This window comes from Bubalus kerabau, chromosome 8 (genome assembly GCF_029407905.1).
Source record: "Bubalus kerabau isolate K-KA32 ecotype Philippines breed swamp buffalo chromosome 8, PCC_UOA_SB_1v2, whole genome shotgun sequence".
NCBI lineage: Eukaryota > Metazoa > Chordata > Mammalia > Artiodactyla > Bovidae > Bubalus > Bubalus kerabau.
The window spans coordinates 86,981,144-87,125,322 of NC_073631.1; positions in this window are offsets into that span (position 1 = coordinate 86,981,144).

Sequence of the window (144,179 nt, forward strand, 5' to 3'; positions counted from 1 at the left end):
TTGAGTAGGAAATTATAGTTTTTCTAATTTAAAAAAAAAGGTGTCACTTTTATTTGCTAAGCTCTTGATTGAATATCATACCCTGTTACTTTTGTATTGGATGGCCTGATTTGGGGTAGCTTTCTTGAAAATGTTGAGAGTTTTTTGTTTGTTGGTTTTAAAATTCATGATATATTATTACTTCAAAACTGTTGTTTCAATGCTAATTCTTGTCTGTTACATGAGAAATGGGTGACTGTGTCTACAGTTCTAGCACTTGCTTCAGCAGCTTTCTCAAGAAACTAGTGACAGAATCAAATTACCCGAGTCATGAAGAGGCTGCTCCTGGCAATGTCTATCATATTGGCAGCTCATCATTAGTGAAGTCTTCAGTTTAGTTCAGTCACTCAGTCGTGTCTGACTCTTTGAGACCCCATGAACCGCAGCACGCCAGGCCTCCCTGTCCATCACCAACTCCCAGAGTCCACCAAAACCCATGTTCATCATGTCGGTGATGCCATTTGGCCATCTCATCCTCTGTCGTCCCCTTCTCTTCCTGCCCTCAATCTTTCCCAGCATTAGGGTCTTTTCAAATGAGTCAGCTCTTCGCATCTGGTGGCCAAGGTATTGGAATTTCAGCTTCAACATCAGTCCCTCCAATGAACACCCAAGACTGATCTCCTTTAGGACAGACAGGTTGGATTTCCTTGAAGTCCAAGGGACTCTCAAGAGTCTTCAACATTACAGTTCAAAAGCATCAATTCTTTGGTGCTCAGCCTTCTTGATAGTCCAACTCTCACATCCATTCATGACCACTGGAAAAACCATAACCTTGACTAGATGGACCTTTGTTGGCAAAGTTATGTCTCTGGTTTTTAATATGTATAGAACAGTCTTTTGGACTCTGTGGGAGAGGGAGAGGGTGGGATGATTTGGGAGAATGGCATTGAAATATGTATAATATCATATATGAAACGAGTCACCAGTCCAGGTTCGATGCATGATACTGGATGCTTGGGGCTGGTGCACTGGGATGACCCAGAGGGATGGCATGGGGAGGGAGGAGGGAGGAGGGTTCAGGATGGGGAACACATGTATACCTGTGGCAGATACATTTTGATATATGGCAAAACCAATAAAATATTGTAAAGTTAAATAAAATAAAATTTAAAAAAAACTAAAAAGAAAAAAATATGCTGTCTAGGTTGGTCATAACTTTCCTTCCAATGAGTAAGCATCTTTTAATTTTTTAATTTCATGGTTGAAATTACCATCTGCAGTCATTTTGGAGCCCAGAAAAATAAAGTCAGCCACTGTCTCCACTGTTTCACCATCTATTTGCCATGAAGTGATGGGACCAGATGCCATGATCTTCGTTTTCTGAATGTTGAGCTTTAAGCCTACTTTTTCACTCTCCTCTTTCACTTTCATCAAGAGGCTTTTGAGTTTCTCTTCACTTTCTGCCATAAGGGTGGTGTCATCTGCATATCTGAGGTTATTGATATTTCTCCCAGCATTTTTGATTCCAGCTTGTGCTTCTTCCAGCCCAGTATTTCTCATGATGTATTCTGCATAGAAGTTAAATAAGCAGGGTGACAATATACAGCCTTGATGTACTCCTTTTCCTATTTGGAACCAGTCTGTTGTTCCATGTCCAGTTCTAACTGTTACTTCCTGACCTGCATACAGGTTTCTCAAGAGGCAGGTCAGGTGGTCTGGTATTCCCATCTCTTTCAGAATTGTCCACAGTTTATTGTGATCCACACAGTCAAAGGCTTTGGCATAGTCAATAAAGCAGAAATAGATGTTTTTCTGGAACTCTCTTGCTTTTTTGATGAAATTAATTTTTATCAACTGCAATGGTAACCCACTCCAGTACTATTGCCTGGAAAATTCCATGGACGGAGGAGCCTGGTAGGCTGCAGTCCATGGGGTAGCTAAGATTCGTCAGGACTGAGCGACTTCACTTTCACTTTTCACCTTCATGCATTGGAGAAGGAAATGGCAACCCACTCCAGTGTTCTTGCCTGGAGAATCCCAGGGATGAGGGAGCCTGGTGGGCTGCCATCTATGGGGTTGCACAGAGTCAGACACGAGTGAAGCAACTTAGCAGCAGCAGCAGCATACACATATAGCCAGTAATGCCAAAATTAAGCACTGACCAGTACCCCCACATCCCAACTTCTCATCCTTTTAGATGTACCCCAGTTAATAAGACTCTGGCACCTTATGGAAAATTGACTTTTTAATTTTTTTTAAAGTATATTCTCGCAGATTCATTTAAATTTGAAATAATTTTTAGCCAAAACCTTTTGCTTTTACTGTCTTTCATATTTGGAAATTATGTTGTCCTGATAAAGTTGCATTTATACTTTTATATATAAAATATTTTAAATCTTATATATATATATAATCTTTTTCTTCAGTTTAATTCGGAAGATTCATTTCTTGAAGAGCATGATGAATGTTATTTATACTATTCATGTTGTACTCTTTGGCAAGTTTTTATTATAATTTGAATTTTATTATAAACAACCACTATGGGGTTTTAATATGTCCCTTTCCTCCCTGAGTATCCTTTATAAGTTCAAAAATTATTAGTCACTCAGTCGTGTCCAACTCTTTGCGACCCCATAGACTGAAGCTTGCCAGGCTCCTCTATCCATGGAATTCTCCAGAGAAGAATCCTGTAGTGGAGAGCCCTTCCCTTAAAGGAATTCTCCAGGAAATGGCTCACTTCTCCAGTGGATCTCGTGAACCCAGTGATTGAATCTGGGTTTCCTTCATTGCTGGCAGATTCTTTACAACTGAGCCACCAGCAAAGTCCCTCTTAAGCTCAGATGTGAATGTGAATATAATTTGCATATATTAAGTACTTGAAACAGCCAATTTTTGGGTTTTAAAAGTATAAATCAACCTATATTTTGCTTATATCATACCTAATGTAAGACTCTCATATAAAATTTTAATTTATAACTGCACTGAAAATTTCACTGAGTCAATGTCCTGGGACAGAAAATACTTGTTTAGTCAACTATATTTGTACTTAGGAGATGATTACTTTTTTGCTACATGCTATAACTGATTACACAAGAATCAATTTCTATGATTTTCTGGATGCCAGAGATAAAGACACATTAAAAAAAAAAAAGAATTCTTCCAGTATTGTGTTTGAATAATTTTTACTTGGACAGAAACTATTTACATCTTGTGATTGAGATTCTAAAGTCAGAGGTGTCATTCTAAAGTGTTTGACTCATTGTTTTTGCTTGTATTTACATATATAAAAATACACCACTCCAGACAGCTCTATGGTGGTACACCACACTGGAAGACCAAATTTGGCCATGCCTTTTTGTAAGTTGTGCTTATCGATTAAGCTTTGAAACTACTTTGTGTGTATAATTTGTTTATAAAGCTGATAAATAAAAATTTGTCTCATGTGACCTGCCTTTTCATATTTGTTCATAATCCATGCTTAGAGCTAAATAATAATATACTGCTTTGTGTGCCTATATAAAATATAATTAATATTTATATGAATTATTACTATATTGAGAGATATCAGAATATAAGCCTGAAATGCAGACTATATTATGGTAAGCAGACATTTCTTGGTATGCTACTTATATAACTCCTTTACCAACATAATTAATGATTGGCTTCTGATCTAGAATTTAGTTCTAATGTTCCTAAACCAAGAAGTATGTCAGAAAAACCAAACAGAAACTCCTTCTCAACTCTTACAAAAATTGGCTAGGGTAATGCTCACTATTTATTGGCAATATTCACTAACTATTGGTAATTTTCATGAATTATAGGTTTTGTGATTTCAGTAGAACTTATGTTCAGAAATATACAAGCAAATTTCAAACACTCAGATTAGTGTTTGTATGGTCTGGAATCTCTTCTTAACTAATAATTCTGTGATCTTAAGGGACTCTTGAGTAGTTCTTAATATATGGATATTATTAATAGTTGGTTCTTTGACATGTTGAAGATTATAATGACAGTATCATGACTAATTCAGTAAGATCATTTCAGTTCAGTTCAATTGTTCAGTCATGTCTGACTCTTTGCAACCCCATAGACTGCAGCACGCCAGGCCTCCCTGTCCATCACCAGCTCCTGGAGTTTATTAAAACTCATGTGCATTGAGTTGGTGATGCCATCCAACCATTTCATCCTCTGTCTCATCCTTTGACATCCAACCATGTCATCCCCCTCTGTCATCCCCTTCTCCTCTTGCCTTCAATCTTTCCCAGCATCAGGGTCCTTTCAAATGAGTCAGCTGTTTGCATCAGGTGGCCATAGTATTGGAGTTTCAGCTTCAACATCAGTCCTTCCAATGAATATTCAGGACTGATTTCCTCTAGGATGGATTGTTTGGAACTCCTTGCAGTCCAAGGGACCCCCAAGAGTCTTCTCCAAAACCACAGTTCAAAAGCATCAATTTGGTGCTCAGCTTTCTTTATAGTCCAACTCACATCCATACATGAGCACTGAAAAAAACATAGCCTGACTAGATGGACCTTTGTTGACAAAGTAATGTCTCTGCTTTAATATGCTATTTAGATTGGTCATCACTTTCCTGCCAAGGAGTAAATGTCTTTTAATTTCATGGCTGCAATCACCATCTGCAGTGATTTGGGAGACCAGAAAAATAAAGTCAGCCACTGTTTCCACTGTTTCCCCATCTATTTGCCATGAAGTGATGGGACCGGATGCCATGATCTTAGTTTTCTGAATGTTGAGTTTTAAGCCACCTTTTTCACTCTCCTCTTTCACTTTCATCAAGAGGCTCTTTAGTTCTTCTTCACTTTCTGCCTTAAGTGTGGTGTTATCTGCACATCTGAGGTTATTGATATTTCTCCCGGCAATCTTGATTACAGCTTGTGCTTCACCCAGTCCAGCAATTCTCCTGATGTACTCTGCATATAAGTTAAATAAGCTGGTTGACAATATATAGCCTTGATACATATTCAGTAAGATAATTTCAGACATAATGTATTCAACTGAGATGCATGGAAAATGTTGGCTAACTATACCAATCTCAAAATAAAAGGTCTATTCAGTTGTTGAAAATTTGATTTTCTAAATAAAAACACAAACTATTCTGTCATTTTAATCTAAAAATTAATTTGAACTATTTCCATTAGCTGTAATTTTTCATGTAATTATTTTTTAGCAAATTAACAATGTTTCTTTCTTATATGTAATTATTAGTGGTTATGGTTGACATTCATCATATTTAAAGTGGCTATTAATATAAATATATCTTATTAGAGATGTCAAATTCAACATCTTGAGTTAATTTTTGAAGAATACTTTCTACTTATAATGGTAAAGACAGATTTTAGAAGAAATATGACAAAAGTACTATGTTATTTTGTATATTTAATTTAAAATTGTATTTGAGCAAATTTTTTTTTCTTAATATGTATATTTTATTGAAGTATAGTTGACTTACAATGTTTCAGGTGCACAGCAGGGTGATTCAATTATACATATACTCATATACTGTTTTTCAGACTATTGTCCATTATGGGTCATTATAAGGTATTGGCTGTAGTTCTATGTACTATACAATAAACCTTTGCTGCTTGTTGCATATCTATTTTTTAAAATTAAAAATCTAGCATTCTAGTCATACTAAGTCAAACAAGTGTAACCCTATGTTTTCTTATAAGAATTTTATAGCTTTTTCTCTTGTTAAATACAATAGGCATTGATCCATTTTAAGCTAATTTTTGCATACAAAGTGAAGTGCAAGTCCAGTTTCATTCTTTTCTGTGTAGGTAGCTAGTTTTCCTAGCACCATTTGTTAAGAGGCTTTTCCTTCTCCATTGAATGGTCTGTGTGACACTCCTGTCAAAAATCATTTGGCCGTTGATGTTTGAATTTATTATGGGATTTTGATTATATTCCATTGGTTTATATGTCTATCCGGTGCCAGCACCACACTTTTGATTACTGTCACTTTATAGTAAGTTTAGAAATTGGGAAGTGTGAGTACTGCAACTTTGCATTTTTTGTGTGTAATTAAACAAAACTAGACAAAATATAAAATATGACATTTTTCAGGTATTGTGCAATAGGTAGCACAAGTCTAAGATTCTTAAGAGAAGGGAAACATGTGAACCTGGGTTTTCATCCCATTATCATTTTCTGCCTAGATATCAGGGAAGCTGTACAAGCTCAGTAGAAGGTAACTGTCTTGCTGATCTGAGAGGGTAGAAATAGAAATTTGTATGCTGTGTGTGTTAAGTCGCTTCAGTAGTGTTTGACTCTTTGTAACCCTATGGACCTTAGCCTGAGAGGCTCCTCTGTCCATGGGAGTCTCCAGGCAAGAACGCTGGAGTGGACTGTCATGCCCTCCTACAGAGGATCTTCCTGATCCAGGGATCAAACCCATTTCTCTTACATTGCCTGCATTAGTATGCATTATTTTTTTGTTTTTTTTGTTTTCTTTTTAACCACTAACAGGGTGCTGAATTTGTTGGAATTTGTAAATGACTACACTGGAAATGAGAGACTACACAGAGAGAGAGAGAGAGAGAGAGAGAGAGATGCCTAATGTCTATATAATATTCCTCTTAAACTTTTGGCTGAAAGCTGAGATGTGTATAGATGGAATGATATTCTTTGAGGCTTAAAATATAACAGTTGTTATAGGGCTGAGTGCACAGCATTCATTTGAGAAAACAGAAAGTTTACGCTTTGAGTTAAGACTGTGCTCTAAAGCAGGGTTGATGAAGCTTTTGTGTAATAGTTTAGGTAGTAAATATTTTAGCATTTCATGAACATTTGTTCTTTATGGTAACTACTCCAGCTTAGTATAAAAAAGAAATATATAGGCAACACATTAAATAGACACGGGTATTTTAAAACATTAAAAAATACAGAAAACAAAAACAATAAGTTGAATTTAGAATATGTGTTATTTAAATGTAGAGTATGGGTTATCTAATTTAGAGAATTTAGAGTATGTGCTATCTCTTAGAAGATCCTAAGCATACCTCCTTAATAAGCCTGAGCCAAACCTAAAATGATCAATTTCTAACCTACAGTCTGAGCGGTCACTATTTGTCAAAGGTGAAAAAATAGAGCAGCACCAGGCTTGCCCAATTTGTTTCTCCTTCCTGTACATTATCCAGTAATTTCTCTTATCTATGTTACAAATTAATTGCCTAGCAGAACACACACACATACATGTATGTGCATATGCACTACACACACACACACACACATATACATGCACGTTTATAAGTAGATATGTGAATATTTATACATCGTATATGTTCATATATATGTGTATCCACAGATCACCATATCCAATTCTAGAAATTTGATATTGCTTTATAGAGTTTTGGACCTGAATTAACAGACTTGCTATTTTTACAAGTAACCTAGAATATTCTCCTTTAATCCTTCCTTTGTAGTATCATTGAGCATAGAATTGCTTGCTAATACAATATGAATGTGCTGTTCTACCTTTTATAATCTTGACTAAACTCTTCATTCATTTAGCATGTTATACCAAATGACATAGAAAAAATGTGGGATTATGAAATATATGCAAATATCCAGAATTTTTGATTCTTTGCTTTTTCTAAAATGTAGCTTTTCTTTCTTCCTTTTTTTTTTTGGCAGAAATATCAAAAGGGTAACTTTCATAACAGCTTGCTGGAATTATATGGCTATCAAAATACAGCGTGTTTTGTTAAATATTATTGCTTTTTTATAGTTGAAATTTTTTAGCAGATCATAGAAGAGATGTAAGAAAGTTTTTTAACTGTTGGAGCATGTCAAAAGATACTCAAGTAATTATTTCTAAAATTTCTACTCTGAAGCTAGTACCATTTTTAGTACAAACAATGTAAAAACAAGTTTCTTCTTTCTCAGCATATATATTATATTTGAACAATCAAGATGTTTCCAACAAGAAATAGACATCAATATAAGTTAATGTACACTATAGAGAAGAAAGTTAATAAACTTTTAAAAAGAATGAGTACTTCATCAATATATAAATATTTACATGAAATGAAATCTATTTGACTCTGTTTCAAACTGGAAACAAGAATCATCTAATGATGTTAGCTATAATTTTCTTAATATCTCCTTGTAAACCAACAACCTATGCAAAAATTCTTATGGCCTTATTTTTATAACTTACTATTGTTTGATATAATTTTAATTAGGAAAAGTTATTTCATTTCAAATTGGGAATGACAGTTAAAATACACTCCCAGTATTCCTGGGAGATGAAACACAGTGACATGCTCAAGCTGAAATAAAAATGACTGACAACTGATCATTTCTTGAGGTCAGATTTTGATAAATCAGAAAGCTGTAGGTATTATCCCAGGGAATAGAGGATGAATTAGGGGCCAAAAGCTAAATTACTTTTCTTTCATTATATTGCTTAGGACCAGCCTGAGAAGATCATAATTTAGCATTCTGTTTTTGTCTTTTTATTGCTTTTGAGTTAGATGGAGGACATTGATAATTATTAAACTATAAAAATATGTCTAGTTTTTCATTTACACATTAAGAACACTAAAATATGTATGGGAAATAATAATAACCTTGGGCTTGGTGTCTTTGCCAAGTGTGCCAGCATTTGCCAGGAACCCAAGGATTAATTTCCGCTTGGAGAATTTACACCTGGTAGCTAAACAATACCTAGATGAGCTGTTGCATATTTAGACCAAGTTTCAGCAAAATGAATCGTTAGCACATAAAAAGGATAGTGGCTGCCGAGTTTTCCTTTGTTGGCTGAGTTTCTGCATGGAAACCATATTTTAGAAGACAATATTAAAATATGCAGTAAAATCACTGTGAATTCTAAAGGGAGAAGACAAAAAACTGTTACAGCAAACCTTTGAAAAATGTGAATTCCCCATCACTTTTCTCAGTCCTTTTTATGTTTTCAGTCTAACTCGATATTTCTCTTGTGGCTGATTAAATTGGGGGAATTCAATTCAAACTAAAGTGAATGTAAAGATATTTTGTACTAAATAATCAATGCATAAAGAATATTATAGTAATTAGAATTCTGAGACTGACAAGATCCTAGTCTAATATGTTCATGTGTTCTAGTGACGAGACAAGGTATGGATTTCCAGTGAAAATAAATGGAGTGAGCATAGGTAGCCACTTCCACTGATCCTGTTCACATAGTTAGGATTGTTTTCTTTTGTCTAACAGAGCATGTTTAATGTCTCATTGTCCCACTGCAATCTGAACTATCTTTTGTTTGTTCTTCAGAAAGGAAAAAGTCACTGAGATCCTCCTTACTTCAACAACTCTTTTCTGGTCCAAATGAACATAATGTCTGTAAAGTTTCCTCATCAATTTTCTCATATTCAAATGTTTCCTTCTTTATCCCCTCTAATGTCTGAATTCTCTGCATTTTTCTGCTTGATATTTCTTTAAAAATATAAAATTAAACTTAAAATTATATTCATGAAACAGCCATAGCCACAAGTTTTTCAAAGATGTGTAAATTATCTGTGTTCTTTTCAGGTTAGCAACTCATGAATTTGTAACAGTGTAGACACTGTATCTCATGGTGTTAGGCTGTTTTGGCTGACATTTGGAGTAGCTTGTCACTAAATGGCCATGGAACAGCAGACTGGTTCCAAATAGGAAAAGGAGTACATCAAGGCTGTATATTGTCACCCTGCTTATTTAACTTCTATGCAGAGTACATCATGAGAAACGATGGGCTGGAAGAAGCACAAACTGGAATCAAGATTGCCGGGAGAAATATCAATAACCTCAGATATGCAGATGACACCACCCTTATGGCAGAAAGTGAAGGGGAACTAAAAAGCCTCTTGATGAAAGTGAAAGTGGAGAGTGCAAAAGTTGGCTTAAAGCTCAACATTTCAGAAAACGAAGATCATGGCATCTGGTCCCATCACTTCATGGGAAATAGATGGGGAAACAGCAGAAACAATGTCAGACTTTATTTTGGGGGGATCCAAAATCACTGCACATGGTGACTGCAGCCATGAAATTAAAAGACACTTACTCCTTGGAAGACAAGTTATGACCAACCTAGATAGCATATTGAAAAGCAGAGACATTACTTTGCCAACAAAGGTTCATCTAGTCAAGGCTATGGTTTTTCCAGTGGTCATGTATGGATGTGAGAGTTGAACTGTGAAGAAAGCTGAGCGCCAAAGAATTGATGCTTTTGAACTGTGGTGTTGGAGAAGACTCTTGAGAGTCCCTTGGACAGCAAGGAGATCCAACCAGTCCATTCTGAAGGAGATCAGCCCTGGGATTTCTTTGGAAGGAATGATGCTAAAGCTGAAACTCCAGTACTTTGGCCACCTCATGCAAAGAGTTGACTCATTGGAAAAGACTCTGACACTGGGAGGGATTGGGGGGAGGAGGAGAAGGGGACGACAGAGGATGAGATGGCTGGATGGCATCACTGACTCGATGGACGTGAGTCTGAGTGAACTCCGGGAGTTGGTGATGGACAGGGAGGCCTGGCATGCTGCAATTCATGGGGTCACAAAGAGTTGGTCACGACTGAGCAACTAAACTGAAATGGGTATATATGATGAGAGGGAGTGTCTTTCCAAACAAAGGTGAAACTTTTTATGTAAATTCCAATGTAATGAAAAAGGAGATAACACAGCCTGTAGAGCCGTCTTGGTAAGTCAGTTACCAGCATTAGAACTTCACATGTATTTGATTGCCTGGCTGGTCCATTAGGAAATATGTAAACTCTGACACCATGTATTTCCCAGTCATAAACTGATTGCAATATGATTTTCAGAAGTACTTCTTTTCTCTTTTTGAAAAATTATTAGCAATATTAAGCTAATATTGTGTGAATTTCTGGTATAGATTTCAGTTCAATTTAAAGGTTGGGAATTCATTTCACCTCCATAGTGTCAATCATCATTTGATAACAAATATTGAAAGTTTTCTTTATAGATCATGAAATCTAAAACTCTCTAGTATAGATGGTAAAGTGATGTCAAAACCTTATTGAGAAACTTATTATTCCATAAATACATTTAAAAATCTTCCAAGACACAAATATGATTTGAATCTTTCTTTTTCTGGTGGACTTGTCTTGCATGAATACCACACCCTTTGGTTTTATAGAATAATACAGTATTTTAAAATAGATTTTACTCAATTTCTAAAAATGGTTCAAGAATCTTTTTTATAAGAATAAGCAGAATATTTTAATTTTATTAATTTCATTAATGTTTAATAAGTTTGAAAAAAGTCTAACTCCTGTGAATTTAGCATTTCTTTAATAAAAATGGATTTCGTGAAAGTCTCTGGAGACAGAGGCTAAGTATCTGTTTAAATTGTATTATTAATTCATAAATTGATGTTAATTAAAAAAATGCAAACTTGTTTTTCACTTTTAACTGTTCATTAATAATTTCATAGCCTATTTGAAGCTCTCAAAACCTCTTAAATAAAACCTTTCAAAAATCTGATCATACTTAAATTGTGGCTAAACACCACTAACAGTAAAACTCACTGATTGTTTTCTCCAAAAAAAAAAACCTCAAATAAATTTAACCAATATGTTGTTGGATGATTGGCTAATATTTACTATTCAAATGGTTGGATTGGGTTCAGTGTAAAAAGTTTTTAAATTTTTGAATCAGAAGTCAATATTTTTCTTCTCAATTATCATATTAGGGTGAATTAAATAATAACATTAATATCCTAGTGACTGCCTGGGATACAAAATTACCTCTTAATTTAATTTTACATCCTGTTATTTTGATTTATTTTTTTGACCATGCCACATCACATGTGGGATCTTAGTTCCTTGACTAGGGATCGAACATCTGCCCCCTGCAGTAGAAGCACAGGGTCTGAACTAGTGTATTACCAGGATTGTGGAATACTACCTTAGATAGGATATGGCTAGGATATATTTGTCTCCAAGTTTTTATTTCTCTTGGATAATTTTACTTATAATTATGCCTCACATTTCTTCTTACAATCTCTATCAAATTAAAAAGCCAAGTAAAAGTAAAATTAATGAAAATGAAATGCAGTGGTTAAAGACCTGGGAACTATGGTATTCCAGAAAGCATAAAAAGAGGGTAGATGATGGAAATTTCAGATATGTTGTATGGCTGATTATCTATCTATCATTATATCACCACTATCATCATCCTTATCATTTATTTCATAGGTGAGCACTGATCATTGAGTTACATTATTTCCTAGAGCTGTTGTAACAAATTACTACAAACTTACTGACTTAAAACCATGTGAATCTGCTCCCTTAGAATTCTGGAGGTCAGCAGTCTGAAATAAGTTCAACTGGAATAAAATTAAGGTGCTTAAAGGCACCGTCTGGAGACTAAAGGGGGAATTCTTTCCTTTTTCAGCTTCTAGAGGCCACCTGTATTCCTTGGGTTATTGCCTCTTCCTCTATCTTCTCATCAGGTGATACAGCATCTTATTTCCTCTCTGGCCACTGCTAACACCCTTCCATTTACTTTCTTTGACCCTGCTTTGATCCACAAAAATATACTAGAACAATTTCCCTGTTTCAAGACCCTTAACATAATCACATCTGCAAAGCCTTTTTTACCATGTGAGATGAACTATTTCCAGAATCAAGGGATTCGTGAATGAACATCTTTGACAGACCTCATTCAGCCTATCAAATGTTATAGAATCTGGAGATCATTGATAATCTAATGAAAAATTAGATTGACAGAGAAAAGTATCTGATTGGAGGGTAGATTAAGAGAAAGAGAGGAGGAGAATTATAGCCATTAAAAATGGAAAACTCTTTTGAGGAATTTTGCTGGCAATGGGGGTCAAAGAGATTAAGGTCTCATTGGCAGAAGTGACATTAACTTTTCCATTTTAAATTTAAAATGTGAAAAATAATATCATGTTTTATTGACAAGTACTGGGAAAAATGAAAATACCAGTTTTAGAAGAGAAAGGAACGATTTCTGGAAGGATTCTCCTAAGTATGGATAAGATCATGAGTGTTTCTTTTATGAAAATAGGGAGGAAGGTAAACTATGATGGGTAGGTGAATAGATGTGAGGTGGACATTTGTGAATCCTCTGCTCAGTTCTGTCAATGAGATAGGATCTGAGTGTTGATGTGGCGGAGGGGTGTTTAAGGAGAAGGTAGGAAATAATTTTCCAGTATAATGATATGGTTAATAAAATAGAAAATTATATTATAATTGATCAACCATACTAAAGTTCCTCTTAAATTTCATGATTGTAAATGTAAACTGTGTTTAAGAGCTTGCTAAGAGCTTCCCCATTCATATTAAAGTGGAGTAGTAGGGAGAAAAAGAGAGGTTTTCTTTCTCTTTTTCACTGTGAGAATTGTAATGCTTAAAGAGGTGAGTAAAAGCTGTGTTTAGTTGGGTAAGTGTTACAAACCAAACTTGGGTCAGCTCTCCCAGCATGCATCAAAGTCAGTTTATTGATACAGAGTTTGGTGAAGGAAAGTACAGTATGTATTGCAAGGCACCCAACATGGGGCCAAACGAATGGGCATTTCATGCTCAAAAGACCCAAATTCCCCTATGATTTGGGGGAACAATTTTTAAAAACAAGGTGAGGGAGAGGGTTTCAGGCTGCCCGGTCAGCTTGTACAGATCCTTTTCATTAATTGGTGGTGAAGTAGTTGGATGGTATTTTGAGAGTCAACATCACCAGCATTCTGGTTCCAATTGGTCTGGGGTCTAATGCTGGTGATCAGTAGTTAACTTCTTCCACCTGTTGGGGGTTCTGGCATCAGCAGAACAACTCAAGAGTTATTAATAGATGGAGAAACAATGGAAAGAGTGAGAGATTTTATTTGGGGGGGGGGCTCCAAAATCACTGCAGATGATGACTACAGCCATGAAGTTAAAAGACTCTTGCTCCTTGGAAGAAAAGCTATGACCAACCTAGGCAGTATATTAAAAAGTAGAGACGTTACTTTACCAGCAAAGTTCCGTCTAGTCAAAGCTATGGTTTTTCCAGTAGTCATGTATGGATGTGAGAGTTGGAGCATAAAGAAAGCTGAACACCAAAGAATTGATGCTTTTGAACTGTTAAAAAAAAAAAAAAATTGATGCTTTTTGATGTTGGAGAAGACTCTTGAGAGTCCCTTGCACTGCAAGGAGATCCAACTAATCTAAAGGAAATTAGTCCTGAATGTACATTGGAAGGACTGATATTGAAGCTGAAACTCCAATACTTTGGCCACCTGATGTGAAGAGCTGACTCATTTGAAAAGACCTTGATGCTGGGAAAGATTGAAGGCAGGAGGAGAAGGGGATGACAGAAGATGAGATGGTTGGATGGCATCACCAACTCACTGGGCATGAGTTTGAGTAAACTCCAGGAGTTGGTGATGGACAGGGAGGCCTGGTGTCCTGCAGTCCAAGGGGTCCGAAAGAGTGGACAAGACTGAGCGACTGAACTGAACTGAATGTTTATTAAGCACTAAGAACAGTATTTGATACATTGAAAACTTTCAGCAAATGTTACCTTTTGAATGCACTGTGCCACATCTCTTTCTCAACAACTCTTATACAGAGCAGAGAGATAGATAACAAATGAGGTAAGTAAAATATCCATGGTAAAAAAGTGCTAGATATCTATAATTTAAAAAACCAAAGAGAACAGCTGTTCCAAAGCAATGGATAATTAAAAGCTGTCATATACATTGCATATTAGCATATATTTGCTTAAGAATACTGTTATTAAAAACTTGATTTGAAGCAAATTTTTGACCATTACAAATAGATATTGAGAAAAATCCTAAATATAGAAGTAAGTGCTATGATCCATATCAGTAACAGGTATGGAGAAAGAATTTAACAAGCACAAGTATATCAGAAGGTATGTGGAGAATGTAAGGAAGAGCCAGAAATAGAACAGAAACACACACACACACACACACACACACACATATATATATATATATATATATATGCCTGTATATATGTGTGTACATGTATATATGTACATATAATAGATTTTATAGTATATGTTTTTATATATTTCATAACCTATTTCTGTTTTTTAAAGTAAATTAATTATTTTGTCAATTGTATATATTGCTCTTTCATTCATAGAAGTGATTTGAAATTCTTGATTCAGCTTTCTTCTGCATGTGTATGATACTTAACAAAGAACTTGAATTAATTAAAGCTCAACATACAGAAGATGAGGATCATGGCATCTGGTCCCATCACTTCATGGGAAATAGATGGGGAAACAGTGGAAACAGTGTCAGACTTTATTTTGGGGGGCTCCAAAATCACTGCAGATGGTGACTGCAGCCATGAAATTAAGACACTTACTCCTTGGAAGAAAAGTTGTGACCAACCTAGATAGCATATTGAAAAGCAGAGACATTACTTTGCCAACAAAGGTTCGTCTAGTCAAGGATATGGTTTTTCCAGTGGTCATGTATGGATGTGAGAGTTGGACTGTGAAGAAAGCTGAGCACTGAAGAAGTGATGTTTTTGAACTGTGGTGTTGGAGAAGACTCTTTTTTTAAAATTTTTAAAATTAAATTTATTTATTTTAATTAGAGGCTAATTACTTTACAATATTGTATTGGTTTTGCCATACATCAACATGAATCCACCACCATGTTCCCAATCCTGAACCCCCCTCCCACCTCCCTCCCCATACCATCCCTAAATCAAGTACATTTTTTTAAAAGTCAGACTCCAGCCATAGTTTTTGAGAATGTATTAACTGAAAAACATTACTAATGGATTCCCTGGCTGACCAAGAAACTACTGGATATGTTACTGGACTTGGTCCATAAGAGTTGTATCTGTGTCCTGTAAACTGACAATGAGTAATGCCAATTTTGCAAACTCCTATATCCAAAGGTAATGAATTAACTTCCTGTTTGCACTGTTTCATAATTTAGAAACCAGAACTACCTGTCCACACATACAATAGTACCTAAGCTTTCTTTCTGCCTTATTATTATTAAATGACCCCATAGTTAGTTGGAATGGACAGTTTCTCTGATTTCCTTCCTCTCTATATCTTCACCATTTGGTTTCCTGAATCTCATCATTTCACATTTTTCAACTTGGAATGTAAAGATGATATATAAATATATTATTGTATATATTAATGGTATTATTATTAGTATTATTTATTATATTATTATCCATCAATAAAATCTTATTAATAATATTAAATGGTATTATTAATAGTATTATTAATAACATCAAAGAAAATGTAAACAATAATGTAAAAAGTATGTTTGTGTGGGTGTTTGTGTATTTTTATGTATTATTTAATGTCTTGGAGCTGAAGTTCAATTATTTAAAGTGAATCTAAAGAATTCTAAGACATTCAATGCATGGGAATATGGGATATAAAGGGAAACATATAAATAAGAAAATAAAATAAAAATGGCTCCTTATTATTTATTTTTCCTAATGATTATCATCACATATTTTTACAGAGATTTCACAGCAACAATCATTTGGACATTTGTATTAAGAACTATGTGCTTAAGATTTACCTTGCCCTTGTTCTCCATGATAGAACTCTTCTTGAGAGAGAAAGAAAATGCCTTTTCCAGGTTATCTTCTGACTTTTCCTGTAGGTTCCATCTAGACCAGCATGCCCACATAGTCATTCTATGATTTATCTTCACTCTTCTTAAATTGTACCATGTTTCTCTCATGACCATTTGTTGAAGAATGTTTTTCAGTATGACCTAATTGTCAGAATGCTTATTTGAAAACTTAGCAGCAGCAGCAGGATTATTTATACTACAAGATAATGATAAGACTAAAGTTCTATCTGCAAGGGTATTGTGGATTTTTTTAAATGGCGTCAATAATTTCCACCTACCCATCCCTTCCCCTGATATTGCATGGTAGGGTATTCTCACAAACGTGGAACACATCCTGTTGTAAAGCATGGGAGATAAGGTGAAAGTCTTTTGCAACATTTTGGTCTATGGTATATGACCCTATAATTTATTTTTTTCCTTGTAAGTAAATGTTTGCAAAATGTAATATACATTAAGAAAATATATATAGCTCATATATAGCTCAGTGGATTTTTAGAAACAGAAGGCACTCATAATCAGTAATTGGATCAATAAATAAAAAATTAAGAACACATAAAACCTGCCCTTTTGTTACTATCCAGGCAGAAAGCGAAGAAGAATTAAGAGTCTCTTGATGAAAGTGAAAGAGGAGAGTGAAAATGTTGGCTTAAAGCTCAACATTCAGAAAACTAAGATCATGACACCTAGCCAAAGCTATGGTTTTTCCAGTAGTCATGTACAGATGTGGTAGTTGGATTATAAAGAAAGCTGAGCACTGAATAATTGATGCTTTGGAACTGTGGTGTTGGAGAAGACTCTTGAGAGTTCTTTAGACCTTAAGGAGATCCAACCAGTCAATCCTAAAGGAGATCAGTCCCAGATATTCACTGGAAGGACTGATGCTGAAGTTGAAGCTCCAATACTTTGGCCACCTTATGTGAAGAGCTAACTCATTGGAAAAGACCCTGATGCCAGGAAAGATTGAGGCAGGAGGAGAAGGGGATGAGAGGATGAGATGGTTGGTTGGCATCACGGACTCAATGGACATGAGTTTGAGTAAGCTCCGGGAGTTGGTGATGGACAGGGAGGCCTAGTGTGCTGCAGTCCATGGGGTCACAGAGTCAGAGACGACTGGGCAACTGAAGTGAACTGAGTCACTACCATCCCCAAAGTGTACACTGTCTTAATTTCCAACTTTATCAATTATTTTTGGCTCTTTTATACCTAATACAACTAGTCACATAGTGTGCTATTGGTGCTTGACTTCTTTCACTAGGCAATAAATCATAAGATTTATCCACACCAGTGTGTATAATTGCGTGTCTAATTCATTCTCTTTGCTGTATAGCTTCCCTTTCTGTAAATATAGGACAATATACTTATTGTCCTTCATTTAATAGACATTTGGGTAATTTCTATTTTTAAGTCATTAAAAAATCATAGTTCTTAAGCAATATAAAGTAAATGCAAGACACTCAGTTGTGTCTGACTCTTTGTGACCCCATGGACTATACAGTCCAGAATTCTTCAAGGCAGAATACTGAGGTGGATAGCTTTCCCTTATCCAGGGAATCTTTCCAATCCAGGCATAAAAAACAGGTCTCCTGCATTGCAGGTGGATTATCTACCAGCTGAACCACAAGGGAAGCCTAAGAATACTGGAATAGGTAGCCTATCCCTTCTCCAGCAGATCTTCCCAACCCAGGAATTAAACCAGGGTCTCCTTCTTTGCAGTTGGATTCTTTACCAACTGAGCTATCAGGGAAGTCCTTTAAGCAATATAGTACATAGTTTTTTTAAATAGACCTTATATATTTATTTTTAGCATAATGTATATCTTTAGTTGACTATGCACACAATTTTGATGATAAACCTAAAAGTAGAATTGCTGGGCCAGTGGATTTACCTGCTTTTGGTAGATACTACCAAAGAGTTTTCCTAAGTATTTGCAATGATTTACACCCCTTCAAAGGGCTTCCCAGGTGGTGCTAGTGGTAAAGAACCTGCCTGCCAATGCAGGCGACGTAAGAGACGTGAGTTCTATCTCTGAGTAGGGAAGATCTCCTGTAGGAGGACATGGCAACCCACTTCAGTATTCTTTCCTGGAGAATCCCATGGACAGAGAAGCTTTGTGGGCTATAATCCACAGGGTCACAATCTCCACTCTTTTGGATGACTTTTCAGTCTTTTAATAACTATAGAGCAATGTCAGTTTCAATGAGGTGAATGAACCTAGGGCCTACTGTACAGAGGGAAATAAAATTGCTCAGTCGTGTCCGACTCTTTGTGACCCCATGGATGATAGCCTACCATGCTCCTCCATCCATGGGATTTTCCAGGCAAGAGTACTGGAGTGGGTTACCATTTACTTCTCCAGAGGATCTTCCCGACCCAGGGATCAAACCCGGGTCTCCCGCATTGTAGGCAGACGCTTTACCATCTGAGCCACCAGGGAAACCTGGTGAAGTAAGTACAGAGTGAAGTAAGTAAAAAACAGAAAAGCTAGTATAGTATATTAATGTGTATATATGGAATCTAGAAAATATGTTACTGATGAACAAACTTGCAGGGAGGAAATGGAGATGCAGACGGAGAGAACAGACATGTGGATACAGTGAGGGAAGGAGAGGGAAGGACCAATTGAAAAAGTAGCATTGACATATATACTCTATCATGTGTAAGACAGATAACTAGTGAGAAGCTGCTACATGACACAGGGAGCACAGCCTGGCATCTTGTGACAACCTGGAAGTGTGAGATGGGAAGGGAGAGGGAGACTCAAAAGGGAAGGGATGCATATCTATATATAGGTAATTATGACTCATTACATTTTTGTATGGCAGAAACCACCACATTATAAAACAATTATCCTCCAACTAAAAATAAAAATACTTTAGACCCTTTTTAAAAGGTCCATTTAAGAAACTTTGTCTACTCTGGGGTTGCAAAGATTTTTCTCCTGTGTTATTTATTGTTTTGCTGCATGTTTATATCTCCAATCCACCTAAATTTTCTGTGTGCATTATTTAAGTGGTGAAACAGGGCTCTAAATACGTATTCTTTTTCATATGAATAGACAGTTGGACCACTAACATGTCTTTAAAGTCCCATCCTCCATCACTGTATTGTGCTGTTGTCTTTGCCATAAATCAGCTGAATACATATATGTGCATTTGTTTCTATTTTCTGGGTTATTGGTCAGTATGTCCTTGAATCTGCACTTAGTATCTAGAGGTGCAAATCCTTTGTTCTTTGAAATAGCATCTATGGTTTTATCTATCTGTGACTTTGACTGTGATTTTATTAAATCTGTTATCTGTATACCATATTGAATTATTCAAACCATAATCATTTTGATTTCCTCCTTTTGTCTTTTTATTATTTTGTTAAAATTCTGCAGAGGTAGAGATCTTACACATCTTGTGGAAAGATACATTTATAGATATTTTTTGATGTTTAAAATGCTGCCTAATTAGTATTTTGGGTGGTATAAAGAAATATCATCATTTTGTTTTGTTTTGTTTTTTGCATATTTTCCTTTTATCTAGTGTACTTTCTAAATTCATTGGTATCTTTTTTCTGATAGATTTTTTTGAATTATCTATATTTGCAATTATATAACCTGAACAATGACACCATTCTTTATTGCTGTGTGTTTGCTGTATTTTTAAAAATTTATTTATAGCTTTATTTCAAGTTAAATAAAGATTTTCTGTATAATTTTGAGAGCCGTTTTGTTGATTTGGCTAAGTTGTGAATATGTAAAACTTCCATCTAGTCTCAGAGTAGCAGAGGAAGAAGTCTGTTATTTTTTAGAGATTCTCAGTGATTAATTTTTTCATTTAAAGTCCTGATTTATTTAGTGCAAATTCAGCTCGCAAACTCTTCCCTGGGATTTGAAGTTTCATTCAAAAGTTAAATGACTGGAGAAAATAATAAATTAAGAAGAGAGTTGACATGAGGAAAGTAAAATCACCTTATAATTTAATAAAGAGTTTAAATTATGGAAAAAATCAGGTGATTTTTTTCTTTTTCTATAAACCAACATTGCTACAGCCATAGATATTTAATTTATGTTTTTGACCGAGATTTTCATGTGACAAATTGGTAACTTGTTAATGGTTTTCATTCTCTTTGTTAGACAACAAGACATCTTGGAAGATTTGTTCATCTTCTGAAAGGAGAGACTTTATGCTCCCTATATTGTATATGATCACTTAGATTTTAGGAGCAGTGTATTTAGAAAATATATATATTGAGTAACCATAGAATGTGTTCTTGCCTGGAGAATCCCAGGGACGGGGGAGCCTGATGGGCTGCCGTCTATGGGGTCGCACAGAGTCGGACACGACTGAAGCGACTTAGTAGTAGTAATAGTAGTAGAATGAAGAATATACTTTTGATAAGAAAAAAAAAATCTATGCTATAACATGCATAAAAACAGAGATAATGAAAATCTTCCTGCAATAAATCACACAAAAACCTAAATAATGTGATGGCATTTGTCTGCCTCATTTTGGAGGCCATCTACCATTTTTTGTTTCATGTTATGTGTTGAGTAGTTCTCTCAGAATAAAACTGAAAGTGACTTTTCCCCATGAATTAATTACCCTAATGGCAGTTGGATGTCATATTTGAAATTAATACATAGTCAGATAATAGATAGGAGTTAATACAGCTTAAGTATCACAGTTTCACTAAACTACTTCTCTACCTCTATCATTGCAGCATATTCATACATTAATGTTAAGGAGATTATTTAACTTTTGCTCAAATATACAGATAAAGGGCTCAAAATTACAAAATATAAATTTAAGACAATCTAAAATGGCACTATGTAGTGTTAATAACTCAGTCGTGTCTGACTCAGTGACACCATGGACTATAGCCTGCCAGGCTCCTCTAGCCATGGAATTCTCCAGGCAAGAATCAGTTCAGTTCAGTCACTCAGTCATGTTCAACTCTTTGTGATCCCATGAACTGCTGCACCCTAGGCTTCAGTTTTCATCACCAACTCTGGGAGATTGCTCAAACTTATGTCCCTTGAGTCGGTGATGTCATCCAACCATCTCATCCTCTTTCATCCCTTTCTCTTCCTACCTTCATTCTTTCCCAGCATCAGGGTCTTTTCTAATGAGTCAGTTCTTCACATCAGGTGGCCAAGTATTGGAGCTTCATCTTCAGCATCAGTCCTTCCACTGAATATTCAGGATTGATTTCCTTTAGGATTAACTGGTTTGATCTCCTTGCAGTCCAAGAGACTCTCAAGAGTCTTCTCCAACACCACAGTTCAAAAGCATCAATTCCTTGGTGCTCAGCTTTCTTTATAGTCCAGTTCTCACATCCATATATGACTACTGGAAAAACCAGCTTTGACTAGACAGACCTTTGTCAGCCGAGTAATGTCTCTGCTTTTTAATATGCTGTCTAAGTTTGTCATAGCTTTTCTTCCAAGGAGAAAGTCTCTTTTAATTTCATGGCTGCAGTCACCAGTTTCAGTGATTTTGGAGACCAAGGTAATAAAAGTCTCTTACTGTTTCCATTGTTTCCCCAGCTGTTTGCCATGAAATGATGGCCAGATGCTATGATCTTACTTTTTTGAGTGTTGAGTTTTAAGCCAGCTTTTTCATTCTCCTCTTTCACTTTCATCAAGAGGCTCTTTAGTTCCTCTTTGCTGACATAAGGGTGGTGTCTGCGATAAAGGTGGTGTCATCTGCATGTCTGAGGTTATTACTGTTTCTCCAGACAATCTTGATTCCAATCAGTGCTTCATCCAGCCTGGCATTTCAGATGATGTACTCTGCATATAATTTAAGTAAGCAAGGTGACAATATACAGCCTTGATGTACTCCTTCCCAATTTGGAACCAGTCCCTTGTTCCATATCCAGTTCTAACTGTTGCTACTTGACCTGCATAGAGATTTCTCAGGATGCAGGTAAGGTGTTCTGGTATTCCCATCTGTTTAAGAATTTTTCAGTTTGTTGTGATCCACACAGTCAAAGGCTTTGGCATACTCAATAAAGCAGAAATAGAATTAGATATTTTTCTGGAACTCTCTTGCTTTTGCTATGATCCAAAAGATGTTGGCAATTTGATCTCTGGTTCCTCTGTCTTTTCTAAATCCAGCTTGAACATCTGGAAGTTCTTGGTTCATGTACTGTTGAAGGCCAGCTTGGAGAATTTTGAGCATTACTTTGTTAGCTGGAGGGATTGCCATTCCCTTCTCCATGGGATTTTCCTGACCCAGAGATTGAACCCAGGTCTCCTGGTTTCCTGCATTGCACACAGAGTCTTTACTGTCTGAGCCACCAGGGAAACTCATGCTTACATATGTATATAGTGTTTCAGGTAGAGGCCGAAAATAATTTGGATTTATCATCAGAGCTTATAAGTTCAGTTCTTTATTTCTAAATTTGTTATCATGTATTATTTATTATTGGTGAATTTTACCATTGAGCTTTCTCAACTAGCCTAAACTTGGAAGCAAAGAATTGAAGGCTGAGCATAGGGAGGGTTTTTTTTTGTATTGTATTTGTATTGTTTTATTTGTATTATAATTTTCTTACCAATGGAGTTTTTGTTTATGCTGTTTTATAACAGACTTTAATTTTAGAGCATCTTTAGGTGTGCAAAATAATTGAGAAGATATTTCCATGTAAAAAATTTCCATCTACCCTAGCATAGAGCTTCTCTGATTATAAAAGGCATACATTAATATAGTACACTTTTTACAAAATGGCAACCCACTGATAACCACTAGTTTATTCTTTATACCAGTGAGTCTGTTTCTTTTTTGTCATATTTATTCCCCTGTTTTATTTTTTAGGTACCACATAAAGATGACGGTGTACAGTATTTGTCTTTAACTGACTTATTTCACTAAGCGTAATACCCTCCAGGACACCCATGTTATCACCAAATGGCAAAATTTTATTCTTTATTTCATTCAATATTTATGGTAAGTAATACTCAATTACATAAATATACTATATTTTCTTTATCCATTCATCTGTTGATGACACTTATGCTACTTTCATATCTTAGCTATTATAAAATAATGCTGCTATGAACATTGGAGTACATTAATTGATTATAATTTTTGTTTTCTGTAGCTATATACCCAGGAATAGAATTGCTGGATCATGTGGTAGTTCTATTTATAGCTTTCTGAAGAATCGCTATACTGATTTACATAATGGCCACATCAATTACCTTCCCATCAGCAGTGTAAAAGTTTTCCCTTTTCTCCAAATCCTCCCTAACTTTTGTTTGCAGTCTATTTAATAATAGCCATTCTGACAGATGCAAGATGATATCTCATTGTGGTTTTGATTTGCAGTTCCTTGACAATTTCATCCAGTTTTAATTACTATAGCTTTGCAATGTAGTCTGACGTCAGGGGATATGATTTCCTTCAGTTTTGTTCTTTTCTATCAAGATCTCTTTGGCTATTTAGGGTCTTTTTTTATTCCATACAGATTTTAGAATTATTTGTTCTAGTTCTATGAAAAATATTCTCCAGGCCAGAATACTGGAGTGGATAGCCTTCCCCTTCTCCAAGGGATCTTCCCAACCCAGGGAGCTAACCGAGGTCTCCTGCATTGCAGGAGCATTCTTTTCTAGCTGAGCCACAAGGGAAGCCCAAGAATACTGGAGTGGGTAGCCTGTCCCTTCTCCAGGAGATCTTCCTGACCCAGGAATCAAACCATAGTCTCCTGCATTGCAGGTGGATTCTTTATCAACTGAGCTATCAATAAAGCACATGAAAAATATTATGTGTATTTTAACAGAGATTGAATTAAATCTGTAGATTTCTTTGGTTAGTATGGACATTTTAACAATATCAATTCTTCCAATCAATGAACATGGAATATCTTTCCATTTCTTTGTATCATCTTCAGTTTCCTTCATTCAGTGTTTTACAGTTTTCAGCATATAGGTCTTTCACCTCCTTGATTAACTTTATACCTATATATTTTATTCCCTCTTATGTGATTTTTTTTTTGTTTTGTTTTATTTATTTTTTATTTTTATTTTTTTTTAAACTTTACATAACTGTATTAGATTTGCCAAACATCAAAATGTGATTTTTAACAGGATTGTTTTTTTCTTTTTTTGCTTTCTCTTCCTAATAGATCATTATTAGTGTACAGGAAGACAACAGATTTCTGAATATTAACCATGTAACCTGCAACTTTACTGAATTCATTTATTAGTTCTACTAGTTTTTTGGTGGATACTTTCAGATTTTCAATGTATGATATTGTGTCAACTGCAAATAATGATAGCTTTGCTTCTCTTCCATTTTGAATGCCCTTTTTTCCCCTTTCTTCTGTGATTGTTGTGGCTAGGTCTTCTAATACTCTGTTAAATAGAAGTGGTTACAGCAAGCATCCTGTCCTATTTGTGATTATAGGGGAAAAGCTTTTCACTATTCACTATGATTTTTAGCTGTGGGTTTGTCATAAATGGCCTTCATTATGTTGAGATATGTTCTATCTACAGCAACTTTGATGATAGTTTTTTTAAAAATTAATTTACTTATTTTAATTTGAGGCTACTTTACAATATTGTGGTGGTTTTCGCCATACATTGACAAGAATCAGCCACAGGTGTACATGTGTCCCCGCGTTCTGAACCTGCCTCCCATCTCCCTCCCCATCCCATCCCTCTGGGTTGTCCCAGTGCACAGGCTTTGAGTGCCCTGTTTCATGCATCAAACTTGGACTGGCACTCTATTTCACATATAGTAATATACATGTTTCGATGCCATTCTCTCAAATCATCCCACCCTCGCCTTCTCCCACCGAGTCCAAAAGTCTGTTCTTTGTATCTGTGTCTCTTTTGCTGTCCCACATATAGGGTCATCGTTACCATCTTTCTAAATTCCATATATATGCATTAATATACTATATTGGTGTTTTTCTTTCTGACTTATTTCACTCTGTATAATAGGCTCCAGTTTCATCCACTTCATTAGAACTGACTCAAATGCTTTCTTTTGAATAGCTGAGTAATATTCCATTGTGTATATGTACCACAGCTTTCTTATCCATTCGACTGCTGATGGACATCTAGGTTGCTTCCATGTCCTAGCTATTGTAAACAGTGCTGCGATGAACAGTGGGGTACACATGTTTCTTTCAATTCTGGTTTCCTCAATGTGTATGCCCAGCAAAGGGATTGCCGGGTCATATGGCAGTTCTATTTCCAGTTTTTTAAGGAATATTCACACTGTTCTCCATAATGACTGGACTAGTTTGCATTCCCACCAACAGTGTAAGAGGGTTCCCTTTTCTCCACACCCTCTCCAGCATTTACTGTTTGTAGACTTTTTGATAGCAGCCATTCTGATCAGTGTGAGACGGTATCTTATTGTGGTTTTGATTTCTATTTCTCTGATAATGTGTGATTTTGAGTGTCTTTTAACATGTTTCTTAGCCAACACTATGTATTCTTTGGAGAAATGTCTGTTTAGTTCTTTGGCCCATTTTTTGATTGTGTTGTTTATTTTTCTGGTATTGAGCTGCATGAGCTGCTTATATATTTTTAAGATTAATTCTTTGTCAGTTGTTTCATTTTCTATTTTTTTCTCCCATTCTGAAGGCTGTCTTTCCACCTTACTTATAGTTTCTTTCATTGTGCGAAAGCTTTTAAGTTTAATTATGTCCCATTTGTTTATTTTTTCTTTTATTTCCATTACTCTGGGAGGTAGGTCATAGAGGATCTTGCTGTGATTTATGGCAGTGAGTGTTCTGTCTATCTTTTCCTCTAGGAGTTTTATTGTTTCTGGTCTTACATTTAGACCTTTAGTCCATTTTGAGTTTATTTTTGTGTATGATGTTTGAAAGTGTTCTAGTTTCATTCTTTTACAGATGGTTGACCAGTTTTCCCAGCACCATTTGTTAAAGAGATTGCTTTTTCCCCATTGTATATTCTTGTCTCCTTTGTCAAAGATAAGTTGTCCATACATGTGTGGATTTATCTCTGGGCTTTCTGTAATTGTTCCATTGATCTATATTTCTGTCTTTGTGCCAGTATCATACTTTCTTGATAACTGTAGCTTTGTAATATAAAGTCAGGTAGGTTGATTCCTCCAGTTCCATGCTTCTTTCTCAAGATCGCTTTGGCTATTCGACATTTTTTTGTGTTTCCATACAAACTATGAAATTATTTGTTCTAGTTATATGAAAATTACCATTGGTAACATGATAGGAATTGCACTGAATCTATAGATTCCTTTGGGTAGTATTTTCATTTTTCACAATATTGATTCTTCCAATCCATGAACATGGTTGTATTTCTCCATCTATTTGTGTTATCTTTGATTTCTTTCATCAGTGTATAGTTTTCTATATATGGTCTTTTGTTTCTTTAGGTGGATTTATTCCTAAGTATGTTATTCTTTTCATTGCAGTGATGTATGGGATTGTTTCCTTAATTTCTTTGTTTTCTCATTGTTAGTGTAGAGGAATGTAAGGGATTTCTGTGTATTAAGTTTACATCCTGCAACTTTACTATATTCACAATTTTAATAAATTACAAAATTTAGTAACTTTACTAAATTTACTAGTAATTTTCTGGTGGTGTCTTTAGTGTTTTCTATGTAAAGGATATTGTCATCTGAAAACAGTGAGAGTTTTACTTCTTCTTTTCCAATCTGCATTCCTTTTACTTCATTTTCTTTTCTGATTGCTGTGGCTAAAACTTCCAAAACTATGTTGAATAGTGGTGGTTAGAGTGGGCACTCTTGTCTTGTTCCTGACTTTAGGAGAAATGCATTCAATTTTTCACCATTGAGGATAATGTTTGCTGTGGATTTATCATATATGGCTTTCATTATGTTGAGGTATGTTCCTTCTATGCTTCCTTTCTGGAGATTTTTTTATCATAAATGGGTGTGAATTTTGTCAAAAATTTCTCTGCATCTATTGAGATAATCATATGGTTTTTATCTTTCAATTTGTTAATGTGGTGTATCACATTGATTGATTTGCAAATATTGAAGAATCCTTGCATCCCTGGGATGAAGCCCACTTGGTCATTATGTATGATCTTTTGAATATGTTGTTGGATTCTGTTTGCTAGAATTTTGTTGAGGATTTTTGCATCTATGTTTATCACTGTTATTGGCCTGTAGTTTCCTTTTTTTGTGGCGTCTTCGTCTGTTTTTGATATTAGGGAGATGGTGGCTTCATAGAATGAGTTTGGGAGTTTACCTTCCTCTGAAATTTTCTGGAAGAGTTTGCATAGGTTAGGTGTTGGCTCTTCTCTAAGTTTTTGGTAGAATTCACCTGTGAAGCCATCTGGTCCTGGGCTTTTTTTTGTTGTAAGATGTTTCATTACAGTCTTGATTTCTGTATTTGTGATGGGTCTGTTAAGATAATCTATTTCTTGCTGGTTCAGTTTTGGAAGGTTATACTTTTCTAAGAATTTATCCATTTCTTCCAAGTTGTCCATTTTATTGGCATATAAATGCTGATGCTGCTGCTAAGTCGCATCAGTCATGTCCGACTCTGTGCGACCCCATAGATGGCAGCCCACCAGGCTCCCCCGTCCCTGGGATTCTCCAGGCAAGAACACTGGAGTGGGTTGCCATTTCCTTCTCCATTTCGTGAAAGTGAAAAATGAAAGTGAAGTCACTCAGTCGCGTCCAACTCGTAGCGACCCCATGGACTGCAGCCTACCAGGCTTCTCCATCCATGGGATTTTCCAGGCAAGAGTACTGGAGTGGCTTGTATTGCCTTCTCCATAATTGCTGATAGCAGTCTCTTATTATCCTTTGTATTCCTGTGTTGTCTGTTGCGATTTCTCCACTTCCATTTCTAATTTTGTTGATTTGATTCTTCTCCCTTTGTTTCTTGATGAGTCTGGCTAATGGTTTGTAATTTTATTTATCCTCTCAAAGAACCAGCTTTTAGTTTTGTTGATTTTTGCTATAGTCTCTCTGTCTTTTTTTTTTTTCTTTTTCATTTATTTCTGCTCTGATTTTTATGATTTCTTTCCTTCTACTAACTTTAGGGTTCTTCATTTCTTCTTTTTCTAGTTGCTTTGTGTATAAAGTTAGGTTATTTATTTGATTTTTCTCTTCTTTCTTGAGGTAAGCTTGTATTGCTATGAACCTTCCTCTTAACACTGCTTTTACTGAATTCCATAGGTTTGGGGTTGTTGTGTCTTCATTTTCATTTGTTTCTATGTAAATTTTTATTTCATTTTTTATTTTATCCATGATCTGTTGTTTACTCAGAAGTCTGTTGTTTAGCCTCCATATGTTTGTATTTTAATAGTTTTTTCCCCTGTATTTGACATCTAATCATACCACATAGTTATCAGAAAGATGCTTGAAATTATTTCATTTTTTTTTGAATTTACCAAGGCTAGATTTATGGCCCAGGATGTGATCTGCCCTGGAGAATGTTTTATGTGCACTTGAGAAAAAATTGAAATTCATTGTTTTGGGGTGAAATGCAGATATCAATTATGTCTAACTGGTCCATTGTATCATATAAAGCTTGCATTTCCTTGCTAATTTTCTATTTGGTTGATTTATCCATAGGTGTGAATGGGATATTGAAGTCTCCCACTATTATTCTGTTACTTTAATTTCCCCTTTGATACTTGTTAGCATTTGCCTTAAGTACAGAAGTGCTTCTATGTTGGGTGCATATATATTTATAATTGTTATATCTTCTTCTTGGGTTGATAGTTTGATCATTAATGTCCTTATTTGTCTCTTTTCATGGTCTTTATTTCAAAGTCTATTTTATCTGATATAAATATTGCTACTCCTGCTTTCTTTTGGTCTCCATTTGCATGAAATATCTTTTTCCAGCCCTTCACTTTCAGTCTGTATGTTTTCCTTGACTTGAGGTGGATCTCTTGTAGACAGCTTATATAGGGGTTTTGTTTTTGTATCTATTCAGCCAGTCTTTGTCTTTTGGATGGGGCATTTAACCCATTTACATTTAAGGTAATTATTGATAAGTGTGATCCCATTGCCATTTACTTTGTTGTTTGGGGTTCAAGTTTATAAACCTTTTCTGTGTTTCCTGTCTAGAGAAGATTCTTTAGCATTTCTTGAAGAGCTGGTTTGGTGGTGCTGAATTCTCTCAGCTTTTGCTTGTCTGTAAAACTTTTGATTTCTCCTTCATATTTGAATGAGATCCTTGCTGGGTACAGTAATCTTGGTTGTAGGTTTTTCTCTTTCATCATTTTAACTGTGTCCTGCCATTCTCTTCTGGCCTGAAGTGTTTCTAGTGAAAGATCAGCTGTTATCTTTACGGGGATCCCCTTGTGTGTTATTTGTTGATTTTCCCTTGCTGCCTTTAATATTTGCTCTTTGTGTTGGATCTTTGTTAGTTTGATTAATATGTGTCCTGGGATGTTTCGCCTTGGGTTTATCCTGTTTGGGACTCTCTGGGTTTCTTGGACCTCGGTGGCTATTTCCTTCCCCATTGTAGGGAAGTTTTCAACTATTATCTCCTCAAGTATTTTTTTCATGCCCTTTCTTTTTGTCTTCTTCTTCTGGGACCCCTATTATTCAAATGTTGGGGTGTTTAACTTTGTCCCAGAGGTCTCTGAGGTTGTCCTCATTTTAATTCTTTTCTCTTTTTTCCCTCTCTGCCTTATTGATTTCCTCCATCTGTCTTCTACCTCACATATCCTCTCTTCTTCCTCAGTTATCTACTTTTGGTTCCCTCCAGAGTGCTTTTGACCTCAGTTATTGCATTATTCATTATTGATTAACTCTTCTTTATTTCTTCTAGGCTCTTGTCTATTAATGTTCCCTGGAATCAGGAGTTCTCTGATGTTCTCAAGTTTTGGAGTTAAGCCTCCTGCCTCTGGCTTTCAGTCCTTCTCTTACAGTAGCCTCAAGATTTCTCCATCTATATAGCATAGATGTTAAAACATCTAGGTTAGTGGTGAAACAATTCTCCACAGAGAGGGACACCCAGAGAGATTCACAGAGTTAAATAGAGAAGAGAAGAGGGAGGAGGGAGATAAAAGGAGGAGAAGAAGGGGAGTCAGAAGGGGAGAGAGCAAGCTAGCCAGTAACCCATTCCTTAAGTGTTCTTCACAGCCCAGAACACACAGAGAGATTCACAGAGTTAAGTAGAGAAGAGATGAGGAAGGAAGGAGATAGAGGTAACCTGGGAGAGAAAAGGGAGAGCCGATGGGGAGAGAGCAATCAAGCCGTTAATCACCTCCCTAAGTGAAAATGGATACCGAAGATTAGATTCTTAAAGATACAAAATTGATAACAAATACCAAAAGTGAAGATTAAAAATCTAGAATAGAGGTTAGACTCTCAAAAATACAATATAAAAAAAATGCAAAACAAAATCAATCACAAAAATTAATATATATATATATATATATAATTTGTTTTTAAAATAAGGTCTTTTTTGCAAGGTGGTAGTAGGTTATAAAAATGAAAATTAAAGGAGTAATAAAGAACTTAAATTTTTAAAAAAAATATTTAAACATGATAATAATACAAATATACTTATGAATTTCTCTGGAGCTGTTATGGGCAATGTGGGATCAGTTCAGTTTCAGATAGCGCCTTGATCCAGCTTGTACTTGTTCTCAAGGTCTATCGGCCCCCTCCAATGCATAGTCAATCTTAACTACAGAGTTTTAATCTGTTTCACCTGTCACTTTCAGAGTGGTTCCCTCTTCTTTGTTTATTTTGGCTTCCTGTGTTTGCAAGTCTCTTCAGTGTCTAATTTCCACCCTGATACAGGGGGCAAAAGTGGTCACTTATTTCAGCTCACTTGTTCAGTTGTGTCGTGGGGAAGGAGGGACACTACAAATATCACTGTCGTGTGTGGGGAGTGCTTGCAGTGTGTGGACCACACTGGTTTTGCCACAGCCCAAGGCAGCGTGTTTCCCAGGTCTCCATTGCTCAGGCTCCAGGGTGCTCTGCAAGGGCACTGTCCCAAGTGGACCTGTGTTTCCTGCATTTCCCAGGTCTAAGCCACTCAGGTTCTCGGGTACTCTGCAAGGGAACAGACCCCATTGGACATGTATTTTGTGCCCTTCCCAGGTACAAGCAGCTCAGACGACCAGAAGCTTAGCGAATGCACTGTCCCTGGTCAGCCGTGTGTCTTAATCACCTCCCTGGTCCTTGCCACTCTGTTTCTTGGGTGCTCCACGAGAGCAACATCTCAGGTATGCTGTGTGTCTCCTCTGGGGAGCTGATGTCAACCATCCAGCATCCCAGGAAGATGTGGTTAGAAACTGGGAACCTGCTCACAGTTTGGTGGAAGATGCCATCCCTGGGGCCAAGATTGCAGCAGCCCCTTGCCTTCCAGCTGTGTCTGTCACATGTCTGCCTCTCTGTCTCCAACAGGGGAGGGGCCTACACTCAGCCAGCTTGCTCTCTTTTGACATTCACTCAATCCTTTGTTCTGTGAGTGGGCTAGGCTGCGAGTTAGAGCCTTTCATGGGAAAGTTCTTTTTCTTCTTCTTCTTTCCTCTCTCTCTCTGTCAATCCCACAATTTGGATTGCTAGCTCATGTTACCTCCCTCAGATTGTGCTCAGGTCATTCAGACCCAGCCCTTACCCTAAGGATTGATGATGCAGCCTGCACCTCCCTGACCAGCTCTCATTCACTGGTGGCGGTTGCCAGCATCTGGGCTACTTCTCCTCTGGGAGTTGAAGTTAGGTACATATTCACGACTCCCTCCCCAGTACAGGTCTCCATCCCTGAATCTTTTGTCTTTTTGCCATTTATATTTTTTCCTACCTCCTTTAGAAGAGAATGGGCTGCCTTTCTGCGTGCCTGGTGTCCTCTGCCAGCGTTCAGAATTTGTTTTGTGGAAGTTACTCAATATTCAAATGATCTTTTGATGATTTTTTCTGGGGGGAGAAAATGGTCTCCATGACCTATTCCTCTGACATCTTGGGACTGCCCCTGATGATAGGTTTTATCATAAATGAATGTCAAATTTTGTCAGTTTTCTGCATGTGTTGAGATAATCATGTGATTTTTGCCTTTCATTTTGTTAATGTGGTATATCAGATTTATTGACTTGTCCACACTTTTTTATATTGCATTTAAATAGCCCTTTTAAAGTTAGGATATATTGAGATTTACAGAAAAAAGTTTGCAAAAATAGTCAGGCTTTCCTGATAGCTCAGTTGGTAAAGAATTCGCCTGCAAGGCAGGAGACCCTGGTTCAATTCCTGGGTTGGGAAGATCTGCTAGAGAATGAATAGGCTACCCACTCTAGTATTCTTGGTCTTCCCTGGTGGCTCAGCTGGTAAAGATCTGGAGAGGGGAAAGGCTACTCATTCCAGTATTCTGGCCTGGAGAATTCCATGGGATGTAGAGTCCATGGAGTCGCAAAGAGTCAGACATGAATGAGTAACTTTCACTTGCAAAAATAGTACAGAGAGTTCCTGAATACCTCTGATCCAGTTTCCCCTATTATTAGCAAATTACATTACTAAGACATATTTATCAAAACTAAGAAACTTATAATGCTACACTATTATTAACTACTGCTTCATTTATTTGAATTTTAACAGCTTTCAGTTAATGTCCTTTTTCTTTTGGCAAATCTAAACCAGGGTAAAATGTGTTTAGTTGCCATATGCTCCCAGTCTCCTTTGGTCTGTTATAATTTCTCATTCTTTTTCTTTCTTTTGTTATGACTACCTTAAAGCACCCTGACCAAAAAGTCTGCAGAATGCCCACAATCTGAGTATGTCTAATTTTTTTCAAGATTAGACTGTGGTTTTAAATTTTTGGATATGACTCTGGAAAGTTAAAACACTGACATATCATTCCATCTACATGACATGTCATAATCATGATATTCATATAACACCAGTGGTTAAGTTTCATATTAAGAGCCAGTGAAATGGTGATTATGGGACACATATTTTACCTTAGATATACACTTATATACACTTAGCATTATAATGAAACTGTATTTATAATGAAACTGTCAATTGTCAGGGAGGCTTATGTTACTTGTACTCACAGCAATTTTTTTTTTCTTAATTCAAAAGTAATCTGACAAGTCTCTCTATGACAAAGCTGAATTTTTAAATACTGGTAAGAAAAGTTTAATCTGTATAACTTTTTATTTTATTGGAAAGGAAAGTTTGTCTTCCAATGGAAAAGTGTTGATTGCTTTTCTCTCCTAACTTTGGAAGAATGCCAGGTTTAAAATTACTTTTATTACCATTTTTATTTTACCTCTGTCCCCTTGCTAAGGAAAGAATAATAAAAATAAACTGTGGAGTTTGGAAATGTCTCTAAAGGAAAAAGTAGTCAACAAAAGAGTGACTGACAATGTTCATCTGAAATGCTACATCACATTTTGAAACAAAGGATCATGTTCTGTCAGATCATCTGGAAGCTGCAGGCAGTATATCTGAGATAACTTGATTCTGATGTTGTGGCTGAAAGAATATAATCCTCTCATTCCAACATCTGAGTTAAATAAATAGACATCTAACATCATATTCTATCATTAAACATCATTTAAATTCTGAGTTGAAAGGATCTTAAAATACGTTTCACCTAATCATCCCATTTTTCAGGTGAACAGACATGAAATGTTAAATGACTTACCATAGTTCACCTAAGTATATTGGGTTAGCTAAGTGGAAAAATCAATGATATTACAATACCCTACCTTCATGTATTAGATAGATATAGATGTGTAAATGTGTTTATGAACCTGACAGATATTTTATTTTTATAATATAAATTATATTCAAGTTAAAACTATTTCAGGGTTGATTAAGTAATTTAGATTTCTAAAATTCATGCATTTTCAGTATTTCAGGAGAGAATTTCATTGGCTTGGCATTTTACAGTTATTCAAGCTCTGTAAATAAAGAAAGAAAACAAACAGAAAATATAGCATAATTTTATGTTTAGAAATACAATAATTAGAACAGAAAGCATTATTATAAAATAATTAGATCATATCATTGCAAGAATTGCATCTAAGCAAGCCTGACTGACTTTATTTCCTTCTTTTTTAACCTAAACACATCTTGAAGACTATAGAAAATAATAGCATCTGACATCTAATCATCTAAATATCATGATGTTCTTAATATTTAGGGATTTCTCATTATATATTCTGTAACAGATCACTAAAATTTAAGTATTTAGAGTGAACCTGCTCATGTTGGTAGCATGGCAGCTGCTACTTAACATCAATACCAACACTGGTATTGATTAGCAACCAATGACAGTTGCCATTTGATTGTCAGTTTTTATTTCTGAGCAATACAGCTGGGCTTCCCTGGTGGCTCAGACAGTAAAGCGTCTGCGTGCTATGCGGGAGACCCGGGTTTGATTCCTGGGTCGGGAAGATCCCCTGGAGAAGGAAATGGCAATCCACTCCAGCACTCTTGCCTGGAAAATCCCATGGACAGAGGAACCTGATAGGCTACAGTCCATGGGGTCACAAAGAGTCGGACATGACTGAGCGACTTCACTTCACTTCACTTCACTGTTGTAATTAGAATTTTCCTTTTGTTGTTGTTGTTCAGTTGCCCAGTTGTGTCCAACTCTTTGCAACCCCATGTACTGCATCATGCCTGGCCTCCCTGTCCCTCACCATCTCCCAGAGTTTGCGCAGGTTCATCTTCATTGCATCAGTGATACCGTCCAGCCGTCTCAACCTCTGATGGCCCCTTCTCCTTCTGCCCTCAATCTTTTCCAGCATAACGACTTTTCCAATGAGTTGTCTGTTTGTGTCAGGTGACCAAAATGTTGGCACAAAATGTTTCAGCATCAGTCCTTCCAGTGAATATTCAGGGTTGATCTCCCTTAAGATTGACAGGTTTGATCTCCTTGCTATCCAAGGGACTTTCAGGAGTCTTCTCCAGCCAGCACTAGAGTTCGAAGGCATCAGTTCTTTGGTGCTCTGCCTTCTTTACAGTCAGCTCTTACAACCACACATGACCAATGTTGTTGACTCCATTGGTGGGTGGGAAGACCATAGCTTTGAGTATATGGACCTTTGTTGGCAAAGTAATGTCTCTGCTTTTCAGCACTGTCTGTCATTACTTTCCTGCCAAGAAGCAATCATCTTCTGATTTCATGGCTGCAGTTACCATCCATAGTGATTTTGAAGCCCAAGAAGAGGAAATCAGACAGTGCTTCTACCTTTTCCCCTCCTATTTCCATGCAGTAATGAGGGCAGATACCATGTTCTTAGTTTTTTTTTTTTTTTTTTTTTTTGGATGTTTAGTCTTAAGCCATCTCTTTCACGCTTCTTCACCCTCATCAAGAGGCTCTTCAGTTCTTCTTCACTTTCTGCCAGTAGAGTGGTGTTATCTGCATATCTGAGGTTGTTGGTATTTCTCCCACTTATCTTGATTCCAGCTTGTAACTCATCCAGCCTGGCATTTCTCATGATGTGCTCAGCATATAGCTTAAGCAAACAGGGTGACAGCAGATAGCCCTGTCGTACTCCATGGCAGCTGCTAGTGAACATCAATACCAGCACTGGCAGTTTGCCATCTGATTGTCGGTTGTTGTTGTTGTTGTTGTTTCCTGAGCAATGTGGCTGTGGCACTGTTGTAATTAGAACTTTTCTTTAGCATTTTCCATTTGAATCTTGTCTTTCCTCCCTAATAATGCATTTAATATAATTATAAATTTTTATTTTCATTTTGTAAAAGAAATTGAAAGGTGTGTGTACACATGTGTGTATTCTTTGAAATTATCTCAGGAATTATGAGAGTAATTTTAACCCTCAGTTAAAATTATTAAGTGGAAAGATTATTTGAATTTGTAGACTTATAAAGTCAAATATATATGAAAGGAATGTGATTATATTTCAAAAAGCTATAAAATTATAAAACATTTGAAGCTTACTTCTGACTAGGACACAATAACACTTTTTTTTTTTTTTTTTACATTGGTAAAGTACTCAGTGGGCTTCCCTTATAGTTCAGTTGGTAAAGAATCCATCTAAAATTCAGAAGACCCTGGTTTGATTCCTGGGTAGAGAAGATCCTCTGGAGAAGGGATAGGCTACTCATTCTAGTATTCTTAGGCTTCCCTGATGACTCAGATGGTAAAGAATCTGCCTGCATTGTGGGAGACGTGGATTCGATCCCTGGGTTGGGAAGATTCCCTGGAGAAGGGAAAGACTACCCACTCCAGTACTCCCCCTTGGAGAATTCCATGGACTGTACAGTCTGCAGGGTCACAAAGAGTCAGACACTACTGAGCGACCTTCACTTTCAAGGTACTCAGTGACAGAATTTGCTCATTTCCTTCCTTGGCATTAGGGAGAAATTGTATTGTTCATTGAAATGCTGGCTTTGGCAGAACTCTGAGACCATATGTCAAATTAATTAATGTAACTTCAATTACCTTTAAAAAATGTATTCTATTTTTCCATCCTTTAAACCTCTGAATGCACACATTCAGAACGCCCACACAGATAAATACTATTCACTGGTAATGATCATCAGAAACTGACAGATAATTCCTTAAAAGATAAACTCATGTTTAAACAAATTTTACTCACATTCTCAAGAAAACCTGGGTAAACAGATGGAGCTGGCATAGTGCCTTAAATGTCAAGACATTCAGACTTGGTAGAGTCAGTGGAGTGGAAGAGGAAGAGTATAGTAGAACTGAGGGTTGTCTGGAGAAAAAATATATATCCTTGCCTCGGTAATGATCTGAGATTGTCAATAGAAAGTTTCCAACTACATCCACCTTTTATGATGATGTATGATGAGAAAAAGAGCCAAAGTACACACTGCAAAGAGGATGTGCTGTTGATATACCTGCATTATCTTCTTAATTTTATAGCGTTATCCTTATAAAACCAGAATAATGTATTAAAACAGATTAAATAGTTGATACTGTTATTTAGAGATTTTAACTAACACATGTCATAAACAAATTATTAGTTATTCTAAGTTTATCTTTGCCCAGAAGAAATCTCTCTCACACACACACACACGTGTATATATAGGTATCCATTTGGAGTTGACCGTTTTTGCCAGACTTTCATGTCCTTTGATACAGAGTTCACAAGCAGGTAAGAAGAGGGAGTTTGGTTTTGAGAATGTAAATACAGAAAAGCCTCTTTTTTTGCTTTGATGTCTCTTTATGATATATTCTCTTGTACCAAAGATTAAGAGCAAAGCTGTTGGTAAATAAAGCAGAATTTTTTTCACAAAAAATAAAGATGTTTTTCCCATAAAGCACATACATAAGGGAGATTTTTGAGGTTATGCTTCAGTATTTGATTTAAAATATGATGTTGCCAAATCTCCTATTTGATTCAAGCATCACAATAGGACTTGTATTAACACTAAGGTAATTGTGATTCTTTTTCTTCATTTTAATGTAGGCAACTAGCAATTGCCTTTTTAGTAGGAGAAAACTGGAGAAATAAGAAATCATATTTTTTAGAACTTAACATTTCAGTACGGTTCATCTCTGAATTGATGATTTACATCTGGTTCTAATATTATAAACCCATTAAAAAAAAAGTGACAGTGTGTAAGTCTGTGTTTAAGAAAGTAAGAACAATCCTCTATTAATATCAGTCATTAATTTGAATTTTCTACCTATTTCAGAGTTTACTTTAGTATGCAATTAAGAGTCAGAAATATGACACCAATACATGTAACTATATTTCAGAGGAACTTAACAGCAACAGCTTGATTTGTGGGTTCTCAATAAATATTTTATTTTGCTTCTGAAAGTTTTAGAAATATGTCACAGAAAGCAGTGAGGTAGTTTTAGTTCTCCAAATGTGAATAAGATGGTATTATGTGGGAGAAATAAACATTTTTTTCTGGACAATGTTTTGCAATCAAAGCCATTTAAATTTTTTTGAATGGGTCTAATTTCCCATAGCACTCTCTACTAATACCTGTTCCTTATCTCCACAGTCTTCAAAAGTCTGTTCTCTAATTTGCCTATTTGTTTAGAAATCAGTAGGTCTTTCCTCACTGCTCAAGAACTTTGAAAAATATTTATAGTAACTTCATTCACAGTAATTGGACAGGAAAAAATAAAATGTTCAAGAATTGGTGTCTCAACAAAGAGACTAATATAATTTGCATGGATAACATCACTACTATTTTGTTTAATTTCCATATGCCATCTGCAAGACTGAATAAGTTGGGTTCTGAGTGCAACAAAACACAATTTGATTGTTTTCCTTTCTCTGAAAATGTGTTACCTCTGCCTAGTTTGAACACCTGGGATGCCATGATTTCATTGATCAAAAGGTGAAAAGTTCTCTGGTCACATTGGGTTCCTAAAATCCTCTTAGTTTGTAATTAATATGACTGCTTTAGTGTACTTCTATAAATTAACATTCATTGTTCTAGAGCACTTTGAGCTGTTTCTTGCAATAGGAAAGGTGGAGAAACTTTCTATTCATTTTGTTATAATTTTACATATGAAAGTTTTACCTTATTACAAAATTTACCAATTGCAGGATGCTCTGGGAGGAGCTGGGGAGAATAAGAAAATGGAATTGTAGTCTTAAAAGGCCCTTCTTGAATAGTAACATCCTGAGGAGTATTGACATTCTTTAGGCTCAGCAGGCATTCTTACTGATACATCCTTTCATAAAATGCTTTGGTCAAGTAAAGTGCCAAAGTTTCCTTGGAAACAACCTCTGAGATGATGATCCACATGCAGGCAGTTTACTGATGAGTGTAACATTACTTAGAACACTACTGTAAGGGAATGACAGAAGCAGAGTGATATAGCAATCAGTAAAATAGTCATACAGTGACGACAATGATGATGTCAACGGGGGAGTCATAGAGCTGCCATAAGTGTCCTAATTTCCAGTATAGCCCAGGCATTAACAAATTCAAACACAGAGATGTGGTGTAAACTTAGGTGAACGTGAAAGTCACGCAGGCCTGTCCGACTCTTTGCAACCCCATGGACTATACACTCCATGGAATTCTCCAGGCCAGAATACCGGAGCACGTGGCCTTTCCCTACTCCTGGGGATCTTCCCAATGCAGGGATCGAACCCAGGTCTCCCGCATTGCAGGGGATTCTTTACTAGTTGAGCTACAAGGGAAGCCACAAGGGAAGAAGTAGGTGAGGCAGCTCCAACTGGCAAAGGGTTAATTTCTAAGAGGGATTCTACTCTGAACTGTCCATAATCACTTTTATGGCAGCTGGGAAATGGATATTTGGGTCTTGAGGAGCATAATACAGCATCTGCTATAATTCATCAATTGCACTTTTTAGATGCTTTTGTTCCATAGAGCAAGGTATATAGGAAAACTTTATAAATTGGAAAGGGGATGCATCTTTAGATTAGTGGGGCTACTTCAAGTCCCTTCACCGAAGTCAGTCTCAAATTTTCAATAAATGTTTATTTTCTCCCTCTTCCATCATGCAGTCAAGATTTCCTTTGCCCTAGGCTACCATTCTTTTAACTTATATGGCTTACATAATGGACTGATTCATACCCTAATCAATTAAGTGTTTGAGTTTCTGATTTCTCCTCAAGCTCTGTCTGTGGCACTTGACCATTTCTAGTCAAAACTGACTTGAAATATCTCCTACTTTTAAATACATGCTTATCTTATGTACTTAGTTGTATTTAGTTTGCTCTTCTTGCTTCAAAGCAAACCTATCAGGACTGAAAAGACAGAATAATCAAAAAAGTAATGTATAGAAGGGTCAACATACTGTTTCTGAATTTGTGATAACAGTCACATGTTAGCATATCATAATCTATATATTTTAGTCGCTGGAGAAAGAAATGGCAACCACCCCAGTATTCTTGCCTGGAAATTTCCATGGACAGAGGAGCCTGGAAGGCTACAGTTCATGGGGTCACAAAGAGTCAGAAATGACTGAGTGACTGAGCACACATATATTTTTAGTGTCCAACACTGTTGTGCATGAGGATTCAACATAAGGTTGGGAAATTTAATGTGCTGTCAAACCTGAGAGCAAAGAGCCTAGGAATACCTGATGGAGCAGTAGATACTTCAGCCTAAAAGGCACTGGGAAACTCATGGTGGAGGTGACTTTTGTGTTAACTAGAGAAGTGGGAAATAATTCTGGGTTTAAGGCCAAACACAGCTAAATACAGAAGTAGAGAAGAGAATGGATTCCTTGGGGTGTGGCAAGCAATTTATCTTATTAATATCAGAAGACAAAGATTGTTAAGTGTTTTTTTTTTAAATGAAAGAACAGAGATGTTTATGAAAGTTAAAGGGATTAAAAAGAAGTGAGACCATTTTTCTTGATTATAAAGCTCTATTCAAATATAAACAATTGGAAAAGTTCCAGGGATTAAACATTACAAGGAAAAATAGGCAAGAAAATGCATTCTAGAAAATGTAGAGGAACAAGAGTTTCAAACATTGGTCATCAAATGTGAATATAGTTGTAAGAAAGTCATAATCAGAATTGTAATATATAACTATTGTGTTTTTAGCATTCAAGTGGAGAGCCTGAAGCTTCTCTTGTCTAGTCTCTTTACCATATCTCTTGGTAGCAATACAGAAACCATTCTGCTGAATGTGGCTTAGAAATCTCTTCTCCATTAAAAAAAAAATAAGTATGGATATAATGTATAGTAGTAGATCCTTTGGGGCTTCCCCGGTGGCTCAAGTGGTAAAGAAACCACCTGCAATGTGGGAGACCTGGGTTCAATCCCTGGGTTGAGAAGATCCCCTGGAGGAGGGTATGGCAACCCACTCCAGTATTCTTGCCTGGAGAATCCCCATGGACAGAGGAGACTGGCAGGCCTACAGTCCATGGGATCACAAAGAGTTGGACATGGCTGAGCATCTAAGCAGAGCACATTAGATCCTTTTCTAGGTTTGATTAGATATACACCTAATTTGTAATACCCAACTTGCATATAGTACCAAAACTCCTTCCATTAGTGTTCAGTATGCCTTTTTATTAAAATAGGTTCAATATGGGGAACTTACCATAAGGAAAGTATATTGTAATGTTGATTGATAGCCTATTTTGTTTCATTTTCTGATACTGTAAAATAAGAGGGTTTGACTAAATGATCAGTATAGACTTTTCTAGATTTAAATAATATGAATCAATACACTTTTGTTATTATAAAAGTAAAAATCTAGTAGATATGTAGAAATACCAAATTGATTTTTGAATGCTATAATTAAATGACATCTATTCACATCAAGAATTTTAATTTATTCTTTTTTTCTTATTTAGCCAAGTGTTACATGGCTAAATGATTCTAATTTAGTAAGTTGTAGGCTAATGGAATAACACAATGAACTATATTGTATACTTAAATATCTAGCCTTAATGATTTAATGGACAAGTATACATTTTCTCAAGTATTAAAATATGAAAAGAATGCTTTAGAATCTTTGAGCTTAGTCTGAAAAGCACTACCTGACTATACCTCTAGAACCCAAGGCTACTGCATGAACTTACTGTCCAATAAAAGTTAGAATATTTGTTTTTTTAAAGAAAATATAAGCATAAATATATAGATTAAACCACTATCCATCATAATCAGGAAATAGATATACTGGCTAAAAGTATTTTAGTAGTAGTGAGACTCTGTGTGTGTGTGTGTGTGTGTGTGTGTGTGTGCATTAGTTGCCCATTTGTGTCCAACTCTTTGCAATCCCATGGACTGTAATCTGTCATAAAATTCCCCAGGCAAGAATATTGGAGTGGGTTGCCATTCTTTTCTCCGGGGTATCTTCCCAACCCAGGGATTGAACCCAAGTCTCCTGCATTGCAGGCAGATTCTTTACCATTTGAGCTACCACAGAAGGTCAAGGCTCATCTATACATCTCTCAAGTAAATGTTGACATTTCTACCACCTACTCCTCCTATGTACTTTGATGAGTCTAATATCTTAATTTGTATCCTCTGCTGTGACCCACGGCCCAGTTGACTGTTGGTTGTCAATTGGGCAGAAGCATATAACTTAATTTCCTCAGAGGACAAGGGAAACGTAATATAAAGGAATCAAACTTCACTTTACTGACTTCTCTTTTTTTCTCCAATACACAATGGAGAAAAAATAAACAAAAAAATACACTACACACTGCTGTGTGACTGAATTAGACAGAAGACTTTTTATAAGTCAAAGGAATTGAAACTTAGCTATGCAACACATATATATTCAATAAATACGCCATGGTGCAAAAACAAAGACCATACCTGTTTAATTTCTTGAAAACCTGTTTAAGCTTCTCCATGTTCCTACTCTCTAGGCTGCAATATGATTCATTTCCAGTCATAATACTGGATGAAGTGGAGAAAACTTTCTCTTCCTTAAAATATTACATAAGAACCCAAAGGGGAGACTTTCCTTTGATATATCACTCAAGTCCCAGATGATGTGCTGGTTGATCCAGGCCACCTTGAATATGGCTCCTCTGCCATTCTTTTCCTGGGTTAAACCCAGTAATCTTTTCATGGCTGATGGCCAGAGCACCTGAACACTGCCACCCAGGATGTAGCTCAAGGTACTTATTCCCAGGGACTAATGGCCTCTTCCAATTTTTTATTGATCACTATCTAGATACCCTTCCTCATGCTTCTACAAATTTCAGCCTAAATTTATCTTTTATTGAGACACCAATGTCTTATGTTAGAAAGTTTATTCTCGGGATTAAGGACATTAACAGGCCCCTTGGGAAATGAGATTAAAAATCATCTATCATTCTTTCCATACACCTAGAGCAATGGGGAACAAATTATAGGTTAATTTCTCAGGAGTTACCCCACCATATATGACTTAGCCTCATTGTCTGAAGTGGAAGAAAAGGAAGGCACTATAGATTGAACAGATTATCTTATGTATTACACCATTCTCATATGTTAACCAAAATTTCAGAAATGGGGGCCTGATTGAAATGGGCATTTATTTGGAGTTTGTTAGAACTGCAGCCCAGGAGACACAAATTAAAGAAGCACTTGAATTGTCTTCTGCCAGACTACAAAATGGAGGAAGCTTACATAGGCAAATTAAGTAAGGCCACAATTAGTCACATGAATTGTTTTCAAGAATTATAATTGGAGCTGTCAAGGAGTAAGGGTGTTTGTTAAGCAACGAAATGTTGGAATCCAAAATGACTGAAAAGTCACAGAGGGAATGACCTTGAGGCCACAAGGTTACAAATAGCAAAGGCTGTTTTAAAAATGGCTGGTGTTCTTGGGTTTAGTATAGTCCATAGAAAATTCAAGTTCTCAAGTGGTAGAGGGACACGTCTGAGACAGTGGCTTCGTGACCCAGTTTTGTATGGCTGAACTGTGATTACTCCATTATGACTTTATCATCATATTTAACAACAACAAAAAATATCACAATGAAGTATAAAATTTTTAAGTGATATTTATTATGAAGGAAGGAGCTGAAGAAAGGTAGCATACTAAAATTATACTCTGTTTGAAATCTCAGATGGGAACTGGAAGGCCAAATTAGATGTTTTCTGAAGATATTCACTTGGCAAGTTGCTTTGTATTTATTTTTTAATTGAAATATAATTGCCAAATATATTAGCTTTAGGTATACATCACAGTGATCAAATCTTTAAAAACATTTTGAAATGGTCACCACAATAAGGCTAGTTAACCTCTGTCACCATCAGTGAGTTCAGTTCAGTCGCTCAGTCATGTCCGACTCTTTGTGACCCCATGGACTGCAGCACCCCAGGCCTCCCTGTCCATCACCAACTTCCGTAGATTACTCAAATTCATGTCTGTTGAGTTGGTGATGCCATCCACTCATCTCATCCTCTGTTGTTCCCTTCTCCTCTCACCTTCAATCCTTCCCAGTATCAGGGTCTTTTCCAATGAGTCAGCTCTTTGCATCAGGTGACCAAAGTATTGGAGTTTCAGCTTCAGCATCAGTCCTTCCAATGAACATTCAGGACTGATTTCCTTTAGGATGGACTGGTTGGATCTCCTTGGAGTCCAAGGAACTCTCAAGAGTCTTCTCCAACACCACAGTTCAAAAGCATCAATTCTGTCACCATACAAAGTTATTAAAATATTATTTACTATATTCTCTATGTTATATATTACTTTAAGTTCCTTTTTTTTCTATTCTGATTGAATGATATCCACTACCCTATCTTGTAGATTGCTGACCCATTCTTCTATTTCATTTAATGTACTGTTGATTCCCTCTAGTGTATTTTTCACTTCAGTTATTATAAACTTCATCTCTGATTGGTTCTTTTTTTATATATTTTATAACTCTTTGTTGAAGTTCTTCTTGTGTTCACTCATTGTTCTGCTGAGTGCAGTAAGGTGATGATCATTATCATCACTTTTGATTTTTTATCAGGTAGATCATTTATCTCTACTGGAGTGGGTTGCCATGCCCTCCTCCTGGGGACCTTCCCAGGAGGTCTTCCACATTCCAGATGGATTCTTTACTGCCTGAGCCACCAGGGAAGCCCACATCAGTAAGGTCTTTTTTTCTGAGATTTTGTCTTGCTTTTCCTCTGAAACATATATCTTTATTTCCTCATTATTTTTGGCTCTCTGTATTTGTTTCAAGTGTTAAACAAAACTGCTACCTCTCTCAGTCTTGAAGGAGTAGCCTTGTTTAGGTGATAATTCTAGTCGTTCCACCTTTTCTCAGTTCTTGGTTGTCTCTCAGATCTTTGTTGCTTTCAATTCCACATGATGTATTCTTGATATGCTCTTTTTGTTAGGATTTTGCCTAGAGGAGTTTCATTTAGTACCTAGTTTCAGGCTGATCGGATGCCAGACCTTCAGGAAGCTGCTGTTAATGCTTGCAGATACAAACGGTCCAGTGAGGCTTCAATCCTAATCCCTGCTGGCCTCCAGGCCAGGAGATAATGGAGGTGTCACCTGGGCAATAGTTGCAAAATAAGGAGGTCTTCTGCCCAAGGTACCAGCCCCTTTCTTGGGGTCCTCTGAGGTGTAACAGACCAAGGAAGTGCATAAGGATGGTGTCTTCCTCAGTTTATTCTCTGGAAGCACCTCCTTAGCCTCTACATGTGAGGGAAGCCTGGAGACTCCCCTTCAGTGTGAGGGTAAATAAACAAACCTTATTCTCTGGAAGACTTGGTTGTGTTTGACTGTGCTGCTTTTGCAGTACCCTGTTGATGGTGGCCTGCCAAGAACTTTTTTTTTTTTTTCTTTTATTAATTGTTATAGTGTCAAGAGAAGAGAGAAGTTGCTCAGTCATGTCCGACTGTTTGCAATCCCATGGACTGTAGCCTACCAGGCTTCTACATCCATGGGATTTTCCAGGCAAGAGTACTGGAGTGGTTTGCCATTTCCTTCTCCAGGAGATCTTCCTGACCCAGGGATCAAACCCAGGTCTCCTGCATTGCAGACAGATGCTTTACCATCTGAGCCACCAAGGAAGCCTATAGTGTCAAAGAGCTCAGGAATTCCAGCCCCCTTGGCCATTAAGGCCAAGTGAACAAGGACTGTCCTCTGTGTGGATTGCATTCTTGCTCTCTTTAGGTTGGTAGCTAGGGAGTGTAAGGTATAGGGCTTGCTCTCTTGCTTTAGGAAGGCAGCAGGGAAAATAGCTTCAGCAGTGCAGTATGAGGGTGCTTTTTCTATGCCCACATCAGCTTTAGGCTGGGAGCAGAATGACAATACCCTTAGCAAGGGGGTAAAGAAGCATCACAGCTGCCCACACTTGCAGACTAGCTAAGGAGCAAGAGAATGCCTCAGCCATTTGTGCTTGCCTGTCTCAGCAGGGGAGCAGGGGAGTACTGCAACCACTAGAACTTGCTGGCTTCAGCAGTGCAGTGGGATAGTGCCATGATTGCTTGCCCCTGAGTAAAAGCTTGCCCACCTGGGCTAGCAGCAATGGTTTCTGCCAGTCCCACTATCTCTAAGGAGCATTTCCACCATCACTTTCCCCTCCAGCCAATGCTTTTAGTTATAAAAATACATATAGTTTTGGCACCTTTCAAACTGCTATTATTTCACAGGGTGTCAGAGAGAGACTGAGATTGCATGAACCCTTTAAGAGGAGAGTGTCAGTTTCCTATAGCACTTTGGGCATTGCCTTCATTTGTTTTCCAAGTCAGATGTTTTGAGAGTTTTTCTCTTTTGTATAGATCCCAGGGACTGGGGTGCCAACAGTTCATTCCTCTGAGAGAAATGTCTGTCAGCTGAGATCTCTCCCTATTGTGTGCTACCTTGCTGGGGGTAAGGTTTTTGGTAAGATAATTCTCTGCCTCTCCTACCCGTCTCCATGTGGTCCTTTTTATCCTCCATTGTGGAGCTAGTTTTCAGGTTCTTTTCAGAGAATCAATCTACATTTAGCTGTATATTTGTTGTGTCCATGGGAGAAGGTAAGTTCAGGCTCTTCTTACACATCCATCTTGAACTACTCCTTTTATATTTCTTATACTTGTTCTATAAATGAGAATGTACTGGTTTGCTAGGGCTGTGGTGGTAATGAAATGCCACAGTCTAAGTGGCTTAAAGACAGACATCTATTTTTCACAATCATAAGACTACAAATCCAGGATCAAGGTGTCAAAAGTTTAGGTTTCTTCTTATATGGATTAAGACCCACCCTAATGATACTATTTTAAATTAACTACTCTTTTAAGAACACAGTTTCCAAATGTAGTCACATTCTGAGGTGCTGGAGTTTAGAGCTTCAACATCTGAATTTTTATTTCAGTTCAATCCCTCAGTCGTGTCGAACTTTTTATGACCCCATGGACTGCATCACGCCTTCCCTGTCAATCACCACTTCCAGAGCTTGCTCAAACTCATATCCATGAAGTCAGTGATGCCATTCAACCATCTCATCCTCTGTCATCCCCATCCCCTCCTGCCTTCAGTCTTTCCCAGCATCAGGGTCTTTTTCCAATGAGTCCATTATTCGCTTTCCCTCAGATGGTAAAGAATATGCCTGTGATGTGGGAGACCCGGGTTCAATTCCTGGGTTGGGAAGATCCCCTGGAGAAGGGAATGTAGTGAATGAAGCAAGATTCCTAGGATGGGGAGGGGGATCCTGCAAACTCTGAGGTATTTGCTTACTGCTGCAGCTTGGCCTTGTTTCAGATCCAGCCTTTCCCACTAATGTGTGAGCCTTATCTGATTAAAAGACTGGTTCATTAAGTCACACACAGGTATCAACTTCCACTTCACACCAGCACATGGTAAAAAATCTGCCTGCAGTGCAGGAGACCCCCGGGTTTGATCCCTGGGTCAGGAAGATCCCCTGGAGAAAAGAATGGCAACCCACTCCAGTGTTCTTTCCTGGAGAATTCCATGGACAGAAGGACCTGGCCATCTACAGTCCCTGGGGTCACAAAGGAGTTGTATTAACACATATTAGCTTATCTGAATTTTAGGGAAACATAGTTCAAGTCATAATGTGATAAGGGCATTTATCATATACAATTTTTGTGATGATTAAACATAACTGATATAAGAGTGTAACACAGCTTGGCATATGTGCTTTAAAAAGTCAGGCTTATTGTGATCTTTTGCGTTATTATAATAAATGAAGTGAGATAGGATTCTACTGCCCTGATACATTTTTGCTTACTATAGTCTGGCAGATTAAAGGGAACACACTGACTGGTAAATTATATATTTTCTATTAACCAGAACCTCTGATTCTGCAATAATTATTTAAAGAAATTGCTTCCCACATAAGACTCATAAAAGAATCCATAAAAGCACCAGGTGACAAACCTGACATACCTCTTGCAGTGAAACATAAATGAGTCCTCTTGGATAGGAGAGGAGAAAAAGAAAGTAGAAGAAGGTTTTAAACTTGATCAAGACCATTTATCATTATTTTTTCATTCACAGATCGTGTTTATATTCCCTGGTTTAAAATTATTTTAAATTGCCTCATTGAATGTGACAAGTATTAATTTCCCTTTTCTTCCTGAAGTGTAATAGTTTTAGCTTTTATGTTTAGGTCAGTAACAATTTTTAAATTCATTTTTTTGAGATATAGTTGATGCATAATATTATGCTCATTTATTTTACACAACAAATTGATTCTGTTATACATATACACATTATTTTTCATATTCTTTCCATTACAATTTATCACAGGATGTTTTGGGGTTTTTTAAATTTATTTATTTTTAGTTGAAGAATAATGGTTTAGAGTATTCTGTTGGTTTCTGACAAGCATCAGTATGAATCAGTCATAAGTATACATATGTCTCCTCCCTCTTAAAACTCTCTCCCACTGTCCTCCCCTTTGTACCCCTCTAGGTTTTACAGAGCACTGATTTGAGTTCCCTGAGTCATACTGCAAATACCATTGGCTATCTATTTTACATATGTTAATGTATGTTTCCATGTTACTCTCTCCTTACATCTCTCTCCTTTCTCCCACCCCCAACAGGTCCGTAAGTCTCTTCTGTAAGTCTGTATCACAGGATATTGAATATAGTTCCTGTACTATATACTGGGATCTTGTTGTTTATCCACTCTATATATAATAGTTTGCATCTGCTAATTCCAAACTCCAAATCCATTGCTCCCTCAGCTCCCTCTGCCTTGGCAACCATAGGTCTCTTTTCTATGTCTGTGCATCTTTTTCTGTTCCATAGATATGGTCATTTGTGTCATATTTTAGATTCCACATATAAATGATACCATATCGTATTTATCTTTCTCTTTCTGACTTACTTCACTTAGTATGATGATCTCTAGTTCCATTCATGTTGCTGCATATGGCATGATTTAATTCTTTTTTATAGCTGAGTAGTATTCCATTCTATATATGTACTGTATCTTTATCTATTCCTCTGTCGATGGACATTTAGTTTGTTTCTATGTCTTGGCTCTTGTATATAGTGCTGCTATGAGCAAAGGAGTATGTGTATCTTTCTAAATTAGTTATTATTTTTTTTTCTGGATATATACCCAGAAGTGTGATTTCTGGATCATATGGAAACTACTTTTATCTTTTGGAGGAACTTCCATGCTGTTTTCCATAGTGGCTATGCCAGTTTAAATTTTCACCAACAATGTAGGAGGATTTTATTTTTTCACACACTCTCCAGCATGTGATATTTTTAGACTTTTAAACTATAGTCATTCTGACCAGTGTGAAGTGGTACTTCATTGTATTTTTCATTTGCATTTCTCTAATAACTAGTGATGTTGAGCATCATTTCATGTGCCTTTAAGCACATCTGATGAGCATATCTTCTTTGGAGAAATGGGTCACTGACATTTGAGTTAAGTTTTTTTTGCATGGTGGAAGAGAGTCAAGGTTTACTATTTTCAATCCAGTTATCCCACAGAGTGGGCTTCCCTGATAGCTCAGTTCGTACAGAATCCACTTGCAATGTAGGAGAGCCCAGTTCGATTCCTGGGTCAGGAAGATCTGCTGGAGAAGGGATAGGCTACCCACTCCAGTATTCTTGGGCTTCTCTTGTGGCTCAGCTGATAAAGAATCTGCCTGCAATGTGGGAGACCTGAGTTCCATCTATGGGTTGGGAAGATCCCCTGGAGAAAAGAAAGGCTACCATGTCAATATTCTGGCCAGGAGAATTCCATGAACTGCATATTCCATGGGGTTGCAAAGAGTTGGACAAAACTGAGCAACTTTCACTTACTCAGTCATCCCACAGAGTATGTGGAAAATCTCTGTTTTCTGAATGAATTTCTTTGGTACCATAACATACATTTACATATATTGCCTCTATATAAATTATAAACATTGTAAGATAATAATATACTTTTTAGCAGCTGTATAAAAAGCAGAGACATTGTTTGCCAACAAAGGTCTATCTAGTCAAAGCTATGTTTTTTCCAGTAGTCATATATGGAGGTGAAAGTTGGACTATAAAGAAAGCTGAGTGCTGAAGAATTTATGCTTTTGAACTGTGGTGTTGGAGAAGACTCTTGAGAGTCCCTTGGACTCCAAGGAGATCTAACCAATCAATCCTAAAGGAAATCAGTCCTGAATATTCATTGGAAGGACTGATCCTGAAGCTGAAAACTTTAATACTTTGGCCATCTGATGAGAAGAACTGACTCATTGGAAAAGACCATGATGCTCAGAAAGACTGAAGGCAGGAGGAGAAGAGGATGACACAGGATGTGATGTTTGGATGGCATCACCAAATCAATGGACATGAATTTGAGCAAGCTCTGGGAATTGGTGAAGGACAGGGAAGCCTGGCATGCTGCAGCCCATGGGGTTGCAAAGAGTCGAACATGACTGAGTGACTGAACTGAAGTGATGATTATAAAATAAATAATTATTAGGGACAAGTTTGTGTCAGCAAAAAAAGACCAGGAGCCGACTGTGCTTCAGATCATCCTTATTGCCAAATTCAGACTTAAATTGAAGAAAGTGAGAAAAACCACTAACCTATTCAGGTATGACCAAAATCAAATCCCTTATGATTATACAGTGGAAGTGACAAATAGATTTATGGGACTATATCTGATAGACAGACTGCCTGATGAACTATGGACAGAGGTTTGTGACATTGTACAGGAGACAGGGATCAAGACCATCCCCAGGAAAAAGAAATGCTAAAAAGAAAAATGGCTGTCTGGGGAGGCCTTACAAATAGCTGTGTAAAGAAGAGAAGTGAAAAGCAAAGGATAAAAAGAAAGATATACCCATTTGAATGCAGAGTCCCAAAGAAAAGCAAGGAGAGATAAGAAAGACTTTCTCAGTGATCAATGCAAAGAAGTAGAGGAAAACAATAGAATTAGAAAGGCTAGAGATCTCTTCAAGAAAATTAGAGATACCAAAGGAACATTTCATGCAATGATGGGCTCAATAAAGGACAGAAAAGGTACGGACCTGACAGAAGAAGAAGCTATTAAGAAGAGGTGGCAAGAATACACAGAAGAACTGTACAAAAAAGATCTTCATGACCCAGTAAATTACGATGGTGTGATAACTCACCTAGAGCCAGACATCCTGGAATGTGAAGTCAAATGGGTCTTAGAAGCATCACAACAAAGCTAGCAGGGGTGATAGAATTCCAGTGGAGCTATTTCAAATCCTAAAAGATGATGCTGTGAAAGTGCTGCACTCAATATGCTAGCAGATTTGGAAAACTCAGCAGTGGCCACAGGACTGGAAAAGGTCAGTTTCATTCCAATCCCAAAGAAAGGCAATGCCAAAGAATGCTCAAACTACTGCACAATTGCACTCATCTCACACGCTAGTAAAGTAATGGGCAAAATTCTCCAAGCCAGGCTTCAGCAATACGTGAACTGTGAACTTTCAGATGTTCAAGCTATTTTTAGAAAAGGCAGAGGAACCAGAGATCAAATTGCCAACATCCGCTGGATCATGGAAAAAGCAAGAGAGTTCCAGAAAAACATCTATTTCTGCTTTATTGACTATGCCAAAGCCTTTGGCTGTGTGGATCACAATAAACTGTGGAAAATTAAGAAAGAGATGGGCATACCAGACCACCTGACCTGGCTCTTGAGAAACCTGTATGCAGGTCAGGAAGCAACAGTTAAAATTTGACATGGAACAACAGACTGGTTCCAAATAGGAAAAGGAGTATGTCAAGGTTGTATATTGTCACCCTGCTTATTTAACTTACATGCAGAGTACATCATGAGAAACTCTGGGCTGGATGAAGCACAAGCTGGAATCAAGATTGCCAGAAGAAATATCAATAACCTCAGATATGCAGATTACACCACCCTTATGGCAGAAAGTGAAGAAGAACTAAAAAGCCTCTTGATGAAAGTGAAAGAGCATAGTGAAAAGCTGGCTTAAAGCTCAACATTCAGAAAACTAAGATCATGGCATCTGGTCCCATCACTTCATGGCAAATAGATGGGGAAACAGTGGAAACAGTGAGAGACTTTATTTTGGGGGACTCCAAAATCACTGCAGATGATGATTGCAGCCATGAAATTAAAAGACACTTACCTCTTGGAAGGAAAGTTATGACCAACCAGACAGTATATTCAAAAGCAGAGACATTACTTTGTCAACAAAGGTCCGTCAAGTCAGGGCTATGGTTTTTCCAGTACTCTTGTATGGATGTGAGAGTTGGAGTATAAAGAAAGCTGAGTGCCAAAGAATTGACATTTTGGACTGTGGAGTTGGAGAACACTCTTGAGAGTCCCTTGGACTGCAAGGAGATCCAACCAGTCCATGCTAAAGGAAATCAGTCCTAGGTGTTCATTGGAAGAACTGATGTTGAAGCTGAAATTCCAGTATTTTGACCATCTGATGTGAACAGCTGACTCACTTGAAAAGACTCTGATGCTGGGAAATATTGAGGGCAGGAAAAGAAGGGAATGGCAAAAGATGAGATGGTTGGATGGCATCACTGACTCAACAGACATGAGCTTGGGTAGGCTCCGGGAGTTGGTGTTGGACAGGGAAGCCCGGTGTGCTGCGGTTCATGGGGTCACACATGGTCGAACACGACTGAGCGACTGAACTGAAATGAACTGAAAATAAAATATTTTCTTTGTGTATTCAGATACTTATCATTACAAAAATTTATTTTTTTTTTCTGATGATTAGAGTTTGTATCTGACATTGTTTTTCTGATTCTTAGATGGTAAAGAATCTTCCTGCAAAGTAGGAGACCTGGGTTCAATTCCTGGGTCAGGAGGATCCCCTGGAGTAGGGAATGTCAACTCACTTCATATTATTTCATTCAGAATCCCATGGACAAGAGGAGCTTGGCAGGCCTCAGTCCAAGGGGTTCCAGAGTCAGACACAACTGAGCAAGTAACACACAAATTTTTCCTTTGTCCATACAAGGCCTTTTGCATTGTTTCTTTTAGTTTAAGTCTGCTGAAAATTAATTACCTTGTTTTTCTTTATCTGAAAATGTGAATAATAAACCTTCATCCTTAAAATACAGTTTTTCTGGATAAAGAATTATGTGCTGACATATCTTTTTAGCACATTAACTTGTTTTATGCTTCATGCATTTTGATGAAAAGTTAGCGATTAATCATATTGCTGTCCTCTGTATGTAATGTGTCATTTTTCATTTGCCACTTTTGATGTTTGCTCTTCATCTCTGACTTTCAACAGTGTGACTGTGATGTTGCCAAGCTTGGGCTTCATTTAGTTTATTATGATTCATGTTTTTTTTGTATCTTGGATATGGAAATTTCTTGTCAAATTTAGGGAATTTTGTGGCATTTTATCTTAAATTCCACATTTTCTTTCTCTTTTCTTTGTGATATTCCATTTACACATCTGTGTAATGACCATGTGTGTACACAATATCCAGTGATCTTTTGCTGTCATCTAACAAGTCCCCAAGACTCTGTTCTTTATTTTTGTATTTTCTGTCTAGTATTTACTTCTGTACTTTCTATTAATCCATCTTCAAAATCTATTTCTCTTTATTATGCCATTTCAATTTTACTGTAAAATCACCTACCTTTTAAAAATTTCTCAGTTTTAAAATTCTTATTTGAAATTGCAATTATCAGCTGAAATCCACTCACTCTGTTTGAGGTTACAATTTATGGAACATGCTTTATTTTCCAACATTGGGGATAGTTAAAATAGCTGCTTTTAAATCTTGTGAGTTTACTTAAACATCTGGTTCATCACACAGTCACACTTTATAGATTGTCTTTTTTTCTTGAGAATGGATTTTTGGATGGTTTCCCAAACATTATGAATATTAGGCTGAGGAAATGCTGTATTGTGTAGTTCTTCAAGAGTGTTCTTTTCTTTGTTTAAGAAGAAAATGTTCTTGACTGAGCTGAATATTTTCTTCTCTGGTCCTTTGTTTTTCAGGATTCCTCTACTCCCTTCAGCCTTCATGAGATATTCAAACTTTCCTCTCCGCACTCAAGGAATATTGTACATTTTTTTCATAGGTGCTTCCACCAATTTTGTGTCTGCTTCATGAGATGCTAGCTACAGGTGAAAACTGTGGAAGGAGAATTTACTTGCATGGCTCCTTCTATCCCATCCTTCATACACTCATTCTTCAATAGGCAGGTTGCTTCTGTTCACGTCTCAGTACATTCAGGTAGTTGCTTTTGTATTGAGTTCCAGATTTAACAATAGCTTTTCTGTAGAAGGTATTCCAGTCTGATTAGAGTCAAATGTAAAAGTTGCATACATTTCTTGTTGCACATATGAAATTGTCAAGTAATAAAGTGCAGAACATTATATCAAGTATGCAAATAAACAGGTCTGAACAATGAAATAGTAACTATGCCGAACAAGACTGAACAGAATTGTCTTCCATCTGTACTAAGTTATAGAAACATTTGAAAATGAAAAAAGTAAAAGTGTTAGTCTCTCAGTTATGTCCGACTCTTTCTGATGTCATGGACTGTAGCCCCCCAGGCTCCTCTGTCCATGTAATTCTCCAGGAAGAATACTGGAGTGGGTAGCCATGCCTTTCTCCAGAGAATCTTTGCATCTAGGGATCAAACACAGGTCTCCTGCACTGCAGGCAGATTCTTTACCATCTGAAACATTTATGTGAGCTAAATTCGATCAATAGCACAAATACTGAGACAAAAATGAAAGGCTATTTTCAGACTAAACTTCAAAGTTTCTCGTATACTGGAAACAAAGCCATGGTGATACCTTTGACGTCTCTATTACTTTATGCACAGAGCCCCAGAATAGGCTGTAATGATGTTGTTAGGCTGTGGGGCAGTGGTGGTGATGGTGGTAACAATGGTGATGACAGGAGGGGTAACGGGGCTGCAGCGCAGGTAATGGTGTTAGTTGTTGTGAGAATATTAGTATTGATAGTGCTGGTTGGGTAGGGGTGGAAACAGAGAAAATTATCATGGTATAGTATTTAAATCTGAGAGAAATGATATGAATAAATGATTAGATAACAGGTTCCACAAAAGGCTGAATTTCACCTATTTCTAACATTGGGAAAGATCAAGTAAAAGTTATGTTTACCTCAAGTTATGAAACTATAATATCTAGTGAGCCTCATTTAACCTATTTGTAATGTTTTCCAAGGCAAATTTGATTGTTTCTTAAGACCAAAGACCTTATTCTCTAGACTATATCTGTATTCTCTCTCTCACTGTGTCCCTGTAACATTTGGTTCATATTTTTAAAAATATACTTTTTTTATCTTGCCATAACAAACATTCAGATTTTTATGTTATTTATTTGAGAATGAAGAAAGGAGTATTTTTTTTTTATTCCCTGAATTACCTTACATAATGTTCTGAGTGCTGTTCAAATAGATGGGGAAACAATGGAAAGAGTGACATACTTTATTTGGGGGGGCTCCAAAATCACTGCAGATGGTGACTGCAGCCATGAAATTAAAAGACGCTTGCTCCTTGGAAGAAAAGTTATGACCAACCTAGACAGTGTATTAAAAAGCAGAGGCATTACTTTGCCAACAAAGTTCTGTTTAGTCAAAGCTATGTTTCTTTCCAATACTCATATGTGGATGTGACAGTTGGACTATAAAGAAAGCTGAGTGCCAAAGAATTGATGCTTTTAAACTGTGGTGTTGGAGAAGACTTTTGAGAGTCCCTTGGACTGCAAGGAGCTCCAACCAGTCCATCCTAAAATAAATCAATCCTGAATATTCACTGGAAGGACTGATGTTGAAGCTGAAACTTCAAAAATTTGGCCACCTGATGGGAAGAACCGACTCATTGGAAAAGACTCTGATGTTGGGAAAGATTGAAGGTGGGAGGAGAGGGGGATGACAGGGGATGAGATGGTTGGATGGCATCACCGACTCAATGGACATGAGTTTGAGTAAGGTCCAGTAGTTGGTGATGGACAGGGAGGCCTGGCGTGCTGCAGTCCATGAGGTCACAAAGATTCGGACACAACTGAGGACTGAATTGAACCAAACTGATGTTCAAAGGTATGGAGTTTAACCATGGTTTAGAGTATGCAAAAATGTTACATTTTTTTGCATTTTTCCATAAAGTAAAATTAATTTTACTCTGAAATGCATAATAATGATTGACTTGAAATATTTTATAAAATATTTAATCACCTTCCTTTCTACCTACATTCACTCAATGTTCATCAGTAATCTGCACAGCAAAACAAATTTTGATGTCCCTAGATTTGTCCCATATCTCTTGGCTCTCAGAATCCTATGACATTAGCACACATAAACATTTGAAATGCTAAGATATGAGGTTCCCATGCTGTGCTTCATGGCTGAGGTAGGAAAGTGATGCCCAACGTCCAGCCGAAATAGGAGAAACACTGAGCCATCCGTTTGCCTCTGTGATTTTCCTTACCAAAATCATACAATACAAAGAAGCACGTAGAGCTGGCAATTGTTAAGACCTGTCAAGCTTTTATTTTTCCTCTTCCCAATATAAAGATAGCGCCTCCCTTTCTTCTGTTTGCTTTTCTTTCCCCACCACCTCCATCTATTTTAGAATAATCCTACCCTGGGGTCTCAGAACTGAGCGTAATGGCTATCTTAGAAGGAGATTGTCCTTCAGAAACCTGTATTTTTACCTGTTTCTAATCTCCCTTTCACACTGTTTATACTGATGCTGGGAAAGATTGAGCCCAGGAGGAGAAGGGGACAACAGAGGATGAGATGGTTGGATGGCATCACTGACTCAATGGACATGGGTTTGGGTAGACTCCGGCAGTTGGTGATGAACAGGGAGGCCTGGTGTGCTGCGGTTCATGGGGTGGCAAAGAGTTGGACACGACTGAGCAACTGAGCTGAATCTCCCTTTCACTGAGAGAGTACAAATCTGGCTACCTGATTGAAGTGAGGAAATGTAAGGGAAATACATACAGCAACAAATTACTAATAAGACCTTGAGAAATCACTCTGCTGCATACTCAGTGAAATACTATTTGTGAAATCAGTGTGCATAAATTTAGTTTAGATGTGAAGAGAAATGCTAATTCTAATTTGAGTGACAAGTAGGAAGAATAAATCTATTAGTTTCATTTTTTTCTCATGTTCTCTAAATTATCAATCATTTGTTATTTTTGTTAGAATTTTCAAGGTCCTTTACAGTTACTATTCTCTAAGAGACTGAATTTGCTCAGACTCAGCAAGAAAGGCCAGGGTTGGAAGTACAGTGAATCCACATCTTACTGTGCCAGAGGAATCTGGTGGGAAATTGGGCAGCACTCATTTAGGGGATTAAATCATCCTTGGGCTGGTGGAGAAAAAAAAAAAAAAAAAAAACACACTAAATAGAGGCCCTAGGCTTCACAGAGTCTTTGAGGCTCTGAACTGAAATTTCTAAAGTTGGTGAGTGATTATCTTTGCCTATATTTCATATCTTATTGCACCCTCCTTGCCTAAGTAAACTTTCTTATCTATATTGCTTAATCCAACCCAAAGGGAAATATATTATTTTTATGGATATTCTTAGTTTATTATAGTAAGTTTCTAAGCAGAACAAATCATATCCTTTATCCTCTATCTTATTCCAAAGAAAGAAGAACATTACTTCAGCTAAACTAGTTGGAAGAAAATGCCAAAATTTTCCCATTGGTTCTGTTCTTTTTCTCCTGATAATATCCAAAATATATTAAACCCATGTGCTGATCTGTAGCACACATCAAACTCCTTACTTTGCAGGATTTAAATAACTCCAAATATGTCCCAAGTGTTCATCCCAGTTGAATTAATAGCCAGGTGCTTACCAAAAAAATCTCTCAAAAGACAGCCCAATCTTCCCTTGAAAAATGGTTTCTCTGACAAATTTCTGCCTGACTTCTGTTACTCAAAGTTAATGTGCATATAAAACACACAGGGATCTTATTAAAATGAGGATTTTAGGCTGAATGTCCCAGAGGTTCTGATTCAATAAGCTTGGAACAAGACCTAGAACTCTGCATTTTTGACAGGCCCCCAGGTGATTCTGAGACAAACGCTTTGCAAACTTACCTATCTGCCTTATGTGATGCTTATGAGATCTGCCCTCCACTTCTTTTTTTTTTCTTTTTCCCACTTCTAATCACAAGAAGAAGACAGAAGACATTTTTCCCCCCTGTTGTCTTTCCTTTACTGACACTTCTTTCCCTATTAAAAAAACAGGCAAATTTGAGAAACTGCTTTTTATCTTCTATTTCTGTCTTTTCTCATATACACTTTTTCTCAATAATAAAATGTCAGTTTTTTTTTTCTGATATATTTTTCTCTTCCTTACCAGTTAGGTTATTTTTCTCCTGTAATTTCCACACCCCCCCCTTGGTTTTTTTTTTCCTGCTATCAAAAATTTATTATTTCACTAATTAAGCAATTTATACAGTTAATATGGATTCTGAATTCACCACAGAGGATCACTGACAGCTATTCAGAGTGTATTTATAAATAATAATTTTATAAATATCAGTGGAAAATGTGACTTTTCCATTCAGTACAGTTCAGTTGCTCAGTCATGTCTGAATCTTTGTGACCCCATGGACTGCAACAAGCCAGGCTTGCCTGTCTATCACCAACTCCTGGAGCTTACTCAAGCTCGTGTCCATTGAGTCGTTGATGCCATCCAACCATCTCATCCTCTGTCATCCACTTCTCCTTCCGCCTTCAGTCTTTCCCAACATCAGGGTCTTTTCCAATGAGCCAATTCTTCGCATCAGGTGGCCAAAGTATTGGAGCTTCAGCTTTAGCATCATTCCTTCCAGTGAATATTCAAGACTGATTTCCTTTAGGATTGATTGGTTGGGTCTCCTTGCAGTCCAAGGGACTCTCAAGAGTCTTCTGCAATACTACAATTCAAAAGCATCAATTCTTCGGCACTCAGCTTTCTTTATAATCCAACTCTCACATCCATGCATGACAACTGGAAAAAACCATAGCCTTGTCTAGACGGACCTTTGTTGGCAAACTAATGTCTCTGCTTTTTAATATGCTGTTAGGTTGGTCATAGCTTTTCTTCCAAGGAGCAAGCATCTTTTAATTTCACAGCTGCACTCCCCATCTGCAGTGATTTTGGAGCCCAAATAAATATAAGTCTCTCACTATTTCCACTGTTTTCCCATCTATTTGCCATGAAGTGAGGGGACCAGATGTCATGATCTTAGTTTTCTGAATGCTGAGTTTTAAGCCAGCTTTTCACTCTCCTGTTTCATTTTCATCAAGAGGCTCTTTAGTTCCTCTTCAATTTCTACCATAAGGGTGGTGTCATCTGCATATCTGAGATTATTGAAATTTCTCCTGGCAATATTGATTCCAGCTTGTGCTTCATCTCAAATGATGTACTCTGCATATAAGTTAAATAATCAGGGTGACAATGTATAGCATTGATAGTCTCTTTTCCCAATTTGGAACCAGTCTGCTGTTCCATGTCCTCTTCTTACTTTTGCTTCTTGACCTGTATACCGATTTCTCAGGAGGCAGGTCAGGTGGTCTGGTATTCCCATTTCTTGAAGAATTTTCCACAGTTTGTTGTCATCCACACAATCAAAGGCTTTGGCATAGTCAATAGAGCAAAAGTAGATGTTTTTCTGAATCTCTCTTACTTTTTCGATGATCCACTGGTTTTTGGCAATTTTATCTCTGGTTCCTTTTCCTTTTCTAAATCCAGCTTGAACATCTTGAAGTTCACAGTTCATATACAGTAGAAGCCTGGCTTGGAGAATTTTGAGCATTACTTTGCTAGTGTGTGAGATGAGTACAGTTGTGCTATAGTTTGAACATTCTTTGGCATTGCCTTTCTTTGGGATTGGAATGAAAACTGACCTTTTCCAGTCCTGTGGCCACTGCTGAGTTTTCCAAATTTGCTGACATATTGAGTGCAGCACTTTCGCAGCATCATCTTTTAGGATTTGAAATAGCTCAACTGGAATTTCATCACCTCCACTAGCTTGTTTGTAGTGATGCTTCCTAAGGCCCACTTGACTTCACATTTCAAGATGTCTGGCTCTAGGTAAGTGATGACACCATCGTGGTTATGTGGGTCATTTGGATCTTTTTTGTATATCTTCTTAATATCTTCTGCTTCTGTTAGGTCCATACTATTTCTGTACTTTAATGTGCCCATTTTGAATGAAATGTTCCCTGGTATCTCTAATTTTTTTGAAGAGATCTCTAGTGTTTCCCATTCTTTTGTTTTCCTCTATTTCTTTGCATTGATCACTGAGGAAGTCTTTCTTATCTTTACTTGCTGTTCTTTGGAACTCTGTATTCAAATGAGTATATCTTTCCTTTTTTCCCTTTGTGTTTAGCTTCTCTTCATTTCTCAGCTATTCCAAGGCCTCCTCAGACAACTATTTTGCCTTTTTCCATTTCTTTTTCTTGGGGATGGTCTTGATCACTATGTCCTGTACAATGCCATGAATCTCCCTCCATAGTTCTTTAGGCACTCTTTCAGAAGAATCCCTTGAGTCTTTTTGTCACTTCCACTGTATAATCGTTAAGAGATTTGATTTAGGTTATACCTGAATGTTCTAGTGGTTTTCCCTACTTTCTTCAATTTAAGTCTAAATTTGGCAATATGGATTTCATGAGCTGAGCCAGAGTCAGCTCCCAGTCTTGTTTTTGCTGACTGTATAGAGCTTCTCCATCTTTGGCTGCAAAGAATATAATCATCTGATTTTGGTATTGACCCTCTGGTGATGTCCATGTGTAGAGTCTTTTCTTGTGTTGTTGGAAGAGGGTGTTTGCTATGACCAGTGCGTTCTCTTGGCAAAACTCTATTGGCCTTTGTCCTGCTTTGTTTTGTACTCCAAGGCCAAATTTGCCTGTTACTCCAGGTATCTCTGGACTTCCTACTTTTGCATTCCAGTCCCCTGTAATGATAAGGCATCTTTATTGAGTGTTAGTTCTAGAAGGTCTTGTAGGTGTTCAAAGAACCATTCAGCTTCTTCAGCTTTACTGGTCAGGCATAGTCTTGGATTTCTGTAATATTGAATGGTTTGCTTTGGAAACAAATAGAGATTGTTCTGTCATTTTTGAGATTGCCTCCAAGTACTGCATTTTGGACTCTTTCGTTGACTGTTCTTCTACTCCTTAGAAGAAATGAAGTAGACCTCATTTCTTCTAAGGGGTTCTTGTCCACAGCAGTATATAATGGCCATCTGAGTTAATTTCACCCATTCCAGTCCATTTTAGTCCACTGATTCCTAAAATGTTGATGTTCACTCTTGCCATCTCTTCTGTTTGACCACTTCCAATTTGCCTTGTTTTATGGACCTAATATTACAGGTTCCTATGCAATATTGACTTCTTGTAAACAACAAAATCAAGATAAAATGTGGAGTTTGACAGTCTGCTAGACTCTCACTAGCTAAATAATTTCTGTAGTATGTTCTTACATTATAATTCTATTTCTTGCCTAGAACAATCACAGATTTCTAATATATATTGTTTGTGAAATCCAAGTGCTTATTATATGTTCACATTTGTAATGATGTTCCCTTTTAATAGTTCCTGAATGACAGCAATAGTAGATCTCTTGGAAATTCCTAAGAATTGGGAAATTTTTATGAGATTTCTAAATGGCACTTGGATCAAAGAGGAAGTCTCTAGGGAAATTTAGAAAAATATATATATATATAATAAAAAAAATAAAATACACCAAAAATTGTCATTGAAGCAATATTTAGAAATTTGTAAAACTATATGCATTTATTTTAAAAGTAGAATAAACAAGTCTAAAATGATAACTTGCTTCCTTTTTATAAACTAGAGAAAGAAGAATATTTACCTGAAAGAAATAGGGGAAGTGAAACAATAAAGAAAAATACAAGCCAATACAATTAATTAGAAAATCAAAGAAATCAAAAACTAATTTTTGGAAAAGACAAAATTTTACAACCTCTAGACAGTCTGATAAGAGGGAAAAAGTAGAAGGACCCAGGTTACCAAATGTTACTGTTGCTCAGTCACCAAGCCTTGTTTGACCTTTGGGACCTCATAGACTGTGGCACAGCAGGCTTCCCCGGCCTTCACTACTGAACAAAGTTTGCTCAAATTTATGTATATTTAGGCCCTATTTATACATCTCATCCTCTGCCACCCACTTCTCCCTTTGCCTTCAATCTTTACTAGCATCAGAGTCTTTTCTAATAAGTCAGTTTTGGGTATCAACTGGCCAAAGTATTGGAGCTTCAGCTTCAGCATCAGTCTTTCCAATGAATAATCAGAGTTGATTTCCTTAAAGAATTGACTGGTTTGATCTCCTTGCAGTCCAAAGGACTCTCAAGAGTCTTCTCCAACATCACAGTTCAAAAGCATCAATTTTTGGTGCTCAGCCTTCTTTATGGGTCCAACTCATACATCCATACATGGCTACTGGAAAACCCATAGTTTTGACTATATGTCTTTTGCCAGCGAAGTGATATCTCTGCTTTTTAATATGATGTCATAACTTTCCTTATAAGAAGCAAGTGTCTTAATTTTGTGGCTGCAGTCACTGTTCGCAGTGATTTTGGAGCCCAAGAAAAGAAAATCTGTCGCTGTTTTCACTTTTTATTTTCTATTTGCCATGAAGTGATGGGACCAGATGTCATGATCTTAGTTTTTTGAATGTTGAGTTTCCAGCCAGCTTTTATACTCTCCTCTTTCACCCTCATCAAGAGGCTTTTTAGTTCCTCTTCTCTTTCTGCCTTAAGAGTGGTATTACCTGCATATCTGTATCTGTTGATATTTCTTCCAGCAACCTTGATTCCAGCTTGTGTTTCATCCTGTCCAGCATTTCACAGGATTTACTCAGCATATAAGTTAAGTAAGCAGGGTGACAGTATACAGCCTTGTCGTACTCCTTTTCCAATTTAGAACCAGCCTGTTGTTTCATATCCAGTTCTAACTCTTGCTTCTTGACCTGTATACAGGTTTCTTAGGAGACAGGCAAGATGGTCTTATATTCCTAACTCTTTAAGAATTTTCCACAGGTTTGTGATCCACACAGTCCATGAAGCAGATGTAGATGTTTTTCTGGAATTGCCTTGTTTTCTCCGTGATCCAATGAATATTGGCAATTTGATCTCTGGTTCCTCTGCTTTTTCTAAGCCTAGCTTTTACATCTGGAAATTCTCCAATATCAGGAGTAAAATATATGGTGTTACTACTAATCCCATGCATCTTAATAAAATAATAAGGAAAAGGAAATTATACGGACAATGCAATGTCTATAAAATTGATAACAAATGGAAATGAGAAATTGCTTTAAACACACTACTGCAAAATCACTCAAGAAGAAATAGATATCTGAAATATTTTGATAATGCTTAAGACAATTGAATTTGTAGTTTAAAACTTTCTCACTTCTACATCCTCCTCTGTAAACAAAGGAAGTGCATGTAAACCCTTATGATTTTACAGATGCAGTCTACTAAGTGTCTAAGCAGAAATACTGACAACTCCATCAGTATATTCCAGAAAACAGAAGAAAAATATAAGAGTTGAAAGCTATAAAACAACAGTCTTCAAGAATGTAGATATAAAAATACTAATGACATCATCCAAATCAAATCCAGCAATATTTAAAATGAGGTTCACAAACAAATGGAGTTCAGCCTAAGAATGAAATTAGTGTTTATCATTCATAAATTAATGCATTATACATACATATACTAAATAAGAAAACATGATAATCTCAATAGATACAGGAAATATTTGAAAAAATTAGTTTCTGAAAACTTCCTATGGAGTAAACTTTAGTAACCTAAAACTACAACTAATACAATGGGGAGAGAACAAATGCCTTCTCTTTAATATTGGGAAGAAAGCAAAATGTACTTTTTCAGAATTTCTTTTCAGTATTGTCCTGGAAATTCCGTCCAGATAAATAACAGAAGAAAAATATATAGAAGACATGCATGTTAACAAAGAAGAAAAAAATTATTTATTCACATGAAAGTGAAAAATGAAACTGTTAGTAATTCAGTCATTTCTGATTCTTATGACCACATAGACTGTTACTTGCCAGGCTCCTCTGTCTATGAAATTTTCCAGGCAAGAATACTGGAGTGATTAATCGTTCCCTTCTCCAGAGGATCTTCCTGATTCAGGAACTGAACTTGGTTCTTCTGCATTGCAGGCAGATTCTTAATCATCTGAGCCACCATGGCATGATTACTTATTTTTTTTTAAGTTTTAACATCTATAAACAAGCTCCCACATAAGTGAATTTTGAAAGGTTACTGGATAAAATATCAACATACCAATGCCAATTATTTTCCTGCATAAAGACATTTATATATATATATATATATATATATATGTATACATATACACAAAAAGCATGAATAGGAATATCTATGTAAATATACCATTGATACTATTACCATGTAATGAAGTACTTATATATAATTTTAACAAAATATGTATAGATGAATGCATACATGCTAAGTCACTTCAGTCATGTCTCTTTGGGACTCCATAGACTGTAGCTCACCAGGCTCCTCTGTCCATCAGATTCTCCAGGCAAGAATAATGGAGTGGATTTCCATGCTGTCTCCAGAGGATCTTCCTGACCCAGGGATGGAACCCATGATTCTCAAGGCTCCTGTACTGGCAGGCAGGCTCTTTACCCCAAGTGCCACCTGGGAAACCCCAATATGTATAGAATCTATATACAAAACATTGATGAAACACTTAAAAATTTAAATGAATGGAGAAAGTAACAATTATTCACAGATTGAAAGAGTTAATATTTTCAATATGTCAATGGTTCTCAATCTTCTCTTCAGCGTAAACAAAACCCTTCAAAACCTTAGCAAGCTTTATTTGTAGAAATTGGCAAGTTAATTTTAAAATGCATATGAAATGGAAAATGATTAGAATACCAAAAGATTCTTAAATGGAAGAACATAGTTATAGGATTCAAGTTATCCAGTTTCAGTGCATTAATATCAATCCCTGTAATAGACTGGTATTAGCAAAAGCATAGACATATGTATTAATGGAACAGAAGAGAGACATCAGTTATACATTCACACTGTATATTCAACAATTTTTGACAATATATTAATGGATAAATATTGTTTTCTCATAAATAAAGCAAAACCAAAGGACCCGCAACAGAAATATCAAACATAAAACTTCCCAGAAGCCCCATATAAATTGATTTACCTGACCTTAGGTTTTCAGTATGGTGATGAATTTTCAGGTACAACACTAAAATTGCCAACCATGGAAGGGAAGCTTGAGAAATTAGACTTTGTCAAAGTCAAAACCTTTTGCTCTTTTCTGTGAGAGACTAAAAAAAAAAAAGGAACAGACATGGCACACACAAGGAGAAAATGTTGCAAATCACATATCTGATAAAAAGATTTGTATAGTGTGTGTGTTCTTTGTTTCACAGGTTTCCTATAGTTTCTTCCAAGTTCATTTTGATTACAATTTTTAAAACTATCCATATTTTATACAGTTTTAAAGTTAATATATTTTAATATTCAGTTTCTGCATCTGTGGACTCAACTAATCATGGAAAAAGTATTCCAAAAAATGACAAAAAATTCTGAAAAGCAAAGTCTGAATTTGCCATATGCTGGCAACTATTTACATAGCATCTGCATTGTATTATGTAAGTAATCTGCTGCTGCTGCTGCTAAGTCGCTTCAGTCGTGTCCGACTCTGTGCGACCCCATAGACGGCTGCCCACCAGGCTCCTCCCTCCCTGAGATTCTCCAGACAAGAACACTGCAGTGGGTTGCCATTTCTTTCTCCAATGCATGAATGCGAAAAGTGAAAGTGAAGTCGTTCAGTTGTGTCTGACTCTTCCTGACCCCGTGGACTGCAACCTACCAGGCTCCTCCGTCCATGGTAGTTTCCAGGCAAGAGTACTAGAGTAGGTTGCCATTGCCTTCTCCAATACAAGTACTCTAGAGATGATATAAAGTATATGGGAGGACTATGTAGATTAATTGTAAATAGTATACCAATTTATATAAGGGATTTGAACATTCAGATTTTAGTATCCACAAGGGGCTCCTAGAACTATTCAAAATTGGAAAATGAGGAATCTTAGAATGTGCTTATAGTATTCTCTCCCCAGATAAGAACTGTATATTTTCATATATTTGTGTCTTTGCTAGTAGTATTATAGGTGAACTGCCCATGATAGTAGCATAGGTTTATCAAATGGGCACCATATGCAATTTCTCTTTGCCATAAGGACTTCAGTCTATCAATACTTTACCCTTGCTATCAGATCTTTCTCACGAATCTAAAAACATGTTTTCTTCATCGTACTACTCTTTAAGGTCCTGCATAATTTATTTTCTTCCATTAAATAAGTCCACAAATAAGTTATTGATAACTATACTCTCCATTTTATCTTATTCCGTTTCCCTACCTCTTACTCTCTCTCTCTCTCTTATCTTTTATTTCAATTAAAGATTTTAATTACGAAAATTATGTAAAAACAGAAATGTGCATATGTGTATATATATGTGTGTGAGTGTGTGGGTGTGTGTGCGCGCATACAGGTTAACTATATAAGATGAATCCTTATGTAGTTAAATTTTTGATTAAATAACTAAACCTCTTAACCAGCATCAGTTCAGTTCAGTTCAGTCGCTCAGTCCTGTCTGACTCTTCGAGACCCCATGAATCGCAGCACACCAGGCCTCCCTGTCCATCACCAACTCCCGGAGTTCACTCAGACTCATGTCCATCGAGTCAGTGATGCCATCCAGCCATCTCATCCTCTGTTGTCCCCTTCTCCTCCTGCTCCCAATCTCTCCCAGCATCAGAGTCTTTTCCAATGAGTCAGCTCTTCGCATGAGGTGGCCAAAGTACTGGAGTTTCAGCTTCAGCATCATTCCCTCCAAAGAAATCCCAGGGCTGATCTCCTTCAGAATGGACTGGTTGGATCTCCTTGCTGTCCAAGGGACTCTCAAGAGTCTTCTCCAACACCACAGTTCAAAAGCATCAATTCTTCGGTGCTCAGCCTTCTTCATAGTCCAACTCTCACATCCATACATGACCACAGGAAAAACCATAGCCTTGACTAGACGGACCTTTGTTGGCAAAGTAATGTCTCTGCTTTTCAATATGCTGTCTAGGTTGGTCATAACTTTTCTTCCAAGGAGTAAGCGTCTTTTAATTTCATGGCTGCAGTGATTTTGGAGCCCACAAAAATAAAGTCTGACACTGTTTCCCCATCTATTTCCCATGAAGTGATGGGACTGGATGCCATGATCTTCGTATTCTGAATGTTGAGCTTTAAGCCAACTTTTTCACTCTCCACTTTCACTTTCATCAAGAGGCTTTTGAGTTCCTCTTCACATTCTGCCATAAGGGTGGTGTCATCTGCATATCTGAGGTTATTGATATTTCTCCCAGCAATCTTGATTCCAGCTTGTGTTTCTTCCAGTCCAGCATTTCTCATGATGTACTCTGCATAAAAGTTAAATAAGCAGGGTGACAATATACAACCTTGACGTACTCCTTTTCCTCTTTGGAACCAGTCTGTTGTTCCATGTCCAGTTCTAACTGTTGCTGCCTGACCTGCATATAGGTTTCTCAAGAGGCAGGTCAGGTGGTCTGGTATTCCCATCTCTTTCAGAATTGTCCACAGTTTATTGTGATCCACACAGTCAAAGGCTTTGGCATAGTCAATAAAGCAGAAATAGATGTTTTTCTGGAACTCTCTTGCTTTTTCTATGATCCAGCAGATGTTGGCAATTTGATCTCTGGTTCCTCTGCCTTTTCTAAAACCAGCTTAACATCAGGAAGTTCACAGTTCACGTATTGCTGAAGCCTGGCTTGGAGAATTTTGAGCATTAGTTTACTAGCATGTGAGAAGAGTGCAATTGTGCGGTAGTTTGAGCATTCTTTGGCATTGCCTTTCTTTGGGATTGGAATGAAAACTGACCTTTTCCAGCATAGATCATAAATAAAAATGCACCAGTCCTGATGCACTTCGCATCCCAAATATTCTATCTCCATGTCTGTCCTTCCACTGTAGGTCATACTCTGACTTTGTGGTGATGATTTTTTTAATTTATTCTTTTAGAAAGTACTTTTATTATTTTCGTATGCCTTCCTAAACAATGTATTTTCACTTTTCTGTTTTTGGATTTTAAGTGAACAGAATTAATATTTTCATACTTTATATCTCAAATATGTTATTTATTCTTTTTGTTTGTTTGTTTTTTACTATTCTTTAGTTAGATACTTGAATTGTTTTTTGTTTGCTAAGTAAAATCCTTCCCACCCGAGTTCTGAAAATGAGAATCATGTTTGGTCCACAAAGCTTTTCTCTCATTTTATATTTTGTCAAACTGGTGGAAATACAATAAAGCAATATGATGTTTTGTCTTATATATTCCTAGGTAAGTTACTTTTTTAATCTTTTTTTGCAATTAGATTTCTACTTTTTGAAATACCTGTTGAATACCTTATTTCCATTGTTATGATCAATTTTTTAGGATATCTTTAATGTAAGTACTTTAATGTTTATATGAATTGGAATGTCTTCTACCTTCAGTTGTCTTTTATACTTAGTTACTTCTATGAATAAAATTTGTAATCTTAGTAGAGTCGAATTTTTCTAATCTTTTCTGTATTTTTGAGCTCTTTTATCAATAAACTTACCCTTCCCATTATGCTCTGTATTACTATATGAGACCCTTATTGTTTTGATATTTACATTTAGATCATTAACTATGTTTTGTATAGTGTAAGGTAGAGTCTTTTTTTTCTTCTAATACAAATTCTTCAAATGCATTATTTTTAATCTTCACTTCATGTGTCTTACATGTTAAGTGTTCATGCACTTCAGGGATTTGAATTTTGGCCCAATGATTTATTTGTCTCTTCCTTTCCAATGCTGTGCTCCCATAATTACTGTAGCCTTGTAATAGTTTTTGACACTTTACCAAATATCACACTAACTTTACTTTCATTATAATAATAAATGATCTTAGGAATGGACGGGGAAAAAAGCAAATTCATCTGCAGAAATCTGTTTATAAAATTGCCTATTAGGCTCTTCTGAATAACAGAAACATATTATGTGCTCTATAGTTTATAGAGGGCTTTCCAGTGATTAGTATTTGCAAGCCTATTTTATTTCTAAACTCCAAGTAAAAAATTTTTAGATGATAATTAGCTTGGGAAAATGTGCAATAGAGGCAATCAGTTATTTTTGATTATTAATCCTCAAAATGATGCATAAACAGCTATTTCAAAGTGCAAAATTGTTTTAGTGATACATATATATATATATATATATATATATATATAACCTAGTAAATAATATAGTGTATCATGAGAGATGGTTCAAAATGAGGTTGCAGTGTGTTACAGTGAAGTAACATTATTGTCTGGCGAAGATATCCCTTTGCTATTTTCTGACAACCTCTCAGCCTATAAGTGATCATAAGAGTAAATGCACTGAGAAATCACTGAGTTGTGAGTGACTGTTTTATTGGGACGTATGATTCTTTAATATAATGTCCGTGTAGAGCTTCTTCTGATTTATCTTTAAGGAATTAAAAGTGTTTTGGGTTTCATAAGTATAATAAACTTATTAGTTTATTATAAAACAAAATCAGAGGTGATTAAAATGTAGACATTATTATATAATCTGTATGATGACTTAAGTATAAATATTTTTAAAATTCGGACTTTCCAGGTTGCGCTAGTGGTAAAGAAGCCACCTGCTAATGCAGGAGACATAAGAGACCTGGTTTTGATCCCTGGGTGGGGAAGATCCCCTGGAGGAGGGCATGGCAACCCACTCCAGTATTCCTGCCTGCGGAATCAGATGAACAGAGGAGCCTGGTGGATTACTGTCCAAATGGTCACAAAGAGTTGAACACAACTAAAGTGACTTAGTACACATGCATGCATTTTTATAATCAGGACTAAGAAGTAATACATCACAGTTAATATGGGAATTATTTTTCTTTTTAGTCATGTTGCAATAGTACATTTTATAATTAATGGTATCTTAGATTTCATGAAATACAATGTGTCTGTTTTACTGGAACTTAAGACATTCCTCATGAAAGACCAGGTTCGTGACTGCTAATTGTACTGAGTACTGATCATAATACTGATCATAGTACAAGCACATCTTAATTATAAGTATTTAAATATTTGTTAAAGAAATATTTGAATTTATGAAGGATGATAGAAATAATGAAGCATAGAGAAGAAATCCACGGACGTCTCATATGATAAAAATATAACAGTGTTTATGTCACTTTTGATAAAGCTTTTTGGTATTTCAAGACACAGTTTGCCAATTCATAAAATATGTATATATTGAAAGCACACTCACTTGATCACAGAAAATTAAATGAAACAAATTAAAGCTAAAAACATGATGTGTGTGTTTGTCACTCAGTCGTGTCGGACCCTTTGTGACCTCATGGACTGTAGCCCCCCAGGCTCCTCTGTCCATGGGATTTTCCAGGCAAGGATGCTGGAGTGGTTTGCCGTTTCTTTCTCCAGGGTATCTTCTCGACCCAGGGATCGAACCCGGGTCTCCTGCATTGCAGGCAGATACTTGCTGTCTGAGCTACTAGGGAAGCCCAAAGTGATATAAGATAGATATGATATATTTTTCTAGTTATAATTAAATCAGTATTGTTTAATTATGTGTTTGAATCAAAATTAAATAATAGCATATTTTGAGTCATAAATAATGTTTTAATTATTCTACTTTTAGAAACATACATAAATATTTTATATTACACAAATATTTTTGTTTTTAAAATTATTCTACTGTTAAAAATTTATTGTCATATTAGGTTATCAGTAAACAAAATGTGTATAAGCAGCAAAATAGTAAAGGTCATATAATTTAAATATTAATTAATCAAACTATTTTGTCAACATATTAGGAAATATATATTTTAATTTATACCAAAATAATTTTTTCCCTAAATGTCTCTAAATTAAAACATTCCTGTTTAAAAATACTGAAGAGGAGTAACTAGATTCTAAATTCCTAGTCACCAAAACTTTTATTTAGTAAATACATCTAAAAGAGGAAAATAAAAAAAAATGAAGCATCTGTGATATGTTTTATTCATAACAAACCAGCTCTAGCTCTGAGAATTTAAGGAGGCTTTTATTTTTTTCATATAACATATAAGAAATCTTATTTAGTCATAGATGATAAAGACATGAAAAGAATGTGAGTATAAAATAAAAACTCTACACTTTTATTTGAGTCCCTTTCTTCCTGCAGAATGTTTAAAAGTGATTCTTGACATTTTCAAGACAGAGCTTGACAATCTGTATAATCTTTCTAGAGGTAACTTAAGTTCTAATCTTAATTATGTGTAGCTCTTATAGAGTTGAAAGAATAGTGAAATTGGGATACTAGGGTACTTCACTCACTCTAATGTGTCTCGTTTAAACATCATGAAAAGGCCGCTTTCAAGATATTTTAGTAAAATTGTAAAATGTATATGATTACTATATTAATCAGTTTTTCATATATTATCATTTCTAGGAATATATTAAAGTATTAGTATTTGTACATTTTATATTATTTGATCATTTATAGTTAACATTATTATTTTACTTATATTTACATATGTATGTAAAATTAATATAAAATATTTATATTTTTAAGAATGCAACTTTTAAATTTTTCTTTCAAGGAAATGATAGATCCATAAGCATTGTCAAAAAATGAATTATCTTTGAAGTTTCATGTATTTGAACCAGATGAGGCTCATACTGATGATGGTCCCTGATGATAAGCTTGCTCTTACATAATCTTCAATTCAAGCTAAATGTACTAATTACTGAAAGATTAGATTAATGTATTGAATTGTTTTCACACTAATACAAGCAAGGGAAATGCCTGTAGAATATATGAAGTGTCATTTGTGCTCCATATATATGTATAGCCACCAGGGAAGCCCATAATAACCTTACTACTTGTCAATAGGTAACTATTTGTATCAAGTAGTTTATTTCTCTGTTGTTTGTTTTTTCTTCTTAATGGAAGTTTTATAAATAGTAACATTTAATTTTCTCCCATCTGTTCTGTAAATTCAATGCATACTAAAACCAAGTTGTTTACTTCCTAAAAAAATCACCACCAATCACCAATCTTTGATCGTACAAGTGTTTATTAGTGTACAAAGTAATGATCTACAGGGAATGTCAAATAAATCTTGTTGCTAGTCAGATTTATAGGGGCAGAGTCAACAAGAAAATAAGTCAGGAAGTAGAAATAGTGTTTTAGTTGGAGAAGAAAATTTATAAATCATCCCTTGTCTTTGGAGGTCAATATTGAAACTGTTGGTAAACTCTGCATGCAATTTTGCCTGCAGTGGTAGTGAGGTGGATGAAGCTGTTATGCAGAGTGATGTAAGTCACAAAGAGAAAAACAAATATTGTATATTAACACATATATATGGAATCCAGAAAAATGATACTGATAAACCTATTTTCAGGGAAGGAATGGAGACACAGGTGTAGAAAATATATCTTATTGTCAGAAACATAGTTTGCTTTGGCATTCTGTCTTTTCACTTAAGAGAAAAAAAAATTAGGGAAAACCTAAACTCTCATTATAATTGACATTGTATATATACACATATTATATTACAATATAAAGCAGTTTATATTTAAAATAACTTTCCTAACTGTGCATTTGTGATTTACTTTAAAATGTACAGCATGAGTAGTGCAATATGTGTATATATATACATACATATGTACATATATCTGTGTTTGTACAAAAACTTAATCTAAATGAGTAATTTAAGTATGGCTAATTAACATGAATATTATTTTCTAAAACTAGATTGTTGCCAAATTAGCTTAATGAATTTTAAAACAAAATTTTGATTTGAAAATGCTTGATGTTTTCATGTATACTTATATATATGTATGTATGTATACTTGTATATATGTTTATATACATATATACAGTGAAGTGACAAAACCAATTGTCCTTACACGTCGATATCTAAGAACTCAGCAGCTGATCAAACCAAGACTTCTGCAGTGATATCATGAGTGTATTGTAGGGCAGAATAGCAACTTTTCTATCACTATGTTAGAGGGTAAAAAGAGAACTTTTCCTATAAGTACAAACAGATTCAATGAGTTGAACAGTGTTGCCTTTTTACTTGTAAATATCAGTTTTTCTTTTCTCTTTTTTTTCCCCCTTGAGGAGATTGAATTAGTCTAGGTAAGTGTATATGTATGCTTTTATTAGTATTTGTTTTTAACGCATGAAGCACTTGCCTACCTTGGAGCTTTAGCATTAATAGTTCTGTCTACCTGAAATACTTTTCTAAATATCTGTATAGCTGACTTCTTTCTATTTCATGTCATTATTCATTTCATTAATTTCCTTGATCACCATTTTCAAAATTGCAACAGCACACTACAGTATCATTCTGTTCTTTAACATTTTTATTTCATTAACTATTATTTGATTTTAATTAAAATATTACTTACTTATATATCCCATTTTCATGTTTAGTTTATCTTAAGTAGAATTTTCGGAGAAGGCAATGGCACCCCACTCCAGTACTCTGCCTAGAAAATCCCATGGACGGAGGAGCCTGGTGGGCTGCAGTCCATGGGGTCGCTAGGAGTCAGACACGACTGAGCGACTTCACTTTCACTTTTCACTTTCATGCATTGGAGAAGGAAATGGCAACCCACTCCAGTATTCTTGCCTGGAGAATCCCAGGGATGGGGGAGCCTAGTGGGCTGCCATCTCTGGGGTCACACAGAGTTGGACACGACTGAAGCGACTTAGCAGCAGCAGCTAGAAGGTCTTGTAGGTCTTCATAGAACTGTTCAACTTCAGCATCTTTAGCATTAGTGGTGGGGCATAGATTTGGATTTCTGTGATGTCGAATGGTTTGCCTTGGAAACAAACTGAGATCACTCTATCATTTTGGAGATTGCACTCAAGTATTGAGCAGCAGCGGGGAGGAGCAACCTCACGACCGAGGCCAGGGGCGGTGGCTGGGAGGACCAACCCCAGGTCCAAGGAGTCGTGGCTGCGCGGGCGCAGGAGGACCTAGAGGAGCTATCCCACATTGAAGGTCAGGAAGGGCGGCAGTGAGGAGATACCCCTCGTCCAAGGTAAGGAGCAATGGCTGCGCTTTGCTGGAGCAGCCGTGAAGAGATACCCCACACCCAAGGTAAGAGAAACCCAAGTAAGATGGTAGGTGTTGTAAGAGGGCATCAGAGGGCAAACACACTGAAACCATACTCACAGAAAACTGGTCAGTCTAATCACACTAGGACCATGGCCTTGTCTAACTCAATGAAACTAAGCCATGCCCGTGAGGCAACCCAAGATGGGTGGGTCATGGTGGAGAGATTTGACAGAATGTGGTCCACTGGAGAAGGGAATGGCAAACCACTTCAGTATTCTTGCCTTGAGAACCCCATGAACAGTATGAAAAGGCAAAATGATAGAATACTGAAAGAGAAACTCCCCAGGTCAGTGGGTGTGCAATATGCTACTGGAGATCAGTGGAGAAATAACTCCAGAAAGAATGAAGGGATGGAGCCAAAGCAAAAAAAATACCCAGCTGTGGATGTGACTGGTGATAGAAACAAGGTCCGATGCTGTAAAGAGCAATTTGCATAGGAACCTGGAATGTCAGGTCCATGAATCAAGGCAAATTGAAAGTGGTCAAACGAGAGATGGCAAGAGTGAATGTCGACATTCTAGGAATCAGCGAACTGAAATGGACTGGAATGGGGGAATTTAACTCAGATGACCATTATATCTACTACTGCGGGCAGGAATCCCTCAGAAGAAATGGAGTGGCCATAATGGTCAACAAAAGAGTCTGAAATGCAGTACTTGGATGCAATCTCAAACACGACAGAATAATATCTGTTCGTTTCCAAGGCAAACCATTAGATATCACAGTAATCCAAGTCTATGCCCCAACCAGTAACACTGAAGAAGCTGAAGTTGAACGGTTCTATGAAGACCTACAAGACCTTTTAGAACTAACACCCAAAAAAGATGTCCTTTTCATTATAGGGGACTGGAATGCAAAAGTAAGAAGTCAAGAAACACCTGGAGTAACAGGCAAATTTGGCGTTGGAATACAGAATGAAGCAGGGCAAAGACTAAGAGAGTTTTGCCAAGAAAATGCACTGGTCATAACAAACACCCTCTTCCAACAACACAAGAGAAGACTCTATACATGGATATCACCAGATCGTCAGCACTGAAATCAGATTGATTATATTCTCTGCAGCCAAAGATGGAGAAGCTCTATACAGTCAGCAAAAACAAGACCAGGAGCTGACTGTGGCTCAGATCATGAACTCCTTAATGCCAAATTCAGACTTAAATTGAAGAATGTAGGGAAAACCACTAGACCATTCAGGTATGACTAAATCAAACCCTTTATGAATATACAGTGGAAGTGAGAAATAGATTTAAGGGCCTAGATCTGATAGATAGACTGCCTGATGATCTATGGACTGAGGTACGTGACATTGTACAGGAGACAGGGATCAAGACCATTCCCATAGAAAAGAAATGCAAAAAAGCAAAATGGCTGTCTGGGGAGGCCTTACAAATAGCTGTGAAAAGAAGAGAAGTGAAAAAGCAAAGGAGAAAAGGAAAGATATAAACAGCTGAATGCAGAGTTCCAAAGAATAGCAAGAAGAGATAAGAAAACCTTCTTCAGCGATCAATGCAAAGAAATAGAGTAAAACAACAGAATGGGAAAGACTAGGGATCTCTTCAGGAAAATCAGAGATAACAAAAGAATATTTCATGCAAAGATGAGCACGATAAAGGACAGAAATGGTATGGACCTAACAGAAGCAGAAGATATTAAGAAGAGATGGCAAGAATACACAGAAAAACTGTATAAAAAAGATCTTCACGACCCAGATAATCACAATGGTGTGATCACTGACCTAGAGCCAGACATCCTGGAATGTGAAGTCAAGTGGGCCTTAGAAATCATCACTACAAACAAAGCTAGGGGAGGTGATGGAATTCCAGTTGAACTATTCTAAATCCTGAAAGATGATGCTGTGAAAGTGCTGCACTCAATATGCCAGAAAATTTGGAAAACTCAGCAGTGGCCACAGGACTGGAAAAGGTCAGTTTTCATTCCAATCCCAAAGAAAGGCAATGCCAAAGAATGCTCAAACTACCGCACCATTGCACTCATCTCACATGCTAGTAAAGTAATGCTCAAAATTCTCCAAGCCAGGCTTCAGCAATACGTGAACCGTGAACTTCCTGATGTTCAAGCTGGTTTCAGAAAAGGCAGAGGAACCAGAGATCAAATTGCCAACATCCGCTGGATCATAGAAAAAGCAAGAGAGTTCCAGAAAAACATCTATTTCTGCTTTATTGACTATGCCAAAGCCTTTGGCTGTGTGGATCACAATAAACTGTGGACAATTCTGAAAGAGATGGGAATACCAGACCACCTGATCTGCCTCTTGAGAAATTTGTATGCAGGTCAGGAAGCAACAGTTAGAACTGGACATGGAACAACAGACTTGTTCCAAATAGGAAAAGGAGTTTGTCAAGGCTGTATATTGTCACCCTGTTTATTTAACTTATATGCAGATTACATCATGAGAAATGCTGGACTGGAAGAAACACAAACTGGAATCAAGATTGCCGAGAGAAATATCAATAATCTCAGATATGCAGATGACACCACCCTTATGGCAGAATGTGAAGAGGAACTCAAAAGCCTCTTGATGAAAGTGAAAGTGGAGAGTGAAAAAGTTGGCTTAAAGCTCAACATTCAGAAAATGAAGATCATGGCATCCGGTCCCACCACTTCATGGGATATAGATGGGGAAACAGTGGAAACAGTGTCAGACTTTATTTTTGGGAGCTCCAAAATCAGTGCAGATGGTGACTGCAGCCATGAAATTAAAAGATGCTTACTCCTTGAAAGAAAAGTTATGACCAACCTAGATAGCATATTCAAAAGCAGAGACATTACTTTGCCAACAAAGGTTAGTCTAGTCAAAGGCAATGGTTTTTCCTGTGGTCATGTATGGATGTGAGAGTTGGACTGTGAAGAATGCTGAGCCCCGAAGAATTGATGCTTTTGAACTGTGGTGTTGGAGAAGACTCTTGAGAGTCACTTGCACTGCAAGAAGATCCAACCAGTCCATTCTAAAGGAGATCAGCCCTGGGATTTCTTTGGAGGGAATGATGCTGAAGCTGAAACTCCAGTACTTTGGCCACCTCATGCGAAGAGTTGACTTATTGGAAAAGACTCTGATGCTGGGAGGAATTGGGGGCAGGAGGAGAAGGGGACGACAGAGGATGAGATGGCTGGATGGCATCACTGACTCGATGGACGTGAGTCTGAGTGAACTCTGGGAGTTGGTGATGGACAGGGAGGCCTGGCGTGCTGCGATTCATGGGGTCACAAAGAGTTGGACACGACTGAGCGACTGATCTGATCTGATTGAGTTTCAGACTCTTTATTTGACTAGGAGGGCTACTCCATTTTTTCTAAGGGTTTTTTGCCCACAGTAGTAGGCATAATGGTCATCTAAATTAAATTTGCCCATTCCTGTCCATTTTAGCTACTGATTCCTAAAATGTCAGTGTTCACTTTTTCCATATCCTGCTTGACCATGTCCAATTTACCTTGAATCATGGACCTAATATTCCAGTTTCCCATGCAATATTATTCTTTACAACATTAAAGTTTACTTTCACCACAAGACAACCACAACTGAGTGTCATTTCCTCTTTGGTCCAGCTACTTCTTTCTTTCTGGAGTTATTAGTACTTGAATAATAATAAAAATAAAAATAGAAAGACTATATTCTTAAAATGAAGTGTGAATGTTGCTGAATAGCCAAGAAATTCCCTATTTAAGTTATATTATGCTTACCTAATACAGAGAGAATACATATTAAACATTATATATATTTTTCTATCAATGATAATATATAGACTAATGCACAGTTAGATGCTGGCTTATTACCCCATCCTACCTTTTCTTGAAGAAGAGATTCACTCACAAAACAAGGGGTTCTGCTTCAAGGGAGATTTATCAGAGTTGAAACTATTACTGATGCTACTACTACTGCTACTAAAATTAATATTGTTAGTCCCTATAAACACAATGTATACTTATTAGTATGTTGTAGTCTGACATTCAGAATTAGACTTTATAAATCTCATTGGCAGTTTCCTCAAGAATATATATCCAATTTCTCAAATTAACCATGAGGATTCTAATTAAAGTAATAAAGATAAGCACAAAATACATTCTACCAGCAATCCTAAAGGAACAAATTTCTCTGGAGATTCAGAGTACAATTTCAAATTTCTCTTTATATTAAAATACAAAAAAAAAAAGTGAGTAAGCAATGGTTTTGCAAATTATTCGAATTTTTGATCCTCCTAGTAAGGACTTGAGAAGCAATCAATTTTAAAAAAAACAGCAATAATTTCTTAAGTGTATATACCATGGGCTGTTTCTCGGAGATAATGTTTTGATTCCATTATGTCTGAAAGCACCATAATTTCTATTGATGAACATGGATTGACATAGTTGTTTAAGCCTATAATGAACCAAATGTTACACAGAATACAATTTTCCTCTTCATTTACCCTAATTTATTCTAGTTGTAAATGCAATTGGCTTCCATGATTACAGAATAAATCCCACTGTAGGATCAATTACTACAGTTTAGAATAAAACTTGAGTTGTTTCGTAATTATATTCACTGGGTATTCCATTTTGATTTAAAATAGCCTTTTCAGAAATACTGTAGCTTTAATAGGTGATACACAGGATTACATTTGAACTTTTAACATGTAATTATTAAAATTATTATATGTTGTTGTATTTCTTCATATTTGGTTAATTTCACAACTGTCTCCAATAAACAGATGCTTCCTAAATTTAATATTTAATTTACCTATTTGATGTAAGGAAATATGTTTCTCTAAATAATACATATATATTTTATTTTTGATTTTTTAAATGATTTTTTATGAGAAATACTAATAAGATCATTTAATAACTTTTGCTATCATTGCGTGCCTACATGCTAAGTCACTTCTGTCATGTCTGATTCTGTGCCACTCTGTGGACTTTAGCCCACCAGGCTCCTCTGTCTATGAGATTTCCCAGGTAAAAGTACTGGAGCAGGTTTCCATTTTCTTCTTCAGGGGATCTTCCTGACCCAGGGTCTGAGCACTGGTCTCCTGCATTGCAAGCAGATTCTTTACCAACTGAGCTACCAGGTAATCCCTTGCTATTATTAAATATGATCAAAATATTTTATGGTTCCAAATAAAGGTGAAATTATTTCACAAGCAAGCCTATTTTAAAGAAAGAGCACTAAGATTACTTTATTTAATATAAATGTGAATTTAAAAATATATACTTTCCTAAGTCAGTCAGTGGTTCTAAGCTTTTTGGTTTTCATACCACTTTACCTTCTAAAAAAGTTATTGTGGGCCACATGGAGCTTAGTTTATGGGTCTTAAATCTATAAATATTTACCATTTTAGAAAATAAAAATATGAATTTTCAAAAGCAGAAAAATAGTTTGAGAAAGTATTGGGCCAAAGGGGAAACAATACTCAGTTGTGGTATGTCTTGTGGTGAAAAAACTCCAGTGCTGTAAAGAACAATATTGCATGGAAACCTGGAATGTTAGGTCCATGAATCAAAGTAAATTGGACATGGTCAAGCAGGATATGCTAAGAGTGAACATCAGCATTTTAGGAATCAGTGAACTAAAATTGACCGGAATGGGTGAATTTAATGGGTGAATTAGATGACCATTATATCTACTCTGTGGCAAGAATACCTTAGAAGAAATAGAGTAGCCCTCCTAGTCAATTAAAGAGTACTTTAATTGTACAGTACTTGGATGCAGTCTCAAAAACAACAGAATGATCTTGGTTCTTTTCCAAGGCAAACCATTCAACATCACAGTAACCTAAGTCTATACCCAAACCATTAATGCCTAAGAATTTGAATGGTTCTAGGAAGACCTACAAAATCTTCTAGAACTAACACCAAAATAAGATCCTTTTCAGCACTGGGGATTGGAAAGCAAAAGTAGAAAGTCAAGAGATACTTGGAGTAACAGGCAAGTTTGGCCTTAGAGTACAAAATGAAGCAAGACCAAGGCTAACAGTGTTTTACCAAGAGAACACTATAGTAATAGCAAGTACTCTTTTCCAACAACATAAGAGATGACTCTACACACAGATGTCACAAAATGGTCAATACTGAAATCAGATTGATTATATTTTTTGAAGCCAAAGATAGAGAAGCTCTATACAGTCAGCAAAAACAAGACCCGGAGCTGACTGTGGCTTACAACATGAACTCTTTATTGCAAAATTAAGGCTTAAATTGAAGAAAGTAGGGGAAAAGTTCTAGGCCATTCAGGTATGACTTGAATCAAATCCCTATGATTATACAGTGGAAGTGACAAATAGATACAAAAGATTAGATCTGGTAGATAGGGTATCTGAAGAATTATGGATGGACATTACATTGTACAGGAGGCAGTGACCAAAACCATTCCCAAGAAAAAGAAATGTAAGAAGGCAAAATGGTTGGCTGAGGAGGCCTAAAAATAGCTGAGAAAGAAGAGAAAAGAAAGGCAAAGGAGAAAGGGAAAGGTATACCTAACTGATTGCAGAGTTCCAGACAATAGCAGGGAGAGATTAAAAAAGCATTCTTACATGAACAATGTAAAGAAATAGAGAAAAACAAGAGAATGGGAAAACCTAAAAATCTCTTCAAAGAAATTAGAGATACCAAGGGAACATTTCATGCAAAGATCACAATAAAGGACAGAAGGAGCAAGGACTTAACAGAAGTAGAAGAAATTAACAAGAGGTGGCAAGAATACACAGAAGCAATATAAAAAAAGGTCTTAATGACTCAGATAACCACAATGGTGTGATCACTCACCTAGAGCCAGACATCTTGGAATGTGAAATCAAGTGGATCTTAGCAAGCATTACTATGAACAAAGCTAGTGGAGGTGATGGAATCCAGCTGAGCTATTTCAAATCATAGTGCTGCACTTAGTATGCCAGAAAATTTGGAAAACTCATCAGTGGCCACAGGACTGGAAAAGGTCAGTTTTCAATTCATTCCCAAAGAAAAGAAGTAATAAAGAATGTTAAAGTACAGTACAGTTGCACTCATTTCCCATGCTAGGAAGGTTATGCTCAAAATCCTTCAAGCTAGGCTTTAGTAGTACTTGAAATCAAGAACCTGCAGATGTATTTAAAAAGCTGTATTTAAAAAGCTGTATTTAAAAAGGTGGAGGAACCAGAGATAAAATTGCCAACATTCACTGAATCATAGAGAAAGCAAGGGAATTCCAGAAAAATATCTACTTCTGTTTCATTGACTATGTTAGAGCCTTTGACTCTGTGAATCATAACAAACTGTGGAAAACTCTTAAAGAGATGGGAATACCAGACCATCTTACCTGTCTCCTGAGAAACCAGCATTCAGGTCAAGAAGCAAAAGTTAGAACCTTATATGGAGCAACTGACTGGTTTAAAATTGAGAGAGGAGTATGACAAGGCTGTATACTGTCACCCTGTTTATTTAACTTATATGCAGAGATCATATCAGATCAGTTGCTCAGTCATGTCCGACTCTTTGTGACCCCATGAATTGCAGCACGCCAGGCCTCCCTATCCATCACCGTCTCTCAGAGTTCACTCAAACTCACGTCCATCAGGTCAGTGATACCATCCAGCCATCTCATCCTCTGTCATCCCATTCTCCTCCTACCCCCAATCCCTCCCAGCATCAGAGTATTTTCCAGTGAGTCAGCTCTTCACATGAGGTGGCCAAAGTACTGGAGTTTCAGCTTTAGCATCATTCCTTCCAAAGAAATCCCAGGGCTGATCTCCTTCAAAATGGACTGGTTTTGGATCTCCTTGCAGTCCAAGGGACTCTCAAGAGTCTTCTCCAACACCACAGTTCAAAAGTATCAATTCTTCGGGCCTCAGCTTTCTTCACAGTCCAACTCTTGCATCCATACATGACCAGTGGAAAAACCGTAGCCTTGACTAGATGGACCTTTGTTGGCAAAGTAATGTCTCTGCTTTTGAATATGCTATCTAGGTTGGTCATAACTTTTCTTCCAAGGAGTAAGCATCTTTTAATTTCATGGCTGCAGTCACCATCTGTAGTGATTTTGGAGAACCCAAAAATAAAGTCTGATACTGTTTCCACTGATTCTCCATGAAGGGATGGGACCAGATGCCATGATCTTCATTTTCTGAATGTTGAGCTTTAAGCCAACTTTTCCATTCTCCTCTTTCACTCTCATCAAGAGCCTTTTAGTTCCTCTTCACTTTCTGCCATAATGGTGGTGTCATCTGCATAACTGAGATTATTGTTCTTTCTCCTGGCAATCGTGATTCCAGCTTGTGCTTCTTCCAGCCTAGTGTTTCTCATGATGTACTCTGCATATAAGTTTAATAAGCAAGGTGACAATATACAGCCTTGACATACTCCTTTTCCTATTTGGAACCAGTCTGTTGGTCCACGTCCAGTTCTAACCGTTGCTTCCTGACCTGCATACAGGTTTCTCAAGAGGCAGATCAGGTGGTCTGGTATTCCCATCTCTTTCAGAATTCTCCACAGTTTATTGTGATCCACACAGTCAAAGGCTTTGGCACAGTCAATAAAGAAGAAATAGATATTTTTCTGGAACTCTCCTGCTTTTTTGATGATCCAGTGTATGTTGGCAATTTGAGCTCTGGTTCCTCTGCCTTTTCTAAAACCAGCTTGAACATCTGGAAGTTCATGGTTCACATATTGCTGAAGCCTGGCTTGGAGAATTTTGAGCATGACTTTACTAGCTTGTGAGATGAGTGCATTTGTGCTGTAGTTTGAGCATTCTTTGGCATTGCCTTTCTTTTGGATTGGAATGAAAACTGACCTTTTCCAGTCTTGTGGCCACTGCTGAGTTTTCCAAATCTGCTAGCATATTGAGTGCAGCACTTTCACAGCATCATCTTTCAGGATTTGAAAGAGCTCAACTGGAATTCGATCACCAGCACTAGCTTTGTTCGTAGTGATGCTTTCTAAGGCCCACTTGACTTCACATTCCAGGATGTCTGGCTCTAGGTGAGTGGTCATACCATTGTGATTATCTTGGTCGTGAAGATCTTTTTGTTACAGTTTTTCTGTGTATTCTTGCCACCTCTTCTTAATATCTTCTGCTTCTGTTAGGTCCATACCATTTCTGTCCTTTATTGAGATCGAGCCCATCTTTGCCTGAAATTTTCCCCTGGCATCCCTAATTTTCTTGAAGAGATATGCTGAGAACATCATGCAAAATGCCAGGCTGGATGAATTGCCAGCTAGAATAAAGATTTCCAGGAGAAATATCAACAACTTCATATATGCAAGTGATACCACTCTAATGGCAGAAAGTAAAGAGGAACTAAAGAGTCTCTTGATGGAGTGAAAGAGAAGAGTGAGAAAGACAACTTAAAACTCAAATTCAAAAACTAAACATGTGGCATCCAGTCTCATCACTTCATGGCAAATAGATGGGCAAAGAGTGGAGGTAGTGATTGATTTTATTTTCTTGGACTCCAAGGTCACTACAGACAGTGACTGTAACCACAAAATTAAATGATGCTCCTTGGAAGAAAAGCTATGACAAGCTTAGACTGTATATTAAAATTCAGAGACATTACTTTGCTGACAAAAATCTGTATAGTCAAAGTGATAGTTTTTCCTGTAGTCATGTATGGATGTGAGAGCTGGACCATGAAGAAGGCTGAGGACTGAAAACTGGCTTTCAAATTGCGTTGGTGGTGAAGACTCTTGAGATCCCCTTGGACTACAAGGAGATCAAACTAGTCAGTCCTTAAGGACATCAAAACTCTGAATATTTATTGGACTGATACAAAAACTGAAGCTCCAATGCTTTGGTTGCCTGATGTGAAGAGCTAACTTGTTGGAAAAGACCCTGATGCTTGGAAAGATAGATGCAGGAGGAAAAGGGAGCAAAAAGACAATGAGATGGTTGGATGGCATCATTGACTTGATGGACATGAGTTTGAGCAAACCTGAGAGGTAGTGAAGGAGAGGGAAGCCTTAAGTATTTCAGTCCATGAGGTACAAAGAATAGGACACAGCTTAACAATTGAGCAAAATTTTTAAAATAAAATAATATACATGTGTGCATTTCAATGGCTTTCATGGCAGTGACCTTGTCACATTGTTGTGTAACTTCTGGAATACTCTACTGTGCATTCATGAGAAAATGAACTTCAAAAGACTGAAATGTTTTTGGCATCCCCACACTACAACTTGGAACATCTTTGCTTTACATTAATATAAATAACCATTTCATCAGACTCTAACTTTGAATGTGAATTATCTATTTCTATTGGTAGTGATAGGCTATTACTTATGAATAATATATTGTATGATATTTTAAGTAATATTTTCCATAATAGGTCTAAGAGCATGATTTATTGCTTTTAACTTATCTTCTTTGATTAAATGACTGTAATTGAACCAAGATTATGGAAAACAGGCACTTAAGGAGAGGAGTAGCTTTTGTGTAAAAAGGTATAGTTTTATAACACCCAGAAATTTTATACCTCAAGCCCAGATGTAAGAATTTTAAATGCTACCATAATTATTGGGTTCTCTATATAGTTCCAGAATTTCAGTTCAGGTCTACAGGTGTATGTCGACAGATAACATCTATATAATCACTGTATAAGCAAACAAAAACTTCATATTTTTAAATTTGAATATTCATTTTATATATTTTTTAATATATGGAGTACTGTTAATCACTAGCTCACCGGATAAACTGCTAAATAATTTTTTGGCTAAAAGAAGAGGTAAAGCAGTCATACAAATAGATTAGATAAATAGATTGATCAGCAGATGGATAGATAGGGAAAAGTATGGATAGACAGATCAGAGTTGACATTTTATACTCATATGAGAGAAGAAAATTTACATGACTTACTGCATTAAAATTTTTTTTCTCTTTTATCATTGATATCTTAAGCCATTGTTACTAGATTAAGAATAGAATACACTAAAGGCTTGACTCTGGAGTAATCAGAATTGCCAGACTTACTGAGTTTAGGGATTAAAAAGAAAATATACTAAGTGAAGTGCAGGAATTATAAGACCATCTTTTTTTTTAAATTGGAGGCTAATCACTTTACAATATTGTGGTGGTTTTTGCCATACATTCACATGAATCAGCCATGGGTGTACATGTGTTCCCCATCCTGAACCTCCCTCCCCATCCCATCCCTCAGGGTCATCCCAGTGCACCAGCCCTGAGCACCCTGTCTCATGCATCAAACCTGGACTGGCAATCTATTTCACATATGATAATATACATGTTTCAATGCTATTCTCTCAAATCATTCCACCCGCACCTTCTCCCACAGAGTCCAAAAGTCTGTTTTTTACATCTGTGTCTCTTTTTCTGTCTAGCATATAGGGTCATTGTTACCATCTTTCTAAATTCCATATATATGCATTAATATACTGTATTGGTATTTTCCTTTCTGACTTACTTCTCTCTGAATAATAGGCTCCAGGTTCATCTACCTCATTAGAACTGATTAAAATGCATTCTTTTTAATAGCTGAGTAATATTCTATTGTGTATATGTATATATGTACCACAGCTTTCTTATCCAGTCATCTGCTGATGGGCATATAGGTTGCTTCCATGTTCTGGCTATTGTAAACAGTGCTGCAATGAACACTGGGGTACACGTGTCTCTTTCAATTCTGTTTTTTTTTTTTTTTTTCCTGTAAGACTGTTTAAAAAGAGACCTAATGAATTAGTTTGAGTAACAATTGGTCAGTAACAGGAAACAGAGTCTGAGAGGTGAATAAACAATGGCCAGTATACAGGTGGATGAGTCTTTCTGGCAGAGAAAAAAGTTTATATCTGAGAGCATTCACAAAACGCAAGTAGATTCATGCTATCTAGAGAAGCATTCATTTAGAAAAGGTGATGTGAAATGATACTGCACAAATGAGCACATACCAGATTCCAAGGGCATGTATATTTCTCTGTATCTCTGTAGTTGAACTATTTAATATAGTTTGTTTTACATGAAAAAATAATTATGTTTTTTTAATGTCAAGGAGGATAATATTAACAATTAATTAAAGACATTTAATGCAAGGTAGGATTGACTTGGGCAAACAAATTCATAAGCCTTGTGGCATAAAGTCACTATTGTCAGTACTGTCATGTTTATTATTTTTATTATGTCCGTAGTATTAATTCAACTGAAATTAATAAGGATTTTTTGGGGGTGGATAGGATATTTATTAGGGAATTAGGAAAGGGATATTAGCTGAGATATATAATATAACTAATATTAAATCCTTGATAGTTTCATCACTTTGTTATTTTTCCAGAAGGTTGACCTTCCCCTTTAAGGCTGGACAAACGAATATAGATTTTACTCATAAAAGGCTAAAATTACATAATTACTGTATTATATTATTTACACATTCAGGTATCAGCAAAGAACTATAGCATATGCCAAGAAGTAGAAAACCAGCAGGTTACAGGACATAGTATTCATTTTCTAGAAAAATAGAATATTAAAGGAAAAAGTATACTCTTCTTCTGACAGTAAGGAACTAATTAGTACTGGATTTCCACTTTCTCTGTAAACAAATAAAACACTGAAAATTATATATCACAACAGTTTATGGATATTGAATTAAAGGCAATACAGGCCTGTTATCACTGAGAGAAGGTAAATAAATGAGGCATAATTCATAATCACAGTTTTTGCCTGGTAATATTTTATGGACAAAAGTTTAAGGAATGATATCCTGAACTGAACACAATAGTCTCACTGAGTTGAGGAAACAGTAATCAGAGTGAAAGATATTAAGGTGTCTGGAGTCCAAGGAATAGAGAACTGGATTCTTAGATTCTTAGAAAAGAAGTCTCAGTAACTGAGGGGGGAAAAGAACTACAGAAGTATACATAAAGGTCCTATTGATTCTGTGGCTGAATAATAGTGTCAAATTGAAACAGCAAAACTTTCTAAGTCTAGACAAAAAATGAGTACTTAATTGTTCACAAATCTACTACTAGACTAGTAAATGGATTTACCAAGATTCAGGATAAATGATTGACATAAAAAAAGTTTTAGTTATATATGCTAGCACTAAAAAACTGAAAAATTATATTTAAAATCCTTTGCATTAACATCAAAGCCAAACAATATATGTATAATGCAGGAACAAGGAAAACTATGAAACGTTCCTAAGAGAAATTAGAAACACTTACAAAAGTAGAAAATATAGCATATTCACGGATTGAAATAGTTACTATTGATAAGTTGTGTGTTCAGTTGCTCAGTAACATCGACTCTTCCACCCCATGGACTATAGCCCACCAGGCTCCCCTGTCCGTGGAATTTTCCAGGCAAGAACACTGGAGTGTGTTGCCATTTCCTCCTCCAGAGGATCTTCCTGACCCAGGGATTGAACCAGCATTTCTTGCGTCTTCTGCATTGGCAGGCGGTTAAACCACCTGGGAAGCTACTATCCCCAAATTGATATATAGGCTTAATACACTCTCAATTTACCAAATCTCTACTCACTTAGTACTCTTTGTAAAAAGTGAAAGTTTTACAGTGAGAGACTAAAGGCTAGAGCTAGAGGTAAAAGTAGATCTAGATATATATGATATATACATATAATTCATTAGATGCATATACATAAGCAAAGGATCTATAATAGAAATAGCTAAGAGGAAAATGTTGGAAAATATCTATATTTGAAGATCTACTTTAAGACTACTCTTATCAAGACAGTGTGATTTTGTATTTTGATAAACATGTACATCAATGGTACAGACTAGACAATCAAGAAATAGACCGATTAGTTTTCCATCATGCCAGAATAACTGAGAAGGCAATGGCACCCCACTCCAGTACTCTTGCCTGGAAACTCCCATGTACCGAGGAGCCTGGTAGGCTACAGTCCATGAGGTCATGAAGAGTCAGACACGACTGAGTGACTTCACTTTCACTTTTCAGTTTCAAGCATTGGAGAAGGAAATGGCAACCCACTCCAGAGTTCTTGCCTGGAGAATTCCAAGGGCAGAGGAGCCTGGTGGGCTGCCGTCTATGGGGTCGCACAGAGTCAGACGTGACTGAAGCGACTTAGCAGCAGCAGTAGCAGCAGCATGCCAGAATAAAGCTAAAAAAACAAAATAGACCCATGTCTTATATGGTCAGTTTACTTAAGTCATCCCAATGTAATTAGAGAAGAAAGAAAGTATTTTCATCACATAATGCTAGAATAATTGGATATTTATGGGTAAAATATGCCTCAATTTTTATGTCACAACATACACAGAAATTGAATTTAATGAATTGAATTTAATTGAATTTAATACAATTTCATCTTGTATAATTCTGTTTCATTTTAAAGACTTTCCCTTGGCTAGTAGTGTGAGACTACTGGTACCAAATCCCTTAAGATCTCCTTTATATTAGTGTTTTTATTTGCTATAACAATAAGAGTATTTTTTTGAAAGATAAAATTCTAGGTTAAACTTACATTTTTAAACAATTTAAAGTTATTAACCTTTCATTGTCTTCTTTATCATCACTGGTAAGAAAGTAGCCATCATTCATATCTTGGGTTTATTTAGTAGTGCCCATTTTCTCTAAGCACTATCAAGATTTCATCATATTTGTAATTTTTAGCAGTTTTGTGTTATTTGCTTGTTTATTTTTTAATATTCTTTTTCTGTATATGATTCCATTTAGACCACTTTTATGGTTTCCAAAAATGATGAACTTCATTCTAGTAGGCAGATAATTGAAGATTAAATGCCTTAATCTAGGGTACAGTTGGGTTTTAGGTTTTACTGTGGTAAGTTTATTTGAGGTTTAGTCTTAAATTTTATTCCATAATCCTATTCAGTTCAGTTCAGTCACTCTGTCCTCTCTGACTCTTTGGGACCTCTTTGAAGCACAGCACGCCAGGCCTCCCTGTCCATCACCAACTCCCGGAGTCCACCCAAACCCATATCCATTGCGTCAGTGATGCCATCCAACCATCTCATCCTCTGTCGCCCCCTTCTCCTCCTGCCTTCAATCTTTTCCAGCATCAGGGTCTTTTCCAATGTGTCAGCTCTTCGCATCAGGTGGCCAAAGTATTGGAGTTTCAGCTTCAACATCAGCCCTTCCGATGAACACCCAGGACTGGTTGATTCTCCTTGCAGTCCAAGGGACTTGCAAGAGTCTTCTTCAACACCACAGTTGAAAATGAACAATTCTTCTGTGCTCAGCTTCCTTTATTGTCCAACTTTCACATCCATACATGACCACTGGAAAAACCATAGCCTTGACTAGATGGACCTTTGTTGGCAAAGTAATGTATTTGCTTTTGAATATGCTATCTAGTTTGGCCATAACTTTCCTTCCAAGGAGTAAGTGTCTTTTAATTTCATGGCTGCAATCACCATCTGCAGTCATTTTGGAGCCCAGAAAAATAAAGTCAGCCACTGTTTCCACTGTTTCCCCATCTATTTTCCATGAAGTGATGGGACCAGATGCCATGATCTTCGTTTTCTGAATGTTGAGCTTTAAGCCCACTTTTTCACTCTCCTCTGAAATCCTTAAGACATAATTTCTGGGTTTTCACTGACACTGAGCTTTTCACCAAGATCTTTTAACTCAGCAAGTTTTATACTCTGCAACCTATACAGCTCTGGGTAGTTGCTTTTATCCCTGTTCAGAAATCTTAGCCTTCCTAATGTGGTTTCTGGCTATGTTCCTGCAGTGCATAGTCTCCACCTCCCTTTGCACAATTTAGAGTTAGTGATAGTTTTGAGATGAATTTGTGTATTTGGTGGTTCACCCTTCTGTTTCTCCATTCTTGTGAATATTCTCCTCCTCACATATAGCCACTCTTATAAACCCAACTTCATGTTAAGATTTCATAATCCAATAAAGTGGCTTGTATAAATTGGTATGTTTTCTGTTATCCTGCTAGATAAATAGGATTTTCTTTCTTTTGAGCTTTTTTTCCCTCCAGTTTTCTGCCAACTTTTACTTTCACATCAATGTCTTCAAATAATTATATATATATATGTACACACAATTATATGTTATATATTTGTAATAATATATGTAACAGTATATATAGCCATAGATTACTAGTCTATTACTGATATTAGGAGGAAGATTAATTAGATTAATGTATTTTGTTATCCATGGAAGTTGAATTTCTGCAAAACAATCTTTGTTTTAGATTTATTTTTAAATACAAAATTATTGAACATTTTAAAATTTAAATAGTAATTCTAAAAGTTCTTAGTGGGTTTTTAAGACAAAAATCAAAACACTGTTACATTAAATTAAAAACTATGGAAATACATTATGTTAATAATGTTCTAAATGCTTCTCTTTAGAGCTTTAAGTTTGTACTTCTCATTTTATTTAATCTGGCCATAATCTTACAAATCAAACATTATAATCTCTTATATACAGAAGGCAAAAAGTGTATCAGAAAGGCACTTAGCCAAGTTCTATTATTAGCAGGCAGACCTTTGCCTATATTTGTTTTATAGCAAATCCAATGTTGGGCTTCCCAGGTGGCGCCAGTGGTAAAGAACTCGCCTGTCAGTACAGGAGATGGCAAGAAACTGGTTCAATCCCTGCATTGGGAAGATCTCTTGGAAGAGGGCATGGCAACGCATTCCAGTATTCTTACCTGGAGAATCTCAGGACAGAGGAGCCTGGTGGGCTACAGTCCATGGGATTGCAATAAGTCAGACATGACTCAAGTGACTTAGCATGTACACACAAATCCAATGTTGAGGCTCGAATTCCAAGGACTTTATCTACAAAGACCTTTTAAGTCTCTTGAAGAAGGGTTGATAAAGCTATGCAATTCAAGATCAATGGCAAAGAGGAATCTCTAGGCTAGGAAATAAGAAAATAGGTCTACTACTTATGATGTCAGGATCTACAGCATTGTAGACCTGCATTATGTAGTTTTTGTAGTGTTAGTGAACATAGAAAATTTTTGCTATTTGCAGTCATTTTTAATATGAGAAAACAGCAATTCAAAATCCCGTTTTAAACCTTTTTTTGTATTTTATATTCTTAAGCACTTGGAACTCTTAGAAAAGTTCTCAGTCTTACTCCAGATGATGTCTCTCTCCCAGGGTGGAAGTTGACACCCCTAGTCCCTGGTCTTAGAGGTCTTTCTCTTCTAATTTCTCCTCCTGGTATAACCACCTTTATCCAGGGTAATCTATGTATCTGAGATAATCACCCTGTGTTACATTCCCTGCAGACATAGACGGACACACACACACACACACACACACACACACACACACACATCCATACTTTTAGTTTAGAGAAGAGTATGCTTCAAAACAAACTTATCAGTGTTAAAATCCCCTGTAGATAATGCTTCACCTGAATTATCTTCTTCAATAATTCAGATAATATCACTGCAGTGGCAAGATCTGCCAGTGTAGATTCTCCTGCAAGTTCTGTTATGAAAAGCTTTGTTCTTTTCAAGTTTTTGAACACATTCTCACTTTCTAAAATAAAGCATCCTATTGCACTGGCGGTAAAGAACCCTCCTGCCAGTGCAGGAGATGCAGGAGTCGTGGGTTGGGTCCCCTGGGTTGGGAGGGTCCCCTGGAGGAGGGCATAGCAGCCCACTCCAGTATTCTCACTTGGAGAATCCCATGGATAGAGGAACCTGGTGGGCTATGGTCCATAATGTTGCAAAGAGCTGGACATGACTCAAGTGACTTAGTATGCAAGCACACATATCCTTAAAATAAATGTGCTTTCTTCATTGTTTAATTTTTATATAAATTGATAAAAAGACAAAACTAGTTTTTAGGACTGTTCATTAATTATTTTATGATATAAAAGCTTACATTTTGAGTCTCATCTCATTTGAGTCTCAAGATGAGACTCAAATATATCTGAATCTATATTCCTTCTATTATCTTATTTGTGTAGAATTAGGATTATTTTTGTTACTGTAGTTTTGATTTATAGGAAAAGTTAGACCAAATGTTTTAAAAAAACAAATTTAAAATTTTATGTGCAAATGTAAATCAGCATCATTGTACAGCTATCAAAAGTTGATTTGTATGATATCTGGACTATTAGACATGTCCATAAACACATTGTTACTATATTGAAGATATATATGTATGCATTTGAAGATAGCTTAGGAGGATCATAGAATTTAGCTTAAATTAGTTAGCACAGTGTTTCGTGGTCATAAATATATAGAATAAGAGGCAATTCCATTCTTTCCCATTGTAATTGGTTAAAAATACATCTGTTGTTATTGTTGTTTAGTCTCTAAATCATGTCCAGACTCTTTTGGATTTCCCAGGAAAGAATACTGGAGTATGGTTGCCATTTCCTCCTCCAGATAATCTTCCTGATCCAGGGACTGAACCCACATCTCCTGCACTGGTAGGTGGATTCTTTACTATTGAACCAGCAAGGAACCTTATACACACACACACATACATGCACACACACACACAAATACATATATATGTATAGGGCTTCCAAGATGGCACTAGTTGGTAAAGGACCCACCTGTCAATGCAGAAGACACAAGACCTGGATTCCATCTCTGTATCAGGAAGATCCACTGGAGGAGGGCATGGTAACCCACTTCAGTATTCTTCCTAGAGAATCCCACAGGCGGAGGAGCCTGGAGCTTTATGGTCCATAGAGTAACAGTGAATTGGACAGGACTTATGAGACACAGCACAGAGTGCACATAATTTATTTAATTGCTCCTCAACCAATAAACACCAAATTGTAACTTCAGTGGTAATCTGGCTTATATATCCTGTGTATTTCATTGGAAATTTTAAATTATAGATAGATGCATGAGACTTTAAATTTGGCCCTCAAAGTGTACATACATTAACTAGAAAGGAATTGACAACTTACTAACAAAATAAAAAACAACTTGTCCCTTCAAGTGTTTAAAAGCTTCCTTTTCCATTTATGTAGAGCAAAACTGATCATGCTGCTGCTGCTGCTGCAAAGTCACTTCAGTCGTGTCCGACTCTGTGCGACCCCATAGACGGCAGCCCACCAGGCTCCCCATCCCTGGGATTCTCCAGGCAAGAACACTGGAGTGGGTTGCCATTTCCTTCTCCAATGCAGGAAAGTGAATAGTGAAAGTGAAGTCGTTCAGTCGTGTCCGACTCCCAGCGACCCCATGGACTGCAGCCTACCAGGCTCCTCCGTCCATGGAATTTTCCAGGCAAGAGTACCGGAGTGTGTTGCCATTGCCTTCTCCAAAAACTGATCATAACAAGTATTAAAATATTTTTGTTTGTCCTATTAGGAGAAAAATGAAAAAAAAATGGGGGTTTATTTGTATTTCCATGGCTTCTATTGAAGCTAAACATCTTTCATTTGTTTTTAGCCTTTTGTGTTTCTTCTGTGAACTCACTGTTGATATAAAGTATCCTTTAATATTTGTAGTTATTTAACTTCAAATATTTAATTCTTTTCTATTACGGAATCATTTCATTTTTAGGACCTCCCAAGAAGCCTTTACATCAGACTTTTTATATATGCAATTTTTAAATAGCAAAAATAGAATAAAAAGTGGAAAATAGTTGTTTCCTTAGTATCCTATTATTGATAACTGATCTTACATTTGTGAAATTAAACAGATGAGTTTCTTCTAGTATCCATGAAATAAAACCACTAACAGCACCTTGATATTACTGAATACAGATTTCTTTTATATCAAATGTTATTATATAAAGAAAAATGACATGGCAGGATGTTAGCAAACTATGTAAATGAACAAATTCTAAATAAGATAATATAATGTACAATTATAATGAGGCCATAGGAACATCCGCTCTAATAAGAAAACTTCATTTCTAGACAGATATTTAGTTATGAGTATGTGGATTGACAATTCTACTACATTTTGGATATAAAGTAGATAAAGAATAGAGATGTCATGGTGAGCAGAAGACTTTCTTGGTCTGGTTTATGAATAAAAGCAGAAGTCTGGCTGCTTGTGGAGAGTAGGCTGTACAGTAACCATTTTGGTGTTGTAGATACATGTTAAAAATATATTAAAATAATGCAGGAGAGAAATGATAGCAACTTGAGTAAGAGTAGTGTTAGTGCAAGAAAGTAGCCAAATTCTAGGCAGTTGCTAAAATTTGATTCAAGATTTGAAAATCAACTTGGATGAGAAAATGAGATAAATCAATTGGTTTCTATATTTATGTCCAATCATAGGAAAAATGGGTTTCCACTTACTCAGTTCAGTTCAGTTGCTCACTTGTGTCCGACTCTTTGCAACCCCATGGACTGCAGCACGCAGGCCTCCCTGTTCATCACCAACTCTCAGAGTTTACTCAAACTCATGTCCATTGAGTTGGTGATGCCATCCAACCATCTCATCCTCTGTCATCCCCTTCTCCTCCCGCCTTCAATCTTTCCAAGAATCAGGATCTTTTCCAATGAATCAGTTCTTTGCATCAAGTGGGCCAAATACTGGAGTTTGAGCTTCAGCATCAATCCTTCCAATGAACATTCAGGACTGATTCCTTGCAGTCCAAGGAACTCTTAAGAATCTTCTTCAACACCACCACATTTCAAAAGTATCCATTCTTCAGTGCTCAGCTTTCTTTATAGTTCAACTCTCACATCCATACATGACTACTGGAAAAACCATAGCTTTGACTAGATGGACCTTTGTTGCCAAAGTAATATATCTGCTTTTTAATAAGCTGTTTAGGTTGGTCATAGCTTTTCTTCCAAGGAGCAAGCGTCTTTAATTTCATGGCTGCAGTCACCATCTGCAGTGATTTTGGAGCCCCAAGAAATAAAGTCTGTTACTGTTTCCACTGTTTCCCCATCTATTTGCCATGAAGTGATGGGACCAGATGCCATGATCTTAGTTTTCGGAATGTTGATTAAAAATTAAGGAACACATTTGGAGGAGAAGAATCAGAGTCTAACATAGAATTAGATAGATAGGAAGGGAGTTCAGGGGGAGCTAAGGATAATAAATATACATTTTGGAGGTATCAATAAAAAATGTATATTTTACCTATGGGGTCAATGAAAAAGAATGCTTCTAGGATAATTTCTTGGAAAGAAAAAATATTTGTTGGTCTGGAAAATGATGTAGAAATAGGAAAGAAGAAATACTACCAATAACATTCAGTGCAAAAATTGAATCTGAAAACTTGAAGAATTGATAGATGTGGATTGACTCAAACCACTGTCTACTATTCATTTCTAATTGGACTAGTTTTTTACTAAAGAAAGGAAAAATAAATTAACAACTTATATATTTATGTCAGCTTTATAGCTCATCCTGAATCTGAATGAGCCAAATAACTCTGGAGATATTTTACCTTTTAGCACCTAGCTTCACTTACTTTTCTTTTCCCTCCCTTGTTTCTCCTTCCAAAAATAAAATGGTATCCAGATGAGGAAAGGTGAAAAATGTTTAGGTTCCTAGAGGTTCACTGAATAGAAAGAAACACCCACGTCCACAATACTCAGGTATGCTAACTTCTTTTTGCATTAAGACCATGTCTTCTCAGACTTAGTTATGAAATATATAAGGACTATTTATAAGCAAATATTTATCAAATTATTTCTACTAAGGTGCACAGCTTTCAATGTACAGTGGTAGATATAATTTAAGTGGGGATTTAAGTTTTTACAAAAATTTCAGTCAAATTCCAATGTTTTATAGTGATGTAGATGAATAGGACAATAAAAATTACAGAATTATCAAGATCATTGTCTCAATTTTTAATGTAATTTAGAATACATCAATACAGATGTGACACAAAATAAATTTGCTATATTAGAAATATATAAAATATAATACATATAATGTATATTTTACATCCATATGATAACATTTATATTCACTTTGATGAGTAAGATTTCTCATATACTGTTAATAATTTAATGGTGGCATAAGCATCTAAGACTTAATGGACTTGTGTGAGATTGAAAAATAGTTATTCTGAAGTGGTACTTTAAGAACATACTGTCAAACTTTGCCATTACAGCAAATAGTATTTTTTTAATAAGAAACTTATTAATCAATTTTAAAACCTCCTTTAAGTCTTCATTAATTTCCATAAATCTGAATTTATTATCTGAAACATTAAGATATGTTACTTATCACTTTGAATACAGCTCTCTGAATTACTGAGGACTAGAAAATGCAACGTAAAAAACGCGAATTATAAATCTAAATTTGAGGGAAAGTGGTAATAAGCACTTTCAGTCAAACATGGAAGAAGTAAATCTAAAATGTAAATTTCTACATAATATTCTTTAATATTTATAATATTCTTTAAGTCTTAGCCTATTATGAATATGTTTGTGTGTGATTTAAATCATATACTTTTTCCATTTTCAATTATTTAGTAACCTAGGGTCTGTGATGACACACGAACAAACCTGCTGTACAACTTTAATCCTTTATTTAACAATGCTACACTATACACTAAGATACTTGCTAACAGGGTAAATCTCACATTGTTTTTAACACAATTAAAAGAAAAAAAAAAGAGCATTTGAGGTACTCTTGCTGACAAATATGAGAAACTAACTGAAGAAATCAGGAAATGATTTTATTTTTATTGAAAATATTAAATTGTGGAATTCTCTGCTCTCTTTAGCCCAAAGTGATCTGGTCCTCAGACAAGGGGAAAACTACTGAGAATGTACTTGTATTTTTAATGCTTACTATATAAAATGATTTTAATTCCATATAACAGAGTGTACTCTAAGTAAATGGATTTTTCATAAAATGTAGCAATCATATAGAACAAATATAGCCCATTTATTTTATGAATGTAATGTATCTATATGTATAAAATGTCTATACATATAATATATATGTGTGTATATAGACATGAATGCAGGCATACGTATTCATTCATACACACACACACATTTTATTACCAATAATAGTAACAATTCCACATTTATTGAACAAGAAAAATGTAATACATGACATGAAGAGTTCTTAGAAGGAAGATTGAATATAGAAAGTACATAATTCATATTTATAGAATTTTGTTACAGAATTTACATTGAACATTTAAATATGGCATGAATAAGTGTTTATAGTAAAGAAATTTTAAGCAAATGCACCTGGTGAAAAAAACATGCCATTAAAAAAAGTTTAAATTTTTAAACCTTTCATAAAAGTTACTAAAATTAGTGTTCTAATTCAGTCTAGTAACAATTTTTTGTATAATTCTTGAGGTTCCTGAACATTCTGAGTAGTTCAAACCAGTTTTTTATACCAACTAAAGATTGTTAAAGAGGCTTATCTTAAACTCATTTTCACAGAGCTACAAAGTCTATATGTATGTACATTTACAAAATTAGAATGACTTTTTAACTGGATTATTGCTCAATTTAGTATAGAAAATAATCAGTAAAAATTTTCTAGCCAAGCTAGTTGTCTGATTTTTTTAACTTTTTGCATTGCAATTATTTAGAAACAAACTGTAATTTCTTGACATCCTTCTAAGGAAATTTTAGCAAATGAAAGGATAAAAAACATGAACAGGACTAAAAAATACTGAATATAGTTGTTGAATGGTTAAAATTCAAAAATTAATAAATGAATTTACTTGTTCCTTACAACTCTGGAAAAATACTCTTTGTGAAATAAAAAATCAAAGCATATTAAATATTTGGAATAAATATCAGTGAGCAGTTAAACATCCATTGGCAACTGAGTTAATGACTCCTTCTGCTTTCTGAGAGGGCCTTGGGAAAAATGCTAATACTTTATAGCATCAATTTCCAGTGGTCTTGCTAATGTAAGCATTGTGTGATGAAAGTTTAAATATAGTCTCTTCATATTAATTTTTACATTAATTAAGAGTGACTATATTAACTGCAGAGAACACTGTATACATTATTCATTATTATCCTTCTTAAACTTCTGGAAACAGGTCAACTAAAGTTGTCAAAGAACAGGGTATTTGCTAAATAAATGTTCTTTGTCTGCATGATACAATTGGTTTTGGACTCCAATATCCTGGCTTATATAAAGTTCCTTGCTGAGTTTTCACCTAAAATACTTAAACAAAATATAATGGAGAATGAATTCCCCTACTCACACTGTGAGAATATTTCTTGGATACCATGATCTTACCCAGAAAGAGAGACAGAGACCATAGCCAACAATGAGATTTAAAGAATTGAGACATAAGAAATAAAACTAGCGTAAATACTGGGCTACTATTAGTATTCTATTTTTTAATCCAGATGCTGGTATGTATTAATAATTGTGTTAAATTAGTGAAAATTCCCGAGAAGGCGATGGCACCCCACTCCAGTACTCTTGCCTGGAAAACCCCATGGACGGAGGAGCCTGGTGGGCTGCAGTCATTGGGGTCACTAAGAGTCGGACATGACTGAGCGACTTCACTTTCACGCATTGGAGAAGGAAATGGCAACCCACTCCAGTGTTCTTGCCTGGAGAATCCCAGGGACGGTGGAGCCTGGTGGGCTGCCATCTATGGGGTCGCACAGAGTCGGACACGACTAAAGCGACTTAGCAGCAGCAGCAGCAGCAGCAGCAGTGAAAATTCACAATTATACTTCAACTAAGAATTTGAAAAAAATACTTGTAGGAATCAGTCTCAAAACTAAAACAAAATTAGTATAAATGATCTATGAAGACTGAGAATAAGATGTAGATTCACATTTTTATATCTTTTATAAATAGGAACAGTAACATCAGAACAGTTAAATATATAACTTCTGGAGAATATTGGGGGGAAGCTGCCACTGCTGGTGGTTACATAAAACTGTAGCAGTATCTTCACAGGCCTTTGTTATGAATAAAATAATGGACTGTTTTATTTACCAAATATCAAGTTTTTGTCATATCAAGTTTTTCAGGGTGAAATATATTTTTAGAAAAGAATGAGTTGTTAAGAATGAATTTAAGGTTTCCATAAAATAATAATATATTAAAAGAGTAACAAAATGATCACCAAGGGATTTTTGTCCATTAAAACTTTTCCTTACATTCCTCAGATAGTATAGAATACCAGGATTTTAAAAAATTGTAGTTATTGCTAATTTTGGCCTAAAATCTTCATTACACTTGAATATATATCCATGAATATATATTAATAATATATATTAAATGTATGATATATATGAACTCACACATGTTAATATATACCTATTAAATGCTAGTTTTATTAAAGAGCTCAATAAAATGTTAACGGCTTATAAGGACAACATACACATAAGCGTTCAGCCTTGAGATTTGCTCACATAAGTGTCTGTGGGCATAAAAGCAGTATTTCTGCCTGCCTGTGTAGTTAATATATTAATAATAAAAATAATGGTAAAAATAACCAAATCAAATGTTTCTACACTGCCAAGTATAAACGTAGTTATAAGAAATATTTCAAGGTAACATTTTCCCTTATTAAATTTTACATTATCAGATAGAATGGTAAGCTATACAATAAATCATAGAAATAAATCATAGAAATATGATTAAGAAATATTTTTAGCCCTGCTTACATGGCTTTCAGTACTTTTCTTGTATATTTTGTAACTTTTTCACTATTAAAATTCAGGCTTTTCATGATTCCAAGACCAACGCATTAAGCAATATCTCTTCTTTGTTTCCCTTCTCTACCTGTTCAATTTCTATCAAATTTTACCGATTCTAAGAGGACCTCTTTACTACCCATGCTGAATTTATGATTTTGAATCTTTAGAATTCTTTGTCATGGCTTAAGGAGATATATTTATTTTTAAATTTATGTGTGTATATCCACATACCATAAACACATTCAACATCATTCATATTAGAGACCATGTTGTATTCACATTTAAGTCACCTGAAACTTTTGATGAATACCGGAATGCATTTATGGTACTGGATTCATTTTTCAGACTGATACAAATCTAATTTGCTGTGATTTTAATTTTTGACTATTCTTGAAAATAATTATTTTACGTCAAGTTCTGTTTTAGAAAGATGGTAACAATAACCCTGTGTACGAGACAGCAAAAGAGACACTGATGTATAGAACAGTCTTATGGACTCTGTGGGAGAGGGAGAGGGTGGGAAGATTTGGGAGAATGGCATTGAAACATGTAAAATATCATGTATGAAATGAGTTGCCAGTCCAGGTTCGATGCACGATACTGGATGCTTGGGGCTGGTGCACTGGGACGACCCAGAGGGATGGAATGGGGAGGGAGGAGGGAGGAGGGTTCAGGATGGGGAACACATGTATACCTGTGGCGGATTCATTTTGATATTTGGCAAATCTAATACAGTTATGTAAAGTTTAAAAATAAAATAAAATTAAAAAAAAAAAAAAAAAAGCTCAGCTTATAATGGAATTGACAGAGTAATCTGAACTACACAGCAGTTCAGAAATAAGTCTTCTTATTCTTGAAGATCCCCTGGAGTATGAAATGGCAACCCACTCCAGTATTCTTGCCTGGGAAATCTCATGGTCAGAGGAGCCTGGTGGGCTACAAACCAGGTCACAGAGTAGCACATGACTGAGCACAATGTATGAAGGTTTTGGATCTTTACTCTTTGTGTCCACTATTAAATCAGCGTGCCATTAAATATGTTTCCCCTAAATCAGCCATTTTGGCTTTTGAGAAATGAAGAATGAAATTTTTGCAAAAGCATGGCTGCCCTTGGCTGCTCAGAATGTCCTTAAGAAAGGTCATTGACTGTATTATAAATAGATTGCTGAACTCTGCAACCCTGGGTTGTAAAGCTGTAGTGAACCTTCCAGACATCTGGGCCAAATTAACTTTCCTAAAGCATGTTGCTCTCCAACTGTCTAATCTCACAGAATAGCATGCCAGTCTCTGAAAATCTTCAAGCAAAATAATAATAAATATTATTTTAGCATGTTTATCTAGTGTCCAATAGGTAACCGGCAGTGTTCTAAGTGCTTTACATTGCTAATCTCATACAATAATCACACAAAAAAAAAAACTTAAAAAAAACTATGTTTTACTATTATCCCATTTTATAAACCAACTGAAAGTCATAGTGCTTAAGAAGCACCCAAGATCACACTGTTGGTAGGTGTAGTAGAAAACAGAATCTGAACCAAACTGTTTGATTCAGTGGTATAAGTTTAAACCAAGTCTTGATTTTGGTGGGTGGAGAGGAAAGCACTGATTTGTAATATTTGATGATTTCTGTGATCTATATATTCCCATCATTTTCAATTTTAAGCTACCAAGATGATCTCCCTTACACAAGATTTGGTAAGAGATGTATGTAATGGCTCTTAAGAGCTTTAAATTACTTAGAAAATTAATTATTCTGATCTCCTAATCAAACTGCCCCACCATGGTCTTGCTCCTGTCATTTTCTCTTAAATATTACATTCTTATCCCTGAGAAGCAAGGATAATTTGATATATATATATATATGTTATACATATATATGTTATATATATATATGTTATACATATATATATGTTCATAAATGTGATGCACTATATTAATAGAATGAAAGATAAAAATTGTATGATCTGCAATAAAGTGATATCATATAGTATTGGTCTTTCTCTGTCTGACTTATATGTGGAATATGAAAAATATATAACAAACTAGTGAGTACAAAAAAGCAGAAGACTCAAAACAATTTAGGGTCACCAACAGGGAGAGGGAAGGAGTGATGGGCAATATAAGAGTAGGGGAGTAAAAGATACAATGCAAGATAGAAAATAAGCTATAAAAATATATTGTAGAACATGAGAAATATAGCCAATATTTTGTGTGCATGCTCAGTTGTATTGGATTCTTTGCGACCCCATGGACTGTAGCCTGCCCAGCCTCTCTGTTCATGGTATTAGCCCAACAAGAGTCTTGAAGTGGGTTGCCATTTCCTCCTCCAAGGGACCTTCCTGACCCAGGGGTCAAACCTGTGTCTCCTGTGACTCCTGCATTGACAGGTAGATTCTTTACCACTGAGCTAACTGGGAATCACTAATATTTTATAATAACTATAAATAGAATATAGAGTTAGTCCCTGGGTCGTGTCCAACTCTTTGCGATCCCATGGACTGTAGGATCACCAGGGTCCTCTATCCATGGGACTCTCCAGGCAAGAATACTGGAATGGATTGCCATTCTCTTCTCCAGAGGATCTTCCTGACGCAGCGATCGAACTTGAGTCTCCTGCATTGCAGCCAGTGTACCATTTGAGATACAGGGAAGACCAGTAGCATAAATGGAGTATTACCTTTTAAAATATAGCCAATCTTCTATAATAACTATAAATGGAGCATAAACTTTCAGGTGTTAATCACTATATCATACACTTGAAACATGATATTATACAGCAATATATGATATTATATGTCAATTAAGAACTTCATATTATCACTCAATAGAGATAGAAAACGCATATGACAAAATACAGCACCCTTTCATAAAAAGAACAAAACCTCAACAAATTGGGTAAAGAAGGAATATAGCCCAAAATAATAAAGGTCATACAGTTATCACAGGCCTACAGCTAACTCCTACTCAACAGTGGAAGACTGGAAGCCTTTCTTTCCTCTAAGCTCAGGAGCAAGACAAAAGTGCTCACTCCAACCAAATTTATTCAATATAGTACTGAAAATTCTAGCAAGAGCTATCAAGCATGATAAAGAAATAAAATAAAATTAAAAAAAAAAGAAATAAAAGGGATCTAAATGGGAAATTAAGGAGTAAATTTTTAATTATTTGCAGATTATATGATCTTATGTATAGACAGTCCTAAGACTAAACAAAATGATTTTGGAGCGGGCTAGCAAGTTCAGTAAATTTTCAGAATTTAAAAGCAACATACAGAAATCAGTTGCATTTTTATAATCTAACAATGACATCTGAAAAAAAAAAAAAAGGCACTGCATTCAGAATAGCATCAAAAACAATAAAATACTTACAAATTAATATAACCAAGGAAGTGAAAAATTTGTACAGTGAAAACTGCAATACCTTGAAGGAAAAACAAAAAAAAAAAACAAAAAACGAACACACACAAATGGGAATATATTCCATGATAACAGGGAGAATTATTATTGTTGAAATGGTAGACAGTACCACTCAATGCTATCTATAAAATAAAAATAATTGCTATCAAAACTCCAATGTCATTTTTTACAGAAATAGTAAAAATTTCTAAAATTTGTATGAAAGCACGCCTCTGTCCATGGAATTCTCCATGCAAAGGTACTGGAGTTGGTAGTCATTCCCTTCCCTAGGGAATCGTCCCGACCCAGGGATCAAACTCAGGTCTTCTGCATTGCAGGCAGATTCTTTATAACCTGAGCTACCAGGGAAGCCGTGTATGGAAACACAAAAATCCCAAATATCCAAAGCAATCCTGAGAAAGAATGAAGCTGGAGGCATCATGCTTCTTGATTTCAAATTATACTACAAAACTATATTGTAATTAAAACAGTATAGTACTGGCTTAGGCCAATGAAATGGAATGGAGAGCCAAGAAATATACCCATGCATACATAATTAACTAATAATTATTTTAAGAGCTATTTTAAATTTATATTTAAATATCGAATTCTCTGATATAATGCTTTCTTTAATGTTCCACATAACTACAACGCATTTTTTTTATGCTTTATTAAACAAAGCAGGTATTTGTTTCATTTCTTTACATATCATGTATTTGTTAGGAAATAATAGACTTTACTGTGTGATATCCAAGTAGTGAAGAATGGATACATTAAACTATTCAACTATATGATCATCCTTCTGTCAAGGTAAGCAAAGGAGGGCATTTAGGTGAAATTCTATTTTTAATCATTGTGAGGACATAATTAATTTTCTTGACTCTATCCCTTAAGAAGATAAATGGCATCAATCATAAATAATGTTTTTTATTCAAATTAAAACTATTTTATTCATGCACATGTATAGATAATATAGGTTCTTTCAATGTCATTTACGGATGCATTAATCAAGTTCTTTATGTGCTACAAGCACTGCAAATTAATGTCTATTGCATGTCTTATCAGGGCAAGGGTTTTCTTATGCCCATTTTAATGAAAAGCTTGCTTATTGCTTAGGTCCCTCTGTTTGAAATGTGGCTTACTAGAGTAAATTTTAGACTACTTTTAGTTTAAAAAGTTAAAATTTATGAATTTTATTGAACATTAGGTTTTGAAATGGATATGGCAATGTACTAAAAAGTAGATAGTATTTTTACAGATTATAAACACTGATTAATATGATAAAATGTCCTATTTCAATACAATGTTATAAAGTTAAACAAAATAATCTAGAAATGGTAAGAAAAAAAAAACCTGGCATGTAAACTACCAGCAGTCCCTCTTGTTCTGTGGTGGATATTTGTAGTCAATTAGAATCCTGTTTCTGAATGAGCTAATATGCCACCTCCCATTCCTCATCTGTACTGAAATCAAGACAGTCCTTACCTGTTGTTTGGAACTGCCTTGTAAGATGATAAAATCTACTTTATATCTATGATATAGTCTATAGGAAAACTTATCTTTAAAGATTGATTACAAGGTATATTATGTTAATTACAATGTTACAAATAACAGGTGTATGTCATTTGTTATGGTAGCACAAATATATGATGGCATAAAAATGACTCACTTCATTAATTTGGACTGGATTAAATATTATGTCTATAATGGTGTCATAATTCAAATGTACTGTGTAGTGAAGTACTTAAAATATCATCACAAGTCATATGCGTATGTGTAAATATAATCTGAAATATTTATCAAGACTCAGAAACACTGAACTAAAGAAATGGTCTAGGAAGAGGTTACCTCTACAAAGACAGGAGAGACCAACCTAGATATGCCTTGGTTTCACAACAAGGATGTTTTATGATTTTTTATGCAGATACTATATACTTTTATGCAGATACACACTCTGTGAGATGATGTCACATAAAAGTATTTCATTTAATCTTTAGGAAATCTGAGAAAGTAAAAATTGCTACTTTCAATAGCAATCAGTGCAAAGAAATAGAGGGGAAAAAAAAAAAGAAATAGAGGGAAATAATAGAATGGAAAAGACTAGAGATCTCTTCAAGAAAATTAGAGATACCAAGGTAAAATTTCATGCAAAGATGGGCACAATACACTATGGGGAACAGTGTGGAGATTCCTTAAAAAAACTGGAAATAGAACTGCTATATGATCCAGCAATCCCACTGCTGGGCATACACACTGAGGAAACCAGAACTAAAAGAGACACATTTACCCCAGTGTTCACTGCAGGATTGTTTACAATAGCTAGAACATGGAAGCAATCTAGGTGTCCATTGGCAGACAAATGGATAAGGAAGTTGTAGTACATATACAAAGTGGACTATTATTCAGCTATAAAAAAGAATGTATTTGAGTCAGTTCTAATGAGATGGATGCAACTGGAGCCTATTATACAAAATTAAGTAAATCAAAAGGAGAAACACCAATACAGTATATTAATGCATATATATGGAATTTAGAAAGATGGTAATGGTGACCCAGTATGCAAGACAGCAAAAGAGACACAGATGTAAAGAGTAGACTTTTGGGAGAAGGTGTGGGTGGGATGATTTGAAAGAATAGCATTGAAACATGTATATTACCATATGTAAAAAGATGAACAATGCGAGTTAGATGCATGAAGCAGGGCACTCAGGCTGGTGTTCTGGGACACCCCGAAGGATGGGGTTGGGAGGGTGGTAGAGGGGGGTTCAGAATGGGGAGACATAGGCACACTCGTGGCTGATTCATGTTGATGTATGGCAAAAACCACCACAATATTCTAAAGTAATTAGCCTCCAATTAAAATAAAGAAATTAATAAAATTTTTTTAAATGAATGGGTACATTAAAAGATAAAAACATTATGGATCTAACAGAAGCAGAACATATTAAGTAGTTTAGTTCAGTTCAATCAATCAGTCTTGTCTGACTCTTTGAGACCCCATGAATTGCAGCACGCCAGGCCTCCCTATCCATCACCAGGTCCCGGAGTTTACCCAAACTCATCTCCATTGAGCCAGTGATGCCATCTAACCATCTCAACCTCTGTCGTCCCTTTCTCCTCCTGCCTTCAATCTTTCCCAACATCAGGCTCTTTTCAAACAAGTCAGCTCTTTGCATTAGGTGGCCAAAGTACTGGAGTTTCAGCTTCAACATCAGTCCTTCCAATGAACACCAGGACTGATCTCCTTTAGGATGGACTGGTTGGATCTCCTTGCAGTCCAAGGGACTCTAAAGAGTCTTCTCCAACACCACAGTTCAAAAGCATCAATTCTTCAGCGCACAGCTTTCTTTCCAGTCCAACTCTTATATCCATACATGACTACTGAAAAAACCATAGCCTTGACTAGACGGACCTTTGTTGGCAAAGTCAAGTCTCTGCTTTTCAATATGCTGTCTAGGTTGGTCATAACTTTCCTTCCAAGGAGTAAGCGTCTTTTAATCTCAGGGATGCACTCACCATCTGCAGTTATTTTGGAGCCCAAAAAAATGAAGTCTCTCACTGTTTCCACTGTTTCCCCATCTATTTGCCATGAAGTGATTGGACCGGATGCCATGATCTTAGTTTTCTGAATATTGAGCTTCAAGCCAACTTTTTCACTCTCCTCTTTCACTTTTATCAAGAGGCTCTTTAGTTCTTTTTTACTTTCTGCCATAATGACAGTGTCATCTGCATATCTGAGGTTATTGATATTTCTCCCAGCAATCTTAAATCCAGCTTGTGCTTACTCCAGCCCAGCCTTTCTCGTGATGTACTCTGCATATAAGTTAAATAAGCAGGGTGACAATATACAGCCTTGACATACTCCTTTTCTTATTTGGAGGCAGTTCCATGTCCAGTTCTAACTGTTGCTTCCTGACCTGCATACAGGTTTCTCAAGATGCAGGTCAGATGGTCTGGTATTCCCATCGCTTTCAGAATTTTCCACAGTTTATTGTGATCTACACAGTCAAAGGCTTTGGAATAGTCAATAAAGCAGAAATAGATGTTTTTCTGGAACTCTCTTGCTTTTTCAATGATCCAGCAGATGTTGGCCATTTAATCTCTGGTTACTCTGCCTTTTCTAAAACCAGCTTGAACATCAGGAAGTTCACGGTTCATGTATTGCTGAAGCCTGGCTTGGAGAATTTTGAGCATTACTTTACTAGCATGTGAGACAAGTGCAATTGTGCAGTAGTTTGAGCATTCTTTGGCATTGCCTTTCTTTGGGATTGGAATGAAAACTGACCTTTCCAGTCCTGTGGCTGCTGATGAGTTTTCCAATTTTGCTGACATATTGAGTGAAGCACTTTCACACCATCATCATTTAATATTAAGAAGAGGTGGCAAGAATACACAGAAGAACTATACAAAAAAGATATTCATAACCCAGATAACTACGATGGTGTGATTACTCACCTAGAGCCAGACATATTGAAATGTGAAGGCAAGTGGGCCTTAGGAAGCATCACTACAAACAAAGCTAGTGAAGGTGATGGAATTCCAGTTGAGTTATTTCAAATCCTGAAAGATTATGCTGTTTAAGTGCTGCACTTTATATGCCAGCAAATTTCAAAAACTCAGCAGTGGCCACAGGACTGGAAAATGTCAGTTTTCATTCTGATCCCAAAGAAAGGCAATGCCAAAGAATGCCCAAAGTACCATACAATTTCACTTGTCTCCCATGGAAGCAAAGTAATGCTAAAAATTCTCCACATCAGTCTTCAGCAGTATGTGAACCAAGAATTTCCAGATGTTCAAGCTGGATTTAGAAAAGGCAGAGGAACCAGAGATCAAATTGCCAACACCCATTGGATCATAGAAAAGCAAAAGAGTTCCAAGAAAACATCTATTTGCTTTATTGACTATGCCAAAGCCTTTCTGTGGATCACAAGAAACTGTGGAAAATTCTTCAAGAGATGAGAATTCCAGACCACCTTACCTGCCCCCTGAGAAATCTGAATGCAATTCAAGAACCAATAGTTAGAACTGGACATGGAACAATTGATTGGTTTCAAATTGGGAAAGGAGTACATCATGGCTGTATATTGTCACCTTGCTTATTTAACTTATATGCATCATTCAAAATGTCAGGCTGGATGAAGCACAAGCTGGAATCAAGATTGCAGGGAGAAATATTAATAACTTCAGATATGCAGATGACAACATACTTATGGCAGAAAGCAAAGAGGAACTAAAGAGCCTCTTGTAGAAAGTGAAAGAGAAGAGTGAAAAACCTGGCATAAAACTCAACATTCAGAAAACTAAGATCATGGCATCCAGCCCCATGACTTCATGGCAAATGGATGGGGAAACAATGGGAAAGAGTGACAGACTTTATTTTCTTGAGCTCCCAAATCACTGCAGATGGTGATTGCAGCCGTGAAATTAAAATACACTTGCTCCTGGAAGAAAAGCTATGATCAACCCAGACAGCATATTTAAAAGCAGAGACGTTACTTTGTCGACAAAAGTCCATCTAGTCAAGGTTATGGTTTTTCCAGTAGTCACATATGGATGTGAGAGTTGGACTATAAAGAAAGCTGTGTGCCGAAAAATTGATGCTTTCGAACTCTGGTGTTGGAAAAGACTCTTGCAAATCCCTTGGACTGCAAGGAGATAAAACCAGTAAATTTCTTTAATTGAGGGTTTAGGAAGTCCGTCTTTGGAAGGACTGATGCTGAAGCTGAAGCTCCAATACTTTTGCTATCTGATGTGAAGAAAAATCACTGGAAAAGACCTTGGTACTCTGAAAGATTGAAGGCAGAGGGAGGAAGGGAATGACCAAGGATGAGATGGTTGGATGGCATCACCAACTCAACGGACGTGAGTTTGAGCAAGCTCCAGGAGTTGGTGACAGACAGGGAAGCCTGGTCTGCTGAAGTCCATGGGGTTGCAGATTCAGGCACGACTGATGACTGAACTGATCTGAACTAAGAAACTTCTATCCTCACTTTAAATATGAAAAAAAAAATATTATGAGGTAACTGATTTGTCATAAATTACAAAAGTAAGATGTGTTAAAATTAGGCACTTTCATTGTTAGTAATATGTATAATGCAGAATTCCCAGAAACACGTACTAAGTCCCTGCTTTAAACCAACATATGTATTCACGGATGATTAAAATAAAACCTCTGTGAGAGATTTTTAATTCAATTTATGTTTATTTGGCACGTTTCTTGTTGGATCTTCGTTTACCCAAAGAATGTTATTGGTAGTGGTATTTCATACAGAGAATAGTTTAAGCTATCCCTTTCTGTCTCATCTGTATCAGCCTCTTAAATTAGATTTACCCCATATCTACACCCATCCACTCCAGCCAGCCTCCCAGCTCTGATCTCATGTATACAGACTCACATTCCTTATGGTAAAAAGCAGACATAAAAACAGTGTCTCCACTCAGACCACAACTCTTCTCTTACTGAGCCTTCAACTACAGTAGTAATACTAGGTGAAAAGCAAGGAGCTCAAGAAACTTGAAATTGTTACCTAAGTAGTCAAGAATAAACAGAGCAGTCTTAGGCAGAGGGTGTGAATAAAAATGAAATGTCAAAAAGGGAACTTACTGAAATTTTTCTTCCCTATATTTGGTCTTGACTTTGCTATTAGACTATATTTTAGTTCCACCTATAATAAGTACAATCTGAATAACTTCATGTTCTCACTCTACAATTTCAGAGCTTCTCAAAGTGCCAGGTATAGTATCATCAACCCCTTCGGAATGCTCTATTAATGTCCTTTTTCTTCCTTATAGTATAATTTTTTCTCTTTATTTGGTCATAAATCTCTCTTCTAAGTATATATTTATGATTTTATAGCAATGAAAAATACTTTATTGTTCCATATTGCATGACAATTGCCATAATAATTTGAGTTCCATTTCAAACCTCCAAGCCTAGGGTTACGCTCGTGGCTCAATGGTAAAGAATATACCCTAAATGCAGGAGCCACAAGAGACTCCGGTTCAATCCCTGGGTCAGAAAGATCCCCTGGAGAAGGAAATGGCAATCCACTCTAGTATGCTTACCAGGAGAATTCCATAGACAGAAGAGCTTGGCAGGCTACAATCTGTGGAGCCACAGAGTTGGACAAGACTCAGAGCATACACACACATTTCAGACTTCCAAGACTAGACACTCTACAGAGTCACAAAGCTCTATGAGATTCACACAATGCTGATCATGAGTTAGCAAAGCATAATTCCACTCAAAAATTAAGGCAGAGGTGTTTTCTAAGTTTTCTCCTATTCATCATCACACTGGGAAATACAATGAAGAAAATCATCTTTTTGGAAACAAGTTTCAGCATTTATTTCTCTATGTCTCCAATTTTCTCTCTTCTCTCTCTCTCTCTCTCTATATATATATATATATATATTTTTTTTTTTTCCTTCACTAGGCTTGGGTTTAATTGACTCTGGTTCTTCAAGGTATAAAGTTAAATTATTGATTTAATTTTTATGCATCTTATATTTGTGGTGTGCTGTATTTTTGTTTTCATTCATCTCTGAGTATTTCTTAATTTAACTTGTGATATCCTGTGGCCCCTTGGTCAATCAATACTGTATTGTATTGATCTCCACATATTAGTGGATTTTCTATTACTCTTATTAATGATGCCTAGGTTCATTCCATTGTAGTTATAAAAGATATTTAATATGATTTAAAACTTTGAAAATTTATTGGAGCTTGTTGTATGGCCTAAATATATCTTAGAGAATGCTCCATATGCACTTAAAAAGAATGTGTACTTGCTGTCTTGGAGTGGGTTGTTGTATATGCCTGTTAAGTCCAGTTGGTATACAGTGTTGTTAAAGTCTTATATTTACTTTCTGATCTTCTGACTATATGCTTTATCCATTATTAAAAGTAGTGTATTGATATCTCCATCTACTATTGTTGTTGTTCTGTCACTAAGTCATGTCCAGCTCTTTGCAAACCCATGGACTGCATCATGCCAGGATCTCCTGTACTTCACTATTTCCTGGAGTTTGCTCAAACTCATTTCCATTGAGTTGGTGATACCGTCCAACCATCTCATTCTTTGCTGCCACCTTCTACTCCTGCTCTCAATCTTTCCCTGCATGATCTTTTCCTCATTCAATTTTGTTAGTACTTTTTTCATGTATCTTGAGACTGTGCTTTTTGGCGCATGTGTACACTCATCTTCTTGTTTAAATTTCCTTTTTATCAGTATAATATATATATTTTTGTCTCTTGTAAAATTGTTAATATAAAGTCTATTTTGTCTGATATTACTATATTCATCCCAGGTCTCTTTTCCAAAAAGATGCATGGAATATATTTTTTCATTCTTTCGTCTTCAATCTATCTGAGTCTTCATATCTTGAGTGGATCTCTTGTAGACATTGTTATTGAAAATTAAAAAAAAATATTTCCCCAGTATTTACTTTGTGATTGGAGAATTTGATCCACTAAATTTAAAGCAATTTCTAATAATAAAGGGCTTACATGTACCATTTTGCTATTTTCTCTTTGTTTTTGTAAGATACGACTTTATCTTTCACTTGCTTCCTCTGTCACCAACTTCTTTCATGTTGTTTTTTTTTTTTTGTAGTGAATTATTTGGGTTAGCTTTTCCTTGCCTTCTCTGTATGTTTTTAATATATTTTTTGTGGTTAACATGGAGATTGCATTGAAAAATCCTAAATTTATGACAATCTAGTTCAGTTAATACCAACTGAACTTCAACAACACACAAAAACAGCTCCTATACAGCTCCATTTCCTGCTCATTTTATGATTACAAATTAATAAATCACATTTTGTGCCCAATAACACATATTTGGGCTTCTCAGGTGGTGCCAGTTGGTAGATAGTGTGTTAGTAGCTCAATCATGTCTGACTCTTTGTGATCCCAGGGACTATAGACCACCAAGGTCCTCTGTCCGTGGAATTCTCCAGGAAAGAATACTGGAATTGGTTGCCATTTCCTTCTCCAAGTAGTAGAGAATCTGCCTACTAATGCAGGAATTGTAAGAGAGGAAGGTTCGATCGCCATGTTGGGAAGATCCCCTGGTGGAAGGCTGGCAACCCACTCCAGTATTCTTGCCTGGAGAATCATATGGACAGAGGAGCTTGTCTGGCTATACTCTATAAAGTCACTAAGAGTCAGACATAACTGAAGTGACTTAGCCTGCACACAATATTTATAATTATTTTTGTGCTTTTTTGTTTTAAGTCCATTAGGGAATATGAAGTGGAATCATAAAGCAAAAATGCATTAATAATTACTTTCATATTTCCTCTTGTATTTGTCTTCCCAGAGATGTTTATTTCTTCATATGCCTTTGTGTTATTGTCTAGTGACTTTTTATTTCAGCCTGGAAGACTCCCTTTAACATTTCTTGTAGAAAATAGCTTATCTATTAATGAAAGGCAGATTTTCGTAAGTAAAAATTGCTTCTCAATGTTATCTTTGACCAACTTACATTATTGAATACCTATGGATGGAATTTTATTTACTACTTGTCATATACCTGATTGGGCCACTTACTAATGCAACTGCATTATAAAAGAAATCACAAACCTGACATGCAGAAGTTAGTGATTCATAAATCTCAAAGGCAATCTGAAGAAACCACTAAACTGAAGCATTGAGAGTACAGAACAAGGAGCTACAGAATTGGCTAATCAAGGCACATAAGGACAGGAAGAGGGCTATTTACAATTCTCATGGAATAGTGATTGTTTTGTTTAGAGTTTTTTTTTTTTTTTTTTTTTTGGTCAAAGAATGTTGTAGACCACATCAGAAAAAGGCAAAATATTTTAGAAATCATGTGTCTGTGTGTGGGTATTTGCACATCTCTGTGTGGTTTCATTATTAGTATCTCAAACTATTATTCTGACAACAACACAGTCATTTCTATGCTATTTGAACAACTGACTTAAAACTTAATGTGTACTACAGTTTCATTTCCTGTCATATTAATGAACCAATGAAGTTGCTCAGTCATGTCCAACTTTTTGTGATCCCATGGACTGTAGCCTATCAGGCCCCTCCATCCATGGAATTTAACAGGCAAGAGTACTGGAGTGGATTGCCATTTCCTTCTCCAAGGGATCTCCCTGACCCGGGGATCGAACCCAGGTCTCCCGCATTACAGGTAGATGCTTTACCATCTGAGCTGCCAGGGAAGCCCCCTGTCATACTACAAATTGAATATTACTCTCAACTGCTATATTTATGCTTAAACATCTATTATTTGTAAGAATCTATTCCTTTTTGATGTAGTTATCTAAAAGTTCTATTTTATTTCTCCTGTCAACTATTATTTTAATGAATTAAAATATTATTTCAAACTTTTTCCATCATTTTTGCCACTTCAAATCATTATCATTTCTTTCACATTCACCTCATAGAGAACAATTGCAGATATTATGTGCAAATTACATCAACTTTTCACTATCCAAGCCTATAATCCAACCATTTCCCCTCTATAAATCATATTTCAGTGGAGAAAGTGATTCTCTCCCTACCTGAAGCCAGTCAACCCAGTTATACTTTAAATCTTCCCACATTCCTCTGGGAGGTTATTTTTAAGTTATCGGACGTTTGCCTTGTCTATTTTACTAGTTCTGTTTAACTGAATTTATTCATTATTATTTAAATATAACTTTAAAAATTCCTTTTCTTGAAACTATATATCTCCCTTTCTATGGATTCACATTTTGTCTTTTTAAATACATTCAAATTTCTGAAAATATTTTATTAATAGATCTATTTTTTTCAGTTTGCACTTCAAAACAGCAAGATGAGCAATGACTTTCATGTTGCTACACCCAAAGAACAATTTCTTAAATTCTTTATTTTCTTCCTTCTTTCTTTCTTTCATTCTTGTTTTTAAAATACTCTCATTGGCTTTTGTGAATGCTCTTTCTCTTGTTATTTTTATTGTTTTTATAAAAAACATTAATTTATTTATTTTAATTGGAAGCTAATTATTTTACAATATTATAGTGGTTTTTCCATACATTGACATGAATCAGCCATGGATGTACATGTGTTCCCCATCCTGAACCCCTCTCCGACCTCCCTCCCCATCCCATCCCTCAGGGTCATCCCAGTGCACCAGCCCTGAGCACCCTGTCTCATGTGTTGAACCTGGACTGACAATCTGTTTCACATATGATAATATACACGTTTCAATGCTATTCTCTCAAATCATCCCACCCTCACCTTTGCCCACAGAATCCAAAAGACTGTTCTATACATCTGTGTCTCTTTTGCTGTCTTGCATCTTCTGGACACTCTCTCTTTTTCTCTAAAGGATTTTCTTTATCTTTGAACCATAGAATGTGGAATTTCTTCAGTAATCTGAAGTTGACTCTTTTCTGACTTCACTACTCTATCATTTATATTCACAGTGCATTACAGTAATTAATATAGAATTTAACGGACTGCTCCAAACCTCTCCTGTAAGCCTTGTCAAGTCTCAGTTTTAAATATTTCTCACATGTGTCAAATACTCTCTTCTTCCACCTTAATCCAAACCATTATTATTTCTCATCTTAACTAGAGTCAGAGACCAACAGTTGATTTTCCCCTAGACATATTGACAAACCTGGATTTTTTTTTTCCAGTGAGTATCAGAAGAAGTACATAAATTCATTTGTATTTCCTGTTCAATAATATTAAATGGCTTACCTTCAGGCATAGAACAAAGATGAAGATATTAATATGTCTTAAGTCTTATAGCCATATATGAAATATGTCAGCTCTTTTATCTGGTACATCTTGTACTATTTTCTGCTTTAATACCCATGATCTGAAATTTCTGGTCAATTTTCAGTTCTTCAAAGGTGCTTTCTCTATAGCACCACATGGTTTCCATCTGCATGGGGAGTCACTACTCATTCTCTACAGTATATCTCAAGGTCTCTACCTTAAGGGAATCAATCTTTGAACCAGTCCTCTCCAACTTTAAGATTTCTTTATTGTAGTCTCTCACACAATGGTATTCCCTACATTTAGGTGAATAGCTTCATTTTTAGTGCTCCTCTATTTTTTAATTTTGTTCACAACTGTGTATGATGCATAACAAACATTCATTAGTGTTTGATGAATAGATGTCTTTCTTAAGCAAAGTTTACTAGTTCAAAAGCAAATGAAGGAATTAATCCCTAATTACTGCAAAGTATATTCTATTTTTCTCAAAATTATGTATTACAAATATAAATATTTTAAATTTCCTCATGATTCACACTTCTTTTCCCAAATTTGTATTGAGAAAATTAAAACAATATTAAGAAATCTCTTCTAGATTGACATGTTATACTATGTAATTTCTATTTGATGTAGTTTCTTCCTTCTGGAATTTATATTCTTCCTAAAATAACAGAGGTAAGACATAAATGTTAAAGAATTTACAATAAAACATGGTATCCAGTGAACAATACAGCTCTATTAAACAAAACACGCACTTATTTTCTACTGTGTGCTTAGAACTATGATAGGCCTTGACATATGTCTTGTCCTGGAGCACCTCACAGTTACAGTAGTTTATAGGTTATTATAGAAGCTGTACAGAAGAGTCTTAGAGTTTATTACAGAAAATCATAACACAATATTTCATATATTGTAGTAGATTAATATAGAAAGTGTTGGAGAGACACAAATAAGAGAAGAAATGAGAGAGAATAAATACTCTGAGTTCAGTTTTAAACAAGAGTAAATTGGGGAATTTTCATGAAACAAAACAGGGATTAGATCTCATATGATAGAATTTGAATACAAAATGAAGATTTTTCTCAAAAAGAAGACACATAGTTTATAAAAAGATGGTAAATGTTAGGGCATATTCAGGGAATAGAGGACAATCAAATTGTTGATTGCAAAGGAACTGTGTAAACAAACTCACAGGAAGTGATATGAGAATATTAAATAGTGCTCACCTTAATGCTATACAAAAGAAATTGAAACTATCTTATGTCAGTGTCAAAACAGAATTTAGGCCCGTTGACTAAGAAAAATATAGTTTTCCTGTGACAGCCTATATATACTCCAATCATATTGCTATATTATGAACATTTATCTTCATATTATATGAGAATGGTATACTGTTACATTCAGTCAGAATAGTGTTTGTCACATGTAAATACTTAATAAATTTTTAATAAGTAAGCACACTGTTTGCTCTGCAATAGATACGCAACCAAATATACATTTTGAGTCATACAGGAAACTAAAATTAAAACAAATTATCAATGCCACCTGAAACTACTTAGATTTTAGATTGTCAAAAATGTTTTCTTTATCACTTATCCGAATGACAGCAATAATTTTAAGAACATTCTTCATAAGAATCAAGCTCAATTTATTAAGACCCCCTCCACTAGACTTTTCTGAATAAAACATGGAGAAACTTTTAAGGCAGAATCTGAGTCTTGTTTTTTTTATCAACAAGTTTAAGAAAATATACCTAGTGAAATCATGTTATTGTATTCAATCGTGTGTGTGTGTATATATATATATATATACACATATACATATATATACATATATACATATATATATGTATATATGTATATGCACAACCAGATTATCCTGACCTGAGACCAAGAATGGATATCTAGGTAGATGTCTGGGTTTCAGTGCAGGTTGATCTATGGAAGACGTATAGGCAGTGATGCACAACCAGGGTAATAACCTAGGAAGGAGTAAATGGAAACATCTTATATCCAAATATTAAACCATCAGTAAATGATAACTAAAATGCAACTACCTAAATAAAATAGAATAGTATGATAATATTCTGATCATCAAACTGGGTGGGACATGTAAGTCTTCAGAATTTAAATACCAGGCATCAGAACTATTATCAAATCTAGAATTATGACAATATTCTTAGAGGAAATAAACTTAGGAACCTGTGCGTGTGTGTGTGTACACTCAGTTCCTCAGTCGTGTCTGATTCTTTGCAACCCTTTGGACTGTAGCCCACCAGGTTCCTCTGTCCATGGAATTTTCCAGTCGGGAATACTGGAATGGGTTTCCATTTCCTGTTCCAGGGGATCTTCCTGACCCAGGGATCAAACCAGTGTCTCCTGAGTCTCCTGCATGGCAGGTGGATTCTTTACCACTATGCCATCAGAAAAGCTCTGGAGCTGTTGATTAAAGGTTAGGATACAGTTTCTGGGAAAACAGGTTCAAGGTCAGAGAAATGCCTATAAGACCACAAACTCAGAGATGGATTAGGGAATCATTGTGGTAGAGCATCTTTTATTGCTGATAATTGAGGTTAGTTAATCTAGTAGTCTTATCATAATGTTAACATAAAAATACCACTTTATTAATATACCTTTTCAAAGAGAGTTGCTGTTATAAACTTGAGTTACTATACTCTATAGTAATTAGTCCTCAGTAAGTATGACTGTATAGTCTGGGAAACAATACCTCTGTTATGTTGTAAAGTACAAAGAATTTAACTCTGAGAGTAAGTAAATTACTGAAGTGAATGTGAAAGTGAAGTTGCTCAGTCGTGTCCGACTCTTTGCGACCCTATGGACTGTAGCAAACCAGGCTAAGCAAAATGGGATATAAGACAATCCAGAGATTAGCAACTGTGAAACCATCACTCTCTCCCTTGAACTAGAGGGATTATAGAAAGAGGTGGTAGCCATGTAGGGAGAGGACTGTCTAATGTTAACTGGAGTCATGGAAAAAGAAAATGCTGATTTTGTTGATAGTACTGCATGCCAGTACTGCCCTCACATCTGGCAAAAAGCATAATTAGGGGAGTCTGAGCAATATTATACAATTTTGTAAAAATACTCAATTTATGTTTAAAATGATGTGATATGGATGAATTTAAATGATGTAAAATAATTATGACTGTGAAAATAATACACAAAATACTCAAATAAAAATTAATACAGCATGAAGGAATACACTTCATATATTTTTCACTGAGCAAATTTATTAACCTGGGTAAGGCTACAAATGCACCAGCTAGGCATTAGGTTCAAAAAATAATCAATAATTATTTGGGGGGGGGCATTGACATTGATTGGTGGTAGTCATCAGGGCTAGATTAAATTCAGCATGGGAAATTAGTCTGGAAGTTTTGACCTTTACCATACAGTCTCCAGCCTTTCCAAGATATGCATGGTTATTTTTGTTGTTTTTGTTACTTTGATTTTGTTTTTTAGAATTATAGATGAAATATATAGCATCATCTTTTTCCATGATTAAATTCATTTTTCTACTTTATATTGGAACTTCTAAAATTGTCCATTTATAAACTTATACCTGTATCTCTTAATAATTGTGTTTGGTATTTTGAGTGTTTCCATGAAGAAGAAAAGTTCTGTGCTTTCCATGGCAGACAAATATCTTCTGTGGCACATGGTATTCCATGAAACAAAGATGTAAGATTCAGAGGTGTTCCATTATTAGAAAGCAACAGCATCACTGACTCAATGGACATGAATCTGAGCAAATTCAGGGAGATAGTGAAGGACAGGAGAGCCTGGCATGTTGCAGTCCATGAGATCTCAAAGAGTCGGACACGATTTAGTGACTGAACAGCAATAACATACTTTCTAGCATTTGTTTAAATTTGCAGCAGAAAGGGAAAAGATGGATTTTATAATGTAAGTACCACAAAAATCTACATGTTAGCATTCTACTATGATAATACTAGAGAGTAACTGTATATAACTACATATAAGCGGAAAAGACTCAATGAAATAGCGTATGCTGTAAATTGACATGTAGTATCCCTAGTTCTCATGATTAAAGGCATGTTTGTAAATGAAATATACAGAGTACTCAGATGTGAAAAGACTTAAAGCTTAACAGTTAGTAGAAACACACACACACACATGCAGACACACACTTTCCATTGGAGTTCTTCACAAATACGGCTTCCAAGTGGAGCGCAGTATTCCAAAACACTGCCAGCACAAAATGTTAGCAAGGAGAAACAGGAACTCTGATTCATTAATGGTGGGGATGCAAAATTATACAGCCACTGTGGAAAAAATATTTGGCAGTTTCTTCCAAAATTATATAGATTCTTATCATATGATCTAGTAATTATCTGCTGTGGCATTTATACAAATGTATTTATACAAACTTCTATCCACACAAAAAAATCTGTGCAGAGATGTTTATAGCAGCTTTATTCATAATTGTCAAATTGGAAGCAACCAAGCTGTCCTTCAGTAGATGAATGGAAAAATAAACTATAGTTCTTGTAGTGTAGTGTACCGGGACTGTCAAGTCATGAGATCCTAAACTAGATAAACTGTAGATCAAGCAGAACTGATGCTGTAGTTCCAGTCTGAAGGCTGGCAGCTTTGAACTCAGGAAAAAGAGATGTTTCAGTTTGAGGCAGAAGACAGAAATAACATAATATCCCAACTGTAAACAGGAGTTCTGACCTACTCATGGGAGGGTTAGTCTTTTACTTCTACTCAGGCCTTCAACTGATTGAATGAGACCCACCCACATTCGTGAGTATGCTTTGCTCAGTCTACTAATTTAAACATTAATCTCATCCAGTACCATTTTTACAAACATACCCAGAATAATGTTTGACCATATATCTGTGTATCCCATGGCCCAGTAAACTTGACATATAATTAACTATCAGAGGGAGTATCAGGAAAAAGTAATCTATAGAAGGGTAGTGCCTACCTGTAAATGTGAGACAGGTACCATGTTCTAGAGGTCCACAGGTATGCTGGCGCATGGGTCATTGAGATGGAAAATCTCTACATATTTTATAAGAAAGTAATTCATGATGCTTCAAAATAGAGGGTGCATATTATTTTCTTAAAGAACCACATTTCTAGGTCATTAACAAATTTTACAAGGCAGTTGTTATATATATGACTGCATATATACATATATATATGACTGAATATATATATGCAGTCCTTAAAAATAACTAAAAGTGAATATTTTCTTTGGATCTCTTCTTTTTCTCTTGTCTTAGTATTCAAATAAGCAAAAATTCAGAACTCTGATAATGATAATCTTCCATTTTTCCTCTTTTTAAACCTTGAATTATTTAATGTATTTAATTCTACTTCACTCTAATCTGTACTGCTATATACAAGAACAGATAATCAACATTGAATTATTCACACCAGAAAATCACTTAATATAGCTGTAAATGTGAACATAAAAGGAAAGGGCACAATATAAAGGGAAGAACAAAGGCTATTGTGCTTGTGTACAACTGCTTCATTACTAAATCATATTATTTCAATTTATCTACAGTAATTTGCTAAACTGATTAATTGCCAATGTCATTTGATCCTGTTTTAAATTGTCTTCATGAACTTGAATATGATTTATACCCTCAATTTTCTTTTCCTACTTTGAAATTTTTGTCTAATTAGTGTTCTCTGGAGCTGCTCTGATGAGACCTAAAAATATCTAGGACATATAATATATAATAAAATCATATCTACCTTTTAATAAGAAAGATTTAAATAATTTAAAAAATTAGAGGTGATTAAAAATGTAGAAACTAATTCCTGCTCAATGATAAGCCTGAAAACTAATTATCAATTTCTCTCAATTGGAAGAGGCATTCTGTGTCATTTATAGACATGTTGGACCCTAATAGATATTTCTCCTTTGCTCCTTGGCTCACAATGATCAATACAAAAGAGAGATGTCAGAGAAAATGGATGGACTCAGCATCAGAATTAGTTCCTACTTGTACCTAAACTAACCAGTAATTTTATTGCTGCTCATCTAATTTACAGTTCACTCTATTTTCTGGCTTTACTTCCCCTCATTGTTTGATTTTAATGCAATATTCAACCTACGCTTCCAGATCCAAAATTTTTGTTTCATGTGCCCAGTTTCAGCCAACTAAATTCCTCCTGATGTTATATCTCCAAACAGTGTTTGCAGATCTTTACTGACAATGTCTCATTCCCCACATTGCAAAATGTATGCCACTATTGTGGTAGTCAGGATAACTTGGAAAGTTCTAGGTTCAGGATATAAGTTAGGTCCACTCATTTGTAAAGAAAACAATTTTTGTCTTCCCTTCAGGTAACCTCACATGATATTTTTCAGCCATCACAACTGAGCCTTGATAATGATTGCACGACCCTATGTCTGGCAGAAATAATTCACCTACATATAAGAATGATACACTTGCACAGAAACTATAATAGTCACCCAAACCCAAAAAGCAACTAAGGGAGGTAATAGTGCTTTGATCTTTACAGATTTTTAATAATCCCAATTTTTAAGGGCATATGTATTGGAAATATGTTGAGATTTTTCCTGCGCAGTATAAAGCACTAGGCACTCGACATAGAGGTATTCAATAAAATATTGTTATTCTTTGTTGTTCTTAACAGAACTGCACATACAACTAGAATGAAAAAGCTATTATGTCAATTTATGTGATATATTTGTTACTTACATGTCCAGAGTTAGACTTTATAGGTATATTAATATGAACTACCTTATGATTGACTCAGAGAAGGTAATGGCAACCCACTCCAGTACTCTTGCCTGGAAAATCCCATGGATGGAGGAGCCTTGTAGGTTGCAGTCCATGGGATCACTAAGAGTCGAGCATGACTGAGCGACTTCACTTTCACTTTTCACTTTCATGCATTGGAGAAGGAAATGGCAACCCACTCCAGTGTTCTTGCCTGGAGAATCCCAGGGACGGGGAGCCTGGTGGGCTGCCATCTATGGGGTCACACAGAGTCGGACACGACTGAAATGACTTAGCAGCAGCAGCATAATTATCTGTTAGAGGAACTAGCAAAAGGAAAACACTAACTGAAACCAAGCAATCACATTTGTGGTGCATTGGCTCCAAGCAACTGATTTTTACTGGAGAAATGTGTTCATCCATCCATTCATCTGTTCATTCACACCCTAATACATTAATTCAATAAAGGCTTGTTGAACATTTACCTGTATTCTAGGGGAATACTGAAGGAAGGAAGAAAGACATGATATCTTCCTTTTTATTATTTTTGATAATTAAATAAAAAAACACATAATTATTTTTAGTAGAATATTGAATCAAGGGATTTTATTCTCAGACACAGAAATAATCATTAATATGTCACAATTATCAAATCTGTATGAAGACAAAGTAAGAATTAACTAGCAAGAAGATAAGAGAGGTATGGAAGTATTACAGGTCAAAAAAGAAAAAAAAAATGTACATGTTGAAAGACCCTGAGCTAAAAAAGAACATTATGTTATTGAGAAATGGCAAAAAAACTGGGGTGTACCTAGAGAAGAAGGTGTGAGATGAAAGCAGTTAAAAAAATAGGGGCCAGATCCTTCATGTTCCAATAGGCTATGTTAAAGATAGGAAGGATGAAAGATGAAATTGAAAGATGAAAATAGGAATCCATCTATGTTTGTTCAAAAAAGAGCCCTTCAGCTGCAAGTACAAAGAATGCATTAGTGATTGGCAAGATTGGAAGTTGGGAAACATGTCAGGGAATGTTAGTTCAGATGAGATACCAAGTATCTTGGGTTAACATGGTATACATGTGTGCTTTCACTCAGTCGGGTCTGACTCTGCAACTCCATGGACTGTAGCCCACCAGGCTCCTTGTCCATGGAATTTTCCAAGCAAGAAATCCTAGAAGTTGCCATTTCCTTCTCCAGGGGATCTTCCCCACCGGGGGACTGAACCTGCATCTCCTTCTCCTGCATTGGCAGGTGGATTCTTTACCACTGAGCCACCTATGAAACTCTAATGTGGTATAAATGAACATGTTAAAGAGATAGTTAAAAGGTTACATCAGTAGGAGCTGATGAGGGAGAAGCTGGTACTAAGCAGGATGGCTAAGTATAGATCAATTTTATAACTTCCTATTTAGTCTCCATATTTGTAGTCTTGCCCCATTCTAATGCCATCTTCCCTAAGTAGACAGATATTGAAGATCTTAAACATATACCTTTAAAACAATCATCTCTGTTTTAAAATAAAATTAAAATTCCAATTTGACCTCTAATTATCTATTTCTTCATCTTCCAGATTCACTTCTCCATACACTTCCCTGTTATACTAGGTTTCTGTGAATGTTTTAGTGTTAAGTGTCTTCCAGAATTTAAGATCTCTTGCCTCTCTCCCTTTGTTTGTCAAACTCCTATAAATCCCTCACATTATTCTGAAAAGTTACTCTCTCAGGAGGATATCCTCAAAGTGATTCTTCTGTTATGCATTTTAATAGCATTTTATAAATTCACACACTCACCTTAAAAAGGTGTGTTTTTTTAACAAAATGATATTAATTTTGCTTTGAAATTTCATAATGTCCCCTTTATTCAGAAAAGATATATATCCTATAATAACCATTATATTGTTCTTTTATATGTGTCATATTTATGTAAAATGCACTTAGTCACTTAAGTGCTTTTCATGTAGGTTTAAATATATGAAATTCTTTCTTTTTTCATTCTTCTAATCCCATGATATTTCATATCATTGTAGTAATCAGATTTCCTAAGTTTTTATGGGCCTGGTCAAAATTTGCCTGTGATTTTCATTTCTTTATTTAGTGTTTGAGGGCTTTCCTGATAGCTCATTGGGTAAAGAATCCACCTGCGGTGAAGAAGACACGGGTTCAATCCCTGGGTCTGGAATACTCCCTGGAGGAGGAAGTAGCAGACCATTCCAGTATTCTTGCATGAAAAATCCCATGAAAAGAGGAGAATGGTGGGCTACAGTCCACGGGGTCACAAAGACTCAGACGAGACTGAACATGAGCACAATATAGTGTTTAATTATGCCACTAATGGCCTCCGGAGGTTTTAAAGTACTGGCCTTCCAAAAAAATAAAATTTTCACCATTTCCTAATCTGCTAAATCCCAGTTATATTTATTATTGATGGTTTATAGTATAAGGATTCTTGAAGAGGTAGGAAAAATAATCCTCAAGACTGCTGGTTAATATTTTATAGTAATTTGTTCTTAACTAACCTATTTCAACCTATTCTAAAACACAGTGCCTGCTATTCTCCTAGTCATTTGTCTTTGAGAAGTGTATCAGTGGCAAACCATAGATTCAGGGTTAGTTATCAGACCTGGGAGAGCCCTAGGAAAGTAAGAATGAAAGACAGAATGAAGGGCAGAATAGCTAGTAATAGGGTGGCATATGTCTCACAGGATTGTGTAGGTGTTTTATATGAGCTGTTTTATCTCTTATTTCATATCATATTTCTAATATTTTCAATTGTACCCCACCTGCCCATTCTTTTTTTTATTTTTTAAATTTTATTTTATTTTTAAACTTTACATAATTGTATTAGTTTTGCCAAATATCAAAATGAATCCACCACAGGTATACATGTGTTCCCCATCCTGAACCCTCCTCCCTCCTCCCTCCCCATTCCATCCCTCTGGGTCGTCCCAGTGCACCAGCCTCAAGCATCCAGTATCGTGTATCGAACCTGGACTGGCAACTCGTTTCATACATGATATTTTACATGTTTCAATGCCATTCTCCCAAATCTTCCCACCCTCTCCCTCTCTCACAGAGTCCATAAGACTGTTCTATACATCAGTGTCTCTTTTGCTATCTCGTACACAGGGTTATTGTTACCATCTTTCTAAATTCCATATATATGTGTTAGTATACTGTATTGGTGTTTTTCTTTCTGGCTTACTTCACTCTGTATAATGGGCTCCAGTTTCATCCACCTCATCAGAACTGATTCAAATGTATTCTTTCTAATGGCTGAGTAATACTCCATTGTGTATATGTACCACAGCTTTCTTATCCATTCATCTGCCGATGGACATCTAGGTTGCTTCCATGTCCTGGCTATTATAAACAGTGCTGCGATGAACATTGGGGTACACGTGTCTCTTTCCCTTCTGGTTTCCTCAGTGTGTATGCCCACCTGCCCATTCTTGACTTAGATATTTTGTTATACATTAGGCAAAATTAAATTAAAATGCATCTTCCTTTAAAACTTGAATTTGAAAGTAAGTTCTACAGTAAGTTCTTATAGGAAATCTCAGGAATCTGTCATTTTATTCTTTTTAAAATATATAAGCTAAATTTAACTATATTCAAAAATACAGAGAGAAGTTCAAAGAGCAAAGTTGAATGTTTCTCTTAGGATTCTTTTTACATTTCCATTTCAAGATTATATGGAACACAAAATTTCTTTTTGAGATGGGGGCCCTTAGGAATTAATAAACGTTAAGTGGAATCATAAAGATTAGTGTCCTAATATGAAGAGACACTGGTTCACTTTCTGTCTCTCCACCCCCACACACAGAGGGAATGTCAGGTGAGGACATAGCTAGAAAGTGGTTGGTGAAACCAGAGCAAGAGATACCAAAAACCGATTTGATTGAGTCTTAATATGAGTAATCTAACATCCAGAACTGTGAGAAAATATATTTCATTTCTTTAAGCCACCTGGTGTATAGTATTTTGTTATGAGAGCCCACATTGATAAAGACAGAAAACTGTGTCCTTTTTGCAGGCAAATATCATAAACTTCATCTCTGTTCTTCTTTCACAGACAATGCTTCACTAATTAGATATTACCCCAGAAAACTTTAGTAGGTTTCAGATGGTAATATACATAAACATGGAGGCAAAAGGTGAGAGAAAACTAGAGATGGGCCATGAAATGGACCATTTGGAGCTTTTATTCAGCTACTTAAATAACTTAACACATCCTCCACAAATCTGCTCTAAACATTTTAGGCAGATTTGGTAAATGCTAAAGTCCACTCGAAAAGACAGCATGCTCTCCATTCATTTCCAAGGGAAACCATTCAGCATCACAGTAATGCAAGTCTATGACACAAAGACTAATGCTGAAGAAGCTGAAGTTGAACAGTTCTAAGATGACCTACAAGACCTTCTAGAACTAACACCAAAAACAGATGTCCTTTTCATCAGAGGGCGCTGTAGGAAAGTGAAAGTAGGAAGTCAAGAGGTACCAGGAGTAACAGCACGTTTGACCTTGGAGTACAAAGTGAAGCAGGGCAAAGCAAAACAGACTTTTGCCAAGAGAGCACACTGGTCATAGCAAACACCCTCTTCCAAAACATCAGAGACAACTCTATACATGCACATTACCAGATGGGCAATACGGAAATTAGATTGATTACATTCTTTGAAATAGAAGATGGAGAAGCTATATAAAGTCAGCAGAAAAAAGACCTTGAGCTGACTGTGGATCAGATTATGAACTCCTTATTGCAAAATTCAGACTTCAATTGAAGAAAGTAGGGAAAACCACTAGACCATTCAGGTATGACCTAAGTCAAATTACTCAGTAATACAGCGAAAGTGACAAATAGATTCAAGAATTTAAATCTGATAGACAAAGTGCCTGAAGAACTGTGGACAGAGATTCATAACATTGTACAGAAGATGATGAACAAAACCATCCCCAAGAAATACAAGAGGTCAAAATGGTTTTCTGAGGAGGCCTTACAAATAGCTGAGAAAAGAAGTGAAAGGCAAAGGAGAAAAGGAAGACATATCCAACTGAATGCAGCATTCCAAAGAAGAGCAAGGAGAGATAAGAAAGCCTTCTTAAGTGAACAATGCAAAGAAATAGAGGATAATGATAGAATGAGAAAGACTAGAGATCTCTTCAAGAAAATTAGAGATACCAAGGGAACATTTCATGCAAATATGGGCACAAAAAAAAAAAAAAAAAAAGGAGAGAAATGGTGTGGACCTAATAGAAGTAGAAGATATGAAGAAGAGGTGGCAAGAATACACAAAGAACTACACAAAAATATTCTTAATGACCCAGATAACCACAATGGTGTGTGTGATCACTCACTTAGAGCCAGACATCCTGGGGTGTGAAGTCAAGTGGGTCTTAGGAAGCATTACTAGGGCCAAAGCTAGTGGAGATGATGGAATTCCAACTGAGCTATTTCAAATCCTAAAAGATTATGCTGTTGAAATGTTGCACTTATTATGCCAGCAACTTGGAAAACTCAGCAGTGGCAACAGGACTGGAAAAGATCAATTTTCATTCCAATCCCAAAGAAGGGCAATACCAAAGAATATTCAAAATACTGCACAATTGCACTCACCTCACACACTAGCAAAGTAATGCTCAAAATTTTCCAAGTGAGGCTTCAATAGTACATGAACCATGAACTTCCAGATCTTCAAGCTGGATTTAGAAAAGGCAGAGGAACCAGAATTGCCAACATCCATTGGATCATCAAAAAAGCAAGAGAGTTCCAGAAATACATCTACATCTGCTTTATTGATTATGGCAAATTCTTTGACTGTGTGGATTGCAAAATACTGTGGAAAATTCATAAAGAGATGGGAATACGAGACCACCTGACCTGCCTCCTGAGAAATCTGTATGTAGGTCAAGAAGCAACAGTTAGAACCAGACATGGGGCAATGGGCTGATTCCAAATTGGTAAAGGAGTAAGTCAAGGCTGTATATTTGTCACCTTGTTTATTTAACTTATATGCAGAGTATATCATGCAAAATACATGGCTGGATGAAGCTCAGGCTGGAATCAAAATTGCCAGGAGAAATATCAACAACCTCAGATATGCAGATGATATTATCCTAACGACAGAAAGAAAAGATAAACTAAACAGCCTCTTGATGGAAGTGAAAGAGGAGAGTGAAAAAGCTGACTTAAAACTCAGAACTCAAACAAAGAAGGAAATGGCAACCCACTCCAGTGTTCTTGCCTGGAGAATCCCAGGGATGGGGGAGCCTGGTAGGCTGCCATCTCTGGGGTCGCACACAGTCGGAGATGACTGAAGTGACTTAGCAGCAGCAGCAGCAGCAAGATCATGGCATCTGGAACCATCACTTCATGGCAAATAGATGGGGAATCAATGGAAACAGTGGCAGACTTTATTTTCTTGTGTTCCAGAATCAAGGTGGACAGTACTGCAGCTATGAAATTAAAAGATGCTTACTCCTTGGAAGAAAAGCTATGACAAACCTAGACAGTGTATTAAAAAGAAGAGACATCACTTTGCTGGCAAATGTCCGTCAAGTCAAAGCCATGGCTTTTCCAATCGTCATGTATGGATGAAAATTGAACCCTAAGGAAGTCTGAGTGATGAAGAATTGATGCTTTCCAATTGTAGTGCTGGAAAAGACTCTTGAGAGTCCCTTGGACAGCAAGGAGATCAAACCAGTCAACCCTAAAGAAATCAATCCTGAATATTCATTAGAAGGACTGTTACTGAAGCTGAAGCTCCAATACTTTGGCCACCTGATGCAAAAAGCCAACTCATTGGAAAAGACCCTGATGGTGGGAAAGATTGAGGGCAGGAGAAGAGGATGACAGAGGATGAGATGGTTGGATGGCATCACTGACTCAATGGACTTGAGTTTGAGCAAATTTCAGGAGATAGTGAAGGACAGGGAAGACTGGTGTGTTGCTGTCCATGGATGGGGTCACAAAAAGTCAGACACGACTGAACTTCTGAACAACAACAACAATCTATTTCCTTTTTTATTTCTGTTGAAGACTCTATTCCCAAAAGAATTTGCTTTCCTTGATATTTGATTTTGTTTGATATCAAATGATCTCTCCTTTTTGATACTCAGTCTGGTCTTTCCTGGCACATCTGTTAACGGACAAGTCTAACTTATCTATTTTTAAAAGTCCAAAGTTTTAAAAAGAATGGACACAGTTGTTCACACTTAAATTTTTTGATGAAAAAGATATCAAAATGGAAACTCTGATGTTTGTGGATGTGATGTTCTCCCATCTATAAATGCAAGTAGGCAAACTCTCCATATTCTGGTGCTCAATTTCATGTTGCTAGATAGTTGTTTAGTTCTAGGATTATGAGTAAAATTTATGTGTTGCAGAAATATGACAATGAAAGCTTGAAAGGAGAGAAAGTCAAGAACACCTATAATAAATCAGTCTAAATATACCATAAAGGCAAAGGTAGAGATCGAGAGAGATATAAAAGCAAGAATAGATGAAGACTTGAATACTTACAAGCAGGGCACAGTTTTCTAATTATTTTAAGTCAGTTATATGCCACACCATCCTTTATGGGTAGCTCTCTTTCTGCTCTCAGCTTCTGGAAGATGCAATTTTAGTTAGTATATTCCTATTTTCCCTCTAGCAGAATATGATTGACTTTGCCATCATCAACAAAACTAAATACCACCATCTGGGCAGGAATCAATCTTTCTCACACTCTTGTTAGTCTGACTCTTCCACATTCATTTCCTACCATTCCCCTACTTCCCCCTCCCCTCCTCCTCTCCTTTCCCTTCCCCCTTGCCTTCTTTCTCTCCTTTTCCATTTTACTTCTGTCTCTCTCTCTGTCTCTCTCACACACACACACACACTCACTCTCTCTCTCTCTCAAACTCTCCTCCTTTCACTGTTTTCTTCAAAATTTTAATTTAAGTTATGGGGCCATATGTGGCAGTACACGGTGGAACTAAACCTGTAATGTTAAATGGGAGCTGGACATTCACAGTGAACTATTCACTAGATGAGGAAATTGACAAAAGCTAGTATGAACAGGCAGGAAAGAAATGGATAGCAGATGGATTTGGAAAGAAGCAGGAGAGAGACTGAGCTTAATTACCCGGCCTTGACCTTTGTGAGACAGGAACTTTACCACATTAGTTTCTACTCCTGTTTGCATAATGCAAGACTTGGCTGTATTCATTCCTAAGACCTATATTATCTCATCTTTTTCCTTCTATATGAGCCAATTTAATTGAAGTTGTTTTCTTGCAACCAGAAGATTTTTAAATAAAAAAACATAAGATTCTCAATGGATTTATTTTTATCACCAGAATTTTTCATTTTTAAAGTCAAATGTTATATTTCTCTATTATTTCTGCAAGATGGTTTCTGCTTTTTGCTAATATTCTTTCACTTTCATTTTCAGAGCACTATAAAGGGAGTATTATAGACCAGATTTTGCATTTCATTCTCCTTTAAGAAAGGCATATTTTTCTATTTGTATACTAGTGAGACTGAGAAAATTGAAAGTGGTTTGATAACACAGGAGAATCATATTTCTGATTTTACAGTAGCCTTTAAATCATTTGAGAATGTTATTTAAATGGAAAAAAGGAGCCAAAATCCAAGTTTTCATACAGAATGAAAATACAGTTGAATATTAAATACATTTATTTTAAGAGATACTTAGAAACCTGTATGTCAGATAATTTTGCATAGTACTATTCACTTTTCACTTTCATGCATTGGAGAAGGAAATGGCAACCCACTCCAGTGTTCTTGCCTGGAGAATCCCATGGATGGTGGAGCCTGGAAGGCTGCCATCTATGGGGTCACACAGAGTCTGACACGACTGAAGTGACTTAGCAGCTTAGCAGTCAGTTCAGTTCAGTTCAGTCACTCAGTCGTGTCCGACTCTTTGCGACCCCATGAATCACAGCACGCCAGGCCTCCCTGTCCATCACCAACTCCCGGAGTTCATCCAAACTTATGTCCATTGAGTCGGTGATGCCATCCAGCTATCTCATCCTCTATCATCCCCTTTTCCTCCTGCCCCCAATCCCTCCCAGCATCAGAGTCCTTTCCAATGAGTCAACTCTTCGCATGAAGCGGCCAAAGTACTGGAGTTTCAGCTTTAGCATCATTCCTTCCAAAGAACACCCAGGACTGATCTCCTTTAGAATGGATTGGTTGGATCTCCTTGCAGTCCAAGGGACTCTCAAGAGTCTTCTCCAACACTACAGTTCAAAAGCATCAATTCTTCAGTGCTCAGCCCTCTTCACAGTCCAACTTTCACATCCATACATGACCACTGGAAAAACCATAGCCTTGACTAGATGGACCTTTGTTGACAAAGTAATATCTCTGCTTTTCAATATGCTATCTAGGTTGGTCATAACTTTCTTTCCAAGGAGTAAGCATCTTTTAATTTCATGGCTGCAGTCACCATCTGCAGTGATTCTGGAGCCCCTCAAAATAAAGTCTGACACTGTTTCCACTGTTTCCCCATCTATTTCCCATGCAGTGATGGGACCAGATGCCATGATCTTCGTTTTCTAAATGTTGAGCTTTAAGCCAACATTTTCACTCTCCACTTTCACTTTCATCAAGAGGCTTTTTAGTTCCTCTTCACTTTCTGCCATAAGGGTGGTGTCATCTGCATATCTGAGGTTATTGATATTTCTCCTGGCAATCTTGATTCCAGCTTGTGCTTCTTCCAGCCCAGCATTTCTCATGATGTACTCTGCATATAAGTTAAATAAGCAGAGTGACAATATACAGCCTTGACATACTCCTTTTCCTATTTGGAACCAGTCCACTCCTTGAATTTTTAAAATGAACTTTATTGAGAAATGATTGTCTTAAAACTCACATATTTTTAAGTTGATAAGTCAAAGACCTTGACAAATGTACACACCTCAATCAATATAAGGATATTTTTACTTCCTCAAAAAAGTTCCTTTGATCTATTAAGTCATTACTCTGCTGCTGCTGCTAAGTCACTTCAGTCGTGTCCAACTCTGTGCAACCCCATAGACGGCAGCCCACCAGGCTCCCCTGTCCCTGGGATTCTCCAGGCAAGAACACTGGAGTGGGTTGCCATTTCCTTCTCTAATGCATGAAAGTGAAGTCGCTCAGTCGTGTCCGACTCTTCCAGGCTCCTCTGCCCATGGGATTTTCCAGGCAAGAGTACTGGAGTGGGGTGCCATTGCCTTTCCAAAACCAACATCAGGCAACCAAAAACCTTATTTCTATCATTACAGAATAGTTTTGCCGTTTCTAAACTTTCAAGTAAATAGAGGCACATAGAACATACATTCCAAGCCTGTTTCATTATTTCAATCTGCAAAAGTTTGTAGCATTCTTTTATCTTGTTATCTATACCAATACTTTGTTTCTTTTGTATTGCTGAGTAGGGTTCCTTTTTATGAATATAACACAATTTATCCTTATTAATAGCCATGCCCATCCTTCCCAGTTTAGGGCCATTTTAAATTTCAAGTAGCTTTTGTTTGTTAGAGCCCACATTTTAACATTACAAATGCACCAGGCTCATCTTGTACCATCCCTTTCCTATACCTAAAATCAGCCATATCTCCAAAGAGCCTTTTTGTTAGAAAATATATTAGAAATCCCGATCTGGACACAAGATGTGCTCATTGCCACTGGGGTGTCATGTCTCTTAGGCCCTCTCTGCTAAAGGAAAGAATATATGTGGTATACCAACCCATGTATAGATATATAAACATAGATGTATTTTATATGATTATTTGCTATTTTTTAATCTTCTGGAGAAGGAAATGGTAACCCACTCCAGTGTTCTTGCCTGGAAAATTCCATGGCTGGAGGAGCCTAGTAGGCTATAGTCCATGGGGTCGCAAAGAGTCCAACACGACTAAGCGACTTCACTTTCACTTTCACTAATCTTTTATGAGATGCCTGTTCAGATCTTTTCCCCCATTTTAATTGAGTTGTTTTCTCATTGTTGAGTTTTAAGCATTATTTCTACATTTTGTACATAATTCCTTTATCAGGTATATATTTTACAAATAGTTTCTCCTACTCTGCAGCTTGTCTTTTTATTCTCTTAAATGTTTCTTCCACACAGTAGATTGCTAAAATTTTAGTAGCCTAATTTATCAATTCTTTTTTTCATGGGTCATGTTTTTGCTATTGTATCTAAAAACTTATCACCAAACCCAAAGTCACATAGATTTTTCTTTTTGCTCTTTGCTACATGTTTTATCATGCTAACATTATTTTTAGATGAAAGATTAATTTTAAGTTACTTTTTATGAAAGATGTAAGGAAGGTCTTTTGCCTTTCCAAACAGAACCCTGAGGGACAGGGAGGCCTGTGTGCTGCACTCCATGGGGTCACAGAGTCAGGCACGACTGGGCGACTGAACAACAACAGCAAGGAAGATCTGTATTTAGATTTATTTTTGCATTTAAATGTCCAATTATTCTATCTTTGCTTATTAAAAAAAACACCCTTTCTTCATTAAATAGCCTTGCTCTTTTGTCAAAGATGATTTGACTATATTTGTATGGGTCTATTTCTGGGCTCAGCATTCTGTTGCACTGAGGTATCTGTTGTGCTGTGTCACTTCAGTTGTGTCTGACTTTTTGCACCCCATGGACTGTAGCCCACCAGCCTCCTCTGTCCATGAGATTCTCTAAGCAAGAATACTGGAGTGGGTTGCCATTTCCTCCTCCAGGCGATCTTCCCCACCCAGGGATGAAACCCATGTCTCTTATTTCTTCTGTATAGGCACATGTGTTCTTTACCTCTAGCGCCACCTGGGAAAACATAGAGGTATATATCTATATTTTTACTAATGACATGCAGCCTTCATTATTGTAGATGTAAAGTAAATCTTGAAGCTGGATAGTCTGCTTTCCAGTTTTGTCCCTCTTCCTCGGTATTGTGTTGGCTATTCTGAGTCTTTCCATACATATTTAGAATCAGTTCTTCAATATCCAAAAGGTAGCTTGCTAGGATTTTCATCAGGGTTGTGTTGAATCTATAGGTAAAATTAAGAATAATTGACCAGCTTATCAATACATAATATGGCCTCTCTTTGGCTATACCACCCTGAAGATGCCCAATTTCATCTGATCTTGGAAGCTAAGCAGGGTTGGGCCTGGTTAGTACTTGGACTAAGGCTTCCCTGATAGCTCAGTTGGTAAAGAATCTGCCTTCAGGAGATCCCAGTTCAGTTCCTGGACTGGGAAGATCTGCTGGAGAAGGGATAGACTACTCACTCCCATATTCTGGCCTGGAGAATCCCATGGTCCATGGGCTCACAAAAAGTCGGACATGGCTGAGTGACTTTTACTTTATTAATATTGAGCCTTCTATTGAATATGTAGGAAATATATTTCCAATTAATCTGTCCTTTAAAAATTTCTTATAGGAGCATTTCTACTTTTCTTTTCTTTTTTTTTTTTTTTGTGGTTATTTCTTTTTTTTTTTTTAATTTTATTTTATTTTTAAACTTTACATAATTTTCTATAAACAGATCCTGAATATATGTTATTAGAGTAATACTTAAGTAATTTTTGTTGTTTTTCTAAGGAATATTTTGTTTTTAAGTTCTAATTCTAATTTTTTACCACTAGTATTTAGGATAGTAATTGATTTTTTTTTTAATATATCAATCATGTATCCTGAGATTTTGCTGTAACCGGTTATTAGTGGCAAGAGAGTTTTATGTAATCTTTCATATGTTTTACATAGAGGGTCATGCAATCTATAGAGTGAAACAATTTTGTGTCTTCCTTTCTAGTATGAATAAATTCTGTTTTATTTTGTTTTAAGGCCCTGGCAAAGTCTTTTTCACTGCTGAGGATTCCCTATTATGGAGAACACTCTGGGCTTATTTAAATGGGGTTAATTTTCCTCTCCCCCTGACAGAAACAAAAGTTTTTTTGTTTGGTTTGGTTTTTCAATGTGAGATCCTCCTGTGGTTCCTGACATTGTGCTTCCCTAAATAAGCCCCCTATGAATTTCTCACGCTCAAACAATCGATGCTCTGCCTCTGGTAATTCATCACATTTACCATTTACTTTATTGCTTTACTGGCTTTTGCTTCAGGTAAGCAGATCTCAACTATGACTTTCTGAATTCAGCTGTCTCTCCAGATTTATTTTAAGTATGGGAGTGACAGCCTGTAAGCACTTTACATTTGAAACTGAATTTGGAACTACATTGGAAGATATTTTCATAGACTTGTTGACCATTTATATATCTACATTTCTTAGTGTCTTTTCAAGCATTCTACATATTTTAATGATTTTTAAGTTTCTAATTTTCAATTGTGTTTGCACATAAGATCTATACACTTGTGAATAATTTCTCCAAGCACATGGCCTACTTGCTCATATTCTAAACAGTGTCTATAACTGAATAAACTCTAATTTATGTAGTCAGTTTTATTAAACATTTTCTTTGTTTTTTGGTTATAGTTTTTTAACCTAAGAAAAAATTTTCAATCCCCAATTGCTACAATTTTTTTCCTATTCTTGCTTCTAGAAATATTATAGGATTTTATACTTAGATCTGTGATCCACTTCAATTCAATTTGATGCAAAGTGTGATAGCGATGTAAACACTGAGGTTTATTATTTTTTCATAATGTACTCAGTGGTTCTAACACAATTTATTAAAAAGATTATCTTTTCCTGACTGAAAATTGCCAAAGCCTCTGTCAAAAATCAATTGATCATATGAGTATGTAGTCCTTATAGGAATAATTACCATCATTTTCTTATGTATTTAAAAAGAAATAAATATGGTTTATATAATTAAAAAAATTATCCAGATGAATACATATCACCAATTGGGTATGTGATAGATGTTCTTTTTGTTGTGATCCAATCCCCAAATTTTCAAATAATGGTCAATTTTTCTTATCAGATTGTACATGCCTTTTAAATAATGGTCCATTTTCATAAAACAGTAAGAAAAATTAGAATTGTTTTTTAAAGGGTAGATTTTTGTTTATTTTCTACTTGTTCTTTATTTAATTATCTTCTAAGAGTATTTGTTTCATTCATGGAAAGCACAGTCAACGGAAATATCAATCCTTCTCCTTTTTTGATTTGCTAAGAATTTTTCAAGCTGTTCATGGGGTTCTCAAGGCAAAAATACTGAAGTGGTTTGCATTCTCTTCTCCAGTGTACCATGTTTTGTCAGAACTCTCCACTATGACCCGTCCATCATGGGCGGCCCCACCTGGCAAGGCTCATAGTTTCATTGAGTTAGACAAGACTGTGGTCCATGTGATCAGTTTTGTTAGTTTTTTGTGATTTTGGTTTTCATTCTGTCTGCCCTCTGATGGAAAGGGATAAGAGGCTTATGGAACCTTCCTGAGAGACTAACTGAGGGGGAAACTGGGTCTTGTTCTAATGGGCGGGACCGTGCTCAGTAATGGTAATTCTTTAATCCACTTTTCTGTTGATGGGCAGGGCTGTGTTCCCTCCCTGTTGTTTGACCTGAGGCCAAACTATGGTGGAGGTAATGAAGATAATGGTGACCTCCTTCAAAAGGTGCCATGCACATACTGCCCCACTCAGTGCCCCCGACCCTGCAGCAGGCCACCATTGACCCACACCTCCGTCAGAGACTCTTGGACACTCATGGGCAAGTCTGGGTCAGTCCCTTGTAGAGTCACTGCTCCTTTCTCCTGGATCTGTTTGTGCCCTCCAAGAGTCTGTTTCCCCAGTCATGTGTAAGTTCTGGTGGGGTTAATGGTGACCTCCTCCAAGAGGGCTTATGCCATACCCAAGTCTGCTGCATCCAGAGCCCCTGCCCCTGCAGCAGGCCACTGCTGACCCGTACCTTTGCCAAAGACACTCAAACATGGATGCTTTTGAACTGTGACATTGGAGAAGACTCTTGAAAGTTTCTTGGACTGCAAGGAGATCCAACCAGACCATCCTAAAGGAAATCAGTCCTGAATATTCATTGGAAGGACTGATGCTAATGCTGAAACTCCAATACTTTGGCCACCTGATGTGAAGAACTGACTAATTGGAAAAGATCCTGGTGCTCAGAAAGATTGAAGGCAGGAGGAGAAAGGAACAACAGAGGGTGAGATAGTTGGATGGCATCACTGACTTGATGGACATGAGTTTGAGTAAGCTCAGGGGGTTGCTGATAAGGAAGCCTTGCATGCTGCAGTCCATGGGGGTCACAAAGAGTTGGATGTGACTGAGTGACTGAATTGAACTAAAGAATTTGGGGGGACTAAAAATAATAATAATAAATCAATATTATATTCATGAAGGTGAGTCTTTGAAGTCAATGATGACTTAAAATACTAGTAATTTTTCAAAGTTATTTTGTCCAAGGTAAACAAAATCTGTAATAACATATTGCTTAACTCACTGTCTTTCTAACAATTTTTGAAATGCAATACAAATCTACTCACTGTATCAATGATTATATATTTTTTACTTTTGTTTCTGAAAATTTCAACTTTAACCTTTTAGAGGATAATATAATAATAGTCTCTGTATGGATAAGTACAGGTTTAACAATTATCACCATTCTTCCATTCTTTGCATTCTGTACCTCCACACAACATATTATTACTATTAATTTATTAGTATACATCCCTGAAATACATGACTCTTATCTATAAATTTTGAAAAATTTATAGAATTATGAAACACATACCCCTATCTTGGTATGAAATATTTAGTTCAACCCCAAATTTCTCATCTGTCACTTTTTATTCAGCCCCTAACATACCCTGAAAATTCACTGTTTTAGTTGTAACGCATTATATTTGCTGTTATAGAGCTTCACATAAATTGAATCAAAAGTATGTATTCTACCGTGTTTTCCTTTTTTTAAGTAAAACGTCTATGAGATATATCCATGTCATGTGTGAGTAGCTCATTCTCTTTTATTGATATCTACCTATAACATTGTGATATATTCTATTATGTGAATTTATTGCTACTTATTTATCCATAATTCCGATAATAGACATTTTATATTTTGCCTTTGGGGGATCCTCACTTGGAACAAGTGTTGCTAGTGTTTTCACATTTTCTTTTTAGCCATTTCAGTATCTATGTAATGGCACTACATTGTGAATACACTTTTTATTCCCTGATATCATGATTTTCATGTGCTTATTGATCATTGGTATATCTTCCCTTCTAAAGTGTATTTTCAAATATTAAGTAGTTTTCTCAATTTTAATTAGTTTTATATCTATTTATATTGAATTTTAGAAGATACAATTTCTCCTTAAAATATATATTTTGAAGTATACTCTTTTTTAGTAAGTGACTATCCTACCAACTTTTTCATGGTGTCTTTTATAGGCAGAGCTTTCAAAATATAATCAAATCTAATTTGCCTTTGTTTGTGAAGATTTTTAATGTAGCCTACCAGAGAAATACTTAATTTCTCCTTGGTTGTGTTCATATTCTTTAGGTTTTTCCAAAATTTATAATTTAAAATTTACTTTACAACTCTGGTTAATTTTGAATATTTTTTTTAAGGAGGAAGGTTTTGGTCCTGAGAGTCCTGTACAAATTGGAAGGGGCCAACAGGTACAAAGTGTTTCAGTTCTATTTAAGAGTAGATGCCTATTTCCTTTCTCTCTGCTTTGGGTGATGCTACAGTGCCTTTGAGTAGTTTCAGTTTAATATTTGTCCACATTGTTCAGTGGTTTTTATGTCAGTAAATTAGTACAAATAAATGACTACATCATTACTAGAAATCAAAGTAAGTAAAATTTTAGTATGTATTAGTATAATATAGATTTCATATAGACATTGAAAGAATCTGCTCTGTTTTCTCTCTTTTTGCAGTAGTTTCTAGTATAGTATAATGAACTTCCCTGTATCCATAGTCAGATTCAAAAAGTTAACAAACTTTATCATTTTCTCACCAACAAATATGCACTTGTCTTGGCATTCATAGTTCTAGCACATTAGAACTTCTCTAAAATTCAGAAAACCTTAGAAGTCAGAAATTTCCTCCTAGCTTTCACTAACGTGAGTATCTTATATTCTTGGTAGCTCTGCTTCTTTCTTACTAGAATTAGTATTTTGTTGCTATCTATATTTTTTAAATAATATCATGATTTCTTCATTTTCATTCATTTATTATGTCCTCTTTAGAGGACCACTCTGAAGTTAACATACATTTTTGTATCTTCCAGTACATTCACCAAGTTAGTCTTGGATGGAGTCTTGCTTTCTATCTGACATGGAAGCTGGTAATTCTTCCATTTTTAAATTGACATCAACGTCTGAAAAGTAAGTCCTATGTATTCTCTTATGCTAATGATTTATTTTTCAGGCCACTCCTATCTATTCATTTTCATTTATTGATGTCTTTGCCATTGGCATATAGTCTTCCTATTCTCTTCTAAATACTTTAGTGTAATTAACTTGCATGTATTTAGAATCCTTATAAGTGATTCATTTCAGTGCTCTGAAGTCAAATTATTGCCCTCTTAAGTCCTAAGACCTCAGATTTTGACTTATTATTTTTTTTTATTGACACTGAAATTGATACACCACTGAAATGAGAAATTTATATATTTAAAATTCTGACTTTACCTATTTACTGTAAGGACAGTTCTTACAATTCAGTTATTCACAATACTTTTCTTTTTCGTTTACCATTATTTGAAAACTACAGCCTCAGCACAACTCCAGGGTGTTTCTTCCATTTACTTCTGTACTTTCTGTGGTACATTATTTAAACCATTATCTCCTTAATAGCTTTCAAGATGGTTTAGCAACTACACAATCTGCCTGCAATGCAGGAAACACAAGAAATGACACAAGTTTGATCTCTGGGTCAGAAGATACCCTGGAAGAGTAAATGGCAACCCTCTACAGTATTCTTGCCTGATAAATCCCATGGACAGGGTAGCCTGGCAGGCTACAGTCCATGGGGCCACAAAGAGTCAGACATGATTGAACACGTACTCAGTTAATGATGCCAGAAGAAAGAAAACTTGCTAACGTATGACAAGTGCCAAAAATAAAAGTTTACTTAGAATCCTAACAGACTTTCCAGCCAGTCCATTCTCTTTTCTTCTTCTCATTTCTTTGATGCTAGTGGGTTACTTGGCCATCTTAAAACCTCTATTAATTATTTCCTCTATGTTATTTTCCTTCTTTCTCTTCTCTGATCCCTTCTACATTTACCAAACCTCTACTCTCTACTTTTTTCAGTTTGTCTCCTCCTCCTCCCATTCCCCTCCAATTTATCTAGTATATCTTTGGCAGATACTAAGAACTAAAGATACATTTACTGCAAAATGAATGAGTCTGTTTAGGGCTATAAGCTAAACCTAAACCCCCAAATTAAATATAAACCTTAATGACACAGATTTGATTTAGACCTACATATTAGACTTAGGATTTCCTTTATACACAGCACCTTTTAGTAGATTATTGATCAGAGTATCCAAGTACATATTCATAAATAATTTCCAAGATGATATCCAAATCTTAGCAAGCATGCAGTCCTAAATTGTATTTTGGATGCATGGAATCATTTGTATTTTTCATCTTCAAGTAGAATTTGGGCATTATTGCATTGATTTTAATAATTTTAAAAGCAGTGTCAAGCATTTATAATTATTGATGTTTTAGAAATTATGTTGTTAGTTAAACATATTAATTTAGACATTTAACTATCTAGTGTTCAAGAAAGCATAAAACTCTGATTCAGACCCTTTGTGTGATTCTAAGCCCTTTTTTGTTCATTTATCAAGTTGATAAAATTGATATAGTTTTTCCTTCTTTGTTTAACAACTTTTTTATCTTAGGTAATTACGTATTTCCTTGGAATTTTCAATAAAAGATGCGTATGTGCTGTGCTGTGCTTAGTCGCTCAGTCATATCTGACTCTTTGCAACACATGGACTGTAGCCCGCCAGGCTCCTCTTGTCCATGGGGATTTTCCAAGCAAGAATACTGGAGTGGGTTACAGGCCCTCCTTCAGAAGATCTTCCCAACCCAGGAATTGAACCGGTATCTCCTGCATTGCAGGCAGATTCTTTACTGGCTGAGCTACCAGGGAAGAACAAAAGATGTGTACAACAATATCTAATTATGCCTAGTACTTTTAATTCCAAATCCCACCCAATGAAATAAAGCTACATTAAAATGACAACTTCTGAAAAGCAAGAATGAATCCCTTCCTGTATATGTATTTAGTCATAAAAAGATTGGCTTCCTGTGTGGCTCAGATGGTAAAGAATCTGCCTGCAATGCAGGAAACCCGGGTTTGATACCTGGGTCTGGAGTATCCCCTGGAGAAGGAAATGGCTAACTACTCTAGTACTTTTGCCTGGAGAATGCCATGGACAGAGAAGTCTGGTAGTTCACAGGATCACAAAGAGTCAGATACGACTGAGTGACTTTCACTTCACTTCGCGTCATAAAAAGTTATGCATAAAACACACAAAAATATTAAATATCTTGACCCATACCTACTCACAAATGTGTTTCCTTTAATAACTATTAGAAATGTTGAGAGTGGGTAGAATTCTAACATGGCACCAAGATCCCTGCCTTCTGATATACATACCATGTATACATCTCTGATAATTGTGGGAATGATAAACAGACACCCCATAACTAGATTACATTATATGGCATAGTAATATTTTTAAAAGGTAGAATACTCTAGTTGGGCCTGAGCTGACTAAATAAACCTTTAAAAGTGATGGAGATATTCCTGGTGAAAGACATTTTAAGTTATTAGAGAAATTTGGCATGAAGGTTCTCCACTGCTGCCTTTAAGGATGAAACATCCAGGTAGCTAGGATGTGGGTGGAGTTTTAGAGTTCAGAGAGTCCCCTGGCTTACAGCCAGGAATAAAATTAAGATTTTAGTCCAACAACCAAAAGGATAAATTAGCCAAAAACAAAAAGCCTAGAAGATACTGAGTTCTAAATTATTTTGCAACCTGACTGATGTCTGGAATTTATCCTTGTGAGACCTTATAAAGGCATAATTCTGTGAGGCTGAGCCTGGGCTTCTTTCTACTAACAGCTATGAGCTAATATGTGGATGTTGTTTAAGAAGAAAACACAAATAGATTCAAGGGATTAGATCACATAGACAGAGTGCCTGAAGAACTATGGACAGAGGTTCGTGACTTTGTACAGAAGGCAGTGATCAAGACCATCCCCAAGAAAAAGAAATGCAAAAAGGCAAACTGGTTGTCTGAGGAGGCCTTACAAATAGCTGAGAAAAGAAGAGAAGTGAAAGGCAAAGGAGAAATGGAAGGATATACCCATCTGAATGCAGAGTTCCAAAGAATATCAAGGAGAGATAAAAAAAAAAAAAAATCCTTCCTCAGTGATTAATGCAAAGAAAAGGAAAACAATAGAATGGAAAAGACTAAAGATCGCCAAGAAAATTACAGATACCAAGGGAACATTTCTTGCAAGGATGGGCAGAATAAAGTACAGAAATGGTATGGTCCTAACAGAAGCAGAAGATATTAAGAAGAGGTGGCAAGAATACACAGAAGAACTATACAAAAAAGATTGTCATGACCCAGATAACCACAATGGTGTGATCACTCACCTAGAGCCAGACATCCTGGAATGTGAAGTCAAGTGGGCCTTAGGAATCATCACTATGAACAAAGCTAGTGGAGATGATGGAATTCCAGGTGAACTATTTCAAATCCTAAAAGATGATGCTATGAAAGTGCTGCGCTCAATCTGCCAGCAAATTTGGAAAACACAGCAGTGGCCACAGGACTGGAAAAAGTCAGTTTCTTTGCAATCCCAAAGAAGAGCAATGCCAAACAATGCTCACACTATTGCACAATTGCACTCATCTCACACATTAACAAAGTAATGCTCAAAATACTCCAAGCCAGGCTTCAGCAATATGTGAACCATGAACTACCAGGTGTTCCAGCTGGATTTACAAAAGGTATAGGAACCAGAGATCAAATTGCCAACATCTGTTTGATCATAGAAAACGCAAGACAATTAAAGAAAAACATCTACTTCTGATTTATTGACTGTTCCAAAGCCTTTGACTGTGAGGATCACAACAAAATGTGGAAAATTCTTCAAGAGAAGGGAATACCAGCCCACCTGACCTGCCTCCTGAGAAATCATGAAGGTCAAGAAGCATCAGTTAGAACTGGACATGGGACAAGAGAATGGTTCCAAATAGGGAAAGGAGTATGTCAAGGTGGTATATTGTCACCCTGCTTATTTAACTTATATGCAGGGTACATCATGCAAAATGCTGGGCTGGTTGAAGCACAAGCTGGAATCAAGATTGCCAGGAGAAATATCAATAACCTCAAATATGCTGATGATACTATCCTTATAGCAGAAACAAAGAGGAACTAAAGAGACTCTTGATGAAAGTGAAGGAGGGGAGTGAAAAAGCTGACTTAAAACTCAGCATTCAAAAAACTAAGATCATGGCATCTGGTCCCATCACTTCATGGCAAATAGATGGGGAAACAATGGAAAGAGTGACAGACTTTATTTTCTTGGGCTCCAAAAGTCACTGCAGATGGTGACTGCAGCCATAAAATTAAAAGACACTTTCTGCTTGGAAGAACAACTATCACCAATCTAGACAGCATGTCAAAATGCAGAGACATTACTTTGCCAACTACTGTCTGTCTAGTCAAAGCTATGGTTTTTCCAGTAGTCATGTATGTATGTGAGAGTTGGACTATAAAGATATCTGAGCACCAAAGAATTAATGCTTTTGAACTGTGGTGTTGGAGAAGACTCTTGAGCATCTCTTGGACTGCATGGAGATCCAACCAGTCCATCCTAAAGGAAATATTCAGTCCTGAATATTCATTGGAAGAATTGATGCTGAAGCTGAAACTACAATACTTTGGTCACCTGATGCAAAGAAAGAACTGACTCATTTGAAAAGACTCTGATGCTGGGAAAGATTGAAGGCAGGAAGGGAAGGGGATGATGGAGAATGAGATGTTTTGATAACTTCACCAACTTGACAGTCATGAGTCTGAGCAAGCTTCAGGAGTTGGTGATGGACAGGGAAGCCTGGCATGCTGCAATCCATAGGGTGCCAGAATCAGACACAATTTAGCAACTGAAGTGAACTGAATTGTTTAATCAGCCAAGTTTATTGAAATTTGTTGCACAGCAATAGATGTCAAATACAGATGAAGTCTATTGATATCTAGAACAATCACAGAAAGTAAAAGTGAGTAATTAAGAGTAATACAATCATATAAATACAGAGATGACTATATACCTGCAAAAATGGATTCATGTGAGATAACAAATACACCAACTAAGCAAATGATATAATTTTCA